The 135,251-nt window shown below is 42.8% G+C and overlaps 1 protein-coding gene and 1 long non-coding RNA gene across 3 annotated transcripts; one reads left to right on the plus strand and one right to left on the minus strand.

The window, feature by feature from the left end:
• Window positions 1-24,617: 24,617 nt before the first annotated feature.
• LOC132401885 (uncharacterized) lies at window positions 24,618-55,851 on the minus strand. 2 transcript variants are annotated; one of them, XR_009514738.1, is made up of 4 exons: window positions 55,164-55,851; window positions 36,784-36,829; window positions 36,415-36,510; window positions 24,618-26,006 (listed from the first exon to the last, which is right to left on the minus strand). It is a non-coding gene; the product is annotated as an uncharacterized LOC132401885 (long non-coding RNA). The 2 variants fall into 2 exon arrangements; XR_009514739.1 differs by lacking the exon at window positions 55,164-55,851 and adding an exon at window positions 54,026-54,717.
• Window positions 54,875-74,900, plus strand: LOC132401884 (tetraspanin-1). The gene is made up of 8 exons (XM_059984209.1): window positions 54,875-55,012; window positions 60,985-61,057; window positions 66,890-67,096; window positions 68,204-68,278; window positions 72,940-73,038; window positions 73,412-73,552; window positions 73,636-73,719; window positions 74,054-74,900. Exons 2-8 carry the CDS (start codon window positions 61,001-61,003, stop codon window positions 74,114-74,116), a joined length of 726 nt encoding a protein of 241 aa, XP_059840192.1. The 5' UTR covers window positions 54,875-55,012; window positions 60,985-61,000; the 3' UTR covers window positions 74,117-74,900.
• The last annotated feature ends 60,351 nt before the right edge of the window (window positions 74,901-135,251 follow it).

Below are 135,251 nucleotides of genomic sequence, written 5' to 3' on the forward strand. Positions count from 1 at the left end.
CAAAATATAACATCAAACATCAATCTGCTTTTAAATTAATTACCTAATATATGCTCATATTGCAGATTTATTAATGTCCTCATAATTTATTTCCATCTGGGTAGCTTCCAACCTGAGGGCATGAAAATTGATTCTTCCCCTCTTCCCCTATCTCACTTATTTCATTCCCCATTCTGGTTCCCCTATTACTACTTCTGATCTTCTTCCCTGCCTATCACCTCCCCCTGGTGTCCCTCCTCCTTCCCTTTCTCCCATGACTCACTTTTCTTCTTCTTCAGCCCTTATCTATTCCACCTATCACTTTCCAGCTTCTCACTTCATACCCTCTCCCCCACCCACGAGCTTTCACCCTCACCTGCTTTCACCTATCACCTTCTAGCTTGAATTTTTCCTCTCCCCCACTTTATTCTGGCTTTTCCTCCTTCCCTTTCCAGTTCAGATGAAAGGTCTCCGCCTGAAACTTTAAATCTTTATTCCTTTCAATAGATGCTGCCTAACCTGCTGAGCTCCTCCAGCATTTTGTTCATATTACTCATTTCTTCCCAATCTTGTTCAAAAGGACTATCAACCCTCTTCCTCAGAGCACCTCCCCTCTGCCAGCCTCACTGACTTGTTGTCATTAACAAATTTAGAAATAATGCTCTTAGCTTCTAATTCTGAATGATTACTATAAATTGAAAACAGCTATAATCCCAGCTCTAATGCTTGTTCAAGTTTAAGTTCAAATTCAAATTTGATTGCCATTGAACAATACATGAATACCCATGAACACAGCCAAAGGAAACAATGTTCCTCCAGGCCAAGGTGCAACACACAGTATCAACCGTCACACACAGCACAGAGCACATATACTTATAACAGTGAACATACAATCACTAAAGAAAATAGTAATAGAGCCCAAGTCCCTGAGTGTCATGTCCTATAGATTACTACTGCATGGGGTGTTGTCAGCAAGAACAAGCCCGTACTTATAGGGTAATGTAATTGGTGGAATTACATAATTCACAGCCACCAACATTGAGCTGGGCTTTATAAGGCACTGTTGAGAGCTCACCTTGAGTATTGTGAATGGTTCTGGGCTCCTCATCAAAGAAAAGGTGTGCTGGCATTGGAGAGGGTTCAGAGAAGGTTCACAATAGACAATAGGTGCAGAAGTAGACTATTCGGCCCTTCGAGCCTGCACCACCATTCTGAGATCATGGCTGATCACAAGGATGATTCCAGGAATGAAAGGGTTATCATATGAGGAATGTTTGATAGCTCTGGGTCTGTACTTACTGAAATTTAGACAGATGAGGGGGGATCTCATAGAAATCTTTTGAATGTTGGAAGGCCTCGACGGAGTTGATGTGGAGGATATTTCCATGGTGGGGGAATCTAGAACAGAGGGCACAGCCTCAGGATTAAGGAGCATCCATTGAAAACAGATGTGGAGAAATTTCTTTAGCCAGAAGGTGTTGAATTTGTGTAATTTGTTACCACAGGCAGCTGTGGAGTCCAGGTCGTTGAGTATATTTAAGGCAGAGCTTGTACAGTTTTGATTGGACATGGCATCAAAGGAGAAGGCCGGGGAGTGGGGTTGAGGAGGGGAATACAGGATCAGCCATGATTGAATGGCAGAGCAGACACGATGGCCCAAATGGCCTTATTCTGCTCCTATGTCATGGTCTTATGGTCTTAAGAGGCTAGTCTGACATGATGGCGTAATTATGCAAAGTACTTTTACCATGATTGTGTTCAGTTTTTTGAATACAATAAATGAGCTTTTATGGTTTTCTTGAACATAAAATGCCTCATGCAATTTTATTTGTGAAAACCTACATTTTTGACCCTGATGCTCTAGGACGACTCCAGAGTTATTGAACATTTGGGCCAACAAAGTCACTTTGATACTGCTGGAGTTTTGGAAGAAAATATTGTTGTTTGATTCATACAAACAGAGGCTCAATTCACACTGCAAGAAATTACCACCGACAACACCAAGTTCTACTACTGGGGGTGGGGGGGGGGTGATTGATAAGTTTGTGGCCTAAGGTAGAAGGAGATGAGTTATTAACTTCCTGCATAATCACTCAAAGAGTTGAACTGCATGTGCATGTAACGAGAGCTGTATAACTCATCTCCTTCTACCTTAGGCCACAAACTTATCAATCACCCCTGATTGTGAACACTTTCTGGAGGTCCAAGATCCATATGCTCCACAACCGCTGGACTAAGTGTGTAAATGTAGGAGGGAACTGTGTTAAAAAAAAATAAATGTGCTAGGTTTTCTAAAATTGACTGCTTCTACTTTAGGCCATGAATTTATCAATCATCCCTCATATGTGGTAGCAGTGATCAGCAATTCCACAGCTGTGGAAGTGGTGTATCTACTAGAAAACAGATCTGAACACGATAAATACAGATCACTGGAAACTCATTTTTTACATACTATCACAGTCTGAGCTAATTCCCGACCTCAGTGATACTAAGACATCAGAACTAATGGACCACATGCTGTCTTTCCTGGGAAATCATCATTCTTATTTTATTTTTAAAGAACTTTTCAAGCTGTAAATACCTGATCAAGTTCACATAGCCCTCACTAATGCACCCATGAAGGACTATAGGGAGCTTGCTAAAATAGCTGATGGTCTACACTCAACTGGGCAGTGGTGCATCATTCCCCCTCCTTTCTCTACCTTAATAAGCCCAGTCAGCAAGTCCCCCAACATAAGGATACCTGCGGCTGTGAAATAGACGATGTGGACCTGTCTTTTTATTGTGCTCACTTTGGCATGAATGCTAGGAAGTGCTGTCTACCTTGCAGCTTTGACAATGCCTGCACATCGGGACATCAGAGGTCTGTGAACTCTAAGTTCCAGCTGCCAGGGTCATCTGCTGTTCACTACAGACACCCTTTCAGGGCAACGTTTCCTGAGCGACACAGGTACTCAAGTGGATGGGCTGCCAGAGTCTCCTGTTGATGAGAAGGCAAAGAGCAATAAAAAACTCACTGGAGGCTGTTAATGGCAGCAGGATCCAGGCCTACAAGACGTTACGGGTGCTTCAGTGAGCGACGTTACACATGGGGCTTCATCCAGGATAAAGTGGCTAGACCTCTGCTCAGTTTAGATTTCCTGTGTGCCTGAGGACTATTAGTCAATCTTATGAACTGCCAACTTGTGATGTCAAGGATGTTGGGTTGTTACCCTGTTCCCCCAGTAAGTCCCCCATTAGAACTCTGTCGTGCCATGTGAGTTTACTCAACTGCTGAGTGATTTCCCAAACCTCATGAACCCAACATTCTCCACTACAGTCACAAAACATGGGGTCGAACACCACATTTCTACAACGAGCTTGCAGCCTATGCCCACACACATAGACTGGACCCAGAAAAGCTGGCAGCTCCAAAGGCTCCGTTTGCCAACATGGAAAGACTCGGAACTCTATGCCAGTCGAATAGCCCCTGGGTTTTGCCCCTCCATATGGTTCCTAGATCTGATGGTGGTTGCCACCCACGTGGCCATTACTGACACCTTAACGAGGCCGCCACCCCTATTCATTATCTGGTCACACACAACAAAAACTTCTTATCACCTTTAGCTGGAAAGTTAATTTTATCCAAAGTCAATCTAGTTAGGGGTTTCCATAAAATGTCTGTGGGCTCGGAGAGCATTCCCAAAACAGCTGTGATAACCTCCTTTGGCCTTTTTGAGTCTGCGCATTTGGCTGAAAAATGCAGCACAGACTTTCCAACAGCTGAAGGACTCTGTATTATAATACTTATATTTTCTTTTTGTTTACCTGGATTACATATTTGTCACCAGTGCATTCAAATCTGAAGACATATCTCATCTCTGCACACTTTTTGAGCTCTTAAGCCAACACAGGTTAATTATTTAGCCTACTAAATGCCAGTTTGGGTTGCCAACCTTTGACTTTTTCGGTCTTTGCATCTCCACATAAGGTGCAAAGCCCCTCCCATCAAAGGTAGCCACTATTATGGATTTCCCATCACCCCACACTACTAAAATACGATAGTAGATTTTAGGCATGGTGAATTTCTACCACTGCTTCATTCCATGAGCTGCTGAACATATGCTCCCTCTGTATGGTGTGCTTAAAGGCAAAACCCCTAATCAAGTGCTTGACTGGTCAGTAGACACGAGTTCTTTCTAACGTGACCCCACTGGTACACTCACTCCCCATTGCACCTATAGCCATTACTACTGATGCTTCAGACTGTGCCGTGGGTGCTGTGCACGAACAGCTGTTCGGAGGCACGTGGCAGCCGCTCGCCATCTTCAGCTGGCAGCTCTGTCTCCCCCGAAAGGAAGTGCAGTACATTTGGGTGAGAACTTCTCAGTCTCTACCTGGCTGTCTGGCATTTTTGTTTTCTTCTAGTTGGTCACCATTTCACAGTATTTGTTGACCACAAACCCCTCGTGCATGCGATGACCAAATTATCAGAGCTTCGGTCTGCACGGGAGCAACACCAATTGGCCTACATATCAGAGTTCAACACTGATACACAACATACCAAGGGGAAAAATAATGCCGCAGTTGATTGCTTCTCATGGCCAGCCATTGAGACCACACACATAGAGACTGACTATGCCGGTGTGGCAGCTGACCAAGCTCCTGACCCAGAGGTCCAGGTTTACCAAACAGCAGTCAAGGGCCTGCCATTTGCTGACATTAAGTTCAGGCAAGCTGATGTCTCAACTGGTCACCCACGCCCCATAGTGCCTGCAAACTGGAGGTGAACTGTTTTTTTTCTCCATACATGGCCTCTTGCATCTGGGCCAAAAGGCCTCACACAAAATGGTTGCACTAAAGTTTGTATGCAAGGCCATAGAAAGGACATGCGTGATTGGACTGCAGACTGTGTGGAATGCCAACGGGCAAAAATTACCTGTCATGTCCAGACACCATTGGCACCAATTGAGGTCCCTGAGCGATGGTCTGACCATGTCAATGTGGAACTTGTTGGTTCTCTTCCCTCCTCCAGCAGTTTCACTCACATCCTTACCATGGTGGACAGTACCACCAAGTGGCCAGAGGTTGTCCCTCTAGCATCAACAACAGCCACTGACATGACTCGGGTGTTCGTTGGCACATGGCTTGCTTGGTTTGGCACTCCTTCTGATATTTCCTCTGACCACGGTCCCCAGTTAATTTCAGACCTCTGGGCTGCGTTGGCACAGAACCTTGGCGTTAGGCTACATCACACCGTGGCGTATGATCTGAAGTCCAACGGCCTATGTGAGTAGTTTTACTGCTCCTTAAAGGCTGCTCTGAGGGCTTGCTGACTGATGCAGGTTGGCATGATTGTCTCCAGTGGGACCTTCTGGGGCTCAGAACAGCCGCAATAGAGGACCTGAAGTCATCTGTATCTGAGTTGATATAGGGGCAGCTGTGACGAGGGCCAGGTGATTTTATTCCTGACTCCTTTACCACCTGGTCAGCCTCTCAACCCTGTTCCACTCTCCTCAGAGAATTCAACTCCTTTGCACCTATTCCTACCCCCCATTATGGTGTACAGCACTTTTGGGTTCCTGTTGACCTATACTCTGCCTTGATTGTTTTGTTTACCATAATGCACACCAACTTCCCCTCAGGCCTATTGTGATGGCCCCTTCCATGTTTTGAGAAGAAGAGAAAATACTTTTATCATAGATAAGCGAGGTAAACCTGAACATGTTTTGGCAGTGATGCACCATCAATACCTCTCTCTGAGACGTGAAGGCGAGATATCGGCTTTTATTGACTGGAAGAAAGAACAAGCAGTGAAAGAACAAGCATACTACATCCTGGAGACTGAGGACCGGGTTCAGGCCTCAATCGCCTTTATACCAGGGTCTGTGGGAGGAGCCACGGTCAGTGGGAGGGGCCACAGGAGCAGTCAGCAGGGGGCGTGTCCAGACAGGTATATGTAGTTCACCACAGGTAGATCACCTTAAACTGGCCCACCAAGATTTGGAGTACCCGATTCTCTCAAATCTACTGGAGTACCCGATTCTCTCAAATCTACCGGAGTACCCGATTCTCTCAAATCTACTGGAGTACCCGATTCTCTCAAATCTACCGGAGTACCCGATTCACTTCAAAGAATTAATTGACAATGATGAAGCAAACTGCTGACCAGTGAAATCTGTGCATTGGTGTCATTAGTGTTGCCTGTGACTTATTGACTTCCACATTTGAGTGTAGTATTGGCACAGAAAAATCAGGTGAATAATATGAGAAAACTGCAAAAGAGGTTCGCTTTGGAAGGAATCTTCCAAGTTCACAGCAGGCCAATTAACAGAAAAATTGCTGGCACCATTAACAATGCAATAAAGACTGTGGTGTAGAAAAACACAGCTGCCAAAATAAGAGTAGTAATTGAAGTCAATCGAAGGGCAGCAGATGTTTTTAAAAAATAGACTTTAAAGCATATTATGCCTTCAGGAACATTTCTCAGCTGATGCCATCTGTAACATAAGGGTTTTAATATTTATCTTTGGGACTGTGATTTTCAGCCATTGTCTATAAAGCCCGTAGGAAGGAATCTGAATGGATTCAAACCTCTTACAAATGGTGAGAGGTGGAAAGAGCACTTCAGATCCCCCAGTAGTCTCAGTGGCCATTCAAATACAATATTGAGAGCAGCTGAACAAAGATCCACTTTGTGGGTCCAGTGAAAAAGTGCAGAAAACACAGAAATGAGTGGGAATTCTAAAATAAAACTGAACAACCATAGAACACAAAATTATTTAAATTTCTTATTAAAAGTCCACAAGACAAACTGTCTATAACTGAGGATACGTAAAATTAAAATTCAGGCTGACACGGAAGAATTCAAGAAATTGTCAGTAGATCTCACCATGTGGTTTTCATTTCAAGCTCTTTCATCATTGCTAATATGTTAACCTTGTTTTATGTCCACAGCTGCTTAGCAGTTCTAGGATCCTCCATTTTTATTTCAGATTTTCAGCATCCGCACATCATAGCCTCTTTATGATGACTACAGTTTTAAAAGTTTTGTTTTGAAGGACATGTTACACTTAGGTCAAAACAGCAGCATAGGCTACATTTTATATCTGGGAATCTTGTACTCCCCGAATATGGTCAATATACCTGATGCCAAAAATTGGGAAGAGTTTGTGCCCCAGCACTGACACTTTTGTTATCAGGCCCTTGAATGTCCATTGGGAATTCTGTCAGTAAACATCGATCCTTTCTGATTTCATAGGGTTACTTGAATCATTATCTGTTGCTTCTGTTAATGATAGTTGACACGAAACCACAAATCCTTTGCAATCCCAAAGGATTTAAGAGAACATCTTTTTGCATCAGATTTATAATGAATGAATTATTCAAATAACACAGAAAGCTTAATCAAACAAGATTTTACAATATGACTCAAATATTAGATCACCCTCCTTCATGCTTCCATAAACTCTAACTCAATATAGAATGCAACTTACCTCATATATATATATATATAATGTTTGTCTGTGTATATATGACATCATTCTGATGGCCCAATCAGCAGCAGGAGCAGGCCACAGCACTGAGATTTCTTGCAGGTCAGTGACGCTTGTTTAGAAGTACAGAAGGGACAAGCAGGCTGGCCATTGTTGGGAGTAGGTCATTGGTGAGTGAAGGAGTGTCAGGATTTGACTCAAGGAGACTTTGACTTGGAAGAGGTGTTGGCTGTGGGTAAGCTTCTGTTAAGGTTCCTTTTTCAGTCTTTTACTGTACCTTGTGTGTTAAATGGCTGTTAAAAAGCCAATTGTTAGAGTGCTGGGAGACCCTGAGTCTCCCAGGGAACTACATCTGCCTGAAGTGCATCCAGCTGTAACTGCTTGAAGACCATGTTACGGATCTGGAGCAGCAACTGGATGACCTCTGGCTTATACGGGAGAGTGAGGAGATAATCGATCAATTGCAGGGAAGTAGTGACCCTGAGGTTGAGAAAGCGAGTAGCTGGGGGACTGTCAGGAGAAACAGAAATGTGAATAGTTATCACAGAGCACCCCTGTGGCCACTCCCCTCAAAAAATAGTATACTGCTTTGGATACCGTTGTGGGGGGGATGACCCTCCAGGGGAATACCACAGAGACCGGGTTACTGGCGCTGAACATAGGTCCAAGGTGCAGAAGGTAAAGAGGAAGAAGAGGGGAGCGCTAATGATATGGGATTCAATAGTCAGGGGAATAGACGGGAGATTCTGTGGATGTGAACAGGACACCTAAATGGTATGTTGCCTCCCTGGTGCCAGGGTCAGGGACAGCTCAGGTTGCACCCACAACATTTTGGAGAGGGAGGGAGAGCAGCCAGATGACTTGGTACATATCAGTACCAATGGCACAGGAAAGGAAAGCTAAATGGTCCTGAAAAGAGAATTTAGAGAGCTGGGTAAAAGCTGAGAAGCAGGACCTCCCAGCTAGTAATTTCCGGATTGCTGCCTGTGCCACATACCAGTGAGGGTAGAAACAGAACGATTTGGCAAATTAATGTGTGGCTATAAACTGGTGCAGAGGGCAGGGATTCAGGTTCTTGGATCATTGGGATCTCTTCTCAGGAGATATTACCTGTACAAAAGGGATGGATTGCACCTGAACCCAAGGGGAGCCAATATTCTCATGAGCAGGTTTGTTAGAGCTGCTGGGGAGCATTTAAATTAATTCAGCAGGGGGTAGGAACAGCAGTGTAGAGACTCAGGATAGGGCAGATGGTAAAAAGCAAAGATAACATGCAGTCAAACTGTCAGGAAGGACAGGCAGATGATAGGACATAATTGTAACCAGCAGGATGAGTATCAGTACTTTAGGGGTGCAGAGTCAAAAAGGGTAGCAAATGCAGCACTCACAGTGTTGTATCTCAATGAATGAAATACAAGAAATAAGATGGATGATCTTGTTGCACTATCACAGATTATCAGGTATGATGTTGCAGCCATCACTGAATCATGGCTGAAGGATGCTTGTACTTGGGAGCAACATCTGACAACATCTCCTTCCAATTTACTTTGGCCAACTCCTCTCATAACACTAATTTGCTTTACTCCACTGAAATGCTGCTACATCAGACTTTACTTTCTCCCTAACAGATTTCAAGTTAAACTCAATCATATTGTGATCACTGTCTCCTAAGGGTTCTTTTACCTTAAGCTCACTAATCATCTCCGGTTCATTGCATAACACCCAATCCATAATAGCTAATCTCTTAGTAGACTTAACGACAAATTGCTCTAAAAAGCCATCTCATAGGCATACAACAGACCCACTCCTTCGAGATCTATTTCCAACCTGATTTTCCCAATTGACCTGTCACAGGGACATGGCTGGGGACGAACTCAGGTGCAGGACACAGGTGCTGAGGCAGAGTCGTTAGGTGTTAGCACCACCGTGAACAGAGAGCCAGTATCTCAGGGAGTCATTATACAGAGACAAGGTTCATGTGGAGAATCCAGGAGACGGTGCAGAACTTAGGACTGACAGTCCTAAACAACCATGAAACGAGGTTACCCATGCAAGAGTTGACCAATGAACTGGCAGTTCCTTGGTGTGTTTCCAGGGTTTTTGTCCTGCAGTTACTGATGGGAAGCAGGTGTGTGTAATTTGCTGAATTGGGAACGATTGGAAATCAGGCAAGGGGGTTAGGGTCCAATTAAAGAGGTAATGGAGAATTGCCAGACGGGTCATGACATGATCTGCATGTCGAAATCTCCCATGATTATCATAACATTGCCCTTCTGACATGCCTTTTCTATTTCCTGGTGTAATCTGTGCTCCACATCCCAGCTGCTGTTGGAAGGCCTGTATATAACTGCCATCACTGTTCTTTTACCCTTCCAGGTTCTCTACTCAACCCACGAGGATTCACCATCTTCTGATTCTATGTCACTTCTTTCTACTTGATTTGTTGCCATTCTTCACCAGCAGAGCCACGCCACCCCCTCTGCCTATTCCTTTGTAATAGCAATGGCACTCCCTGACATTCACAGACCTCTGGCACACTGCTAATGTTTTCCACAGTGAAGACATATGCAAAGTACCCATTACGTTTATCTGCCATTTCTTTGTCCCCCATTACTACCTCACCAGCATCATTTTCCAGTGGTCCAATATCAACCCTCACCTCTAATCCCTCTGCAGGCTTCAGTTCAGTATCTTTGAAATGCCATTCAAACTCACTTTGTCATATTACTGAATCAGCCAAGCCAGCGTCCAATTCCATTTTAATTAATTTGTCGATCACTGCTGGTGTAAGCCATATTGCTTGTCTCTTGTTAGCTTTCACATTGTAAATCTTAAGGCTACTCAGTCCCGTGTCAAACTCATTGTTATCAAACTTTTCATCAACAACATGCAGATTAGTACCCTTTTTGAAACTGCAACTTGAATTTTTAGTTTTTTTCTCTTCCCTGTTCAGTCCATTTGTTTTTGTCTGCCCAACTAGCTCTTTGTATGTGTCCTACTTTATTGCATTTTCTGCAAGTGTGGCCTTTAAATCTTCTTTGGTCTGTCATATGTGAGCTCCTGCCACAAAGGTAACAAAATTTGTTCAGCAAGGTTGGTTTCTGTTTGGACATTGCAATTTTGTTCATGTTCACTTTCATTCCTGACTGCAACCTAATTACATCTCTGCTGTTTCCATTGATACGGCAATTTCAACTGTTCTTTAAAATGTAAGTTCTGCTTCAGCTAGCAGCCATTTTTAAATACTTTCTTGTAAGATTTCACAGCTCAACAATCTCTCAGTGCACCATTAAGTTGAACTGACAATGCTCAGACAATCTCTTCAATTCAGCCACATATGCTGAAGTGGACTGCCCTTCCTTTTGATTATGCTTATTATACCTGAAGTGGCCAGCAATCAACATTGGTTTTGATTTTAAATGTTCCTGCATTAGTTTCATGATATCAGCAAAACTCATTTTGGCTAGTTTGGTTAGAGCAGACAAACTGTATGACTTTAAAGCCAATACACTCAAGCAAATTTGGCACTTCCTCCTCATCATTTATTCCATTTGCTTTAAAATACTGTTCAATTCATTCCATAAACAATATCCAGTTATCTGTTATGTAATCTAATGTGTCAATCTTTCTGATGTAACTAGCTATTTCTGCTTTTTTATGATTATTATCACTGGTACTCATTGTTTATGAACCCCTGAATTCTTCTGTCTACTGCTTTTTCTCAATGTGACGGTCTCTGCCCATTCCGGAAGAAGCATGGACTTTGCTCTTTTTTTACTCAATTGTAAAAGGCCCCCAAACAGTAGCATGGATATTGGGTGCAAGTTGAATAGGGAGTTAACATTGGCATGTGGCAAAGGTAATGTTGCAGTAATTATGGGGGATTTCAACATGCAGGTGAACTGGGAGAATCAGGTTGGTGCTGGACCCCAGGATAGGGAGTTTGTAGAGTGCCTACGGGATGCATTCTTGGAACAGCTTGTACAAGAGCCGACCAGGGACAAGGCTATTCTGGATTTAGTGTTGTGTAATGAACAGGATTTGATAAGTGATCTTGAGGTAAAGGAGCCATTAGGAGGTTGTGACCATAATATGATAAGTTTTTATCTGCAATTTGAGAAGGATAAGGGCAGATCGGAGGTGTCAGTGTTGCAATTGAACAAAGGAGACTATGGAGCCATGAGGGAGGAGCTGGCCAAAGTTAAATGGATGGATATCCTAGCAGAAAGGACAGTGGAACAGCAATGGCAGGAATTCTTGGGAATAATGCACAAGGTGCAAACTCAGTTCATCCCCTGGAGAAGGAAGGATTCAAAGGGGGGAAAGGGGCCACAGTGGTTGACAAAGGAAGTCAGAGATTGCATAGTATTAAAAAAAAGAAGTATGACAGAGCTAAAGTGAGTGGAAAGACAGATGATTGGGAATTTTTGAAGGAACAACAGAACTTAGCTAAAAAGGCAATACGGGGAGAAAAAAATTAGTTACGAACGCAAGCTGGCCAGGAATATAAAGGAGGATAGCAAAAGCTTTTTTAGGTATGTGAAGAGAAAGAAGATAGTTAAGAACGATGTTGGGCCCTTGAAGAATGAACTGGGTGAAATTGTTATGGGAAACAGAGAAATGGCAGAGAATTTAATAAGTACTTTAGATCTGTCTTCACTAGGGAAGACACAAGCAATCTCCCAGATGTATGGATGGGCCTAGGACATAGGGTAACAGAGGAAATGAAACAGATTGACATTAGGAAGGAAACAGTGATGAGTAGACTGATGGGACTGAAGGCTAACAAATCCCCAGGTCCAGATGGTCTGCATCCTAGGGTACTAAAGGAGGTGGCTCTAGAAATTGCAGATGCATTGGTAATCATTTTCCAGTTCCTTAGATTCAGGATCAGTTCCTGAGGATTGGAGAATGGCTAATGTTATCCCACTTTTTAAGAAAGGAGGGAGGGAGAAAACAGAGAACTATCATCCTGTCAGCCTGACATCAGTAGTGGGGAAGATGCTAGAGTCCATTATTAAAGATGAAATAGTGGCATATCTAGATAGCAGTGATAGGATTGGGCCGAGCCAGCATGGATTTACCAAGGCCAAATCATGCTTGACTAATCTATTGGAGTTTTTTGAGGATGTAACCAGGAAGTTAGACAAAGGAGATCCAGTGGATGTAGTGTACCTTGATTTTCAGAAGGCATTTGATAATGTCCCACATAGGAGATTGGTGGGTAAAATCAGAGCTCATGGCATTGGGGGGAAGATATTGACATGGATAGAGAACTGGTTGGCAGATAGAAAGCAAAGGGTAGCGGTGAATGGGTGTTTCTCGGAATGGCAGGTGGTGACTAGTGGGGTGCCACAGGGCTCAGTATTGGGACCACAGCTGTTTACGATTTACATCAACGATTTAGATGAAGGCATTGAGAATAACATCAGCAAGTTTGCTGATGATACTAAGCTGGGTGGCAGTGTGACATGTGATGAGGATGTTAGGAGAATTCAGGGTGACTTGGATAGGCTGGGTGAGTGGGCAGATACTTGGCAGATGACGTTTAATGTGAATAAGTGTGAGGTTATCCACTTTGGGAGTAAGAACAGGAATGCAGATTATTATCTGAATGGTGTAGAGTTAGGTAAGGGAGAAATACAAAGAGATCTAGGAGTCCTTGTTCATCAGTCACTGAAGGTGAATGAGCAAGTGCAGCAGGCAGTGAAGAAGGCTAATGGAATGTTGGCCTTTATTACAAAGGGAATTGAGTGCAAGAGCAAGGAAATCCTCTTGCATTCGTACAGAGCCCTGGTGAGACCACACCTGGAGTATTGTGTACAGTTTTGGTCTCCAGGGTTAAGGAAGGTCATCCTGGCTGTAGAGGAAGTGCAGCGTAGATTCATAAGGTTAATTCCTGGGATGTCCGGACTGTCTTACGCAGAGAGGTTAGAGGGACTGGGCTTGTACACGCTGGAACTAAGGAGATTGAGAGGGGATCTGATTGCAGCATTTAAGATTATTAAGGGATTGGACAAGATAGAGGCAGGAAATATGTTCCAGATGCTGGGAGAGTCCAGTACCAGAGGGCATGGTGTAAGAATAAGGGGTAGGTCATTTAGGACAGAGTTAAGGAAAAACTTCTTCTCCCGGAGAGTTGTGGGGGTCCGGAATGCACTGCCTCAGAAGGCAGTGGAGGCCAATTCTCTGGATGCTTTCAAGAAGGAGCTAGATAGGTATCTTATGGATAGGGGAATCAAGGGATATGGGGACAAGGCAAGAACCAGGTATTGATAGTAGATGATCAGCCATGATCTCAGAATGGTGGTGCAGGCTCGAAGGGCCGAATGGTCTACTTCTGCACCTATTGTCTATTATTTCTCGCTATGATTCAACAGGTAGGTAGTCATCTTTGGTTCATTTAAAACTTCGTCAGCACAACTGTTACGTTTTGCAACTCCAAACCATAAAAATTAATTGAAAGGAAAACAAGGGAGCCAGGAAGTAACTCACGTATGTTCATTTTTATTTTAAACAGGTGTGCACAAATGATGTGGTGGGATGACAACAAATGCCATTCATGTACTTCATACATAGAATGATAATGAATTAGTTAAACTAAAAAGAATGCTTCATCAAACTACATATTTTCCATAATAAATAATACTGATATGTTTGTAACACCCTGGTTCACATTTTAAAGCTATGCTGTAGGTATTTCATTTTACCATTCTGTTCTGCGTTCAGCCTGTTTGGGTTATTGTTGAAGATAAGGGATGCTGAGGAAAGTGTGCCATCCAATTAGGAAGGGTGGTCTTGGGGTTTTTTTTTTGATAAGCGTGAGATGAAGAGAGAAGCCGCTGGGGAGAACCGCTTATAGATGGAGCCAGATGCTGAGATTGACTGATGATCGATGAATATGAATTTTGGGAAGAGTTCATCTCCAACTTGTCCACATTTGACTGTTTAATTATAGTGGGCCCTTTCTGGTTTTTTTTTTCTTTCTTTGCTTTACTAATCCTTTAGTTAAGATTCATAAATATCATTCCTTTAATTGGTTGCAGTGTGCTGTCTGTTGTTTCTTGGGACTGAGTTGTAACTGGGTAGAAAATTACACGGCATCCACACACACCGGGGTTTGGGGTGGGAGAGCCGTCTCAATCTCACAGGTTTGGCAGGACTGGAGTGTGTATTCTCTAGACATATGCAGCCAAGGAAACCAGCGAGGTTTCATTTGTGGGGGCTCATCCAGGATCAGTTTCATTGGATGTTGTGTGATTGCCCTGCGCATTGATCCAGTGGGTTGTGTGTTTAAGCCTGTGTTAACCTATTGGCCAGTAAAATGATTAAGAAACGTGGCTGTGGACGCTGCTGGGGTTGAGCAGTGGTGTGAATCTATGGTGATTACTGGTAATGAATGCATGTGTATTGAGTGAGGTAGACATTCATATCCCCAACGAATTGTTAATTCCGACTTTAAGTACCATTAGGAACCATGGAGTGGAGATTTGACAAAATGGCAGGCAAAGACTTTGTTTTAGTACAGACTAGCACGTTGTAATGGCAGTGGATCTGCCTGGTACTATTGGCGCCCCCGGAGAGGGGGGCCCTGGGCCGACCAACCTTTCTGGGAGGAAATTAGAATTGGAAGCCAGATTTCCCGTAGCTGGGGGTGGAGATTTTAAAGACAAATTGCTCTCATTTCTGTGGAGTGAGGAGAAGGAGTGGTCTGATGTGGAAGGGGGGGGTGAGGGGTGAGCATTCTGAGTTGGTAGCAGCACTTACCCCCCTGGTGAGTAAATGGCAAAGTGCCCAGGTTCAAAGTCTGAGTTAACGTAGGCTCAGCATGTTCTCAGGAATAACGCCCACCCCTTATGGGGAAGAGGAGTATGAGACTTGGGCAGAGCAGACTTCTCAGATGCTAGGTGAATGGCAGTGCTCCCATGACATGTAAAGACAGCAATTGGTAGAGAGTCTGAGGGGGACGGCTGCTGACGTAGTGTGATCTTTAAAGACACAAAACCTCTTTGTTGCTTCTGCGGGCTACATGCAAGCACTAGAAAATGTTTTTGGCATGATGTGAAGCCTAATGGAACTTAGGACAGGGTTTTGGAGCATGGTTCAGGAGAAGGGGGAGAAAATTTCTGCCTGCATTTTTTGGCTAGAGGGGCAGCTGAGTTGCTTACAGCTTTGGGGGCCATTCAAACAGCTGAGTTGTATCAGTCAAGAACGGACCAAGTGGGGAAAAGCACACTCACAGGAAGTGATCACTTGGGATCTCCGAAGGTCTCATAAGACACATCCCCTCCCTCATTTCTCGAGCTGATCAGAGAAGTAAGAAAGGAGGAGAATGTGATGGAGACGCGGGAGGCCTCCATCAGTGGATACAGTCCTCGGTAGTGGCACCCTTGGCTGAAGTAACCACTGATAGCCCACCCCAGGGAGTAGGAAAGGAGCTCGTAGCAGAATTTAGGACTGAGATGTCCCAGTTGTTATCAGTGGGTGCAGCCAACTCGCATGACAAATTCCAATGTATTGCTAGCGATTGAGGGCATTTATGCTACAGCCAAGTCATTCAATTTTGGGGACTCACAGTTACCTGGAGGTTGATAGAGAAGATATCTTTTATACTGACCAGTTTGATGTTTGTTGTTCCAAGAGAATTTGCCACACTTTCGAGGTGACAGAGGACACTCCGATCTGAGAAGGTCGTGGCAACTGGTGCCTACAGAAATGTAACAGCTTTGGCAGTATCTGCGGAAGCTGAAGGAAGCTGGGATCATCACTGAGACCAGAAGTCCATTTGCATCTTCAGTAAGGATAGCCAGGAAGAAGAATGGGAAGGTACGGATATGTATGGACTATCCGACTCTGAAAGGATACAGTCCCCAACCAGCATATGGTCCCAAGAACTGATACGCTGGCCTGTCTGAGTGGTGCAAAGTGGTTCAGTGTGCTGGACTTGAGGAGTGGGTATTATCAGATCCCCATGAGTGAGGCCGACAAAGAGAAGGTGGGCTTCATACGTCCACTGGGATTCTTCAGGTTTGGAAGGATGCCCCAGGGCACGTTGAGAGCCCCAGCAACTTCCCAGCATCTCACGGAGAAAAGGTGGGGAACATAAACTTGCTTGAGAAGTTAGAAACATAGAAAACCTACAGCGCAATACAGGCCCTTCAGCCACACAGTTGTGCCAAACATGTCCCTACCTCAGAAATTACTAGGCTTACCTATAGCCCTCTATTTTACTAAGCTCCATGTATCTATCTAAAAGTCTCTTAAAAGACCCTATCATATCCACCTCCACCACCGTTGCCGGCAGCCCATTCCATGCACTCACCACTCTTTGAGTAAAAAACTTACCCCTGACTTCTCCTCTGTACCTACTCCCCAGCACCTTAAACCTGTGTCCTCTTGTGGCAACCATTTCAGCCCTGGGAAAAAGCCTCTGACTATCCACAAGATCAATGCCTCTCATCATCTTGTACACCTCTATCAGGTCACCTCTCATCCTCCGTCGCTCCAAGGAGAAAAGGCCGAGTTCACTCAACCTATTCTCATAAGGCATGCTCCCAAATCCAGGCAACATCCTTATAAATCTCCTCTGCACCCTTTCTATGGTTGCCACATCCTTCCTGTAGTGAGGCGACCAGAACTGAGCACAGTACTCCAAGTGGGGTCTGACCAGGGTCCTATTTAGCTGCAACAGTACCTCTCAGTTCCTAAGTTCAATTCCACGATTGATGAAGGCCAATACACCGTACCGTTGGTGAACCTGGATGATCTCATAGTGTTCGGGTCCACCTTGGAGGAACATGAAATGAGGCTACTGAAGGTACTGAGTCACCTGAAAACTGAAGGGTTAAAGCTTTCCCTGGACAAGTGCCCGTTCTGCAAGACACCTGTCAACTATGTTGGTCACATAGTCTCACGGGATGGAGTAGCTTTAGATCTGTCTAAGATAGAAGTGGTGACCTCATGGCCAAGGTCCCAGACTGTGAGCGCCCTGTGCTCGTTCCTTGGATTCTATGGGTAATATCGGAGGTTCATGAAGGACTTCTCTAAAATGAGTCACCCTTTGAATCAACTTGCATGTGGTTACACTCCCCTGGGGGATAAAGGGAGGAGGACAAAAGGAGAGGATGGTAAAGCTTATCTTAAACCTTCGGAACCTATTGGAGCTAGATGAGATGCGAAATGTGAAGATGCCTTTCAGTTGCTGGAGGAGCTTCTGATGAAAGCGCCTGTGCAGGCTTTTGCAGACCCCCAATTGCTGTACTACTGCATACAGATCCCCAGCAAAGAGGGCTTGGGGGGTGTTCTGTATCAGGATCAGCGTGCAGGGTTGAGTCCTGTCGTGTTTGTCAGCCAGAGACCGTCATCCTCTGAGCGAAACTACCCAACACACAAGTTGGAGTTCCTGGTCTTGAAGTGGGCTGTGGTGGATAAGCTATATGGTGCCAAGTTCAAGGTGAGGATGGACAACAACACATTAACTTATATCCTGATCCCGGTGAAATTGGATGCCACAGGCCATTGATGGTTGGCAGCATTGTCTGCTGATGATTTCAGCTTGAGGTACCGGCTGGGGAGTCGGAACACTGATGCATTGTCCCAACACACGCATGAGGGGTGGACAGGGAGGGCGAGTAGGGGAGCGTTCCTTTCCCAAGAGTCAAAGCCATGTGCCAGTTTTCCATCACAGGGAAGGCAAATGAATGGCAAGGGCAGAATCGAGCTGTTGATTTTTTGGAAGCTTCTGATGGTGCCATTCCACAAGCCTACCGCAACTTGCCTGCTCTGAAGACAAAGCAGTTACCAGAAATGAGTCCTGGGGAAGTGGCAGCCACTCAGCGAGATTGCTACTGCTGGGTCAACGGTTGCAGAAGGGGACAGACAAGATGAAACGCTCTGCAGTGTCTCTGCTACTGAGAGAATGGCCCAGATTGGAGATGACAAACCAGATTCCATACCAGGTCACGTCACCTCCCGACAGGCCTTGGCACTCCCAGCTGGTTCTGCCTGAGAGGTATCGGAGGATTATGTTGAAGTTACTGCATGATGATTCCAGTCGGCTGAGGGTTGACATGACTTACGGATTGCTCAGTGATCGGTTCTACTGGCCCTGAATGAAGCCCCAGATGGAAGAGTACTGCAAGTCATGAATTTGATGGACATGGAGGAAGGCGCTGCCCACAAGGGCCACTCCGTTATCCCACTTGCAGAGTGCGGGGCCCCTTGACCTGGTGTGTATGGATTTCCTGTCAATAGAGCCTGATACTAGCAACATGGCAAATGTCTTGGTCATTACGGATCACTACACCAGATATGCGCAAGCCTTCCTTACCAAGGGTCAGAGGGCATCCACCATGGCCAAAGTGTTATGGGAGAAGTACCTCATTTACTATGGCCTCCTCAGGTGGATATATAGTGATCAGGGATGGGATTTCAAGAGTAGGCTCATACATGAGTTACCTAGCATGCTTGGAATCGAGAAGTCGAAGACTATTCCTTATCATCCACAGGGTGATCCTCAGCCCGAGAGGTTCAATCGGACCTTGCTAGACTTGCTCAGAACCTTGAAGATCAGTAACAAGAACAAGTGGAGTCAACATATTGAACATTGCTACAACTGTACACGTAAGGAAGCTACCGGGTACTCGCCGTATTATCCGATGCTTTGACACAAAGAGAGGTTGCCCGTTGACCTCTGTTTTGGGACTGGAATGGAATATCAGCCACAGAAGTCTATCTGAAGTATGTGTCTGATATGAGAAGGGAGCTGAAAAAGGCTTCTGAATTAGCTGAGGTCTCGGCTACCAAGTAAAATCAAGGAAATAAGAGGAGGTATGATCAAGAGGTTAGGTTCTCCCAGCTAATGTCTGGAGACCGAGTCCTTATAAAGAATTGGGGGCTACCTGGAAAGCATGATTTGGCTGACCACTGGGCAGTTATGCCCCATGTAGTGAAGAGTCAGATACCAAACATACCCAGTTATCTGGGTGAAACCACAGGATGGTAATGGGCCTGTCAAGATTCTCCATCAGAACTAACTTCTACCTCTGGGACAAGAGGTGTGTGTTGCCCAGAGCCTGACTTGGATCCTACACCTAGTCAGAGGACTCTGCGATGACATGGGGGAAACCAAAGGACCAGCAATGGGAAGGATTAGACCGGACCCCACCCCTGAATGTGATATGGACTCAGAGGATGAACAAAAGAGGGTGTGTATAACTTTAAGGGGCAAAAACTTAGGGGGAACACAAGGGGGAACTTCTTTACTCAGAGAGTGGTAGCTGTGCGGAATGAGCTTCCAGTAGAAGTGGTAGAGGCAGGTTCGATTTTGGCATTTTAAAAATATTGGATAGGTATATGGACAGGAAAGGAATGGAGGGTTATGGGCTGAGTGCAGGTAGGTGGGACTAAGCGAGAGTAAGCATTCAGCTCAGACTAGAAGGGCCAAGATGGCCTGTTTCCGTGCTGTAATTGTTATATGGTTATATAGTTATATATGCTGCTCTTCACAAACTCCCCAATAATTGATGAAGAGATTCCCAACCCTTCTCACGCTGAGGCAGGTGAAATGGAGGAGACTATTTTGGTGGTCCTGGTTCACATTTTTACTGTTAGGCTGTAGGTATTTCATCTTAGCAGTGTGTTCTGCTTTCAACACATTTGGGTTATTGTTGAAGATAAGGGATGCTGAGGAAGGTGTGTCATTCAGTTAGGAAGGTTGATCTTGGTTTCTTTTTGTTCAGCAGGAGATGAAGACAGAAGTCACTGCAGAGAACCAGTGGTAGGACTCAACCCAGTGGGGAACCGGGATTCGATGGAGCAAAGTGCCGAGGTCGACTGAGGATCAGTCAACATGAATTTTGGGAAGAGTTCAGCTTCAGCTTGTGCACATTTGGCTGTTTAATTATAATGGGCTCTTTTTATTTTTTTTTTCTTTACTGACCCTTTAGTTAAGATTCATAAATATCATTCCTTTAATCGTATGCAGTGTGCTGTCTGTTGTTACGTAGGACTGAGTTGGGTTGCAAATTACACGGCATCCACACACACACCAGGATTTGGGGTGGGAGAGCCGTCTCAATCTCACAGGTTTGGTGGGACCAGAGTGTGTACTTCTTAGACGTATGCAGCCAAGGAAACCAGTGAGGTTTCATATTAACTACATAACAGAATGAAAATTTAATGTAAAGAACATTTGATATAAGGCATCCTTTATCAAGGTCAGAACAAAGGATTTACTACAATAACTTTACCAAATGCAGGCTCACTTGACACTTAAGAAAAACTTGGACAGGTACATGGATGAGATGGGTGTGGAGGGATATGGTCCAGGTGCAGGTCAGTGGGACTAGGCCGAAAAATGGTTCGGCACAGCCAAGAAGGGCCAAAAGGCCTGTTTCTGTGCTGTAATGTCCTATGTTCTATGTTCTATGGTTCTAAATGAGGAAGTATTCATGACAGCTCTTTACAAGTTATCTTTCAAGATAAAGAATCTGCAAAATTTGGCATACAATCTGAATCCTATTATGATGGCTCTTCTTTAAAGAAAATATGTTCACTTTAATAGGAATTGTGTTACTGCTACTGTTCATAAATTAAACTGACATGCTACAATTAACAAAATTTTGCAACACTTTCCATCTGCTTGTAAATATTTCAGCCTATTCTCAATCAAAATATTAAGGTACCTAATTTTTAATTTCTTTAAGATGCTGTAACTTTCTTAAAGTGACCAGCTGAAAAAAAAAACAGAAATACAAAGTATACATTTTGATTCTACTTGTTTCCCCATGTGATCAATATTTAACAGAGGAATGTAGAGTAACAAATAGAGTATTTGATGCTAGCGACCAAAAACAGTTTACAGGTTTACTCAAAGACATAAAATGCCAAAAAAACACTCAGTAATTCAGGTAGCATCTGCAGAGGGAAAAAAGTTGACCTTCCATCATAACTGAGTAAAGTTAGAAATAAAACAAGTCTTAAGTTGCATTGAAAGAATTGGAGTTTAGAAGTTGCCAATAGCCAGGAGGAGTGGGCACGGTGAGCTGATGTTGGTGGGGGAGAAACAGAAAGAACAGAAGAGAGGATGTGGAATTGGATGAAGACCAGAAGGGCTGAATGTCACAAACTAGAATTGGAATTGGTTTATCTTTGTCACACCTACTGAGATATAGTGAAAAGCTTGTCTGCAATTCTGTTCAAACAGATCTTTACACAATGTATTGAAGTAGAATAAGATAAAACAATAACAATGCAGAATAATCGTTCCAGAGAAAGCGTAGCACAGTAATAGGGGCAATGAGGTAGATTGTGGGGTCAAGAGTGCATCCTGTCCTACCAGGGAACCATCGATACTGTTATAATCCTGGGGTCGAAGCTGTTCTTGAGCCTGGTGAGATGCTGAACTCTACTATGTCTGGAAGATTGCAACATGCCTGGGCAGAAGATGAGGTGTTCTTCTTTAAGGATAAGTTGAGCTTCATTGAACAGCTTTGGAGGCCAGTGACAAAGTAGAAAAGGGATGGGCGTTTAAAGGGACAGAAACTAAACTCAGAGTCACCCTTAGTGATTGAATAGAAGTGTTCAGTAATATGGACACTCAGTCTGCCTTTGGTTTCCCAGTTGAGGCCAGATAGAGTACATTAAGCCAGCAGAACTGTTGCTTCACACGGAAAAAGTGCTTGAGTCCCTGGACGGCAGGAAGAGAGGAGGTGTAAAGGTAGGTGTTGCATCACCTGCCATGAGACATGAGAGCACCAGGAAAAGGGGACTGAGCGGGGCAAAAGATCTGGGATTACCCAGAAAGAATTAATCTTTTGGAATGCTGAAAGAGAGAAGGAGAGCAAGTTTCTAATGCTGACATCAGGTTGGATGTGACAGAGTCGGAGAGGACTACAACATGGAAACAAGCCCAGTGCATCCATGCCAACCAAAGGACCACCCTAGGCTAGTTTCAGTTTCCTACATTGGCTCCATATACCTTCCCTATCCATCAACCTGTCCAGATAGCTTTCTTATTGCTGTAAATGTACACTGTACACATCCTTTGGCAGCACGTTCCCTATATACAGTATCCTGTGTGTGAAAAACTTGCCCCCCTCCCCAAACTGGGTCTCATTTAAATCTTACCCCATTCTGGAGTTTATCAAACCTTGCAAAAAGCATTTTGGATTGGGCACTCAACTAAAGGGCTATTGAGGCAACAGAAAATGAAAAAAGGGCAAAAACGTTTAATTTAAAGAAAACAAATTCCTCCAGTGCTTTGGTGGTTTTCTTTTCAACATTAGTTCTTTTATCAAAAGTATTTTGTAATTCTGCAGTGAGATTTTTTTCTGTTGTGCACAGTCAGATTTTATTCTGCAAAATATATCATTAACTTCATACAAAGGTGAGTGCTGAAGTCATTATAGGAAATGATGACAGAAGTGCTGTAAGATTGACTAAGGTAATCTTTGAAGATGTTTCACTGATTTTGTCACTTCAGATGTGCATGTAAATATAGTTCTTCATATTAGCAGCTTATTTTAAGATAAATAAATAAACAAATAAAAAATATATATTAAAATAAATAATTTTAACTGATCATGTGAAAAAATTATTGTGATGATATGAATTAGACAAAGTATATGTTTCACTGTGCATGAGACTACTACTGAAGGTTATTGTTGGTTTTCCTTGCTTAAGCAGCTAAATGTATAAATAAATCCTTTTACAATTGCCCAAGATGCAATTGTCAAGCAAGCTTTGAAGTTTTCTACTGCAATTTTGATGTACAAGAAGATAATTTTTCAGTATCTTTATCTAAGTAATAAAAGGAAGATGCCAGATTATATAAGATTTTTACAGAATCTCCTTGCAAATTGTCCCCATTTGATCATGATATATCAAAGAGTCAAAATCATTTTCATTTTAATTAAGAGCTTTCATATAATGTTTGTTTTTAGTAAAATGGAAAAGAGGAACAACTCTAAGCAATTTATTATTTGCCAAACCGAACAACAGGGAAGATTCCTTTGCTGGTTGGGTTCAGCCTCTTATGAGTGTAAAAATAAGCTCCAGTCTAAGTGGTCCTAACATATACCAAAAGGGATTAGTTTGTGAACCTCTCTGAATGCAGATACTTCTCAGAACCAACTGCATCACACAGATAAAGTGACTGCCAGCAGCAGTGTCAGATCATTTAATGGCTCCTGTCAGCTAAGCAGGGCACCTTCACTGTGACCAATTATCCTTATGGGGCCCATGAAATTATGAGCCAAATTTGAACTGGAGGCTAGAGTTTGAAGGATTATTATATAATCTTGTGTAAATAGAAGCTAGATTTTTTATTCAATGACCTCTGAAAATAAGCAGAAAAATATCTTTAGTTGCCGACCTAGAAAAAGAAATTTGCATGAAATGCAATTTATGACTAAATCTATTGACTTTGAATATTATCTAAAAAATACCTATGAGTGATCTCAGGGACTGCCCTTCCAGGGAAATTGGGAAATAAAACACACATCTGCCATTGGCTTTGGCAGAGTGTATTGTGAGTGCCCACAACAATATATGACAGAAACCAGCAGACCACCACGCTTTACTCTCAGCTGTCGTGAAGGAAGTAGAGATAAGTGATTATTAGAGGGTAAAAGAAAGAGAGCAACTGCATCTAAAAGTCACCCAGTACTAATTGTTTCATACTCGACCAAAGACGGTGCAAATCGGTTGCCCTTTGCATTATGAATTTGATCGTGATTAACAAAAATTCTGACTGAGGCAGAGTGACTGAAATTTGATCTCTCATCATACCATTAGATTTAGTGGACCTTCTAATGAGCTCTTCTGCTATACGATCCATTAAAAGGTGAAGCACTTGAAGGTTAATTGGACTGCATTTGGCCAGTGCTGGCTGTAGCATGGAACAAAGTACACTGCAATGATAATTAAATGCTCTTCTATTCAATCTGCTGGGCAAAAGGCAACATTACTTGCCCTTCTTATGTCATAATATTAGCAATTCTGTTCATTCACTCCTAAAGTATAAAAGATTAAAGAACTGCTACAGTTGTTAAGTTTCCAGATAATAACTTGAGAAAATAGAAATGAAACAAGACTCTATAATATCATATCAAAGTTTAGAAATAAGAAAAATTAGCATCAGTATTTCTTTTCATGGTTGGATTTAATAGCAATAAGGATTTCAAAGGGACAGCAGAAAATATTTTGATAATCCTTACGATATTAGCAGTAAAACCAGGGAAGTTCATTTTAAAATGAGGATGCAAGGTTTAAATCAGTGGACGTCTCAGCCAGCTAGCCTGTGGGAATGCAGTTTTCTAATATCTATTGACCTCAAGAATTCATGTTTTTAACAGATAACTGGCCACATGAGCTCTGCCATGTCAAATTCCAAGACTTCTTGTCACAGCTGCATACCAGAAGTGTCTTTATATAGTCTGTACTTTGCTGGATTTTGTCAGCTATTCCATGTGGAATTGCTGGCATTTCTGAGCACAAGTTCCAAACTCACCACTGACCTCTGCCTTCATTTCTTGGTCAGACTTTTCAAATGAAGGTGGATTATCAGTCCATGTGCATTTAAGGAAAAAATTGGGGTTTAATGTTTTTCCCTTTTTTTCAAAAATACTTTTAAATGCCATTATTTACTTCAATTTTTAAAAAAACACAGATGTTTATGGATGCTACTTTGTCACTAAGATTGCTTACAACTTACTAAGTGACCTTAATCGCTTCTCCATCCGCCGAGCAGGGGCATGAGACTTTGGTGGCCATCATAGGTCATAGAGAAGTTTTCTTGTGGGCCTTATCCTGGTCTGCCCACGTAACTCTTATGTCCACACCTGGCTCCTAGTAGCCCTGGGCAAACAAGATCATCTTTTTGTATCTGGTAAGAGCATGTTCGGCGATGGAGGGCAAGGATGTCATGTCAGGAAATATCAGATCCACACATCACTACAGAAACTGAGAGTCAACAGGAAACTTCTGATGAAGGGTCACTGGTCTGAAACACTAATTCTGTTTCTCACTCCACAATTGCTGTCTGACCTGCTGGGCATTTTCATCTTTTTCTTTTTTTTTAATTTTTGCCTCTCTATTTCAAAGCAGTCTTAACGTTCGTCACTCTTGACCCTCAAAGGCACTGAACTGCCCTGTATCAACTGTTATTTTCCTTTTTTTTTATTTTGCTTTTGCTTAGATCATGGCAATCTACATCAGATACAGACCTCTCTCCTTACTGCTCTTTTCCTTCATATTGCTGCTAAGGATTTGCTCTTCTTACAGCTTTATCTAAATTTGACAGCCCAGCTCAATCTGATGGGTTGGAAAGAACTCCTTGATGATCAATGGATCCAAGATGTAACTGGACGGCACCCAAGACTTCTGGTTGACCAGGCACCCCTTCCACGGTGATGTGAATCCATCCACTGGCGAATCATGTACCCTGGACCACCTTCCACCGTACTTTGTTCTGGAGGCACAGGCTCAGCTGGGTTGAGTGCTCCATGGACAACAGGCTTGAAACAGGACACATGAGAGGTGGGTGTGACCCTGAGGGACAGTGGCAGATAGAGACAGTAAGTGACTGGATTGATGCGATGGGCGATCTTGAAAGGACCAATGAACTGGGACGAGAACCTGCAGGAGTCAGTGCGCAGGGGCAGATCTCGGGTGGACGGCCAACACGTTCCCCGGGCCAGAGTAATCTCCCTGGCTGCCGATGGCAGTTGGCCTAGCAACAGTAGGAGTGGTTGGCAGCCAGGATGGCCCTCTGTGCCCTGCGCCAAGCACACTAGCAGCGGTAAACCAGGGCCCGGGATAACTGAATCTCCACTGTGGCTCCTCCGCGGGAACAGTGGGGTTCTTAGCTGTGAAGCATTTCAAAGGGTGACATATAGGTGACAGTGGAGATATGCAGACTGTAGGACAGCTCAGCCCAGAGTTAGAGGCCGCAAAGCACTGCAGAAATGTCTCCAACTGCTGAGTGGCTCTTTCTCGCTGACTGTTGGTCTGCGGATGATAGCCAGAGGACAAACTCACTGAGATGTGTAGGGGGAGGGGCAGAAGGCTCGCCAGAAGCAGGAAGCAAATTGTGGATTCCAGCTCAACACAATGTCCCGAGGGAAACCATGGAGATGTACTACATGCGGGAGAACCAGGTCCGTCGTCTCAGTGGCTGACGGAAGTTTGGGAAGGGCAATGAAGTAGGCTGCTTTGGAGAACCAGCCCACCACTGTCACGATCACCGTGGCTCTATGGGAAGGTGGCAAATCCCTGATGAAATCTACAGCGATATGGGACAACAGGTGTTGAGGGACCGGTAGGGGCCACAGGAGCCCAGAAGCCCACTGATTAGAGAAATTGCACCAGGCAATGAACTAATGTCTACTTGCAATCGTGGTGTGCCACCAGAAGCAGCATTGCAGAAAATACAGAGTCCATTGTGCTCCTGGATGGCTGGAGAAGGGTGGGGAGTGAGGAGTGGGCCCACTGGAGTGTGTCACAGTGCATGAGGTTGTCAGGTGAGTTGGCAGGAGCAGGCTCATACTGGAGGGCCTGGCAGGTCTGGTTCTCAAGGTCCCAGATTACCGCAACGAGGATCTGAGAGGATGGAATGATAGGCTGAGGGTCGGTCTCTGTTTCAGCTGGGTTGAACTGTCGTGACAGGGCGTCCACCTTCATGTTCTTGGAACTGGGTTGGTAGGACATGGAGAAATTGAATTGCTTGAAGAAGAAGGTGCAGCGAGCCTGACGGGGGTTGAGTTGGCAGGACTGTTGTATGGATATGAGGTTCTGGTGGTCAGTCCAGATCAGGAAGGGTTCAGTGTTTCCCATCAACCAATGTCTCCATTTCTCCAAGGCCCATTTAATAACGAGTAGCTCCTTACCTCCTCCACCGTAACGGCACTGTTCAGGATTGAGCTTGCATGAGTGGAAGACACGAAGGCGTATCTTCCAGTCCACTCCTTGCTGGGAGAGGATGGCCCAGACACCCATGCCAGATTCAATCACCTCTACCACAAGGGATTTGGTTGGCAGAGGTTGGTAGCAGTGGTGAAACATCTCTTGAGCTTCTCAAAAGCAAACCAGGTTATCAGCAAGGTAAATGAATTGAAGAGGAAGGTATGAGGAGCAGTGATTTGGCTAGTTGGTTTTCAAGGAGATACTGAAGGACTGAATAGACATGAAAGATGTGATCTTGGAGGTTCTTGGATAAGATGAGTACGTCTTTGAGGCAGACAGACATATATTTGTATAGCATATCTCAGAGGATCTCATTATTGAAGGCTTGGAAAACAGCTGGAGTGTTGGAAAATCTGAACAAGTGTTCTTAGCGGTCAGTGGGTGTTATGAAAGCTGTCTTCCAATCAACGCCTAGCGGGTGTAGATCAGGTTGTTTGTGCTCCATAAATCCAGTTTGGTGAAGATCTGATCGCACAGGGTGCTTTAAAGAGCCGTCATTAAGGGGAGCGGCTGGCGGTTCTTAATGGTAATTCTATTGAGCCCACAGTTGGCAATGCAGGGACGGAGACCCCCATCTTTCTTTTTAACAAAGAAGAACCCTGCGCTGGCTGTAAACTGGGATGGTTGAATGGAGCTGTTCTGTAGCACTTCGGGGATATAGTCGTTGAGGTCTCAGGAGGGGACGGGGAGAACAGACAGCCTCAGGGATGAGTGTTGTTGAGAGGAGGTCATCTCTCCAGTCGTGTAGTCTATGAGGGCGGCAGAGTGCTGGCTCTCCTTTTACTGAAGGCAATGGCAAAGACGATGTTTTCCTGTGGGAGTTTGGTGAGGTCGAGGGTTTTTCTGTCTCCATGGAATTATGGGGTTATGAGACTGCAGGCAGGTGGGCCCCAGCTCAGCCAGTGCACCAGACGACCAGGCAAGGAGAGGGTAGTGAGTGGAGAGCTGGAGGTCACCCAGGTGAGAGGAGTGCTGGCCAGTCGATCGGGAGGAACAGTGATTTCCAATGATGTATACATGCTTGAACTCAAAGGACATCTGTCAATGGCTGTGATGCTGAAGGGGTGAGGCAGTTTCGGTAGGCAGTCCAATCTGGAGGCAGGAAGGGAGGGGGGGAAAGGGGGACAGTGGGGAGAGGGGGACCGACCTATGGTGCTGAAACAAGGGGCTGGGCAAAGCTTGTCAGATAGGAAGCCCCTCCACACTACCTGGAGGCACCATTTTCTGGGCACGACGGGCATTCGGTGAGTTGCTGGTCGGCTGCTCCACAGTAGACACACGTTGCTTCTCCACCGAAGTTTAAGCTCTTTGGGGGCAGGGGGGTATTTAGGAAGCATTCCCTGACTGAGTTCTGAAGGCATGGGTAATAAAGGGTCCTGCAGCCTGAAATGGTCCTGGGAACAGAAATGGAGGTCTGGCCGATGACCTGGTCAATGCTTTCCATAAGATTCTTCAGAATCAGGGCATGAAGGGATATGGGGAGAAGGCCAGAGAATGGGATTGAGAGCAAAATTGGATCAGCCATGATGAAATGATGCAGCAGACTTGATGGGCCAAATGGCCTAACTCTGCTCCTGTATCTTAAAGTCTAATACAAAGGGCCAGAGTGTTGAGGTTTACCAAGTCATTGGGCATCTCCCGGGTAGACAGTTCATCTTTCAAACAGCCCAGGAGGCTGTGATGGCAATGGGCCGGCAGCATTTCCATGTTCTTGTCACATTCCCCCAGAAGGGTTCTGAATTCCACCGTGTAATCCAGTACACCTCAGCTGTGAATTCCACATATTTATTGCAAATGGTGGTTTTATTGTCCCGGTTAGGTCAGAGCTCACCAAGTCAAGAGAGAAATTATCTTGATCGGTTGGTAAGACACAGAGATGGCTGGAGCTCGGAGTGTAAGACACACTGGGACAGGAAGCTGCGGCATCCAGTTGAAGATCCATCAAAGCGTTTGGGCGCGGGAATCCTGGATCTCAGAGCGAGGAGGTTGACTGGCATGAAGCTGCTGTACCGAGACAGAGAGTTCAATGAGAGTGTTGGACAGATAGTCAATGGTTTCCTGCTGCTTCTGAATCATGTGCTCATTGTTGACTTCCTTTAGGTGAATGTGCTCAATCGATGTTTCACTCAGCTTGTCAGGAAATGTAGAGGAAGTCTGACCCAGAAGCAGAGCAGCAGAGATGATTTAGCAGTAAACAACAACTTTAGTAATAGACTGTAAAATAACAAACCACAAAGGGCCAAAGACCAAGAGAGAACAGAAACGAAACACAACAGGCAACAAAGTAAACTAGACAACGAGAGTGAAAGCTGGAAGCAACTGGATGAGAACTGGGGTCAAATAGGCTGCAGGTGATGAGCCTAGAATGTGGCAGGTCAATCCTCTAAGCTAAGTGCAGTCTGGGAGATGCCTACGGGAACAGGCCTGACACACAGGGACTGGGATATCCACTTAACCTTACCCTGAGGTAGGTGAACATAGCACATCCTATTCTATATAACCTGCCTACTATTCTTACAATTCAATTGTAGGTGAATACAAGAAAGTTGGCTTTAGTGCCTTGAGTTCAACGATGTCACATGCTTGACCAAGGTCAATAATGCATCATCAAATGCTATATCCATCATTATACCTCAAACCTGAGACACATACATTATCAGACAGCCAGTACTGAAATCTAACATTCAAATGTTCTCTTACAACGGCACTTCGGAGTGTAAATCTGCTTCATCAGATCTCTGGGACATAAATTACATAACTGGAGGACTCTCTTCCCTTCCCCCTTGCAATTTTCTGATGATGCAATAACTATAACTGGGTCAGGCCCACTTTTTGAAGCTTGGATTACATTGAGCACCACCGCTCTAACAGCTCCAGGCCCAACGAGTGACTATGTTTCTTTTTGACATTAAATGTGGCTGCCTTGCATAACTATTCTCGAGATCCAGGATTCCCACAGCTTTCACAGCTCCTGCTCTATGAATTCATCTGCTGTGGTCTCAGAAGAAACTGGAGCAGGTCCCTGGTAGAGACGCATTACTGTAGCACATTACTGCACACATCAGACTGGCTCTCTGCAGTTCTGAGATGTGGACACAGCGCCACCTAGTGGTATTATTTTGTATCATCTCAGAATCAGAATCACCCCTCACACTTACACTAACCCACAAAATGCTCCGGATGAGAATGACAAGAACAAGAATAGTCATGCTGGCTCGGTTGTCGCCGAGATTAACAAAATCTGCACTAAAGGATGGGGAACTGAGTCCATCTGGCAAGAAATTGGCTACTGGAACAAACATAAATGGATGAGACTGGACCACATGGAATTAATGGAATGCTACTTTGATAGCAACCCACAAGAAGGAGGATAATCAAGCGCATGCGGGGACTCCAATAACAAGAAGACCGTCGTCCACGTTCATGGAAAAAACAACTGGCTACCCAGCGATCAACATTGTCAATACAGGATTGCTCCCACATCTTGAATTGGAAGGCATAAAGTCACAATGCACCACGGCAACATCACTGCAGGACCGAGCTGATCGGGAAATACAAGTTCAAAGCCCACCTCCACAAGGTGCAAAGGTAATAGCATTCCATTGTACATGGGAAATGCAAGTTCAAACCTCACCAGCGTATCGATGCTGGCTGCTGAAATCAAAGCTAAACTGGCGACAGTCAATCAATGAACTGGGCTCCCCAATCTTATTGATAAAACTCAACAGGCAGCATGCTTGAGGCAGCCAATGAAGCACTACTCACAATTGCAACCTCCAACATAATTGGGACCAATAACCTGATATATGCATCGGCAGCAGAGGCTTAGAATTGCTGGGCTCAAAATGAAATACAGAGGAGAGTACTGTTATAACCTGCCCCGCTCCCCGGGAGACGACGATTCAACGCCAAGATGAAAACCACAAGGGCAGAGGTCTGAGCTGCAGAAAAGTGGGAAGGCCTGAGACTCATCTCAGCTACTAAGGAAGTACAGAGGAGTGTCCATAGCCAAAGCCCTGGAAGTTACAGTTAACAGCTCCAGCCACCAGGCTACAGAGATACACCAATGATGCAAGACAATTAATGCACCCTTACCAGGAAGAGCATTCACACATTTCCAGTGCAACAGCATGCCAGTATCTGAAGCAACCAAAGCAGCAACTGAGAAGTACTGGAAGAGCATTGGAGAGAAAGAAGCATCACATGACACCAGTGTCCAATGGCTGAAAGACCTACCGGCAATACCTCAGAAGAAGAACCAATCCACCATCATAGCAGTGCATGTCTAGCAATGGGTAGCAAGCATGAAGAACTAGACCAAACCAGGGCCTGATAAAATCCACACCTACAGTATTGGCTGAAGAAACTAACAGCGTTGCATACACGGCTGGCAACTCAAATGAACCGGCTGCCACCCTGCCTGGCCACTCAAAGGAGGACAGTACTCATAATGAAGAAACAACACTATCAAACTACCAGCCTATAACCTGCCTGTCAACAACATGGAAGCTCCAGTCAGGCATCACAGCCACCAAGCTAAAGGAACATGTGTGGAAATTCCTCAGAGGGGGATTGGTATTGAAACCAGTGGCTCCAGGCACCAACTACTGATAGCCAAAGCAATCATACGAGACTCCAAGTCTAAACAAGGCCTGGATCAACTACAGAAAGCACACGACTCAATACCCCACACACGGATTCTGGAATCCCTGTCTCTGTAGAAGGTCCACAAGGTGCCAAAGACTTTCATCTCGAACTCAATGCGCAGTTGGAGGACAATGGTAGATGTTAACTCAAAGCCAATAGCACAAGTGACCATCAGATGTGGAATATGAGAGGTGAGAGGATGAGAGGTGACATGATAGAGGTGTATAAGATAATGAGAGGCATTGATCATGTGGATAGTCAGAGGCTTTTTCCCCAGGGCTGAAATGGCTAACGTGGGAGGACAGTTTTATGGTGCTTGTGAGCAGGTACAGAGGAGGAGTCAGGGGTAAGTGTTTTTTTTACGCAGAGAGTGGTGAGTGTGTGCAATGGGCTGCCGGTGATGGGGGCGAAGGCAGATATGATAGGTTCTTTTAAGAGAGTCCTGGATAGGTACACGGAGCTTAGAACAATAGAGGACCATGGGTAACCCTGGGTAATTTCTAAAGTAAGTACATGTTCAGCACAGCATTGTGGGACGAAGGGCCTGTATTGTGCTGTAGGTTTTCTATACCCAGGTGATGTACTCTCCCCACTGCTGTTCTGCATGGGCTTGACCCCACCCCACCCCCCACAGCCAGATCATCTCAGAGAGTGGACATGGGGACAGGTTCAAGAGAGGAGTGACCATCAGCCACCTCCTGCACGTGGATGACATCAAGCTGTATGCCAGAAATGAAAGAGACATTGACTCACGGATCCACCTGACAAGGGTGTACAGCAGAGACACTGGGATGCCATTTGGACTGGAAAAGTGCAGCCGGATGGTTGTGACAAGAGGCAAACTCGTCAAGACTGGAGGAGCTGAGTTGCCTGAGGGCTGCATACAAGGTGTACAGGACAGCTACAAATACCTGGGGATCCTGCAGGTGTGTGGAAGCCACGATAAGGACACAAGGAAGGCTGCAACATCTAAGTATCTCCAAAGAGTGAGACAGGTCCTAAAAGGTCAGCTGAATGGAAAGAACAAGACCAGAGTCATCAACATATTCGCTCTCCCAGTCATCAGATATGACAAGACCCAAGATGCAAACTGCAGGGAATCTGCTGAAGCCATCCTGCACATTGCAGCAGAATGTAAGATGCAGGCAGAGACAGTATACACTGAACGGCACAAACAAGTTGCAGGAATTGTGCACAGGAACATCTGCGCTGAGTATAGACTGGACACTCCCAAGTCCAAATGGGAAACACCCGAGCAGGTAGTGGAGAATGACTGAGCTAAGATCCCATGGGACTTCCAAATACAGACTGATAAGCAGGTACCGGCCAAACAACCTGACATAGTAATACTGGACAAGGAACAGAAGAAAGCTACAGTAATGGATGTGGCAATCCCGAATGACAGTAACATCAGGAAGGAAGAATATGAGAAGCTGGAGAAATACCAGGGCTTGAAAGAGCAGATAGAAAAGATATGGAAGGTTAAAGCCAGAGTAATCCTGATGGTGATAGGAGTACTTGGAGCTGTGACACCTGCACTGGGAGAGTGGCTCCAGCAGATCCCAGGAACAACATCTGAGATCTCGGTCCAGAAGAGCGCTCTACAAGAGTACTGCACTGAACCCTCAAGCCAAGCTCGCAGGCCTCTGGTAGAGGACCTGCCCAAGATTGTTGAGGGAAACATTCACATACATACAGCCCATAAGGTGATTTCTAGCATCTGTAGATTTTCTCTTGTTACCAAGGTAGTGCTCTTGCATTCAATCTCCATTCCAAAATCAGATGACAGAGGGGAAGAAGCTGTTACTGAGTTATTGAGTATGTGCCTTCAGGCTTCTATATCTCCGTCCTAATGGTAGCAATGAGAAGAGGGCATGTCCTGGTGATGGGGGTCCTCAATGATGGATGCCACCTTTCTGAGGCATCACTCCTTGAAGATGTCCTGGATTCTATGAAGGCTAATACCCGTGAACAAGCTGACCAGGTTTATAACTCTCCGCAGCTTATTTTAACCCTGTGCAATACCGCCCCCTCCATACCAAACAGTGATGCAACCAGTTAGAATGCTCTCCACGGTACATCTGTAGAAAGTTGTGAGTGCCTTTGGTGACATATCAAATCTCCTCAAGTTCCTAATGAAATATAGCCAACATCGGTCTCCTTTGTAGATGCATTAATACGTTGGGCCCAGGATAGATCCTCAGAGAAACTGACACACAGGAACTTGAAGTTGCTCACTCTTTCCATTTCTGATCCCTCTATGAGGACAGGTGTGTGGTCAATCGTCTTACACTTTCTGAAGTCCACAATCAGTTCATTGGTCTTATTTACGTTGAAAGCAAAGTTGTGACACCACTCAAACAACTCATAAGTCTTGTTCCTGCACTTCCTCTTATCACCATCTGAAACTCTGCCAAAATAATTGTGTCATCAGCTAATTATAGATGGCAGTTGTGCTAAGCCTAGCTACACAGTTATGAGTGTAGAGAGAGTAGAGCAGTGGGCTGAGCACATATCCTTGAGGTGCACCAGTGTTGATTGTCAGTGAAGTGGAGGCGTTATTCCCAATCCACACACTGTGGTCCTTCGGTTAGGAAGTTAAAGATCCAGTCGCAGAGGCCCAAGTTTTGGATCTCTTTGATCAGAACTGTAGGAATACTTTCGTTAAACGCTGAGCTGTACTCAATAAGATTGCATCTGCCATAGATCTATTGTAGTTGTAGGCAAATGGAGACAGGAGTTAATTCTAGCCATAACGAGCCTCTCTCTCTCTTTCAAAGCTCTTAATCACCATAGTGCTACTGGATGATAATCATTAAGCTCACCCTGCTCTTTTTTGGTACTGGCATAATTGTTGCCCTCTTAGAACAGGTGGGAACTTCTGACTGTAACAATAACAAATTGAAAACTTCTTTCAACACTAGCACAGGTTTTCAGAGCCCTACCAGGTACTCCATCAAGGCCTGTCACTTTGCAAGGGTTCACCCTCTTGAGAGAGAGCCTCACATCGGCCTCTGAGGCAGAGATCACAGGGTCACCAGATCCTCTCAGCTGTCGGTTTTATTCTCCCTTTCAAAGTGTGCCTAAAGGGTGTTGAGCTCATCTGGGAGTGAAGCATCACAGCCATCCAAGATGCTAGGTTTCATTCTGTAGGAAGTGATGGCCTGCAGACACTGCCATTGTTGATATGCATCCAATTCTGCCCCAACCTTGTTTGGAATTGTTCCTTGAGATAGACCTCCATAAGTTGTACCTGGTTTAGTGCTGAGTCACTAGACTTGAATGTCACAGATCAAGTCATCAGCAGACTACAAACCTTGTGATTCATCCACAGCTTTTGACTGGGTACGTACAGTATGTTCTCAAAGGCGTACACTCATCCACATAGTTTTTAATGAAATCAGTAACAGCTCACTCAGACTCGAAAATGAATCCCCAAATACAGTCCAGTCCACCGATTCAAAATAGTTCTGTAAGCGCTCCTGTGCCTCCCTTGTCCATACTTTCCTGATCGTCAGTACTGGTGCTGCAGTCTTCAGTCTCTGCCTATACAGGTGATCAGACTTTCCAAACTGTGGGCATGGGGGTGGCATAGTAAGCACTCTTGAATGTGGTGTAACAGTGAATCAGTGTGTTGGTTCATCTGGTACCACAAGTGATTTGCTGGGAATAATTATTTAGAGGCTTTCTCAAGCCGCCCTGGTTAAAATCCCTCAAAATGAAAGGGAAAACATGAGGATGCACTGTTTCATGCCTGATGATTATGTTGTTCAGTTCATCTACAGCCTGTGTGACCCTGGTCTGAGGTGGGATGTACGCCAAGATGATGGCTGAAATCTCCTGTGGTAGATAAACTTTTGGTCATAAACTCAGACATAATCCCTTCTTCTGCTATCAGTTTAAGAAACTAACCACCAAAATGTTCAATTTAATCTGTTACTTGTTAGATATCTGCTCTAATAACAAGGGGAAAAAAAGGCAAAATTAGCTACAAGATGGAACAAGAGTGTCTTGTCAATTAAAGCCGAGTTAACAGTAAATACCATCTGTCTGGTAGCTTCATCTTTCTACACTTGACCTGCTCAGTCTATTGTGAAGGTGCCAATCCACTCTTAGTGGTGGACACTGAATACTGATGCAAATCACATCCTGTGGCTTTGGAAAGTTCAACCAAATGGTGTCCAACATAGAAGAGCACTGACTCAGCAGCTGGTTGTAAGTGAGAGGTGGTAATCTGCAGGAGCCCCTCTCCACTGGTCTAAACTGCTGCTGGTCAAACTCCTGGGACTTGGAATTAATGTTGAGAACTCCCGGTGTCACTCCTACTTGCATCCCACTGCGCACTTACCTCTGTTGGAAAAGAAACACAGGAGATTCTGCAGATACTGGAAATCCAGAGGAACACACACAAAATGCTGGAGGAGCTCTGCAGGTCAGGCAGCATCTATGGAGAGGAATAATCAGCCAACATTTTAAGCTGAGACCCATCATCAGGACCCTCTTTTGGATCCTTACTCTCAGAGTGACAGGGGGATCCTTAAAGGTTATGTGGAAGGAATATTATCATAAAGCCACACAGCATGGAGATAGGTCCTTTGGCACACCAATTCTGTGCCAACCACCAAGCACCCATTTTCACCCATCCCATTTTGTTCCCCACCATTCCCATCACCTCCCCCAGATTCCACCACCCACCTGCACACTGGGAGATACTTACAGTGGTCAATTGCATGTCTTTGGAAGGTGGGATGAATCCAAAGAGCCTGTAGGAAACACACACAATCACATGATGAATTCCACCAAGCTAATGGGGGTTATGATCAAACTAACGTCACAAAGTTGTGAGGCACCACCTCATGCTGTGTCATGCTGCTGGCCACGTAGTACTCTACACTCAGTGGTAATTTTACCTCATTCAACAATAAAATAACCCTCATAGGGTGTGGTGACCTGAATGGAAAATTATAATCTTGAATAGGTGCACCAAAGTCACATTCAGCCAAAGGGGAAATTCCTTTTAGCTTTCCTCTTTCACTGTATTCAAACACAATTTACATTTATACAGTGCTTTTAATTAAGGAAACTCTCTAGAGCACTTCATGTGGGCAATATTTTACTGAAGGGCAGACAAAGAGATATAGGTTTTAGGGGGCACCTTAAAACAGGAGAGTGAGGTGCACGGACAGAATATTTTATATAAATAATCCCAGAGTTTAAACATGAAGTAGTTGAAGCTGTGAGAAGGGTAATAGCTGTTTTGATACAATCAAGCACTTTTCCAGTCACTTATTAGGAAAATGTTTCTGCATTTCCACTTGGATAGATTGATAAGTTAAAATGTTGTTTGGCTTCAGACCAGTTCAGGGAATGCATGAGGCATTGTTACAATCAAGAGGAATGAAACATAACCTGTTCCTTTCAGTATGACTGGTTTAGCATCTCAGCTTAAATTAATCACACATCAGTAATGAGGAGCTAAAGCATTACTGTTGTTGAGAAAACAGCCACAATTTAGCTTTCAAGGAAATGCTGAACTTCATTACAAGGAAACAAGGCCAATTGTTTAATTTCTCTTCAATTTTTCTAGAACTTATAAATTTCTGACCAGTTATTTTAACCTCATTTAAGCATAAATGCTTGGGCCTTGGTTTCAATCTAAAACCCATCTAAAATGTAAAATGATGCACTTCCCAGTCTGGTGCCAATTATGCACATTTCATTATGGGGACTCTGTAATGCTGAAGGAATCATAGAGAGGAGATTTCGTAAAACAGTCACACCAAAGATTCAAGCAGCGGGTAGTTGGGTGACTACCAGGTAAAGGGTGCGACATTATAGATATTACCTAAATGTGTTTCAAGGGTGCGCAGCTACACTACAGGAATGACAGAGGTGGAGTTAAGAGAGGAGGGGAGGTTTTTTTGTACTAGGGAAAACCTCATGGCAGTATGGAGAGAGGATATTTCTGGGAGAACATCCAGTGAGGCTATACAGGTAACACAGGAATTAGGAATAAAGAAGGGATGATCATTTTGTACTAAACTTACACTATGGACCCTCAGAAGACAGCAGGGATCAAGGAGAATGACAGCATAGTTTGGTGGGTTTTACTTCCCTAATACTGGCTGGTACAGAAACAGTGATAAGGGATTAGATGGCCCAGAAGTTGTTAAGTATATCCAGGAAAACATTCTCAAGCAAAACGTAGAAGGCCCTACCAGAGAGTGGGGCAACACTAGACCTTCTCTTGGATTATAATAGTGGGCAAGTGGCTTTGGTGTCAGTGGGGGGGGTCACTTTAAGAATGGCAACCATAGTTCTATTAGATTTATTATCATTATGGAAAGAGATAGAGCAGCCCCACAAGTTAAAGTCCTAACTTTGGGCAAGGGTAATTTTAATAGTATTTGACAGGAACTTGTAAAGTTTGATTGGGAGAGACTGCTTGTAGGTAAAGGGACCTTTAGCAAGTTAGGGCCTTTTCAAAGTGCCATAGGGAATATTCAGGGGAACATGTTCCTGTTAGAGTGAAGGGTAAGGCAGGCAGAATTCAAGAAACCTGGTTGATGTGGAATATTGAGGCACGTCTGGATTAAGAGGAGCATATATCGGGCCTGTGTATCTGGGATTAAGTGAGGAACATTATAGATGTGGAATACACCTAAGGAAATCAGGAAGACAATAAATGAACATGACATATCTTTGGTAGATAGGACAAAAGAGAATGTGAAGAGATTCTAAATGTATTTTAAAAGCAATGGAGTAAATATGGAGAGATGAGATGTGCTTAATGATCAGTGTCATTGTCTACATCTGGAGCATTTAGAGACAGGGAAGGTTTGAAATGAATACTCCTCATCTGCACAGAATTCAGACAAGAAAATAGTGACATTCTGAAACGCATTGATGTTATGAAAGGTGGTGTTGGCAGTCTTAACATGCATATTGGATAAATCCCCGGGACCTATCCGAATGTATCTTATGACACAGCAGAGAACAAGGATCCAGGCACACATTCTTGTAACCTCCTTAGATGCAGGTAAGATGACGAAAGACCAGAAATTGACTAATACTGGGCCTTTATTTAGAAAGGACTACAAGGACAAATCAGGAAACTACAGGCTGGTGTGCCTAATAGTCTGGTCTGGCAAATGAGATCACTTGGGATCCTGAGTGAGCTAGTCGGTTAGATGCAAAATTGAATCAAAATGGCACTGGTCATCTATGGCGACATTTTGCAGGCAACTGACAAAACTGCTGAATATGTACTACTGTGCAAAAGTCTCAGGCAGACATATATTGCCGGGGTGACTAAGACTTTTGTACAGTATTGTAGTAACTTTATGAATTGCACTGTATTGCTGCCACAAAAAAAAACAAATTTCATGATATTCGTATGTGAGGGATGATAAACGTGATTGTGATATGGGTCTTTACTGTGGACTATGAGTAGGATGGGGGCAGGGAGAGAAGAATCATGGTTGGGAAAAGGGGAAAGAAGAGGGAAGGGAGCAGTAAGCACCACAGAGGCATTCTGTAATGATCAGTAAACCAATTGTTCAAGATCAAATTATTTTTTCTGGTGTCTCCAGGCTGAGTGTGTCTGTACCCGCACCAACCCCATCCCTTGTACTCCTTCTCTGCCAGCAATCCCATACTCTTCCTGGAGCATTCCACCATCACCATTCCCAATATTCTTTGCTCCCACAACATTCACAGACTTACTCTCCACTCCGTGTTGACAAATACAGTACTGTGCCAAAATCTTAGGCACCCCAGCTGTATGTGCCACCATATTGTACTATCACAGCAATCTGCAGCCTGTAACCTCCCTTTAGGTCACGTACTTTTGAACTGTCTAAACAAACTCATGATGTCTCAATCCTTTGACAGCAGGCTGGAATGCTGGTACGGAACCTTTAAGCGAACGAACATCCATCACCATGGCTGGAAGAGAGGTCGGCAAGGAGGACTACAAGCCAGAGAAAAACATCAGATGTAGAACTTCCTCTACCTGGTATCTCGTTAGCAAATGTACAGTCACTGGAGAACCAGGCGGAGAACGTAAGGGCAAGATTGCTGCATTGGAGGGAAATGAGGGATTGCTATGTTTTATAGAGACTTGGCTCACCTGGAACAAGCCAATTAGAGCCAAGGGTCAGACCCAAGGGGTTCACAATCCACCAGATGAATGGAACTGCTAATTCAAAGAGGGCAAAGGGTAGGAGTCTGTGTTTCATGATAAACTATTCATAGTGCTCAGACTAGTGATATTGTGCAACATCTACTGATTAAGTGCCATCCATTCTACTTACTGAGAGAGTTCTCCTCTGGATTCTGGCTGCAGTTTACATACCACCAAAGGATGATTTAAGCAAGCACTCAATGTATTGAGTGCTGCGATTAGTAACCAAGTAACAGCCTACCCCAACACCTTTCAAATCATTGTGGGGACTTCAATCAAATTTGTTTGAAGAAATCTGCCCAATTATCATCAACATATCACCTGCAGTACCAGGGGTCCAAAACACACTTTACCACTACTATACCACCACAAGAAATGCCTACGGTTTCATCCTTAGACTGCATTTCGGGATGCTTGATCATCTGGCCATCTTCCTCATACCAGTATTAAGACAGGGGCAGAAGAGCAAGGATCCAGAGGTAAGGACAACAAAGAATTGGTTGCAGGAGGCAGAACAGAGGCTACAGATTGCTTTGAGTCCGTGGACTAGGCCATGTTCAAGGACTCATCAGAGGGTCTGAATGGATATGCCTCGGTTGTCAGGGTCTTTATAAAAATGGTCATTGATCAGTGTCCTCTCAAACTCATTCAGAGTCTTCCCCAACTAGAAGCCCTGGAAGAACAAACGGATCCACAATCTGCTGAGGGCCAGATCAGTGGCGTTCAGGCCTGGCAACCAAGTAAAGTATATGAGTACGTCCTCCAGAAGGCCACCTCACATGCCAAGTGGCAATTCTGAACCACATTTGAATTACACAAGTCTACTGGACAGCTATGTCAGGGCTGGAATGCTATCACCTCCTACAAAATAAAACCAAGTCACTTATGCAAATAAGATTTCACTCTTAGATGAGCTCATTGCCTTTTACACTTGCTTTTACTGACAAATATGGAAGCACCTTCATGAACGCCCTCAGCACCCATCCGTCCTGAGGTTTTTGTCTCTGTGGGCTATGTAAGAGCTTTTTTCAAGAGGATGAACCTACAGAAAGCATCTGGCCCTGAAGGGGTACCTGGCCAAGTACTAAACTGGCTAATAAACTGGCTGGAGTGTTCACTAGTATCTTTAAACTCTTGCTTCAAAATTCAAAGTATATTTATTATCAACGTATGGATACAGTATGCAACCTTGAGATTCATCTTCTTACAGACAGCCACAAAACAAGGAAACACAACAGAATCTGTTTGAAGAAAAAACACACAAAACAAGACCATCAAACATGCAATGTGTGAAAAAAACATGTCATGCAAACAATAAAATATCAACAAATAACATTAACCACAGAGTCTCCAAAAGTAAGTTCAAAACCATCGGGTCACAGAGGCGAGTAAAGCCACTCCTGGACTCCAGAATCAATTCAGTGCTGAAGTGCCTTGATCAAATCATGAAAATAGTTTTTAAAAAAAAGGAAATAAACAAGAACACGAGGAACATGAACTGCAAAGTCCACGGAAGTGAGTCCACAGCCACAGAGCCCGGTCAGCGCGGAAGCGAGTGAAGCCCACCCCAGAAGCCCAAAGGTTTTATGTTTCTTCAGATACATAAAGTGTAACAGGTGAGAGTGGATATCAGACCACTGGAAAATGATGCTAGAGAGGTAGTAACGGGGGACAATGAAATGGTGGATGAACTGAATGAGTATTTTGCATCAGTCTTCACTGTGGAAGACACTAGCAGTATGATGGAAGTTTCAGGTGTCAGGGGTCATGAAGTGTGTGATGTTACCATAACTAGAGAAAATGTTCTTGGGAAACTGAAAGATCCGGAGGTAGATAAGTCACCTGGACCAGATGGTGTACACCCCGGAGTTCTGAAAGAGGTGGCTGAAGAGATCAAGGAGGCATTATTAATGATCTTTCAAGAATCACTAGATTCTGGAATGTTTCCAGAAGACTGGAAAATTGTAAATGTCACTTCACCCTTCAAGAAGGGAGAGAGGTGGAAGAAACGTAACTATAGGCCAGTCAGTCTGACCTCAGAAGTTGGGTAGATATTGGAGTCAATTATTAAGGAGGAGATCTTAGGGTACTTGCAGGCACATGATAAAATAGGCCATAGTCAGCATGGTTTCCTCAAGGGAAAATCTTGCCTGAAAAACCTGTTGGAATTCTTTGTAGAAATAATAATCAGGAGAGAGAATGGGGAATCAGCTGATCTTGTGTACGTGGATTTTCAGAAGGCTTTTGACAAGGTGCCATACTTGAGGCTGTTTAACAAGTTATGTGTCTATGGTATTACAGTAAAGATTCTAATATGGAAAAGGAGTGACTGATTAGCAGGAGATGAAGAACAGGAATAAAGGGAGCTTTTTCTGACTGGCTGCCAGTGACCAGTGGTGTTCCACAAGGGGCGATTCTTTTCATGTCATATGTCAATGATTTGGATGATGGAATTGATGAATTTGTTGTAAAGTTTACAGATGATATGAAGATCAGTGGAGGACTGGGTAGTTTTGAGGAAGTAGAGACGCTACAGAAGTATTTAGATGGACTAGGAGAACAGGCAAAGAAATGGTCAATGGAATACAGTGTTGGGAAGTATGTGGTTATGCACTTCAGTAGAAGAAAGGAAAGGGTTAACTATTTTCTAAATGGAGAAAAAAATACAAAAAACTGAGGCACAAAGGAACTTGGGAATCCTTGTGCAGGATTCCTTAAAGGTTAATTTGCAGGTTGAGTCTGGGATGAGGAAGGCAAATGCAATGATAGCATTCATTTCAAGAGGATTATCATATAAAAGCAAGGATATAATGTTCAGGTTTTATAAAGCACTGATGAAGCCTCACTTAGAGTATTGTGAGCAGTTTTGGGCCCCTTATTTTAGAAAGGATGTGCTGAAACTGGAGAGGGTTCAAAGGAGATTCAGAAAAATGATTCCAGGATTGAATGGCTTGTCATATGAAGAATGTTTGATGGCTCTGAGCCTGTATTCACTGGAATTCAGAAGTTTGAGGGGTGACCTCATTAAAACCTATCAAATGGTGAAAGGACTTGATAGACAAGACGTGAAGTGAATGCTTCCTACGGTGGGAGAGTCAAAGACCAAAGGACACAGCCTCAGAATACAGGAGCACCCTTTTAGAACAGAGTTGAGGAAGTATTGCTTTAGCCAGAGAGTGGTAAATCTGTGGAATTCTTTGTCACAAGCAGCTATGGAGGCCGTCTTTATGAATATTTAATGCAGTGGTTGATGGATTCTTGATTGGTCAGGGCACGAAGGAATACGGTGAGAAGGCAGGAGACTGGGACTGGGAGGAAAATGGATCAGCCATGATGAATTGGCAGGGCAGACTCCATGGGCCAAATGGCCTAATTCTGTTCCTATATCTTATGGTCTTACAGTGTTAAGGCTGCAGGGCAATAGCTTCTCCTGGATCTGGCAGTGCGGGACTCAAAATTCCTCCACCTTCAGCAAGCTGGCAGCAGCAAGCAGAGATGTCAAATGCAGGCAGACAGCACTAAGCACCTTTCCAATTTCCACTTTCATCCTCAGCGAATTTAATCTTGCTCTTAATGGCCGTGGCTGCACTCTCCACTCTGACCTTTGCCAAATCTTCTAGGAGATCGCAGAAGCACCAGATCATTAAGTCCACTCAAAAATTCATCTTTAAAAGGGACATTACAGGTTGTAATCAATCACAGTTCAGAAGAAGTATATTTTGAAGAAGAAGAAGAGTATCTAGTCGTTTTATGAGCTATCTGCAGGATGTCACCATTGGACGCTGGCACCACCTTGCTCTCTGAGGTACCCACCTGCTTCAAGAAAGCTTTATTTACACTGGTGCCCAAGAAGAAAGTGGCAACCTACATCGATGACTATCACTCAGTAACACTTACATCCATGGTGACAAAGTGCTTTGAGAGATTGGTGAAGAAATGTATCAACTCTGGTCTGGATCCACTCCGTTTTGCTTCCCATTACAAGAGGTCTACAGCAAATATCATTTCATTGGCCCTTCACTCAACCCTAGAACATCTCGACGGTGAAGATGCATACATAAGGATGCACTTCATTGACTACAGCTCTACATTCAACATTATCATCCCCTCAAAACTAATCAATAAGCTCCAACCCCTTGGCCTCAATATCTCTTGTGCAACTGGATCCTCAATCTGCTCACTTGCAGACCTCAATCAGTTTGGATTAGCAGCAGCATCTCCTCCACAATTACCATCAGCACAGGTGCACCACAGGGCTGTGTGCTTAGCCCTCTGCTCAGCACACTTTATACCGATGACTGTGAGGCTAAGTACAGCTCCAATGCCATATTTAAGTTTGCTGACAACACCACTGTTATTGGCTGAGTCAAATGTAGCAATGTATTAGTATATAGCAGGAAGATTGAAAATCTGGCTGAATGGTGCCACAACAATATCTCACTCAAAGTCAGCAAAACTACAGATATGATTATTGATTATAGGAAGAAGTAGTGGAGGTCCATGACACTGTTTTTTCTGGGGATTAGAGTTCGAGAAGGTCAGCTACTTTCAGTTCCTCACATTATCATTTCAGAAGATCATCCTTGGTTCAGCCTGTGAGCACCATTCTGAAAAAGGCACTGCAGAGACTTTACTTTCTTAGAAGATAGCAAAGATTCATCATATCATCTAAATCTTGCATCTCCACCTGGTATGGAAACACCAATGCCCCTGAATGGAAAAGCCTACAAAAAGAAATGAACACAACCCAGTTCATCACAGGTAAAACATTTCCCACCGCTGAACACGGCTACAAGGAGTGCTGTTGCAGGACACCAGCATCCAATATCAAAGACCCCCACCATCCAGGTCATGCTCGCTTCTCGTCGTTGCCATCAGAAAGGTGTTACAGGAGCCTCAGGTCCCACACCACCAGGTTCAGGAACAGTTAATACCCCTCAACAATCAGAAAGGTGTTACAGGAGCCTCAGGTCCCACACCACCAGGTTCAGGAACAGTTAATACCCCTCAACAATCAGAAAGGAGGTACAGGAGCCTCAGGTCCCACACCACCAGGTTCAGGAACAGTTAATACCCCTCAACAATCAGAAAGGAGGTACAGGAGCCTCAGGTCCCACACCACCAGGTTCAGGAACAGTTAATACCCCTCAACAATCAGGCTCTTCAGTCAGAGGGGCTAACTTCACTCTATTTCATTCATCCCAATACGGAACAGATTCCACAACATATTGACTTATTTTCAGGGACAACTTATGTTCTTGATACTTATTGCTTATTTATTTATTATAATTATTTTGGGTTTTTTTTTCTTTTTTTGTATTTATAGTTCGTTGTCTTTTCACAGTTCTTTCTCTGCCTCTGTTGTGTGAATTTTTTTCATTGATTCAAAGATTCAAGTATATTTATTATCAAAGAATGTAAAAATTATACAACCTGGAGATTTATTTGCTCATAGGTAGCCACAAAAAAGGAAACCCGTAAGAACCTAATTAAAGAAAAAAAAAGAATAGAATTAAAAATAAAAGACTAAGACCCAATGTGCAGGAGAAAAGAAAACAAATCAAGCACTCAATTGAAACAAACAACTTTTTTCTTTTGTGTTTCTTTGTATTTGATGTAAATGCCCACAAGAAAATGAATCTCATGGTAGTTTATGGTGACAAGGAGATGTTGGATTGGACACAGTTTGGCATTGGCAACGGCCATTGCAGGAGTGAGCTGGTGTGAGTGGCCATTGCGGGAGTGAGCTAGTGTGAGCGGAGATCTCAAGCTTTGGCTCATAGTGTCTTCAGCAGACAGTGCAAAACCTGTAGGTAGATTTTTTTTCATTTTGTTTTTTGTTTTTGGCAGATGAATGTGTGGCTGAGGAATTGGTGCAAGGAGCAGGGTTTCATATTTCTGGATCATTGGGATCTCTTCTGGGGAACACACGATCTGTACGAAAAGGATAGGTTATACCTGAACTCAAGGGGGTCCAATATCCTTGTGGACAGGTTTGCTTGATCTGTTGGAGAGGCTTTCAATGATATTGGCAGGGGGGTCGGAAGTGCAGGGTTAGGGCTGCTGATTTTCAAGAAAACTCAGTATATAGTGAGGAGATGGTAGGTGACTACAAAACTAAAGTCAGTGGGATGAGTTGAAGTGTAATGGGAGCGAAGTAGAAAAGGGCGATGAATACAGGACTGCAAGTGTTATATTTGAATGCATGCAGTATATGGAAAAATGTAGATGTAGCGCATTTAGTGATTGGCAGGTGTGACATTGTGGGCATCACTGAGTCCTTTCATGAAAGAAGATCATAGTTGGGAGCTTAACATCCAAGAATACACATAGTATCAAAGGGAAGCAAAGGGGCTTGTTGGTAAAAAATAAAACCAAATCTGGGTGATCATAGGATGTAGAATTCTTGTGGGTAGAGTTAAGAAACTGCAAGGATATAAAGACCCTGTGTTATACACAGTAGCCACGATATGGGATACAAATTACAATGGGAGGTAGAAAAGGCATGTAAAAAGGGCAACGTTACAATTAGTCAGAGAAATTTCAATCTTCAAATAGATTGGGAAAATTAGGTTGGTACCTGATACCAAGAGATGGAATTTGTAGAATGCTGACAAGATGGCATTTTAGAGCAACTTGTGATTGAGCCCACTAGAGGAGAGGCTGTTCTGGGTTGGGTGTTGCGTAATGAACCAGATTTGATTAAGGAGCTGAAAGTAGAGGAACCCTTAGGAGGAAGTGATCATAATATAATAGCATTCATCCTGAAGTTTGAGAAGGAGAAACCAACGTCAGATGTATTAATGGAGTAAAGGGATTGACAGAGGCATGAGAGAGGGGCTGCCCAAAGTTGATTGGAAGAGTCACTACCAGGGACACCAGTAGAAAAGTGATGGCTGGTGCAATTCTGAAGGTGTAGGATAGACACAGTTCACAGATGAAAAAGTATTCTGAACAGTATGGCTGACAGGGAAAGTCATAGACAGCATAAAATCAAAAGAGAGGGCATATAGTATAGCAAAAATTAATAAGAAGGTAGACAAATGGGAAGCTTGTAAGAATCAACAGAAGGCAACTAAAAAGCTACAAAGAGAGAAGACTATATATGAAGGCAAGCTAGCTAATAATATAAAAAACACAGATTTATTCAGATATATAGAGTAAAAGAGAGGTAAGAGTGGATATCAGAGTGCTGAAAATGATGCTGGAGAAGTCATAATGTGGAACAAAAGAATGGCAGATGTATTTTGTGCCAAAAGTTCGAGAGTGGCAGAACTGTAGTTGCTATTACTAAGGAGAAAATGCTTTGGAAGCTGCAAGGTCTGAAGGTGGCTGAGTCACCTGGACTGGATGGACTACACCCCAGGGTTCTGAAAGAGGTAACTGAAGAGATTGCAGAGGCATTTGTAATGGTCTTTCAAAAATCACTAGATTCTGTCTTGGTTTTGGAGGACTGTAAAATTGCAAATATAACTCCACTCTTTAAGAATGGGGGGAGGCAGAAGAAAGGAAATTATAGGGTTAGTTATCCTGACATCAGTGGATGGGAAGATAATGAGGTCCATTATTAAGGTTGTGAATTTAGGGTTCATGGAGGTACATGATAAAATAAGCCACAGTCAGCATGGTTTCCCTGAGGGGAAATCTTGCCTAATAAATCAATTGGAAATCTTTCAAGAGAAAACAAGCAGGATAGACAAAGGAAAGCCAGTGGATGTTGTTTACTTGGAAATTCAGAAGACCTTTAGCAAGGTGCCACGCATGAGACTGCTTAACAAGATAGGTTCAAAGGTAGAATTTAATGTCAGAGAAATGTATACAATATACATCCTGAAATGTTTTTTTTTCACAACCATCCACAAAAACAGAGGAGTGCACCAAAGAATAAATGACAGTTAAATGTTAGAACCTCAAACTAACCCCCCTCCCTCCCATGATAAGAGCCCATGGTATTACAAGAAAGATGCTAGCATGGATAGAAGATTAGCTGACTGGCAGGAGATAAACTGTGGGAATAAAGGGGGCCTTTTCAAGTTGGTTGCCCGTGACTAGTGTTCCATAGAGGTCCTTGTTGGGATTGCTTCTTTTCATGTTATATGTCAGTGATTTGGATGATAAAATTAATAGCTTTGTGGACAATAGCTAGGTGGAGAGCTGGTAGTGTTGAGGAAGCAGGGAGTCAGCAGAAGGACTTAAACAGATTGGGAGAATGGGCAAAGAGGTGGCAGATTGAAAATAGAGTAGGGAGTTGTATGGTCATGCATTTTGGTAGAAGGAATAAAGATATAGACTATTTTCTAAATGCAGAGAAAATTCAAAAATCAGAGGTGCAAAGAGGTGTGGATTCCCAAAAGGTTAACTTGCTGGTTGAGTCAGTCATGAGGAAGGCAAATGCAATTTTAGCATTCATTTCAAGAGGACTGGAAAATAAGAAAAAGGATGTAATGCTTGAGGCTTTATAAGGCATTGGTCAGATCACACAGTGAACAGTTTTGGGCCCCGTATCTAAGAAAAGATGTGCTGGCTTTGGAGACGATCCAGAGGTAGTTCATGAGAATGATTCCAGGAATGAAAGGGTAACACATGAAGAGCGGTTGATGGCTCTGGATCTGAAGTCACTGGAATTGAGAAGGGTGCCACGGTATCATAGTGTGACATTATTACAGCCCAGGACATTCCAGAGTTCCAAGTTCAATTCCAGAACAACAGTAAGGAGTTTATAAGTCCTCCCCATGAACTGCATGGGCTTCCTCTGGGTCCTCTGGTTTCCTCCCATCGTCCAGTTATTATTGTGAATTGTCCTGTGATTAGGCTAGGGTTAAATAGCTTGGTTGCTGGGCAGCGTGGTTCATTGGGCTGGAGGGGGCTGTCCCACACTCTAACTGATAAATAGACATATGTAAGTATTTCAGTAAGAGGGGGATTTATTGAAACCTGTTGAATTCTGAAAGGCATAATGTTAAATATGTGGGATATGACCAAAGAAAGATTCTTGGAAGCGCTTAGCGCTTTAGAGTAGAGATGCCAGGCAGGATAGTTGAATGCTCCTCTTGTGGGACGTGGGAAGGCAGAAAGATTTCCAGTGTCCTTGACGACTACAATTGCAAGAAATGCATCCAGCTGCAGCTTCTAAAAATCCATGTTAAGGAGTTGGAACTGGATGAACACTGGATCAGAAGGAGTGATGGGTAGGATACATAGAGAGGAAATTACACACAAGCTGTAGGACATAGGAAACCGGGTGGCAGTCAAGAAGGGGAAAGGGGTTAAGGAGCCAGTGCAGAGTAACCCTGTGGCCATCCCCCTCACCCTCAACAAGGGGATATCACTCTGGATACAAGGGGAGGTGGGGGAGCTAGCAGACCTAAGTCACAGTGGTCAGGTCTCTCCATTAAATCTGTCTCTGTGACTCAGAAGGGAAGGGAGGAGAAGAGGCATGTTGTGATGATAGGGGATTCGTTACATAGGGGAACAGAATGGAGGTTCTGTGGGTGAGAACAAGATTCCCTGATGCTATGTTGCCTCCTGGGTGCCAGGGTCTAGGACATCTCGGATCGAACCCTCGACATTCTCAAGTGGGAGGGTAAACAGCCAGAGATCATGCTCCCTGTAGGTACCGATGACATGGGTAGGATGAATGATGAGGTTCTGCACAGGGTATTCAGGGAGTTAGTTGCTAAAGTAAAGGGCAAGACCTACTGGTTTGTGATCTCAGGATTGCTACTTCTGTCACGTGCTAGTGACACCAGATAGGAGGATTATACAGTTTAACATGTGGCTAAGGAGTTGGTGTAGAAGGGAGGGCATAAAATTTTTGGATCATTGGGCTCTCTTACAGAGAAGGTGGTGTCCTTACAGAGGGGACAGTTTGCACCTAAACTGTCAGGGGACTAATATACTAGCAGGAGGGTTTGTTAATGCTGCATGGTGGGGTTTAAACTAGAGTTACAGGGGTATGGAAACCAGAGTGCCTGAACAGTTAGTGGAGAGGTTGTAGAGGCTAATGTTAGTAAGGGCTCAGAGAAAGTCAGGAATCAAAAGGTTGAACATGGTGCAACTAGTGTCCTGAGCTGCATATATTTCATTGCATGAAGTATAAAGGCAGATGATTTCAGGGCATGGATCAACACCTAGACCCATGCCCTGAGCCACTGTAGCCATTAGTGAGACTTGGCTGCAGGAGGGGCAGGAATTCCAGGGTTCTGTTGTTTTAGGTGTGACAGAGCAGCAGGGATTAAAGGAAGAGGGGTGGCATTGCTAGCCAGGGAAAATGTCATGGCAGTTCTCTGGCAGGACAGACTAGAGCTCTCATCTAGTGAGGCATTATGGGTGGAACTGAGAACTAAGAAAGGTCTGACCATGTTAATGAGGTTATATTACAGACCACCCAACAATCCTAGGGATTTGGAGGAATAAATTTGTAAAGAGATCACAGACTGCTGCAACAAACATAAGGTTGTTATAGTAGGTGATTTTATCTTTCCACGTATTGACTGGGTATCTCAGACTCTAAGAGAACTAGATGGGATAGAGTTTGTCAAATGTATTCAGGAAAGTTTCCTTCATCAGTATGTAGAAGACCCAATGAGAGAGCGTGCGATGCTGGATCTGCTGTTAGGGAATGAGACAGGGCAGGTGACTGAAAGTTGTGTCGGGGAACACTTTGCATTTAGTGATCACATGCCATTAGCATCAAAGTGAATATGCAAAAGTATAGGTTTGGTCTGCAGGTTGAGATTCTAAATTGAAGATAGGGCAATATTAACTGGATCAAACATGTTCTAGCAAGTGTGGATTGGGACAGACTGTTCCCTGGCAAAGGTGTGCTTGGTAAACAGGAAGACTTCAAATGCAAAATCTTGAGAGTACAAAGCTTGTATGTGCCTGTCAGAATTAAAGGTAAAGATAACAAGTGTAGATGTATTAAGAGATAGCATAAGATCAAGAGTTATTGAGGTCCTAGTTAACAGAAAAAAAGGAGATGCATAGCAGGTACAGGCAGGTAGGAACAAATGAGGTGCTTATGGAGTAATAGAAAATGCAAGAGAACACAAGAAAGAAATCAGGAAAGCTAAAAGAAGGCAGGAAGTTGCTCCAGCAGACAATGTAAAGGAAAATCCTAAATGTTTAAATCCACCACATCCACTTGCAACTCATTCCACACTCTCACCAGTTTCTCAGTGAAGAAGTTCCCCCTCAAGTTCCCCTTAAATATTTAACCTTTCACCCTTAAACCATGTCATAGTTTCACCCTACCTCAGTGGAAAAAGCTTACTTGCATTTACCCTATCCATAATTCTCTTGGTTTTGTATAACTCTATCAAATGTCCTCTCAGTTTTCCACATTTGAAGGAATGAACTCCTAGCTATTCAACCTTTCCCTGTAACAGCGGTCCTCAAGACCCAGCCATATCCTTATAAATTTTCTCTGCACTCTTTCAATCTCATTTACATCTTTACTGTTAACAGGTGACCAAAGCTGCACATAATAATCTAAATTAGGCTTCACCAACATCTTATACAATTTCAACATAACATTCCAACTCCTGTACTCAGTGCATTGATTTATGAAGAGCAATCTACCTCTGGTGCCATATTCAAGGAATTATGGAACAGTATTCCCACATCCCTCTGTTCTACTGCACTGCTCAGTGCCCTAACGCTGATTGTGTAAGACCCACCCTGATTAGCCGTCCCAAAGTGCAACACCTCATACTTTCTGCATTAAATTCCATCTGCCATGTTTCAGCCTTTTTTTCCAGCTGGTCCAGATTCCACTGCAAGTTTTGATAGCTAGTCTTCCTTACTATTCACTGCACCAACAATCTTGGTGTGATCCACAAATTTGCTGATCCATTTTACTGTATTATCATTCAGATCATTGATATACATGACAAACAACAGATCCTTGGCTCAGTAAGCTGAATGGCCTAAGTTTATTCCTGTGTCTTATGGTCTCATAAGTACTTAAATAATAATAATTTAACTTTGAATTTTGAAATTGACTTAATGGAAGGAAGTACATTCCTTCCATGAAACAATCTTGGAGAACGTTACATTCATTTACTGCTTTCCTTTCTTTTCAGGTCAAGTCAAATTAAGTCAACTTTTATTGTCATTTCGACCATAACTGCTGGTGTAGTGCATAGTAAAAATGAGACAACGTTTTTCAGGACCATGGTGTTACATGACACAGTACAAAAAACTAGACTGAACTACATAATAAAAAAAAACAGAGAAAGCTGCTCTAGACTACAGACCTACACTGGACTGCATAAAGTGCACAAAAACAGTGCAGGCATTACAATAAATAATAAACAGGGCAGTAGGGCAAGGTGTCAGTCCAGGCTTCAGGTATTGAGCAGTCTGATAGCTTGGGGGAAGAAACTGTTACATAGTCTGTTCGTGAGAGCTCGAATGCTTCCGAGCCTTTCCCCAGATGGCAGGAGGGAGAAGAGATTGTATGACAGGTGCATGGGGTCCTTCATAATGCTGTTTCCTTTGCAGATGCAGTGTGTAGTGTAAATGTCCGTGATGGCAGGAACAGAGATTATCTTCTCAGCTGACCTCACTATCCACTGCAGGGTATTGCGATCTGAGATGGTGCAATTTCTGAACAAGGCAGTGATGCAGCTGCTCAGGATGCTCTCAATACAACCCCTGTAGAATGTAATGAGGATGGGGGGGGGGGGGGGTGGGAGATGACTTTTCTCAGCCTTCACAAAAAGTCAAGATGCTGCTGAGCTTTCTTTGCTATGGAGCTGGTGTTGAGGGACCAGGTGAAATTCTCCATCAGGTGGACATTTAGAAATTTGGTGCTGTTTATAATCTCTACCAAGGAGCCGTCGATGTTCAGCGGGGAGTGGTCACTCCGTGCCCTCCTGAAGTTTACAACCATCTCTTTTGTTTTGTACACATTAAGAGACAGGTTGTTGGCTCTGCACCAGTCCATTAGCCGCTGCACCTCCTCTCTGTAAGCTGACTTTAAAGAGAATCTCTGCTTCCACTCCAAGATCTGACTGGAAAGTTCCACAGCCAAATGCAGTTTTCCCAAACATCTTCAGGTTATTACGCTAAAAACATCAGTATTCTCCACATTTTTGAAGCTCATTCCGTTCTGGAAACAATTCCTTACTGAAAGTCTCAGGGGATTGGGTCCTGAATGCAAGAAGTGACTCATATCTACTCCCAGAGAGTCTTCAAAAGCACCAGGATGAACAACGATGGATATTATGATAAACAATGGACTTATATCTTCAGCTGTTCTAAAGCAGACATGGGTGATGGTGTAAAGGAACTGTCCCAGTGTAACTAGGAACTCCTTTAGCAAAGGAGTCAAATACTAGTGCCCATAAAGTGTAAGATGCATTATATAAAAGGAGGGAGTGCAGAGTGTCACCCAGAAGGAAAGGAGAGCTGGCTGAAAAACTAGTAAAGGCCGAAATAGCCATCACAATTGAAATGTTTTTTTTAAGAAAGGGTGACCTATGTGGTGAGGATGGGATTGGATCGGTGGATCCTTGGCCACAGACACAACTGGACAAATGACCTATTTCACTGCAGTAAGTTTTCTCTGATCCTATGATCCTGTGTGAGACCACAAGACCCCTTTGGTAGTATAAACTTGCTGGCAGAATATCAGATGGTGATGAGAGGGCGGTTGGGAGTAGGATAGATTGGCTGGTTGAGAGGTGGGCAACAACAGCCTCGCACTCAACGTCAGTAAAACCTAGGGACAGCGGACTTCAGGAAGGGGTGTCGGGAGAACACATACCAGCCTTTATCCAGCAGTGGAAAGGGTAAGCAGCTTCAACTCCCTGGGTGTTGACATCTCTGAGGATCTATCCTGGGCCGAACATATTGATGCAATCACAAAGAATGCACACCAGCAGCTATACTTCATTAGGGATTTGAGGAGATTTGGTAAGTTGGCAAAGACTCCGATGTACGCAGAAAGCATCCTGAGTAGTTGAATCGCAGCCTGGTACGGAAGCGCTAATACACAGGATTGAAAGTGTCTGCAGAGGGTTGTAGACTAAGCCAGCTCCTTCACTGGCTGAAGTCTTCCCACTATCGAGGACTCTTCTTCCTCAAGTAGGAGCATTTGCTATCAAGGGCCCTCGCCATCCAGGACATGCCTTCTTCTCATTACTATGATCAAGGAGAAGGTACACTCAAAGTTTTCAGAAGAACTCCGCCATTAATTTTGTAAATGGGCTGCATGACAACTACTTGAGAGGGCTGCACATTTGATTAGGAGCTTCCTCTCCTGTAATTTCTGACACTCAGTCCAGCTGGATTACGAAAGTATTTTCACCTGACACCTGTACTTCAATGAGTAAAGCGATTAAAATGTTGCCTGAGCCTAAGGAATTCTGCAGTACTTGGAAGGTTCATTATGACGAATAAATGGATTCTATATTTAAATACTTTTCCGTGATTTGTACAAAGGATGCGACGTCAATTCTTTTTGTGGGTGGTGTTGATAAAATGTCTCTGGCTACACATTCACATGAGGGCGCAACTGTCTCAGGCTGTAACTAAGCCAAGAAATCAACTCTACCGACTTCCTTACATAATTGGTTAAACACGACGTCAGTTAAAAACCACAACCCGAAAAACCCTCCTTAAAATCTTCTGTCGAGCAACAGGTGAAGCATTCGTCTGGTGCGACCAATGATTTATTTCCTCGTTTAAAAAAAGTGGAATAACAGCAGCGTCCGTGTTAAGGTGCCAGATAACTTTCTTTTACGATTAAAAGGTATGTTTCATACACCTGAAATTAATCTTCAAATGAGCGAAAATATTTTTTATAATTTTACGTGAAATATAACTATTTCTGACTTTTCAACTTGCGTGGTACTTGATACAATCGCTCGTGATCTTTTTATTCAAATTCAAATTGAAAGTACCTGAAGTTTAGATGTAACTGGTTCGGTGATCCGTTAAAACACCTTCAATTCAGGTGTAAATTGATGGACTACTTCGTCCGTCCGTTAAAATCTTGTATTTAATCTTGCCTGACGTTTTCCCTTCAACTATCCTTCATGGGTCGCGGTTTGATTTGTTTTTTTGTTTATGAGAGAACATTTACTACATCATAGGTGAAATCGGGGTGAGTTGTCAACATAAAAGTGTTCCTTTGGAAACGACTTCCTTGTTCCGAACCATAACCTACCACGAAGCGGATCTGTACACGTTAGAAATAAGTATTTTAAAATTAGCTAAGTAATTATAATTATTTAAATTAACTGTTGCTTCCAATTTTGGGGAAGCTTTGGTTCCGACTTTTCTTTCAAATAGTTTTCTTCGCCCGAATTTTCTGTCCAGGATTCAATTAAGTGGCGTATTTGGGTGGGCAAGCAAGTTCTCACTTGGCATGTTCAAGAGTTTTAACTAATCGTTCTTCCTCGAAGCTCTGAGGAAGGGTCCTTCAGCTGTTCGTTCTACATACTACCAAACCTGCTGGGTTCTGTTTTCAGATTTCCAACAGTTTTTTTTTCCAGTTTTGGTGTTTAAAATATGGTCAATTCTACCAGATGAAATTAAATCCTTTATTCTTTCCAATTCTGTGTTGTTGTGGTGGCTTGCTAGAGCACAGCAGGTTGCTAACCAACAGAGCAAGGCTTTCAGCTAGAACTTCCCTCCCCCTCTAGTTAGTACCTGGTTATTGTCCGGTTAACCCTTGTGACTATCAGGATGTTTGGCAAAAATACTCATTACTGAGTCCCAATGAGAGAACAACAACACCTGCCCAGTATCCAACTGGCCATGCAATATCCATCTCTACACTTAAACTTTTATTTCAGCACCAGACCTATAGCTTTCAATGTTATTGCATTTATTTTCTCTTTATCAACCCCCTGGGCTTTGTTCCAGATTTCAACCATTCTTTGGATGAAATTTCTTCTTCAATTCCCTTCTAAAGCACCAACTCTTGCCTTTGGTTAAATACCCATCTTGCTATCTACCTTCTTTGCCCTTATAACTTTATAAGCTTCTATCAGTATCCCTTGCCATATTCTTCCTGCAAGGAAAGCAAGCTAAGTCTAGCCAGTCTTAAAGTATCTGAAATGCTCTAACATCATAGCAATCTCTCCTGCACGTTTGCCATCAGAGATCCTGGGACATGTACACCAAAGTTCCTCAGTACTTCCTAAGGATCTACCATTCATTATGTACATCCTACCCCATGTTGTTAAGTACCATTGAGTCTCGTCGACTTGTGGATAGTATAGTTGTCCATAGGGTTTTCGTGGCAAGATATGAAAATAGATTGGCAGGCCTCCTTCCATGCAACAACTGCTGCTACTTGGGTTGGAACTGGCTGGATTCGAACTCGGGACCAACCAGCTCGAAGTCCAGTGCTGACACTTCTACACCACTGGCTGGCCCAAGCAGCACTCCTGAAATGCATTGCTTTACACCTTCTTCAAGATGTGTTCCATCTGCTCCCATGGAATCCAGGGAGAGCTAGTTGGGTAGATCTGAAATTTCCTCAGAGTGATGGTTGAAGGTTGTTTCTGGAATTGGAGGCCCCTCCCGAGTCATGTGCTGCAGGGGTCAGTGTTGGGACTTTTTTTAATAATATAAATGATTTGGGTGCAAGTGTGTAAGGCAGTAAGTTTGCAGGTGATACAAAATCAGCAGATGATTGAGAGTGAAAGTTATTGTAGATTAGAGGGGGATTGAGATCAGCTGGGGATGTGGGCAGTGTGGAGTCAAACTGGATTTGAAGGCAGATAAGTGTGAGGTGTTGCATTTTGGAGAGTCAAACCAGCATAGGGATGCAACGGAACAACAAACTTGGAATAAAAGTACCTAATTTGCTGAAAGTAGTGTCACAGACAGGGAGGTTGAAAAAATTCTTATTTTTTGGCATGCTAGCCGTCATCGGTCAGGGCTCTGAGTATAGGAGTTACAGCATTATGTTGCAGTTGTGGAGTCATTGGTGAAGCTGCACTTAAGGGAACTGTGTAGAGTCTTGGTCACCTTGTTAATGGAAAGAAAGGGGTTAAACTAGAAAGAATGAAGAAAAGATTTGAGGACGTTACCTGGAACAGAGGGCCTGAGTTACCGGGAGAGGTTGGCTAGGCTAGGCTAGGCCTTTTCTTCTTTGAATAAGAGAATTTTATAAAACTGATAGAAATACTTAATATTATTAAGGGGTATAGATAAGATGGGTGTTAAGTCTCCTCTATGAGGCTGAGAACACCAGACCCAGGAGGTACAAGTTTAGGGAGGGGAGTGGAGAATGATTTAAATGGGTCCTGGTTGGGGGGGGGGGGTATAACTTCATCCTGCAGAAGATAATGAGTAAATGGAACGAGCTCCCAGCGGAAGTGGCTGAGACAGGTACAATAGTATCATTGAAGAGGCACTGATAGTTAAATGGAGTAGAGTTTGGAGGGATATGGGCTGACAGAGGAAATTAACACTAGCTGGGTGGGCACTGTGGTCAGCACGGAGAGATGGGCTGAAGCAGCTGTATCTGTACTGTGTTGTTTTGACTCTTTCTGCCCACCTTGGCATCTAATCGATACTGTGCCAGATTACCTGTGATTTCATAAACAATGCTTACATGGTATCTGTAAACTTGAAGCTCCTACGTACGCAATCCACATATTTAGTGTGTGAATTGCAGTGGCCTGGCACCAATTCCCATGCTTACATTAATAGTCATAGGTTTCCAGTCACAAAAACAACCTTCACTCATCACTCTCTGCCTCCCGTCACAAGCCAATTTGCCATATTGCACCATATCCCACAGGCTCTCCCTTTTGAGCCAGTATCCCAAGTGGATGTTGCTAAGGCTTTGCTGACATCAGTGTAAATATCCACAGCCGTATTCCCCATTAATGCATAGTTGCCTTAAAAAAATTCTATGAAATTAGACAAGATCTCCCCTGACGTCTTGCTGACTACCCCTAATTAATCTGTATAGAAAGACTTTTTTCTAACCCAACAATTTCACTGTCACTAATGTTGGACTTAAAATATTCCACCTTGAAAGACAAATATGGTATGTTTTATTCCTTCAGTTGTTTGGTGGCCTTGCCTGTGGTCAGCGCAACTTGACTGCCTACCTTTAGTCCTCCAACAGGTCAAATGTTGTTATTTCCTTTTTAATACTGTGATCGGTCACACATAACCAAAAAAGCTAAACGCGGAAACAAGATGCAGTGGATTCCAGTTAATTGGATCCTTGGTTAATCAAGGCAGCTGTTTATTAGGACAACTCTTAAAGAACAAAAGCTGATCAAGAAAATAGCTGGAATACCATTCATTAATTTGGGAAACTATACCATTTAATTGGAGCAGGAGACTTGCAACCAGTTTCTAACTAGCATTGGTCACATGCATTTGGGTGGCTGTTAGCCAGTAAACCAAGCTTAGAACAAATAGTTTATAAATAGCCTCAGTTGCATGCATATGTCCAAAAAGCAGTGATTTTGTCTGAAAGACAATTCAGACCTGTTCTGCTCACTGTGATTTCAAGCAATCAGGCTTGCTATGCCAGTAACAGCTGAGTGTGAAAATAATACCTCAAGTTAAGAATCATTAAGGATTTGAAGGTATCAACAATCATCTTGATTGTAACAATGAAAATGAAGATTTGCAGGACGCAGTCTTTGATAGCATTGTATAAAGGCATTCCATTATCTGCACTAGCTGTCTGTGCTGATTCTATCCATTTACAATCAATCAAAAGAGCACGAACACTAGATAAATTCCTCCAACAACAATAAGGAAGTAAAAACACAAAATGCTGGCCTGCTGAGTTCTGCCAGCATTTTGTGTTTTTATTTATTTCCAGCATCTGCAGATTCACTCTTGTTGCCTTTTATAAGGAAGTAAACAGTATTATAGTACTGTAGCAGGATTGATGGTGTTCTAATTTGTTCTGTATTTTTCATTTACATACGTAATGTTACTTAGTTAAATAGTTTGTCTTTTTAGCCCTTTTTAACTATTTCCATGAAACTTCAAATAATTCAGGCAGCCTCTTGTTTTGGCCAAAACATACTGGTAATGATATGTCCCAATTAACCAGAATCCAATGGGCTGTTTCGCGTCCACTCAACATTTATTGCACTGATTTTCTGTTTCAAGGTTATTGTTCTGTCTAACAAATCACTTAGCAGAAATAGTTTTACTTGCTTGTTAAGAAACTCAATCTACTTTCTTGCAATTTAGTGAAAGAGTTAAAACTGGACAAAACCTTGGTAATAAGGAAACTGCAGAAATCTACTTTAATACCATTTACAGAATAATGGTATTGAGCAGAGTGGATCTGTGACATAATACAAATTTCAATCACTTGGGGTGGAAAATCTCCAACCCCTTTAGAGCTATGCCCTGCAACTATACACCTAAAGGAGAAAAGCTTTATTAAGGACATCCACATTATAAAAGCAGAATACATGGAACTGGATTGAGAATTTGGTATCGGACAGTGCATTATAAAAAGAGAAGAATTTGTGGCAGGGTGTGACTAATTAGATGTTGAAAGGAAAGAGGAAGTGACTTTGCATAATTTATCTCAATTTGAGGAAGAAGTGAGAATGAATGATATGTTACGATATGTTTGAACAAAAAATATAAGTGAATGGCTATCATACAAGTGCTGCAAATGATTAAATGATATATTGTCCTTCTGAGAAAATTTAAGTGCTCCAATTATATGGGGCTTGGAGAACACCCAGAGCTTCATGTATACTTGTGTTGTCCTTATCCAAAGGGCTACAGAGGGACTCACTAGAGATGGCAGATTTTTCTGGAGACAATGATTGAATAAGACCGTCGTCTTGAGTTCACAAGAATGAAAGATTACCTCAAGATCTAAAGTACCTTTTGGAGCTTAGCAAAGATGCTGGAAAAAAATTCCTCCTGTATGAATAATGAACAAGAATAGATTAAGAATAAGATGCAAGCTGTTTAAGACTGAAATTTTCTTCACTCAAAAGGTGGTGAATCTGTGGAATTATCTCCTCATGAGAATTGTGGAGGCTTGTTCATCAAATTAATTCAATGCCTTCAATAATTGAGTGAACTGAGAGTTATGGAGATGATGTTCTATGACGCTAAGACAAACGATCGACCTTGACGATCTTGATGAATGATGGAGCAGATTCAAAGGGGCAAATGTCTGCCTATTCATTTATTTTATATTATTTAAAAGTTGGACTTGTCAGGGAGCAAATGTATCAAAAGATAAACTGAAAGAATACACTAAACATGTACTTGGTGAGCAGGAAGCATCTTGGCTTGAGTCTAGAAATTTGTTTGCAGATGTTAAGCTTCACGAAGCTTCCAAATCGTAACTATGTCTATAACACTGAAATTAGAGGCAATTTGGGAGTTGAGTTGGGCTGATGAAAATGCTATGCCTTTTCACTTAGAATGAATGGCTTTTATCATTCCATAGAATGAAGCTTGAAATAGTTGAGTAAATCCAGAGTGTATGTTTTTAATTGAACGTTCTTATCACCAAAATGAACACTGAAAGCAATGCAGAACTGTGGCATTCTGTTTTATGGAGACTGCTGGGATAAGAGTAGATAAACCTTGAATCTTCAATAAATCAAAAAGTACCTTTTGAGATATTAAATTTCTTTCATCAAGAGCTATAATGTAGCTTGCAAAGTAATAGCTAATCAGAACTTTCATTATAGACTTCATTAGCTATTTCACAAATGCCAATCTTAAAATTGATTATTTGCTGTTTTATAGGTCTCTTCAAGTAAAAATGGGGTGCTTTACATTTGTGAAGGTTATGATGATCCTTTTCAACTGCCTCATCTTTGTGAGTATGCTTGTTCCACAGCTGGCTTACAGTGATTATATACACGGACAGTTGGTAAATGTGTCAGCTTGGATATTTTGAAACCCTGTTTGGAGGTTTTTTCTTTAGTAATGATGTAACTGAGAGGCTATTTTGTATACAAATTTTTAGCAACTTTAAGCAGCAATCTAATATAGCAGAATGTCTCCGGATGTATCAACTCATTACCAATTTTTGATGATCATGTTAAAAAGCAAGTCATGCTAGGTATCTTTACAGTAGATTTGTTTTTAAAGGGAGAACTGAGTCACCCTAAAGCCAGGCATCAAAGATGACATGAGCTCAGAACATAGAAAAAAATTGTGGGAAGAATTTCAGAGTAAAAGCATGGCCCCTGTTTTTTTTATATAATAACTTGAGGGAAGAGAAATGGCAGATCGTAAATATGGTACAATGAACTAAAAAGTAAGTGCAAATTAAGATGCAAATACTGCTTGCTCGGGAACTAATATCAATCAAACATAATAGTCATCAGGGTTTTAAAATTAGAACATGAACAGCAGAGCTGAATGAATAAATTAAAGAGTAGAAGTGTTTGCTTAAGAATAGCTAAATTAACAGTGAGGGTTTTGGATCCAAGGTCAGGGTGAAACAGGGTGAGGTTCAAATTGGATATCTATGGCCTTTATCATGCAAATTAAGCAATAAAAGCAAGGGGACCTGTCAGGACTTTCTACTGAGTTTGGCATTGGTTCGGTTTTTAGGTCTTGGCTAGCGACAGGAGTGTACGACTGCAAGTGAGGCAGGTAGTGGAATCTAATGCTACAAGATCCTCTGCCCTTGAGCTTGCCCAGCAGGTCTGAGAATGTTGCTCCCTATGAGGCTGAGTGTGATGTGCTCTCAGAAGGATGAACAACCGGACTGTAGTTCAGGGAGCCATTCAGTGGGGAGGGGTGAGGGGGGAAGAGCTAAGAGAAGAGAAATGTAATTTGCATCGGGGATATAAATTGATGCATCTGTCACAGGGGTCCCATGACTGTTTTGCCGTCTGGCTCCAGGATAAGGAGCATCACACCTCACTTGCAGAGGAATTTGGAGTGGAGGGGAAAGATCAAGTTTTTGTGATCCATGTGGGTGCCAACAGTATAGGAAGAACAAGGAAAGATATTCTGCTGAGGTAATTTAAGTAGCTAAGAACTAAATTAAAACACAGGACCAAATATGTAATGGTCCCTAGATTGTTGCCTGAACAACATGCAAATTGGCTTAATAAGAATAGAGTTAAATATATGGGGCATTGGCACCTGTATTGGGGAAGGAGAGAGCTATACAGATGAGACGGGCTACACCTGAACTATGCTGGTACCAGGATCCTGGTTTTCTAGGGCTATGGATAGAGCTTTGCATTAAATAGCAAGGGGTGGGTTCAACAGCTTGGAAAATTATGTTTAAAGTAAAGGGGAAGGAGATTGCAGAAGAGGTTATGGAAATCTCCAGAATAAAGACAAAAGACAGAAAAGGATAAGAATTTAACCAGGCAACATGAAGACATAATTAAAAAGGATGATAAATGCAGGACTGAAGGTGTAATTTTGGAATGCATGCAGTACAGGAAATAAGGTAGATGATCTTGTAATGCAGTTAAAAATTGGCAGGTATGATGACATCACAGGCATTGGAGTTATGGTTGAAAGAAGATCACAGCTGGGACTTTAACACCCAAGGACGTCCAATTGTATCAAAAGGACAGGCACACAGGCTAAAGGGGTGAGGTGGGTTCATTGGTTTAATAAATAAAATAAATTGTTTTCAAAAGAAGTGACATTGGATCAGATCAGAAAATGTAGAAGCCTTGTGGGTAGAGTTAAAATACTGCAAGGGTTAAAACTTCCTAATAGGAGTTAAAATCAAAGAGAAGCTAAAATCAATGTACTACAGTGAGCAAAGATAATTACAGCTGTGAAGAACTGGTGAATGGAAGGTGGCACTAGCAGGGATGATGGTAGAGCAGCAGTGAATGGAATCTATGGGGACAATTTGGAAGATGCAGAATTGATTAATCCCAAAGAAGAAGCATTCTAAAAGAAGGATAAGGTAACCAAGGATGACAAGGGAAATCAAAGCCAACAAAAAACATAGTACAGCAAAAAACAGTGGGATATTAAAGGATTTGGAAACTTTTTTTGGGGTGGGTGGAACAATAGAGGGCATTTAAAGCAATAAGGAAAGGAAAGGTGAGATATGAGAACTGAGAGTGGATATTGGACCTCTGGATAATGATGCTGGAGAGATGATAAGGAAAAATTAAATATAGGATGGGCTGAATGAGTACTGTGCCAGTAATTCAAGAGAATTGGGGCAGAAATGAATGTAGTTGCTATCACTAAGGAGAGGGTGCTTGGGAAGCTGAAAGATCTAAAGGTGGGTAAGTCACCAGGACCAGATGAAGTACATCCCAGGACTCTGAAGGAGGTAACTGGGGAGATTGCAGAGGCATGAGTAGTGATCTTCCAAGAATCATTAGATTCTATATAGTTCTGGAGGACTATATTTCAAATTAACTTGGCAACGGTTAGGTACCAGTGGATTGGAGAACAGCTAATGTTGTTCCATTGTTCAAGAAAGGCTCTTAAAAATAAACTGGGAGATTATAAAACAGGGTGACATCTGGAGTAGCTAATTTATTTTAAGGGACTAAATATAACAATATTTGGATAGGCAAGAACTAATTAGGGATAGTCAACATGTCTATGTGAGTGGTAAGTCATGTCTAACTAATCGTGTGGTCTTTTGACTAGGAAAGTTGAAGGCAAAACAGTGTAGACCTTAGCCAGGCCTTTGACAAGGTCCCACATGGGAAGTTGGTCAAGAAGTTCAGTTGCTTGGCATTCTGGATAAGGTAGTAAATTGGATTAGACATTGGCATTACAAGATGCCAGAGAGTGGTGGTAGATGGTTGCTCCTCTGGAGGCCTATGACTAGTGGTGCCATTGTGATCAGTGCTGAGTTAGTTCTTTGTCATTTGTATCAACAATCTAGATGATAATCTCATCACTGCCTGCAAAGAGTTTGTACGTTCTCCCCATGACCATGTGGGTTTCGTCCCACAGTCTGAAGTCATACTGATTAACAGATTAATTGATCATTGTGAATTGTCCCTGATTAGGCCCGGATTAAATTAGGGGATTGCTGGTTGATGCGGCTTGAAGGGCCTGTTCTGCACTGTATCACAACACATAAATAACTTTAATGTAATAAACTAGATCAGCAAATTTATAGATGACACCAAGATTGTGGGGTGAGGTGGACAGTGAGGAAAGCTTGCAGCAGGATCTAGACCAGCTGGAAAAATGGCAGGGGGAATTTAATGAAGACAAATGTGACGTGTTGGACACTTTGGTGGGAGAAACCAGGTAGGACTTAGATGGTGAGTTGTAAGTCACTGCAGAGTGCAGTAAAACAGAGGGATCTGGAAATGCAGACCCTTAATTTCTTGAAAGTGGTGTCACAGATGAAGGGTTTCGGCCTGAAACGCCGTCACTACATCCTCCCATAGATGCTGTCTGGCCTGCTGAGATCTGCCAGCATTTTGTGTTTTTATTTATTTCCAGCATCTGCAGAATCACTCGTGTTGCCTTTGAATTCACAGGTAGATAGGGTCATTTTTTTAAAAAAGCATATTGACCTTCATAAATCAAAGAATTGAGTATTGGAATGTTTTGTTGAAGTTGTATAAAATGTTAGTGAGGCCTAATTTGGAATATTGTGTACAGTTCTGGTCTCCTACCTACAGGAAAGAATTAATAAGCGTGCAGAGAAAATTTACAAGTACGTTGCCAGGAATTGAAGACCTGAGTTATAGGGAATGTTTAATAGGTTAGGACTTCATTTTGCTGTGCTCTAGGGAATAAAAAGGGGTATGCATAGTGTAAATGTAAGCAGGCTCTAGAGGGCTGTGGGCTGGTTACATGCAGGGCAAAGGGACTAGGTCAATTAATCCTTAGGACAGACTAAGTTAGCTGCAAGGCCTATTTCTGTACTGTGGTGTTCTGTGACTCCATGATGGGAAAATCGCAAACGTCATTCCACTCTTTAAGAAGGGAGGTGGGCCAAAGCCAGGAAATTGTAGACTAGTTAACCTGACATCTGTGGTTGTGAAGGTGTTGGAGTCTATTTCTATGGATCTGATTTCACTGAATTTACAAGCAAACAATAAAAATGGGTCGAAGTCAGCATGGTTTCCTTAAGGGAAATCTTGCCTGAGAAGTCTGTTGGAATTTTTGAGAAATAACAGGCAGGATAGACAGGAGAGTCAGTGGATATTGTTTAGTTGGATTTTCAGAAGGGCTTTAACAAGGTGTCACACGTGAGGCTGCTAAATAAGATAATGTTTTTATAAAGAAGATACTAGCATGGACAGAAGATTGCCATTTGCTTGTCAGCCAAAGAGTGGAATAAGTGGGGCCTTACCTGGTTGGCTACCAGTGATTAGTAGTGTTCTGCACAGATCAGTGTTGGTTCCATTACTTTTCATGTTTATATTAATTATCTGAATGATAGAATTCATGGTAGAAGAGTGTAGATGATGCAAAGATAGGTGGAGGGGCAAGTAGTGTTGAAGAAATGGAGTCTGCAGAATTAGTTGGATGGATCAGGAGAACAGACAAAGAAAGAGCTAATGGAATACAGTTTAGGGAAGTTGTATGGCCATATCCTTTAATAGACTGAATAAAATCAGAGATGTTATAAATGGGGAGTGAATTCAGAAATTGGAGATGTAAAGGGACTTGGAAGACCTATTGCAGTATTCCTTAAATGTTAACTTGTAGGTTAAGTTGTTGGTAATGAAGGCAAAAACAATGTTAACATTATTTCAACAGAATTAGAATCTTGATGTAATGCTAGGCTTTATAAGGTGACAGTCAGGACACATTTGGAGTACTGAACAGTTTTTGGGCCCCATATCAAAGAAAGAATCTGCTGGCAATGAAGGGTCCAGAAGAGGTTTATGAGAATGATCCTGGGTGTAAAAGGGTTAATGTATGAGGAGAGTTTGATGACTCTAGGGATGTACTCACTAAAAATGAGGGGGGAGCCATCGAATGTCAAAAAACCTCAGTAGAATGGATGTGGAGAAGATATTTCCTATATTAGAGGAATCTAGGACCAGTGGGCATTAGAGTACAAGGATGTCTCTAAAACAAAGATGAAAGGGAATTTCTTTAACCAGAGAGTGGTGAATCTGTGGAATTCATTGCCCTGGATAATTATGGAGTTAGTCATTAGGTACATTTAACATGGAGGTAAATAGATGCTTGATTATAAATGACCAATACCTTTCCTTACCACCACTTTTTTAAAGCACAATGATCTATTGTGTGTTAAATTGTGTGTGCCCTAATGTTCTTGTGACTCATTCAACACCATGTATGCACTTGTTTTTGTTATACGGTTTGGATTACAGCTGTTTGAACACTTATTTGCATTTCCATTGTTTAAGATTGTCTTGTTTCAAGTGTTGTTGTAGTGTTACAAGTGTCCTGTAGTGTTGCTCAAGAGTAGGGACTTCTCCAGATCACAAAATCAAAATTGATGCATTCATTCTATAGGGACTGCATTAGAGGCACTGAGGATTAATGTATATTTGACCAATAATACAAAGGATGTTACTGTCTGAATTTAAGATCAATCCTATTATATTAAAATGGTTCTATTTATATTTTGCTCTATTAAAATGATTAACAATTCGTAAAGTGTCTTTCATCTTTGCAAATTTGACTTGTTAGATTAAATTGCATGCATTTTAATTGAGTGTGGGGGAAAACTATCTGAAATTTTCTTGTTCCTTTTCAGCTTGCAGGAGGAGTCCTGTTGGGTGTCGGAATATGGGTTAGCGTGGATGGAACATCTTTTGTAAAAGTAATTGGTCCTATATCTTCTCAAGCAATGCAGTTTGTCAACATTGGCTACTTCTGCATTGTGATTGGTGCCATCTTGGTTATCCTTGGATTTCTGGGATGTTGCGGTGCACAGAAAGAAAGTAAATGCCTGCTAATGATGGTAGGTATAATTTGTGGGGAGTAAATACTGCCCATGAATAAATGATTTTTATTTTACCATTTGCTGAGCTGGAGAAGTGTGGGTGGTGGAAAATGAGGAATTATTGAACAACTTAATTCTGCATCGTATAAAATGCTGGAGGAGCTCACAAGTCACGTGTCCAAAACATTTCAGGCCAAAACCCTTCAAGACCTGTAGAGTTCCTCCAGCATTTTGTGTGATGTTCTGGATTTCTAGAGAATCCCATATTAACTCAACATCAGCCTGGTCTCCAAATATTTGGAATCCTAAAGCTGTTTCAGCATCCTGTTGGCCACATCTATGATACTGGTCTTCAATAAGGTTTATGTGTGTGTTGACAGACTGATTCTGGGAGTTTAATTGGGTTTCATAACCTCGGAATGCACTCCCTTGGGTTTGGACTAAATGCAACCTGAAAGAGTTGTACAATAGTGACTGCATGCTATATGTCAACATTCTATCCAATTGAATGTCAACAAAAGCTCCAAACGCTGGTGGAATATTTCATTCTTGTAAAGATTGACATTATTGCATGACCTTGCTTTTTGAGTAAAGGGGGTTTTGCATTGTTTTCAGTCACAGTGTGCAATAGGAGTAGTCTTGTGCTGCAAGCTATCTCCTAAGCCTTTTGTGATGGTTGTGTTCTCTCAGATCTCTTTAAATATTGCTGGTAGTTGCATGCACTCAACCAAGCCCTCTAGCTGCTAGAGGACCCCTCGGTTAATGGTCATGGCTCTATGGCATAAAAAAGGTTGGGAACCCATGCTCCAACACATGACAGACTGACCTTCTCACTAAACAACACAACATTAATTTGAGCAATGTGGTGGCTGCTTTAAATGAGCTACTGGACATAAAAATCTGATCTTTTGGTTTGAATTAGCATGGTGCCTTGAGACCTCCATTTATCACTCCACTAATGAAGAGTAATATCTAATTGTTAAATTAGTTAGCAAACTTGCACATGAGGGTTTTTGTATTCTGACAGTACCTGCCACCATTTAAATGTAAATAATCCAGCAACTAGTTTGTCAATAACATTCTCCTCAGAGCCAGGTAACAATTCTTTTGTTTTCATCTTCCCAGTTCTTCATTATTGTTCTTATAATCTTCATTGCTGAAATTGCTGCTGCTGTCGTGGCTCTGGTGTATTCTTCTTTCGTAAGTACAAGCTTTTGTCTCCCATTTATAAAGTGCTATTTGTCGTGAGTTTATTGTATTTAATGGCCTTCAGTTATTCCAGCTAGTATCATGGCAAAGTTTTGCTAGCTTTCACTTTGAGAGTGATGGAAGTGGGAGAGATGTTTGTTACATTTAATCTCTTCCTCCCACAATCACACCATATGGAGATGTGGTGACAATGAGGACTGCAAGATTGTTATTTGTATTCCCACAAGGCTATTGAAGGGTCAGTTTCAGAGCAGCAATAATTGATGCAGTCAGTCGGTAGGTTAGTAACATCCGCTCTGGAATTCAAGGCAAGTGGTCCCTGGTTCAAATCGAGCCGGCTCTTTGCATGCTTTCCATCCATGCTGGGTTGAGTGTTGATCTAATAACTTTGCCTTGTTTTTAAAAAAAAAAGACAAAAATTCTAAAGAAACCACAAGGTGCAGTAAGGAACAACAACAATATTCGATACACAAGCTCAACTTCGCTTTTCAGCTGGAAGCAGTAATAGAACAATAGCCTTTTAAGTGGTTCCAGTTCACTGATCATTCGGTACAAACTTCATTACGTGTATTGACTAGGTATCAGATACAGTCACCAGGTAAATGCTTTGTGAATGATATAAAGCTTTCAGAGTTTAACAGATATTTAGAACCATAGAACATTACAGCACAGAAACAGGCCTTTTGGCCCTTCTTGGTTGTACTGAACCATTTTTCTGCCTAGTCCCACTGACCTGCACCTGGGCCATATCTCTCCAAAACCCTCTCATCCATATACCTGTCCAAGTTTTTCTTAAATGTCAAAAGTGAGACCACATTCATCACTTCATCTGGTAGCTCATTCCACACTCCTACCACTCTCTGCGTGAAGAAGCCCCCCCCCCCCAATGTTCCCTTTAAACCTTCCCTCTTCACCCTTAAACCATGACCTCTTTTTTTCTGCCCTAACCTCAGTGGAAAAAGTCTGCTTGCATTCACTCTATCTATACCCATCATAATTTTATACACCTCTATCAAGTCACCCCTCATTCTCCTACGCTCCAGGGAATAAAGTCCTAACCTATTCATCCTTTCTCTGTAACTCAGTTTCTCAAGTCCCGGCAATATCCTTGTAAATCTTGCCTGCACTCTTTCAACCTTGTAAATATCCTTCCTGTAATTAGGTGACCAAAACTGCACACTATACTCCAAATTTGGTCTCACCAATGTCTTATACAACCTCACCATTACATTCCAACTCTTATACTCAATACTTTGATTTATAAAGGCAAACGTACCAAAAGTTCTCTTTATAACCCTATCTACCTGTGACGCCACTTTTAGGGAATTATGTATCTGTACTCCCAGATCCCTCTGTTCTACTGCACTCCTCAGTGTCCTACCATTTACCTTGTATGTTCTACCTTGGTTTGACATTCTGAAGTGCAAAACCTCACACTTGTCCGCGTTAAACTCCATCTGCCATTTTTCAGCCCATTCTTCCAACTGATCCAAATCCCTCTGCAAGCTTTGAAAACCTTCCTCACTGTCCACTACACCTCCAATCTTTGTATCATCAGCAAATTTGCTGATCCAATTTACCAATGATCATTCAGATCATTGATATAGAGGACAAATAAAAACGGACCCAGCACTGATCCCTGTGGCAGACCACTGGTCACAGGCCTCCACTCAGAGTAGCAATCCCCCACTACCACTCTCTGGCTTCTGCCGTTGAGCCAATGTCTAATCCAATTTACTACCTCACCGTGTATACCTAGCGACTGAATCTTCCTAACTAACCTCCCATGCAGCATCTTGTGAAAGACCATGTAGACAACATCCACTGCCTTCCCTTCATCCACTTTCCTGGTAACTTCCTCGAAAAACTCTAACAGATTGGTTAAACATGACCTACCATGCACAAAGCCATGCTGACTGTTTCTAATAAGTCCCTGTCTATCCAAATACTTGTAGGTCCTATCTCTTAGTATTCCTTCCAATAATTTACCTACTACCAATGTCAAACTTACCAGCCTATAATTTCCTGGCTTACTTTTTGAGCCTTTTTTAAACAATGAAACTACATGAGCTATCCTCCAATCCTCCAGCACCTGACCTGTGAGTATCGACATTTTAAATATTTCTGCCAGGGCCCCTGCAACTTCAACACTAGTCTCCCTCAAGGTCTGAGGGAATACCCTGTCAGGTCCTGGGGATTTATTTACTCTGATTTTCGTCAAGACAGCAAGCACCTCCTCTATAATCTATACAAGTTCCATGACCTCCCTACTTGTTTGCCTTGTTTCCATAGACCATTCCAGTTTCCTTAGTGAATACAGATGCAAAAAACCCATTTAATACCTCCCCCATTTCTTTTGGTTCCATACATAGCCGACCACTCTGATCTTCATGAGGATCAATTTTATCCCTTACTATCGTTTTGCTCTTAACGTACCTGTAGAAGCTCTTAGGATTATCCTTCACCCTGACTGCCAAAGCAACCTCATGTCTTCTTTTAGCCCTGCTGATTACTTTCTTAAGTATTTTCTTACTCTTTTTATACTCCTCAAGCATCTTATTTCCTCCCTGTTGCCTATACATGTTATACATCTCTCTTCTTTATCAGAGTTCCAATATCCCTCGAAAATGAAGGTTCCTTATTCATTTTGCCTTTAACCCTGACAGGAACATACAAACTCTGCACTCTCAAAATTTCTCCTTTGAAGGCTTCCCACTTACTAATCACATCCTTGCCAGAGAACAACCTGTCCCAATCTACACCTTTTAGATCCTTTCTCATTTCTTCAAATTTGGCCTTTTTCCAGTTTAGAACTTCAACCCGAGGATCAGATCTATCTTTATCCATGATCACATTGAAACTAATGACGTTGTGATCACTGGAACCAAAATGTTCCCCTGCACACACTTCCATCACCTGCCCTAAATCATTTCCTAATAGGAGATCTAATATTGCATCCTCCCTAGTTGGTACATCCATATATTGATTTAGAAAACTTTCCTGGACATTTACAAACTCTAACCCATCTAGACCTTTAACAGTATGGGAGTCCCAAACAATGTGTGGAAAATTTAAAATCCCCTACAATCACAACTTTGTCTCCTGCAGTTGTCTGTTATCTCTCTGCAGAATTGCTCCTCCAATTCTCGCTGACTATTGGGTGGTCTATAATACAACCCTATTAATGTGGTCATACCTTTCCTGTTTCTCAGCTCCACCTATATGGCCTCAGTAGACAAGCCCTCTAATCTGTCCTGCCGAAGCACTGCTGTAATATTTTCCCTGACTAGCAAAGTCACCCCCCCCCCCCCAACCCTTCATCCCTCTGCCTCTATCACGTCTGAAACATCGGAATCCTGGAACATTGAGCTGCCAGTCCTGCCCCTCCTGTAGCCAAGTTTCAGTAATGGCTATGATGTCATAATTCCATGTGTCAATCCAGGCCCTCAGCTCGTCTGCCTTTCCCACAATACTCCTTGCATTGAACTATACACACCTCAGAAGATTATTACCACCACACACAACCTTACTATTTGTGACTTTGCATGAACTAGTAACATTTATTTTTACCCCCCGTTCCACGATCTACTCTAGCACTCTGGTTCCCATCCCCTTACAAATCTAGTTTAAACTCTCCCCAATAACACTAGCAAACCTCCCTGCAAGTATATTGGTCCTCTTGTAGTTCAGGTGTAACCTGTCTCTCTTGTACAGGTCCCATATGCCCCAGAAGAGGTCCCAATGATCTAGAAATCTGAAACCCTGCCCCCTACACCAGTTTCTCAGCCAAGTGTTTATCTGCCAGAGCATCCTACTCTTACCCTCACTGGCACGTGGCACAGGCAGCAATCTGGAGATTACTACCCTCGAGATCCTGTCTTTCAACTTCCTACCAAGCTCTCTGCACTCACTATTCAGGACCTCCTGACTCTTTCTACGTATGTCATTGGTACCGATGTGTACCACGACATCTGGCTGATCACCCTCCCACCTGAGAATGCTGTGCATGCGATCAGAGATATCCCTGACCCTGGTACCCGGGAGGCAACAAACCAACTGGGAGTCTCTGTCACGACCACAGAACCCCCTGTCTGTACCTCTAACTATCGAATCCCCTATCACTACTGCTCTCCTCTTCTTCCTCCCTCCCTTCTGCACTGCAGAACCAGACTCAGTGCCAGAGATCCGGCTGCCACAGCTTGTCCCAGGTTAAGCCACCCCCTCCCCAACAGTATCCAAATTGGTATTCCTGTTCTGGAGGGGGAATGGCCACAGGGGAACCTTGCACTACCTGCCCTTTCCCATTCCCTCACCTGCCGGTAACCCAATTACCCAATTTGTTTGCCACAAAGCCATCTTCTGCTTCAGTCAATTTGTGGAGGCTTCCTGAAGTACTTGATGACAACATTCTTGAATGTAGTTGTAAGAGTGGACTCTCCTATTAGAAATAGGCTTGGTTTGGTTTTGTGAAGCAAAATGATTGTCAACCTAAGCCCAAATGTTGAAGTCTGGTTGTCAGATTTGTTTTTCATCATCGTGCACACCAAGTCTTGCTCCTGGCTGCACTTTGATGCTTATCTGGTACAAATATTGTCTCATTCACTTTTGAATGAAAGGTAAATTTAATCCTACAATTGTTTGTATTTTTGTAGGCAGAGAGTCTTCTTCGTGCCTGGGTAACTCCACTACTAAAGAATGACTATGGAAAGAAGAAAGATGTGACTGGAATCTGGAATACTACAATGACCGAAGTAATTGTTTAACTTCTGTTAAATGACTAAATCGAGACAGGGAAATCTTGCTATGGAGATATGTGTTATGAGGAACAAGTGCGCACCGGAGATGACACTGAAAGATTTGAAGTAACTCAGTATTAAGCAGGGATGTCCAAGGCCTGATGATTCTTTGTGGATATTGTTTGTTCAATTGCCATGGCTTTGAATTGACTTGCAACTGTCATGTAGCCAAAATCAGACAGTTTAGGAAAACATCAAAAATGGCTCCCAAACCACCTTTTGAATTTCAAAACTCGTAACCCTAAAATTTCCTGCAACAGTACAGAGATTTGATATGAATAAAATACCTCTAGTATTTGGTTTAATACTTCTCTCTCAATATTTGCAGCTGAAGTGTTGTGGCTTTACCAACTACACAGATTTTACCGATTCCTATTACTTTCAAAAGAACAGTAATACATACCCACCGTTCTGCTGCAATACAACAATTGTTTGTAATGAAACGGAGGCATCTAGCAGCAATGTACAGGTATGATGGCTTTTTATTCCTGACATTTTCTGACTTGCATCGCTTCACTGCAGCTATAAATCCCAATCTTTTCATTATTGTAGGGATGTTTTAAACAACTCTTTGACATTCTGAAAGAAAACGCACACATTGTCGGTGGGATTGCTGCAGGAATTTGTGTATTAGAGGTGAGCTCATTTTGTTCAAACTAATTCAATACTCATCTTGCCAAAGCAGGCTACCTAGATAGAATTGACCCTGTGGAATAATATTTAAGATGTTAACATCTCCATTTTGTTATTAAACTAGCTGGGGACTGAGATAAGAGGGAACCAAAATGTCCAATTTATAATCCCCATGATCAGAACAACAGAGTGTGGCAGAATGGAGAATAGAGTAACTAAGCTAGCAGCAATCATTATGAACTTCATTGGCATCTTGGTTTTGAGCCTACTTAGTTTTAGAGAGTGGTTGTTAAGTCTGCTGTTTTAATTAATATCTCTGGGCTGTTGTTCATTTCAGATTGCTGCAATGGCGGTGTCAATGTATCTGTACTGCAAGATTGATGGAAAGACTTATGGATGAGAGCCAGCTTATTGCAAGTTGTCTAGGGAGTGTAATGAAACTTCAGATCAATGTTCGATTGTACTGGGAGTTGAACGTCTTCAGACACTTGGAGTTTAATATGAAATGACTGGATGCCAATACAAAATTCTAAGAATCCATTTATAATGGATGTGCAGAAATCTTTCAGAGGAAAATCCTTGCTGACACCATTGCATTTGTCCTATTGCACTAGGACAAGGTACCTTTGTTTTCCTATAATTTAGTTTTCCATCAGTCTCAACTGGAAATGAGGTACAAGTGCAAATGTTTTAACTTTTGAGTACTTCTGGAATTTGTCAGTTTGATTCAAACAGTGGCTGCCTTGTTTAGATTTAGTGGGACAAATGTTGTATCCGTTGGCTATACTTTTAAGTTTTTGACCCCTTGACCAAGAGCTAAAATCTTAATTTTGCCCACACTTTGATATTTTTATTCCCATCACCACTTTACAAAGTCTTCATGTCTTGGAAGCCTTTTATACACAGCACTTTTCTGAAAAATAATTTCTACTGAGCAGTGTAAATTTTCTTTTATTAGCATAAATACAAATAAGGTAGGGCAAGACTACAAATTGAATGTATGCATAGTCCTGACATTGGCTAACAATGTCCACTAATCTTGTATTGCACTGGATAAGTGATCCTCTTAAATGATAAAGCCTCTTGCTTTGTATATATCATCGAATAATTAGTCTTTGTATTTTGATTATGACTTTCAATGAAGTTGATTTGTATAATTGTGTCTTAATAAATTATGAACTTAATGAAGTCTAATTTATTTCAAACGATAACCTGGGATATAGGGAATATTTGAGATCCTTAGAGTTGTTGCATCCTTGCTAGGAGACTGGTGTTAAGAAATCCCGTAACTGGATCACTTACCAGCAAAGACAGAGAGGTCCATTGAAGTCTGATGGTACTCTTTTTAAAAGTATTTATTGATAAAGGGCACAAAAATAAGATTAATGCAAACATACAGATAACATACATCGTCAATACTAAATCTAAATCGCGGGTATAATAATAACCAATAGGAAAAAGGCTCTATCGTTGTCTAGGGGATAATGTATTGTCCGATGGAAAGATAACAGTCACTATCAGTTCGTTCAAGCTGCAGCGTTGTTGGGTTTAAGAACGATATGGTTTAAACTTGCCCAAGTCTTTTATGATGCCAATCCATTGAGTCAGGGGAGCAGATTCCCCCGTTGTTAGCTACAAGCTGTTTTCCGTGGTTCCAGCCACCAATTCCAGCCACGGAATTGAATGCACGTGGCCTCCTTCAGATGACTTCCTGCTGTTACGTGGTCACTTAACGTTTCTTCTGGTGCGTCTGAGGGACCGTTCCTACAGACCCTCTTTTATCCTGACTCGCAGGATCGTAGATGTCAATCAGGTTGGGGATGTGCACTCTCTCCCTCAACCAGCCCACTTTGCCTGAGGGCGTTCACATAGTATAGTAGCTCAATCCACAAATTGGTCTCCAAGAGACAATGGCCATGTCCCGTAGCTTTACATCGTCGGGGAAACGAGCCAGTCTGCACGTCTCTTCTCCCATTTCCTGGGCCCCTTGACCCAACCCAACAGTGATCTTGTGATTCTCACAAAGGAGGGGGCTACGGACGTAACACTGGAAACCAATACTAATGATGCCATTGAGAGGTCTGGTGTTGATGTATGTGGGTAAGGAGTGATTTCTGTACTATTTGCTTTATTTATTTATAAGTATGTAGAACTAGTTTGAGGACATGAGCATTTTCTTTAAGTCCAGCTGAAAGGATAAAATTACAGGAAAAGTCGTATCTTTAATAATTCAGACTATATTAACTGGAGAAATAGACTTTTTAACCAAGGTCAACCTTGTAGGCACTTAAGTTAATCCCATTTTCCTGCATTTGGTCCAAGACCTTAAAGCTTTTCCTATTCGTATACTTGTCAAAATATCTTGCAATGGTGACTGTTCCTGCCTCAACTTTTTACGCTGGCAGCTCAGTCCATTCACACTTGCCCTTTGTCAAGAAGTTATCACTTGGATCCTTTTTTCCACCCCCCCCCCCTTCCCCCAGCCATACACCCTGGAAATTTTGATTCCTTTCTCAGTTGGTAGTGGTGGAGAGGGAAGAGAGAAAGGTAGGATGAAGTCAGTCTATGTCCATTTATAATCCTGTATGCTCCTCAAGTCACCTGTCTCCTACCCTCCAAGAAATAAACTTTGTCTGCCTCTCCCTATAAACTCAGGCCCTTGAGTCCTGGCAACATTCTCACAGAACTTATTTGAAATCTTTCCAGCTTAATGATACCAATAACAGGGTAATCACATTGTTCAATTTGTGACCTCAAAAGTATCCTGTACAACCAATATAATGTCTCAGCATTGTCAGTGCCCTGACTGAAGGCCAGCATCAAAACCTTCATCTTGCCTACCTGTGGCGCTACTTCCGGGGGTCTATGTACTTGAATTCCCAGGTCTCTGTTCTTTACTCCCCCTTCCACCCCCCCCCCCACTATCTACCATTGCTCAGATCTTACCCTGCTCAGACTTCCCAAAATGCAACACCTTGCACTTACCTGAATTGAATGCTATTCCTCAGCCAAGAGCCTAGCTGATCAAAATCACCCTGCCATTTTTTTGATAACTTTCTTCACTGTCCACAGTAATCACCTATTTTAATCTGTGCAACTCAAAGCACTTAAATGTTATGTCTTGCAGATACAGCAGCTAGTTTGAATGCTTTAGGTGATCAGTTCATTTTTTTTAAAGCTGGTTGGCGGGGGGAATGATGCTGAGTTTTTAAACCTGTGCTACAACACAACTGTTAGACACTTCAGAACTTCAACTCCTTTAGCACAGACCCCAGAGCATTGCTTTACCTTGTAATTTGGGTGAAAACAATACAGCTGGGATTGTCATGACCGTAGCTCCTAATGGCAGTGTCAATATTTGCATCAAATAAAATTCTGAAACCTCCTACTTGAAGGGCAAGTTCCAACCATTAAAAAATCTTTCACAATACAATAAACCTTTATCTATAGACTTTTGTATTATTGGTCTCTTATATTAATGACTCATGGAAAAACTAACAAGCCAGCAATAATTTAGCTGTGAATTATTAAAAACTGAAAATGGCTTTCATTAAAATTGACTGCTATAGTCAGTTATGTTACTGGGAAAAAAACCTTTGAATTTTGGGGAAATGAAACCTTTCTAATTGAATTCTGCTATAAGAATATTAGTCAAGCTGATGCCAAATTAGAAATGCTAGATAGACAGTATACAGTTCACACAAAGTACACTGCTGATGCTGTGGTCAAATCAACACCCACAGTTTGACTGGAAGTGCATCGCAAACTGAAAAAGGCCTGTAAGTATATGAAATTAAACCTTATTGTAATAAATCTTCAAAAGGATCTTGTTACAAGGTTACATTTGAGAGTTAACTGGTTATCACATTTTCTGCAAACATTGCTTCAGAAAAGGGTCCTCTATTCTTAAAGCACATCTTTAACAGAAAGTACTATATCAACTTCATTTAAAATGTTGCCAACATTTACTTGGTAGATGATAGGACCACAAGACATTAAAGCAGAATTGGGCTATTCAACCCAGGATATCTGCTCTGCCATTCCATCGTGGTTGATTTTATTACCTCTTTCAACCCCATTCTCCTGCCTTCTCCCCGTAATCTTTGATGCCCTGACTAATCAGGAACTTATCAACCTCCACTTTAAGTAAACCCAATGACTTGGCCTCCACAGTCATCTGCAGCAATGAATTCTAAAGATTCACTGCCCTTTGACTCAAGAAATTCCTCTTCATCTCTGTTTTAAATGGATATCCCTTTATCCTGAAGCTGTGCCCTCTGATCCTAGACTCTTCCTACTATAGGAAAAACCTTTTCCACATCCACTCTATCTAGGCTTTTCAATATTTAATAGGTTTCAATGAGTTCCCCCTCATTCTTCTAAACACCAGCAAGTACATGCCCAGAAATACCAAATGCTCCTCATACATTAACCCTTTCATTCCTGGAATCATTCTGGGGAATCTCCTCTGGACTCTCTCCAAAGGTAGCACATGATTTCTTAGTAAAGGTGCCTAAACATGCTCACAATACAAAAAGTTTGGCCTGTCCAATGCCTTATAAATCCTCAGCATTACATTCTTGTTTTTATATTCTAAACCTCTTGAAATGAATGCTAACATTGCATTTGCTTTCATTTCTACTGACTCAATCTGCAAGTCAACCTTAAGGAACTTTGCACGAAGACGGTAGATCATCTGCTTGCAAAGCAACCACTGTCTTCCAAGGTCATAGCTCTTCCGCCTTCCCCACCAGTCGTTGGCCATCGCTCGTAACCCCAAGCAAGGGATCCTTACCAGGTGCTACCAGCCAGGTGAGCTGGACTTGGGGTGAATCACATGAGTAAATACAGATGCAAAAACAATACTTAAGATCTCTTCCATCTCTTTCGGCTCCACACATGGATTAACATTCTGATCTTCCAGAGGACCAATTTTGTCCCTTGCAATCCTTTTGCTCTTCACATATCTGTAGAACTGATGCACCATCAATAACTCACACTGAGACGTAAGGCGAGGTATCGGCTTTTATTGACTGGAAGAAGGAACCAGGAGTGAGTGTCTATCATACAATGTCTTGGAGACTGAGGCCGAGCATCAGGCTGCAGATCTCCTTTATACAGGGGCCTGTGGAGGAGCCACAGGAGCAGTCAGCAGGGGCGTGTCCCGACAGGCACATAGTTCACCACAAGAACCTCTTGGGATCCTCCTTCACCTTGTCCGCTAGGGCAACGCCATGCCTTTTAGCTCTCGGATTTTTTCTTAAATGTTCTCTTCTATTTTTTATACTCCTTATGCACCTCATTTGTTCCTACCTGCCTATATTTGCTGTGCATCTCCTTTTTGTTCTTAATCAGGACCTCAATCTCTTGAAACCCAGGTTCCCTATGTTTGTTTTCTTTACCTTTTATTCTGACAGGCACATACAAGATTTGTGCTCTCAAAATTTTGCTTTTGACAGCCTCCCACTTACCAAGCACATCTTTGCCAGAAAGCAAGCAAGCCCAATCCACGCTTGCCAGATCATTTTTGATACCATTAAACGTGTCCTTTCTCTAATTTAGAATCTCAGCCCATGAACCAGACCTATCCTTTTGCAGATTTACTTTGAAATTAGTGGCATTGTGATCACTAGATGCAAAGTGTTTCCCTGCACAAACTTCTGCCATTCCCTAATAGCAGATCAAGTATCCCACACTCTCGTTGGGACTTCTACATACTCATGAAGAAAACTTTCCTGAACACACTTGACAAACTTTGTTCCATCTAGTCTTTTACCAAATAGGAGTCCCAGTCAATATGTGGAAAGTTAAAATGACCTACTTTAACAATTTTGTGCTTCTTGCAACAGTCTGCGATCTGTCTACAAATTTGTTCCTCTAAATTCCTTGGATGGTCTGTAAAATAGCCCCATTAACATAGCTATACCATTCTTTTTTCATTTCCGCCCATAACACCTCACTAGATGAGTTCTCCAGTCTGTCCTGACAGAACACTGCTGTGACATTTTCCGATTTGTCATGCCACCCCTCTCCCTTCAATCACTCCCCCTCTATCACATCTAAAACAGAACCTTGGAATACTGAGCTGCCAGTCCTGCCCCTCCTGCAACCAAGTCACATTAATGGCTACAGTATCATAATTCTAGGTGTTGATCCATGCCCTGAGCTCATCTGCCTTTCCTACGATACTTCTTGCATTGAAGTATACACAGCTCAGGACACTAGTACCATGCTCAACTTTTCGATTCTGGACTTTGTCCGAGGTCTTGCCAACGTCTGCCTCACAACCTCTCCACTAATTGTTCTGGCACTCTGTCCTGTATCATGGGTATAACTACCTCTCTGTATGTCCTATCTGTCATACCCTATCCAACTCATTAACGCAGATTGTTAGAAACTACAGCTGGATGCAACTTCTCACAGGTGAAGTCATCGGGGGCACTGGAGGTCTCCCTGTATTCCCACATCCTGCGAAAGCTAGCCTGTCCAAGTGCACCCTTGCCTGGCATCTCTATTGTTCTAACTGAGCAAATGTAAAGGGAAAAATAGTACTCTACCTATACCATAGTTTGTTTTTGTCTTTTCTTACTGAAGCCCCAAACAGTTAAAGCCTCAAATCTCCACTCTAACTCAGCTACTCTGTTTGCCCCTGCCTTACTTTAATTTGTACTTGTTAATCAATCCTGAAAGCTGCTTGGTCACTGTTCAAAGCTCCAAAACTGTCAGGAGTCATTGCCTTTTCTACACGATCAGCAAACCTGAGTGAATTACATCTTCAAGCTTCTGATCCTTCCAATTGGAATACAGATACATCTGACTTCAGCTTTTCACTGCCTCCTATGGGCTAATTTACCTTAAGCTCCCTGGTCAAATCACCTAATCCAGAAATCCCTTTCCTCTGGTGGCCTCAACCACAAGCTGCTCAAAAAAGCCATCACGTAGGCATCTTACTAATCCCCTCTCTTGGGATCCAGCACCAAAATGATTTTCCCAATCTTGCTGTATATTGAAATACTTCATAGAACCATAGAACACTGCAGCACAGTACAGGCCCTTCAGCCCTCCACATTATGCCGACCCACATAATCCTTAAAAAAAGTACTAAACCATAACTCTCCCCATAACCCTCCATTTTTCTTTCATCCATGTGCCTGTCCAAGAGGTTCTTAAATACCCCTAATGTTTTAGCCTCCACCACCATCCCAGGCAAGTCATTCCAGGACCTCACAACCCTCTGTGTAAAAAAAAATAAAAAATACCCCTGATGACTCCCCTAAACTTCCCTCCCTTAATTTTGTACCTATGCCCTCTGGTGTTTGCTATTGGTGCCCTGGGAAGCAGGTACTGGCCATCCACCCTATCTATGCCTCTCATAATCTTGTAGACCTCTATCAAGTCCCCTCTCATTCTTCTACACTCCAAAGAGAAAAGTCCCAGCTCTGCTAACCTTGCTTCATATGACTTGTTCTCCAAACCAGGCAACATCCTGGTAAATCTCCTCTGCACCCTCTCCATAGCTTCCACATCCTTCCTATAATGAGGTGACCATGTCTATCAAAACATTATCCTTTTTATGTGCCTTTTCTTTCTGCTGTTGCAATTTTTACCCCACATCCTGGCTACAGTTGGGAGGCCTATACCTCTATATAAATCCCATCAGGATCTTTTTACCCTTACAGTTCCTCAATGCCACATACAAGAATTCTACATTTTCTGATCCTATGTCACCTCTTTCCAAGGATTTGCTTTTCTTTTTTTTTTTACTAACAAAGCCTCCCACCCCCTCCGCCTACCTGGCTGTCCTGTCCGTACAATGTATCCTTGCATCTTAAACTGCCAACTACGATCAACCATAATGTGGTAATGCCTACAACGTCATACCGTCAACCTCCAAAAGTGCTACGTGCCATCAACAGCTAGATTAGTCTTTGCTAATGGAACTCAAGGATAAACAAAATGTTTTAACTCAAAAACTGACCATTTAAATTGCACTGGCATTTTAAGTCCCAACTTTATCGCTCATCACTTCAGTATTAGATCATTGGTATCCAAGGAGTGGCTCTTTTGATGGCAAGTGACACTACTGATGGGAAAAACGGTAAGTATATTTTTCACAATTTTGACCCCTGGACTCAAAGTCTGATTGCACTAATGAAATTAATGGATTTATGTTAAAGAATACTTACTGAAACATTGTCCAAGCATTCAAAGTCCTAACTATCCTCATTGTGAAACATTTTTGATTGAATTTTTTGTGGATGTGACTAAGCACATGGATGAAGGAAGAACAGTAGATGTAGCGTATATGTTTTTCAGCAAGGCATTTGATAAGGTACCCCCAAGCAAGGCTTATTGAGAAAGTAAGGACGCATGGGATTCAAGGGGACATTGCTTTGTGGATCCAGAATTGCCTTGCCCCCAGAAGACAGAGCAGTTGTACATGGGTCATATTCTGCATGGAGGTCAGTCACCAGTGTTATGCCTCAGGGATCTGTTCTGGGGCCCCTTCTCTTTGTGATTTTTATAAATGACCTGGATGAGGAAGTGGAGGGATGGGTTAGTAAATTTGCTGATGACAGACAGGTCGGAGGTGTTGTGGATAGTGTGGAGGGCTGTCAGAAGTTACAGTAGGACATTGATAAGATGCAAAACTGGGCTGAGAAATGGCAGATGGAGTTGAACCCAGATAAGTGTGAGGTGGTTCATTTTGGTAGGTCAAATATGATGGCAGAATATAGTATTAATGGTAAGACTCTTGGCAGTGTGGAGGATCAGAGGGACCTTGGGTTTCATGTCCATAGGACACTCAAAGCTGCTGTGCAGGTTGACTCTGTTTAAGAAGGCATATTGTGCATTGGCCTTCATCAATCGTGGGATTGAGTTTAAGAGTCAAGAGGTAATTTTACAGTTATATAGGACCCTGGTCAGACCCCACTTAGAGTACTGTGCTCAGTTCTGGTCACCTCACTAAAGGAAAGAAGCGGAAACTATAGAAAGGATGCAGAGGAGATTTACAAGGATGTTGCCTGGATTGGGGAGCATGCCTTATGAGAATAGGTTGAATGAACTTGGCCTTTTCTCCTTGGAGCAGAGGATGAGAGGTGATCTGATAGAGGTGTATAAGACAAGAGATATTGATCATGTGGATAGTCAGAGGCTTTTTCCCCAGGGATGAAGTGACTAATGTGTGACTAATTAGTGACTAATGAAGTGACATAGTTTTAAGGTGCTTGGAGGTAGGTACAGAGGAGATATCAGGAATATTTTTTTAGAAAACTGAGAGCGGTGAGTGTGTGGAAAGGGCAGCCGGTGCCAGTGGTGGAGGCAGATACGACAGGGTCTTTTAAGAGACTCCTGGATAGGTACATGGAGCTTAGAAAAATAGAGGCCATAGCTGAAGGGCCTGTATTGAGCTGTTCTATGTTAATAACGACTGCATGTGCTGGAAACTGGAACCAAAAAAAATCTGCTGGAAATTAACAGCATCTACTTTTCAATTTTCCCTATCATCCACACTCCAATCAGATGATCACCAATGCTCTATCCATGTTGATATACCTCAATGTCATTTTGTGGCTTAACCTTTGGTGAGACAACTTGTCCTTTGTCTTCTAGCAGCATGAACCATGACACCTTTCTACTCACCTGCTTATGGAACAACGTTGACAGAAGGTTCCTAATTGTTATTCATCAACCTGAGTACAGTACATTCTACTGGATAAAATTAAATAAAAAATAACACTTAATTTTTGTTCCTTCTTCATCTACCTTTTTCTAAAATAGTTGTTTGAAAAAGTTTATTGTGAACTATTGGGTCCTGATGAGGTATTTTAAAATATGCTCAGAATAATTTCTTGCTCTGACATTACCTCTCAACTTTACCTCGTCCTTGGTCTTGAAGGAAGTAGTGCCACTGATAATTCTCACATCACCCGTTTCATATGCCTGGCATGTCGCAATGCAAGTGGGTGGGGAGGGAGGAAATGCTTATCATAAAACACAGCTACTTTATTAGCCGTGGAGGAAGGAGTCACTTTAAAAAAGGTGGTGGGAGAAGGACTGCAGGCAAGGGGGTATTTTTTTGAACATAATTAATGCTGGTAGTCTTGAAAGAGAACACAAAGCAATTTGCTACTCAGTAATGCATGATTGAGCAAGAAAACATGTATTGTCAGGCATTTCATGGAACTAAGGAAACAAGAGAAGGCTTGGAGTAGACAATGAACTTGTAGTTCTTACACTGATGAAATTCATGAGGTGAACGAGGGACAGGATGTAGGGTTGGTTTAGTAGGAACTAGAGTATCAGAAGGTATCTGAGATATACAAATTGCATAGTTTTTAATTATCTCAAAAAAAATTTTGGAAATATGGAGGCAACACAAACAAAATGCTGGAAGAAATCAGCAGTACAGGCAGCATCTATGAAAAGAAGTACAACTGACATTTCAAGCTAAGACTCTTAGGTAGGACTGGAGGAAAAAAAAACAAAACAGTGGAGTAGTTAAAAATAATAGAATTGATTTTCATGAGAAAAACTATAAAGCTGGAAAGAATCCTTAATATTTTACTCAAACAACATGCAAAAGTACTTTAACGGAAAAAGGAAATAACACAAATGTTATTAACGTATTAATATACATGACCTTTTTTAATACTGAAGATGTTACCCCTTACTTGCCTGAATGAATACAACTATAACTCTTCTCAGGAAGCTTGACTGCCATCACAACAATCATGCTAAATGTTCATCGTCACCTCTAGCAGTGCACTGTGGTCACTGTGTCTACCATGTACACAAGGAACTTCAGTTACTCACACAGGGTCTTCTGACGTCACGTCCCAATTCCTCATCCTCTAGCACGAAGAGGTTCAAGAACAGCAGAACCAAAGGAATACAACTATCTGCATTCAACTCTCCAGGATGTGCACAACATCCTAATTTAAGTATATATCTCATTCTTCATCAATACTGGACCTAAAACCTGAAACCCTCAATTCAACAGCACTGTGAGGAATGCATCCCAGAAAGTAATTCATGACAATGTCTTTAAGGCAATTAGGGATGGACAATAAATATTGGTTTTGCGGGTGACCTTCATAGAAACATGAAAACCTACAGCACAATACAGGCCCTTCGGCCCACAAATTTGTGCCAAACACATCCCTACCTTAGGAATTACTAGGCTTACATATAAGCCCTCTATTTTACTGTACTAAGCTCCATGTACCTATCTAAAATGCTCTTAGAAGACCCCATCATATCTGCCTCCACCACTGTCGCTGGCAGCCTATTCCACGCACTCACTACTGAGTAAAAAGCTTATTCCTCACATCTCCTCTGTACCTGCTCCTCAGCACCTTAAACCTGTGTCCTCTTGTGGCAACCATTTCAGCCCTGGGAAAAAGCCTCTGACTATCCACATGATCAATGCCTCTCATCTTGTACATCTCTCATCCTCCTTTGCTCAAGGAGAAAAGGCTGAGTTCACTCAACCTATTCTCATGAGGCATGCTCCCCAATCCAGGCAACATCCTTGTAAATCTCCTCTGCACCCTTTCTATGGTTTCCACGTCCTTTCTGTAGTGAGGCCACCAGAACTGAGCACAGTACTCCAAGTGGGGTCTGACCAGGGTCCTATATAGCTGCAACATTACCTCTCAGCTCTTAAATTAAATTCCATGATTGATGAAGGCCAATACACCGTATGCCTTCTTAACCACAGAGTCAACCTGCGCAGCTGCTTTGAGCATCCTGTGGACTCGGACCCTAAGATCCCTCTGATCCTCCACACTGCCAAGAGTCTTACCATTAATGTTATATTCTGCCATCATATTTGACCTACCAAAATGAACCATTTATCCTGGAAAATGAATAAATGATAAAAATACAACACTTGGGCAATTATGGGAATCCCTGACATTAGGTCTAAGACGACAGTTGAAATTGCCAAAGCATACAATATACAATGATGTGCAAGTCATCACCAGCCCTAATCTACCTGCCATCAAAGACCTATACACAGAATGGTGCCAGAAGACCAGAGATATTACAAAGGTTCCCACCTACTCTGCGTTTGGACAGTTTGCCCCATTCCCATCAGGGAAGAGTCTATGCAGCATTCACACCAGACCCACTAGTCTCAAAAGCAGTTACGTCACACAATCTAATACACACAAAATGCTGCTGGTGCTCAGGCGGCCAGGCAGCAAAAATAGAAAAGAGTTAACAGTCGACGCTTTGGGTCAAGACCTTTCATCAGGTCCTGATGAAGAGCCTCGGCCCGAGATGTCAACCGTTCACTCTCTTCCTCAGATGCTGCCCGGCCTGTCGTTCCTCCAGCATTTTGTGTGTATTATTTTGATTTCCAGCTCCAGCAGGTTTTCTCCTGTTTGTGACTTCCCACAAGTCAGCATCTCTCACCCATTAACCAGTGACATCAACACGTTTTGGAAGGGAGGACACATCACTTTGTGTCAATTTACATACATACAAATCAATCTATATGTAACAGTTACTTGTACATTGTGCTTCATAGGATTGCTTTCATATTTATATTGTGTTTTTTGTTTTTTAATTGCGTTCTTTATGCTTATTGTGCTTTTTAACCTGCACCAGATCTGGAATTACAATCATTTCTGTCTCCTTTTCAATCATGTGCTAAAGCGTAATAGTAAACATCCTTGAATTTTGAACCTTGGATAATATACAAGGAGTTATTTATAAAGTCAGCTTTATTTCTTTCATGTACATTGTACTGTTTTGATGCTTCACTCCCAGATTAGCTCAACACCTCTTTGCATGCTTTGGAAAGGAGAATAAAACTGTGCGAATCCCTGTAGCATCTGGTGACCTTGCGATTCCCTTTTCACAACCAGAATACGGCTCTTTGTTAAGCAAATTAATGAGTCAGTAGGGATTGAATTGTGCAGTAAAAATGTGTGTATTATAAATGTCACCAGTTTTCACAACTGCTTACTGTTATCAATGATTCATGAAACTTGATTAAATATGACCTTGAAGATTCTTGTCCTTCAAAATTAATCAGTAGCACCATCAGGAAGTGCACGTCATATAATTTCACTGCAAAGATCTATAGCTATGAAAATAACCTAGTAACTTCTTTACTTTAGCTAATGCATTCAAGTTTGTGTAAATATTGAATTTCCATAAGAAAACCGTTTCAATAGAACCTCTCTTTATTTTCATTTTGCCAAGAAAATATTTTATGCTTTTGTGAAGTGAATAGGTTTCACTGTTTAACCTGGGCTGGTTATCTCAGGTGACTACTGAAACTATAGTTGACATACAGTTGAAATCAGAAGTTTACATACACCTTAACCAAATACATTTAAACTCAGTTTTTCCACAATTCCTGACATTTAATCCGAGGAAACATTCACTGTCTTAGGTCAGTTAGGATCACTACTTTATTTTAAGAATGTGAAATGTCAGAATAATAGTGGAATGATTTTTTTCAGCTTTTATTTCTTTCATCCCATTCCCAGTTGGTTAGAAGTTTACATACACTTTTAGTATTTGGTAGCATTGCCTTTAAATTGTTTAACTTGGGTCAAACATTTTGGATAGCCTTCCACAAGCTTCTCACAACAAGTTGCTGGAATTTTGTTCCATTCCTCCAGACAGAACTGGTGTAAGGTCTGCCCACAAATTTTCTATCAGATTGAGGTCAGGGCTTTGTGATGGCCACCCCAATACCTTGACTTTGTTGTCCTTAAGCAATTTTGCCACAACTTTGGAGGTATGCTTGGGGTCATTGTCCATTTGGAAGACCCATTTGTGACTGAGCTTTAACTTCCTGGCTGATGTCTTGAGATGTTGCTTCAATATATCCACATAATTTTCCTTCCTCATGATGCCATCTATTTTGTGAAGTGCACCAGTCCCTCTTGCAGCAAAGCATCCCCACAACATGATGCTGCCACCCCCATGCTTCATGGTTGGGATGGTGTTCTTCAGCTTGCAAGCCTCACCCATTTTTCTCCAAACAAAACGATGGCCAAACAGCTCAATTTTTGTTTCATCAGACCAGAGGACATTTCTCCAAAAAGTAAGATCTTTGCCCCATGTGCACTTGCAAACTGTTGTCTGGCTTTTTTTTTAAATGGTGGTTTTGGAGCAGTGACTTCTTCCTACCTGAGCAGCCTTTCAGGTTATGTCGATATAGGACTCGATTTACTGTGGATATAGATAATTGTCTACCAGTTTCCTCCAGCATCTTCACAAGGTCCTTTGCTGTTGTTCTTGGATTGATTTGCACTTTTCGCACCAAAGTACATTCATCTCTAGGAAACAGAATGTATTTCCTTCCTGAGCGGTATGATGGCTGTGTGGTCCCAGGGTGTTTATACTTGTGTACTATTGTTTGCACAGATGAAAGTGGTACCTTCAGGCGTCTGGAAATTGCTCCTGATGATGATGAATTGGAGGTCCACAATTTTTTTTCCCCTGAGGTCTTGGCTGATTTCTTTTGATTTTGTTTGTAAACTTCTGACCCACTGGGATTATGATATAATGAATTAAAAGTGAAATAATCTGTCTGTAAACAATTGTTGAAAAAAAATACTTGTGTCATGCACAGAGTAGATATTCTCAACATCTTGCCAAAAATATAATTTGCTAATATGAAATCTGTGGAGTGGTTAAACAATGAGTTTTAATGACTTCAACCCAAGTGTATGTAAACTTCTGACTTCAACTGCAAGTTCTATCCATACAATGGGCTCTAACTTCTGAGATTTTCACAGTTCTATTGCCAAGTCACAAAAAATTCACCACTAATATTTCAAATTTATGTTTTGTTTCTGACTCTCTTTCACTTTCTCCTCTATTTTCTTCCCATCCCTCTCTCCTTCTGTATTAATGACATTTATGACTCAGTCAGTAATTGAGATAAAGGGAGAACAAAGTAAAGCAGGACCAGGACAAATGAAATGTCCAGTAGTCACAGCAGCATACATCATGGAAACAAGCCTTCCAGCCCAACTGCTCCATGCCTGTGTTTGGCCCATATCACTCTAAACCTCTCTTATTTACCAGTGCAAGTAATTTTTAAATATTGATAATACACCTGTCTCAAATACTCCTTCTGGCAGATCATTCCACAGATTGACCACTCATTGGGTGAAAAAGTTGCCCCTCAGGTTCCTGTAAAATTTCTCCTCACTTAAACCTAGGCTCAACAGTTCTTGGTTCCTCAACCCTGGCAAAAAGGCAGTGAGCATTCACCCTATCTGTGTTCCTCATAAATTTATACACTTCTATAAAATGACTTTTCATTCTCCCATACTCCAGCGAAAAACATCCCAACCTGCTCACTGTCTCCCCTAACTCAGTCACCCAAATTACAGCAATGCTCTCATGTGTCCTCTCCACTCTTTCTAACTTAATGGCCTCACCAGTGTCATGCACAACAACAGTACATTTCAACTTCTTTACTCAGTGTCCCAATCAATGATGATCAGCATACCAAGTACCTCCTTCAGCACCTTGTCCTATGATGCCCTTGGACTCCCAGGTCCCCCTGTTTCAAAACAATTCTTAGAACCCTAATGTTCACTGTAAAAATCCTAACTTCATTTGTTTTCCCCAAAATGCAATACCTCACACTTATCTAAATTAAACTCCATTTCCCATTACTTGGACCACTCCTCAAGAGCCCTCTGTAAACCCTAATAACTGTCAGACTGTCAATGGCACTGCCTATTCTAGTGATATCTGCAATCTAACCAACAACGCCTAGTACATTTTCATCCAAATCATAAATATAGATAAATAGCAACAGGTCTCACACCGAGCCCTGGTGAACACCACTAGTCCCAGGCTTCTGTTCCATAAAACTAACCACCATCACCCCTTTCTTCTACCAATATGCTGATTTAATATTGGATTAGCTAGCTGTCTCTAGGCTCCATTTGAGCTAGCTCTTCATAGTAGCCTACCATGCAAAACCTTATCAAAGAAAGGTCTAACTGAAGCCCATATAAGCCCCACCCTCATTGACCTTCTGAATTACTTCCTCACAAAACTCAGGCAAATTCATAAGATAACCTCCCATACACAAAGATGTGCTGACTATCTTTAATCATCAATACAAGCTTGTGTATTTTCTCCCTCAGAAACACCTCTGATGACCTACCTAATCCAGCCTATCAACTGCTTTTTCAGTAGGCACTGTTGTGAGAATAAAACATCACTTGATAACCAGAACACCAAAGATGGAGAAACTGTTGAGTTTTAATCTTAGAAAGTTCCATTACATATATCAACTATACAAAAAGCATAACTACAATCAAGAGTTGGCACAACAAAAACTTGAACAGAAAGTAAACAAATGCAAGAAAAATATATAAGTATTGCCAACAGAATACAACAAATAAATAGTTTGTTGGCAACCCAACCAGTAACTGATCTGGAGATATGAGATCTACTGTTCTTACTCTGGCACTGAGGAATTTTAATTCTGCTCATCTGGACATGTTTTGAAGCAAAATTTGATCACCTTAAAAACCCAACTGATTCACCAACATCTTTTATGGAGGGTACTTTCCTTTTGTTACCCTGTCTGGTCTGTATTCAGCTCTAGATCCACAGTTATTTGACTGCCTCGCAAATGTCCTCTATAATGGGCAGGCAAGATTCAAGCTATTCAACAACAACAAATGTATTAGATACAAATGTAAACAGCTGGACAACCCAGCATCAAATTAATCTCTGGAATCAGGAAAAAAGTCTTGCTCTTAGCCCTCCTAATTGATATCTGGAGACTGCAGTCTAAATTGGGAGCATGATCTCAAACTCTGTTCAAGAAATATCCAACAGACCTCGCAGTCAACAAGCCAGACTTCGCCAACAGAATTCTCCTCCCAAATTCCTGGGTGCGTGTCATTCGAAACCCACTACAGGCAGTTTATGGAGGCGGAAAAGTCTTCAACATTGACTCTTGAATTTAGGTGGCAATGAATCAAACTTACTTTCCCATCTCAGCTGCTGGTTCAGTATGTTATAACTAACAGGGGTATGGAGTGTTTCATGGGTTAAGGATGAAGGGGTGTCTTTGTAGTAAAGAGACAGGATGAATGACAAGTGGTGAGGGTCCAGGAGAGAGGATTCCAAGCCATCCTGATCTACTGCGGGTGGCGCGGCATAGATGTGGTTGACTGAAGATTTCAGTTGGACCGAGGGGTCCAGGCTATATACAAAACCCATTTCCAGAGAAGTTGGGATATTTTCCAAAATGCAATAAAAACAAAAATCTGTGATATGTTAATTCATGTGAATCCTTATTTAACTGACAAAAGTATAAAGAAAAGATTTTCAATAGTTTTACTAACCAACTTAATTATATTTTGTAAATATACACAAATTTAGAATTTGATGGCAGCAACACACTCAAAAGTTGGGACAGAGTTAAAATAAGATTGAAAAGTGCACAGAATATTCAAGTAACACTGGTTTGGAAGACTCCACATTCAGCAGGCTAATTGGTAGCAAGTGAGGTATCATAACTGGGTATAAAAGAGGCGTCCATCAAAGGCTCAGTCTTTGCAAGCAAGGATGGGTCGTGGCTCACCCCTTTGTGCCAAAATTCGTGAAAGAATTGTTAGTCAGTTCAAGAGGAACATTTCCCAATGCAAGATTGCAGAGAATTTAGGTCTTTCAACATCTACAGTACATAATATTGTGAAACAATTCAGAGAATTCAGAGACATCTCAGTGCATAAAGGGCAAGGTCAGAAACCACTGTTGAATGCGTGTGATCTTTGAGCCCTCAGGCGGAACTGCCTAAGAAACCATCATGAAACCGTCATTATAGCCACCTGGGCTCGGGAGTACTTCGGAAAACCATTGTCACTTAACACAGTCCATCACTGCATCCAGAAATGCAACTTGAAACTGTATTACGCAAGGAGGAAGCCATACATCAACTCTATGCAGAAACGCCGGCAAGTTCTCTGGGCCCGAGCTCATCTCAGATGGACCGAAAGACTGTGGAACTGTGTGCTGTGGTCAGATGAGTCCACATTTCAGCTAGTTTTCTGAAAAAACAGGCGTTGAGATCTCCATGCTAAAGCTGAAAATGACCATCCTGATTGTTATCAGTGAAAGGTGCAAAAGCCAGCATCTGTGATGATATGGGGGTGCCCTCAGCATGGGTGAGTTGCATGTATGTGAAGGTACTATTGGCTCTGAGGTGTATATTAGGATTTTAGAGAGACATATGTTGCCATCAAGGCGACGTCTCTTCCTGGGATGTCCATACTTATTTCAGCAGGACAATGCCAGACCACATTCTGTACAGGCTACAACAGCGTGGCTTTGTAGACACAAAGTGCGTGTGTTTGACTGGCCTGCTGCCAGTCCAGATCTATCTCCTATTGAAAATGTATGACGCATCATGAAGAGGAGAATCAAACAATGGAGACCACGGACTGTTGAGCAGCTGAAGTCTTATATCAAGCAAGAATGGACAAAATTTCCAATTGCAAATCTACTACAATTAGTATCCTCAGTTCCAAAATGATCAAAAGGTGTTATTAAAAGGAAAGGTGATGTAACTCAATGGTAAACAGGCCTCTGTCCCAACTTTTGTTGAGTGTGTTGCAGCCATCAAATTCTAAATTTTTGTATATTTACAAAATACAATTAAGTTGATCAGTAAAACTATTGAAAATCTTTTCTTTATACTTTTGTCAGTTAAATAAAGGTTCACGTGAATTAACATTTTTTTTAGATTCTTTTTATTTCATTTTGGAAAATATCCAAACTTTTCTGGAAATGGGGTTTGTACATATATTTGTCTGGTTGTGTTTTTACTAATAGTCTATATCCTATATGTGCACTGGGCCTTCAAGTTGCGGTATCACGTAGGGGTCGAGGCTGACCGTGAGATGATCTGAGGCTGGACTATATTTTTATGCATATTCTGCATTTTTGTGGTTTTACTAATATTCTACTTGTGCTTGTGTGTGCAAGCACTGGGCCTCTAGGCCATGATGTTGTCTAGTGGGCATCGAGACAAGTCAGATGATATTGATGAGCTGGGGAGCTTTTCTGGAATATATACACACACATAATCTGTTGTATTTTATTGATATTCCATATATATGTGTGAGGGCTGGGCTTCAAGGCACAGTGTCACCGGGTTGCGGGGGGGGGGGGGGTGGGTGCGGTGCACAGGGACTCTTATTCCATGGTTGTGATCGTGTGTGTGACTGTTGGTAATGTGTTCTAGCACCTTCACCCCCATATTAATGCTGTATTGAAAAAATATTTCAATAAGTCTTCATCAAGAAGTTATAGAAACATCTACCAAGGCAGTATAGGTTTGAATAACCATAATAGTGCTTGCAGAGACCAAGTTTCATCTTCAGGTCATTATGCTATGTGGCTATCATTACATGTAGCAAACTAAATTGACATCAGACAGTCCAAAAACTAGGTATCTGTGAGGTATTATGGACTAGCAGCAGCAATCTCATCATGACCCAACATTTCCCTGAGTCCCAGCACACTGTACGGTGTTTCAAAGGAATGCGGAAAGGCATGCTGGGGGGGAATGATAGTTGTATACAAAATGTGTTAACCAGACCAAATTAAAATGTTAGCTAGTAGACCACAAGACCATAAGGCACAGGAGCAGAATTAGGCCATCTGGCCCACCAAGTCTGCTTTGCCATTCAATCATGGTTATTCCTTCAGCGGTTTGATCGAGGCACAGCCGCGCAAGCACATGGACGTCAGCCAGTTAGAACAGCAACAAGAGTTTAAAAGCGAGACAGCTTTACAGAGTGGACGCTGAAGGAGTGGACGACAGGGTAGAGGGAGACAGAGTAGGAGGGCTTTAGCTCAACAGGACTTTGGTGACAATGGGTCAAGGCAAGGTAGGTTGCCTGTGTAGAATACAGGCAGGAAGTCTGTGTGAGGCCAGAGTGCCAGATGTGGGAAGTCCTGGAGACTCCCAGCCTTCCACATTTGTGCTCCTGAGGGACTGAGTTAGGGAACTGGTGATGCAGTTCGAGGACCTTCCTCTGGTCAGAGAGAGTGAGGAGGTAATAGAGAGGAGCTACAGGCAGGTGGTCTCTCCAGGGCCTCAGGAGACATAAGTAGGTAACAGTCAGGAGGGAAGGGCAGATGCTAGCAAGTACCCCTGTGGCTGTCCACATTAACAATAAGTACTTCTGTTTGAGTACTGTTGGGGGAGACGGCCTACCTGGGGGAAGCAACAGTGGCCATGCCTCTGGCACAGAGTCTGGCCCTTTGGTTCAAAAGGGTAGGGAAGAGAGAGGATGGCAGTATTAACAGGGTCTCTATAGTTAGGGGGTCAGACAGGCAATTCTGTGGACGCAGGAAAGAAGCGCAGATGGTAGTTTGCCTCCCAGGTGCCAGGGTCCAAGATGTTTCTGATCATGTCCACGAAATCCTGAAGTGGGAAGGAGAACAGCCAGCGGTCGTGGTACATATTGGTACCAACAACATAAGCAGGAAAAGGGAGGAGGTCCTGAAAGCAGACTACAGGGAGTTAGGTAGGAAGTTGAGACGCAGGACCTTAAAGGTAGTCATCTCAGGATAACTGCCTGTGCCACCTGACAGTGAGTATAGGAATAGAGTGAGGTGGAGGATAAATGAGGGATCAGAGCAGGGGACTGGGATTCAGATTTCCAGATCATTGGGACCTCTTTTGGGATAGGTGTGACTTGTACAAAAAGGACGGGTTGCACTTGAATCCCAGTGGGACCAATGTCCTGGTGGGGAGGTTTGCCAAGGCTGTTGGGGAGAGTTTAAACTAGAATTGCTGTGGGGTGGGAACCAAACTGAAGAGACAGAGGAAGAGGCATTTGGATTACTAATAGAAAAAACTTGGAGACAATGCAAGAGGGAAAATAGGCAGGTGATAGAGAAGGGATGCAGTCAGACCGATGGTTTGAGATGTGTCTGTTTTAATGCAAGGCGTATTATGAACAAAGCGGATGAGCTTAGAGCATGGATCAGTACTTGGAGCTAAAATGTTGTGGCCATTACAAAGATTTGGATGGCTTGGGGCAACAATGGTTACTTCGAGTGCCAGGATTTAGATGTTTCAGAAAAGATAGGGAGGGAGGCAAAAGAGGTAGGGGCAAGGCACCGTTGATCAGAGATAGTGTCACAGCTGCAGAAAAAGATGAAGTCATGGAGGGATTGTCTACAGAGTCTGTGAGTGGAAGTTAGGAACAGGAATGGGTCAATAACTCTACTGGGTGATTTTTTTTATAGACCACCCAATAGTAACAGGCATATCAAGCCGTACTTAGGGAGACAGATTCAGGAAAAGTGTAATTACAGGGTTGCCATGGCGGGAGATTTTAATTTCCCAAATGTCGATTGGCATGTCTCTAGAGCGAAGGGTTTAGATGAGGTGGAGTTTGTTAGGTGTGTTCAGGAAAGTTTCTTAACACAATATGAAGATAAGCCTACAATAGGAGAGACTGTACTTGATCTGGTATTGGGAAGTGAACCTGGTCAGGTGTCAGATCTCTCAGTGGGACAGCATTTTGGAGATAGTGATCACAATTCTATCTCCTTTACCGTAACATTGGAGAAGGATAGGGACAGACAAGTTAGAAAAACATTCAATTGGAGTAAGTGGAAATATGAGGAAGGAACTTGGAAACAAATTGGGAACACATGTTTTCAGCGAAAAGTACGGAAGAAATGTGACAAATGTTCAGAGGATTTTTGATTGGAGTTCTGCATAAGTACGTTCTGATGAGACAGGGAAAAGATGGTAGGTACAGGAACCATGGTGTACAAAAGGCTGTTGAAAATCTAGTCAAGAAAAGCTTACGAAAGGTTCAAAAAAACTAGGTAATGATAGAGATCTAGAAGATTATAAAGCTAGCAGGAAGGAGCTCAAGAAAGAAATTAGGAGAGCCATTAGGGGTCATGAGTACCCTCGGAAGACATGATTAAGGAAATCCCCAAGGCATTCCACAAGTACATGAAGAACAAGTGAGAGAACAGGACCAATCAAGTGTGACAGTGAGAAGGGAGTATGGAAATGGAGGAGATAGCAGAGGTACTTAATGAATACTGTATTCACCACTGAAAAGGACCTTGGCAATTGTAGGGATGACTTAAAGCAGACCAAAAAGCTTGAGCATGTAGATATTAAGAGAATGTGCTTGAGCTTTTCGAAAGCATCATTGGATAAGTCACTGGGACCAGACAAGATGTACCCCAGGCTACTGTGGGAGGCGAGGGAGGATATTGCCGAGCCTCTGGTGATGATCTTTGCATCATCAATGGGGACAGGAGTGTCATAAGGTGGGTGTTGAGAACAGACCCAAATGCAAGATACAGACAGTGAAGTACTAGGAACTGGACTAGGTGTGTCAAGCAAGGGAAGTGGGGAAGAAATGATGCTGGACAATACACAGGCCCTGGACGAGACTAAGATACAGGGCCTGGGCTAGGAAAGCAGGACCTGGACAAGGACTCCGAGCCAGAGACTGGACAGGGACCCAGAACCTGGGTCTCGACTCTGGCTCAGACTCCAGATCTAGGCGAGGGAAATACATGGCAAGGCAACCGGACTGGTCCCGCGAGACAGGGACGCGGCGCCCAGGCTTGGTCCCGCGAGACAGGGACGCGGCGCCCAGGCTTGGACCCGCGAGACAGGGACGCGGCGCCCAGGCTTGGACCCGCGAGACAGGGACGCGGCGCCCAGGCTTGGACCCGCGAGACAGGGACGCGGCGCCCAGGCTTGGACCCGCGAGACAGGGACGCGGCGCCCAGGCTTGGTCCCGCGAGACAGGGACGCGGCGCCCAGGCTTGGTCCCGCGAGACAGGGACGCGGCGCCCAGGCTTGGTCCCGCGAGACAGGGACGCGGCGCCCAGGCTTGGTCCCGCGAGACAGGGACGCGGCGCCCAGGCTTGGTCCCGCGAGACAGGGACGCGGCGCCCAGGCTTGGTCCCGCGAGACAGGGACGCGGCGCCCAGGCTTGGTCCCGCGAGACAGGGACGCGGCGCCCAGGCTTGGTCCCGCGAGACAGGGACGCGGCGCCCAGGCTTGGTCCCGCGAGACAGGGACGCGGCGCCCAGCACCAGAACCCATCCTTGGGAACAGGATGGAGGGCCAGGACACATACACAGAAAGCTGAGCATGACAAAACAGTTCCTTACACAAGGTAGCAGCAAACAACCAGACCTACCTTACAAAGGCAAGGACACAGAGACAGTTCCAAACAACAAAAGACGGTTCCTTATCTAGACACAGCAAGGCTCCAGTCTTGCTCCAGTAGTAGAACTTGACAGCAAAAATAGGTAAGGCTCCAAGCAAGGGCTGCAGAAAGAAGGGGAAAGGAACAGTCCAGCCTCAGGGCAACAGCAAAGCCAGCCTGGCCTACCCAACAGAGGCAAGGACAGGAAGGGACAGATCCAAACACAGGGTAACAGTATGGACCATGGAGGGTGTCAGGAACAGAGGCCGGATGGACCCAAACGCAGGACACAGACACTGAAGTACTAGGGGGAGGACAGGATGGGGATGCTATGGCATGTAAGGGTTAATGCAGGCGGGGCTGGATCCAAGAGTTCAGACAAGGCAGGCAGGCCGGAGGATCCCACAGTTCGGGGCAGGCAGGCAGATTCCTCATGGTGGGCCGCAGGGATCCCAGGCAGGGCCGCCTCCCAGGCGGGAACACAGAGGCCTGAACCAGTCGTGGACACCTGAGCAGGTGCAGGGCACAATCAATGGGAAACGAGGGGAGGAAAGGGTAGGAGTCCCTAGGGTGGGTCACATGGATCCCGGGCAGGGCCGCCTCTCAGGCAGAAAACCCCAAGGCCTGGGCCAGTTGCGGACACCTGGGCAGGTGCAGGGCACAACCCTAGGAGTAATAGGTGGAAAAGGTAGAACCCCCGCCAGGCAGTGGCTATCCGGCCAGACCCACGCAACAGAGGCAACGGGCAGGAACATTACAGGGGACATTGATAGGATGCAAAACTGGGCTGAGAAGTGGCAGATTGAATTCAACCCAGATAAGTGTGAGGTAGTTCATTTTGGTAGGTCAAATATGATGGCAGAATATAGTATTAATGGTAAGACTCTTGGCAGTATGGAGGATCAGAGGGATCTTGGGGTCCAAGACCATAGGACTTTCAAAGCTGCTACACAAGTTGACTCCGTGGTTAAGAAGGCATGTAGTGTATTCATCAATCGTGAATTTAGGAGCAGAGAGGTAATGTTGTAGCTATCTAGGGCCCTGGTCAGACCCCACATGGATTACTGTGCTCAGTTCTGGTCACCTCACTACAGGAAGGATCTAGACACAGCAAGGCTCCAGTCTTGCTCCAGTAGTAGAACTTGACAGCAAAAATAGGCAAGGCTCCAAGCAAGGGCTGCAGAAAGAAGGGGAAAGGAACAGTCCAGCCTCAGGGCAACAGCAAAGCCAGCCTGGCCTACCCAACAGAGGCAAGGCCAGGAAGGGACAGATCCAAACACAGGGTAACAGTAAAGCCAGCTTGACTTACCCCAGAGGCAAGGACAGGACACTGACAGGGCAAACCAGCACCTACACTTCTTCCTTGAGTTTTTACAGCAGTTGGCATCTACACTGTTGCATTACTACCAACCAGCACCTACACTCAAACCCAGGGCCACTTATATTCCCAGTTGCAAGACGAGCATCAGGTGCCTATGATTAAACCCAACTGAATGAAGCGACAGCCAGAAGACCCGGAGTCTGGAGTCCACAGACCGGACCGTGAATCAGAACACAGACTTCACAGACCAGACCATGAGAGGGAGAGGTTCCAGATTGGAGGGTTGTGGATGTTGTTCCCTTATTCAAGAAAGAGAGTAGAGACAGTCCAGGAAATTACAGACTAGTGAGTCCTACTTCAGTGGTTGGTAAATTGATGGGGAAGATCCTGAGAGTCAGGATTTATGAACATTTAGAGAGGTATAATATGATTAGGAATAGTCAGCGTGGCTTTGTCAAAGGCAGGTCGTGCCTAACGAGCCTGATTGAATTTTTTGAAAATGTGACTAAACACATTGATGAAGGTAGAGCAGTAGATGTTCTGTATATGGATTTCAGCAAGACATTTGATAATGTACCCCATGCAAGGCTTATTGAGAAAGTAAGGAGGCATGGGATCCAAGGGGACATTGCTTTGTGGATCCAGAACTGGCTTGCCCACAGAAGGCAAAGAGTGGTTGTAGACAGGTCATAGTCTGCATGGAGGTCGGTCACCAGTGTTGGCCTCAGGGATCTGTTCTGGGACCCTTACTCTTCATGATTTTAATAAATGACCTGGATGAGGAAGTGGAGGGTGTCAGGAACGGAGGCCGGATGGACCCAAACGCAGGACACAGACACTGAAGTACTAGGGGGAGGACAGGATGGGGATGCCATGGCATGTAAGGGTTAATGCAGGCGGGGCTGGATCCAAGAGTTCAGACGAGGCAGGCAGGCCGGAGGATCCCACAGTTCGGGGCAGGCAGGCAGATTCCTCATGGTGGGCCGCAGGGATCCCAGGCAGGGCCGCCTCCCAGGCGGGAACACAGAGGCCTGAACCAGTCGTGGACACCTGAGCAGGTGCAGGGCACAATCAATGGGAAACGAGGGGAGGAAAGGGTAGGAGTCCCTAGTGTGGGTCACATGGATCCCGGGCAGGGCCGCCTCTCAGGCAGAAAACCCCAAGACCTGGGCCAGTTGCGGACACCTGGGCAGGTGCGGGGCACAACCCTAGGAGTAATAGGTGGAAAAGGTAGAACCCCCGCCAGGCAGTGGCTATCTGGCCAGACCCACGCAAAGGAGGCAATGGGCAGGAACATTACAGGGGACATTGATAGGATGCAAAACTGGGCTGAGAAGTGGCAGATTGAATTCAACCCAGATAAGTGTGAGGTAGTTCATTTTGGTAGGTCAAATATGATGGCAGAATGATAAGACTCTTGGCAGTATGGAGGATCAGAGGGATCTTGGGGTCCAAGACCATAGGACTTTCAAAGCTGCTACGCAAGTTGACTCCGTGGTTAAGAAGGCATGTGGTATATTCATCAGTCGTGAATTTAGGAGCAGAGAGGTAATGTTGTAGCTATCTAGGGCCCTGGTCAGACCCCACATGGAGTACTGTGCTGAGTTCTGATCACCTCACTACGGGAAGGATGTGGAAACCATAGAAAGGGTGCAGAGGAGATTTACAAGGATGTTGCCTGGATTGGGGAGCATGCCTTATGAGAATAGGTTGAGTGAACTCGGCCCTTTCTCCTTGGAGCGACGGAGGATGAGAGGTGACCTGATAGAGGTATATAAGATGATGAGAGGCATTGATAGTGTGGATAGTCAGAGGCTTTTTCCCAGGGCTGAAATGGCTAGCACAAAAGGGTTTTAAGGTGCTTGGAAGTAGGTACAGAGGAAAGGCCAGGGGTAAGTTTTTTTACGCAGAGAGAGGTGAGTGTATAGAATGGGCTGCCGGCGACAGTGGTAGAGGTGGATACGACAGGGTCTTTTCAGAGACTCCTGGATAGGTACATGAAGCTTAGAAAAATAGAGGACTATGGGTAACCCTAGATAATTTCTAAAGTAAGTATGTGTTCAACACAGCATTATGGACCGAAGGGCCTGTATTGTGCTGTAGGTTTTCTATGTTTCTACTTGTTGTAAAATTCTTCCAGTGGAAGATGAGTATCAACAGCCTCCAGCAATCTGTGTGGAGGAAGCTACATGATGATGAATGGTTGACATGACAACTTGACTGATGTAGGAATGTCATGGTTCTTTTGCTTCATGACTGGTGTCACTTTATTGAGCTGTGTTCACTTATTTGGGATTAAGGTAATCAGAAACCATGCTGTGTTATTCATGGTTTACTAATAATATAATGAAAATAAATAAAAGTGAGAGGGGAAGTCCCAGCAGATATTTCCATTCTAAAGATAATTAAGAGGCTCAAATGAAATTACGGACCAGCTCACTGAAAATAGCCTCTCAACATCCTGAATGGCAGTGAAGGACCATCAATAAAATACAGTATATTGTAATATTCTAATCTTACAGACATAATTTAAACGAGTGTGCATCTTATGGCATCTCCATATATCCCATCCCCACTCCCTAACATACAGTATATCCCAAGCCCATTTCCTAACATTTTTCTCCATTAAAGCAAGAATCTGGTATCTAGCATGGACATCTGTGGACATTGATATTAACTCTGCCTGACACTTTGGGATAGGTTTGGAATTCATCTGTTGCAACTGGATGTAACCGCTGACTTGCTTCCTAGCCACTCTAAATAACAAGCTGGTACCAATAGAACATCACGTCGTGGTCAACACCTAGTTAAGTGTGAACAGAAAGAATCCAGCTCTCATAGAAGGAAGGACACCCTGGGGGTTGGATGAGTAAGTCAAACATCACCCCACCTTACAAAAAAAAGGAAACTAAATCAATACAAACAAAAGTGGCAAAACAGTGAACTGTTTGCACCAGCTCTGAATTCCAAAATGGATTGCCTCTGAAGCTCCTACTGAATCCAATCTAACATAATGTAACAAGGGCCAGCCCACCACAGTTACAAGCTTCCTGCTTCTAATCTTGAAAAGCGCTTGAGAGATGATAAGGCAAGTGCAAACTAGAAGGACAGTGCCTCATTTTACACCTGGGTAGCAAGAACCTAATTGTATGAACATTGATTTTTCCAGTTCTAAGTAACTCACACTCCTTTTGTTCTCCTCTTCCACTTTCTTTCTCCCACTTAAACCCCGCCCCCCCCCAATTCCATAGATTTTTTACCCACTCCCACCTGATTCTATCTGCTCTCACACAGATGATCCTTGGTCTCCTCCCTCTTGATCATCCTTTCCTGTCCTCTCCCCCACCTGACTTCATTTGCCCAAATTATTTTCTTCATCTGTTTCCAGCCTTTTCCCACCTGCTCTATCTGCCGATCACCTTGATGCACCATCAATAACTCTCTCTGAGACGTGAAGGTGAGATATCGGCTTTTATTGACTGGCAGAAAGAACAAGCAGTAGTTGACCACTACATCCTGGAGACTGAGGGCCGGGCTCAGGCCTCAATCGCCTTTATACCGGGGTCTGTGGGAGGAGCCACGGTCAGTGGGAGGGGCCACAGGAACAGTCAGCAGGGGGCGTGTTCAGACAGGTATATGTAGTTCACCACACACCTACTGCCTTACCTGGTACCACCAATCACCTAGTGCCAGTCTCACATCTTCCTTTCACCATTTTGCACCGATCATCTTCTCTCTGCATTCTCAGCCTGAAACACCAACACCCTTGCATCCAGAGATGCAACTTGACCTGCTGAGCTCCCCCAGCAGTTTGTATTTAGCTCCGGAATTTTTTAAATCTCCACCTATTCCTATGTGATCCCCATTAAACTTGGTTGCAGAGGAATATCTTTAGCTTATGCATGTTTCCAAGGGAATACTGTTTAGCTTCAAGTTTAAAACTGTCATGAATCCAAGCGATTGCAATCATTTTGAGTTCTAAGTGCAAATTTTATTCGTTGCATGTTACAATCAGTAGCTGATGCACGATTCTAGTGTCCTCTTGGTTGGAAAAATTGCTTGTAACTCAACTGCCGGAAACACGCTCCTTCCCTATATCAATTCCATCATTTAGATATCACAACAAATGTTCAGTTGAAAATCATTGACTAATGTGTATAAATGTGTCCTTTCTATAAGCAATCATCAACCTACAAGGTGGATGTAAAAGATCATTTGGTATTATTTTAAAGTGTGGGGGAATTACCACTCCTGAATCTATTTTTCTACTTGGCATGATTATTATTATTTAATTATTTATGGTTTTATACTGCTATATTTCTTCACCACTCTTGGTTGGTGCGGCTGTAACAAAACCCAATTTCCCTCGGGATCAATAAAGTATGCCTGTCTGTCTGTAAATCTTATTAACTGTGCAAAACTAGACTATTACCTGTGGGACTTGCTATGTACATATTGGCCACCTTGTCCCCTTACTTACCTCATTGGCAATGTATCAAAAATGTTTGTTAGTGCTGCAGTCATTAATTAATGTTTTATTACCATTCAAAAGTATTAATAAATGCAGCCCATATGATTTGTAAAGTAACTATACCAGTAACAAAAGTGTCCCAGTGGTCTTGGTGAAGCTATGATGAATTCTAGTCTTGGCTCTCTAAACTCAGTCTATTGTTGGAGTAGGCGTTCCTTTGAACCAGGTTTTGGATTCATGTTCTCTCCAGATATTCAATCATAAAAATCTAGTTTGATAGCCTGGTTCAGTAGCTCCAGTACTATGCAGTTGCTACACTGTCAAAGATGTCATCTTTTGGAGGCTATTAAATCAAGATCTCCCTGATTCCTCTGGTTAACGTAAGAGATTCTGTGATAAAATTCCAGAGTGGGTGATCTGTCCAATATTCATCTCTCAGGTAACATCATAAAACAGTGATATTGTGATGATATTTACTTCAAAATAGATAAATATATTTGAAATAATTAAGTTGAGATTCCAGTGAAACATTATCATACAAACCTATCACTGACAATTCAACTTCATGACACAGACCATTCTAGCTTGGAAGTAATCAAAGGGACAGGGCTGCTTGTATAGCTCAGGGAGGAGGTAAAAGAGGTTTGTGTTTGGGTGGGAGGCTATAAGCTGGAGACTGTGAAAGGAAGAGATAAAAACGTAGGTAATTTTGAGTCCATTGCCGCCCAATAGAGTTTGTTTCCACATACATTGTCTCTATTCTCTGTCCACTTGCTCAGCCCTGTCCCACTGACAATTCTAACACCTCTGATGCCCTCAACCACTTTGATATTTTCCATTCACCTCGTTTCATCTGGTTTCATCTGATTCATCTTCACCACTGATACTCAGAGGCACCCAACTTAATTATATTTCTGTTACTTCTATGATTCTAATGGTACCATTCTCTGCACTTATACAGATCTCAAAAATTCTCCTTCCTATCAATTTCCACCCTACCCTCACTTTCAGATAGTCCATCTCTAACTCTTTCCCTCCTTTTCTTAACACAAAGGAAATGTTAGGTACCAGTATCCACTACAAACCCACAGACTAATTGTCCTGCACATCTGATCTCACACTCTTTTCTCCCAGCCAGAAAGAGAGTTCGCTTTGTCCTTACCTTCTATCGTACCAGCCTTAACAACCAACGGATCGTTCTCTGTAACTTCTGCAACCTTTAATGGTTTCAGCCGTCAGGCACATCTTCCTTTTCCCTTTCAGCATTCTGAAGGGACTATACCCTCCCCAATACACATTTTCTTTATGGCAGGGGTATCATAACATGAGGGCATTACTTTAAGAATGGACTTTTGAAGGGAATCTTGGGACATTTGATCTTGCACTGAGTTGTTAATACAAACCCCATTTCCAGAAAAGTTGGGATATTTTCCAAAATGCAATAAAAACAAAAATCTGTGATATGTTAATTCGCGTGAACCTTTATCTAACTGACAAAAGTACAAAGAAAAGAGTTTCAATAGTTTTACTGACCAACTTAATTGTATTTTGTAAATATACACAAACTTAGAATTTGATGGCTGCAACACACTCAACAAAAGTTGGGACAGAGTTAAAATAAGATTGAAAAGTGCACAGAATATTCAAGTAACACCGGTTTGGAAGACTCCACATTAAGCAGGCTAATTGGTAGCAGGTGAGGTATCATGACTGGGTATAAAAGTAGCGTCCATCAAAGGCTCAGTCTTTGCAAGCAAGGATGGGTCGTGGCTCACCCCTTTGTGCCAAAATTCGTGAGAGAATTGTTAGTCAGTTCAAGAGGAACATTTCCCAACGCAAGATTGCAGAGAATTTAGGTCATTCAACATCTACAGTACATAATATTGTGAAACAATTCAGAAAATTCAGAGACATCTCAGTGCATAAAGGGCAAGGTCAGAAACAACTGTTGAATGCGTGTGATCTTTGAGCCCTCAGGCGCCACTGCCTAAGAAACTGTCATGCTACTGTGACAATTACAGCCACCCGGGCTCGGGAGTACTTCGGAAAACCATTGTCACTTAACACAGTCCGTCACTGCACCCAGAAATGCAACTTGAAACTGTATTACGCAAGGAGGAAGCCATACATCAACTCTATGCAGAAACTCCGGTGAGTTCTCTGGGCCCCAGCTCATCTCAGATGGACCGAAAGACTGTGGAACCGTGTGCTGTGGTCAGATGAGTCCACATTTCAGCTAGTTTTCTGAAAAAACAGGCGTCGAGTTCTCCATGCCAAAGATGAAAACGACCATCCTGATTGTTATCAGCGAAAGGTGCAAAAGCCAGCATCTGTGATGATATGGGCGTGCATCAGTGCCCACGGCATGGGTGAGTTGCATGTATGTGAAGGTACCATTGCTTCTGAGGCGTATATTAGGATTTTAGAGAGACATATGTTGCCATCAAGGTGACGTCTCTTCCCGGGACGTCCATGCTTATTTCAGCAGGACAATGCCTGACCACATTCTGCACGGGCTACAACAGCGTGGCTTTGGAGACACAGAGTGCGTGTGTTTGACTGGCCTGCTGCCAGTCCAGATCTATCTACTATTGAAAATGTATGGCGCATCATGAAGAGGAGAATCAGACAACGGAGACCCCGGACTGTTGAGCAGCTGAAGTTTTATATGAAGCAAGAATGGACAAAATTTCCAATTGCAAATCTACTACAATTAGTATCCTTAGTTCCAAAATGATTAAAAAGTGTTATTAAAAGGAAAGGTGATGTAACACAATGGTAAACATGCCTCTGTCCCAACTTTTGTTGAGTGTGTTGCAGCCATCAAATTCTAAATTTGTGTATATTTACAAAATACAATTAAGTTGGTCAGTAAAACTATTGAAAATCTTTTCTTTGTACTTTTGTCAGTTAAATAAAGGTTCACATGAATTAACATATCACAGATCTTTATTTTTATTGCATTTAGGAAAATATCCCAACTTTTCTGGAAATGGGGTTTGTGTTTCAAATGCATTACCAGAGTTGGTAGAATCAGATACAATTACCACGTTTAAAAGACACATTGTACAGGCACTTAAATTATGGAAGACACACAGACAAAATTTTGATGCCAGTTAATAGGATCAATGTACATAGGCAAAAAGATCAACATGAAAGGCCTTTTTCTATGGTGTATAATTGTACAACCTGGTTTCTCTTGTATCTCCACAATCCCTCCCTCGCCCTCTCCCTTTCTCTCCTTGTATATAAACTGGTCTCTACCTAATCAGAGCATTCTCTTGTTCTCCTCTCCTACAGCCTGCAACTTATGACACGGCTGCTATCTCTTTTTCAGATCTGAAGGAAGGTCTGTGCCCCGAAATATTAACTTTGTTTCTCCCTGCATGGATGCCATGTGATCTCTGAGTGCTTCTAGGATTTTCTGTTTTTGATGAAGAAATCTGCATTTCTTTATCTGATCTGGCTTGCAGTGACAGCAGATATAGTAATAATGTTTGTCACTTATCTACAGGTTGAAAGGGCCTCATAAATGCTCTGTTCAAGGAGTGATTTGGGATGGATAAGGAATGGGTGAATTAAACCTGGAGAATAAAGAGCCAAAAGAGGATTGATATGCACAGGTAACAGCGCAGTTACAAAGGTACAGGGAAATAAGTAGAGGATGCTGGGACATGGAATTGTCTGCTGAAAGCTTGCATGACTCAGTACACAAAATGGTCTCCTTCTATCCCACAGTGAGTGAATAAAGTACTCATTATGGCTCCATGAGCTTCTACTGCTAAAATTTGGTGTCGCATCTCATATATAACAGCAGGTCCTTCTAAAGAACTTCATCACCAATTCTGGGACAGCCTGCATTCATGAAGTGCCAGAATTAATAACAAATCTTCGCTATACCTGTCCTGTTAAAGCAACTGAAAAATCTGCATTCCAGGAAGCTGTTGAGATACTAAAATAGAAATAGTGTATGCTCCCTGAACTGAGTTTGGATTAACTATGTAAAAGAGGAAATAGTATCCATCACTGCTTCATAATCAGGATCTTCACCAAGCCCTGCGTTTTTATATTTTAGGTATAGATCTACCTAACCTTTCAAAGTAGCCACCCAGCCCTGTGTCAAGGTTGGTTACTTTGGGTACTCATTCAAATTCCCACACACAATCACTGGACACCTGTTGTTTCCCATGAGGTTTGGGAGCCCATGTAGATGAGAATCTGGACTTAAGATGCTTATATAGTGCAGAAACAGACAATTTGTTATTCACTTCAGCGATTATTTGACTCAACTAAGGTTAAAATCAGCCATACATAATGACCTGCATATCCTTATTTATTGTGAAGTTATCTACAGAATCAGGTTTGGGCTAAAGGAAACCTGTTTCCAGATTACGCGCTGACAATAAACTTTTTATGCAGCGGGTGATTTCTTGTTTACACTTACACTTCACAGCTAAGATGTCTTTTAACTTTGACAATATGCAACAATGTGTAATGATTGAATGGAAGGCTTTTATCAATGTACATCAGATTTTAAGTGCAGGTCATATACTGCCAAACAATTACTTCATGCAGAAAACTAGATGTTTCATCTGAGTAGACATGCTGTATTAATCATTTGATAAATGTTTCAACATTGAATATAGTAGCAAGTGCATTGTGTAGGTACAAGGTCTTGGTGTTCTCACAGGTATCAAAAACTACAACAGTATTTCTCTGTGTAAACTGTCAACAGTAAACTGCTTTTGTAGCTAGACTGAACTAGAACTGAATATTAAATATTTCCCTCAGAAACAGAATAGGGTTTAATATCACTGGCGTATGTTGTGAGATGTGTTGTTTTGCAGCAGCAATGCATAACAAAAACTATAAGTTACAATAAGAATTATAGATATGTAACCCCCTGGGTCACCTCAGGTTCGCTCAGCTCGTTCTCGTCTAGGGGGAGCAGCCTTCGGCCCTGCCAAACTGGGTAATCAGCTGGGGTGGATGCTGTGTGATGTCCCCGCCTCGCCCAAAAACAGACAGTACACCATATGCGATTAAATGAGTACAATTTATAAAGGTTACTATAACTAAGTGATTAATAACGATACAGTATATATGAAGAGAAAATTAAAGAAAAGGCGCCAAACTTATCAAAGTCCAAACCACTTCGTACACAACCATTGGAGCTCAATTTCTGAAGTCTTCTGGCCACCATTCGATCCCCTCCGAACTCCTCGACTCACAGCTCAGGACCCTCCGAGTGGTCAACCAAGCACATCTAGCTTCATCCCCCCCCTCCTCGGAGAATCTCCCGACCTCGGACCCCCCTTTTGGGGTCCGATCCTCGCCCAGCTTAGAGCATTGCGTCCTCTCTCTCGACCCCCTCGCGCCGATCTGCCCAAAAGCCCATCAACAAAAGCTTACAGACTCAGAAGAAAGAACATTAATCCCCATTTGGTTTACAAAGGAATACCATTCTCGTTATCAGTAAATTTGCATTCCTGCTAGTTAACAAAAGGAAACCCTTTCCCAACAGTAACAAAGAAAAAAAAGAAACCCCCTTTACACACTTCCTCCACCAAATAAAAGTCATGTCCTCATGACTACTAAATAACTCGCCACCTTTCCTGCCAACACACCGTAACCCAAGCACAAACAGTGACATCTCCTCCCCACACAGTAACCCTCACGCCCTGTTCCTCAGGCACTACTTAGGCCAACTATCTGGGAGTTCCCTAACCCTTCTGAGGCCTCCGTACCCCCTCACCTAAACCCTTCAGGCTCGGACACAACTGGGGATACCTTGGGCCCACTACCAACTCCTCTCTCAACCTCTCACTCATGCCCCACACTACACACAGCTAACCCTCCCCGCTACACCTGACTCAATGGGAGAAGGGCCAAAGGTCTCTTCCTCAATCGAGGGAAAGTCAGCAAAAGGCAGCATGTACCACACATCCAGCACATCATCCATCGAATCTGTATTCTTCCTCATTCCTGTGATCGGTAGCTGCTGTTTGATCTTCTCCAAACGGAAACACGTGGCCTGCACTGCTCCCGCAGTCTCTTCAGCCTCCTGTTCACTATTCACTGCACTTCTCTCCAGCTTTTTCTTCCTCATGACTTCTTCCAGATCAACTTTCAGGTTTTGCACTTCATTTGAACTGTCGATGGTCATCTTCAGGTTCCCTTCAAGCTTCCGCTTCTCTCTTCTGAGATTCGTCTGTAATTTCTTCACCTCCCCAAACTCCCCTCTCCGGGTTCTATTACCCTCAGTCAGACAACTTTCTTCATTCTCTCCAACTTGTAAGTCTTCCGAATGGTTCCAGATCACTTTCTCCAGTCTCTCCGTCTTCATTTCAAACTTGATTCCATAGAGACAGTCACTCACGAGCTACGACCTTCGCCAGCCCTGGCACGTGTCCCGAAAACACGTTCTCAGCTGCTCCTGCAACGACTTCACTTCATATTCTCCTGAGGCAAATCCAAACACCAAGAGATCATCCACATACACCAAAACTCCAAACGCCTCCACATCCCCTGTGGTCTTCCACCTGCCCAGCAGGAAGGTTGCAAGGGCTCCAGATATGCCCTGTGGCATCTTTTCGGACCCGAAGACTCCTAGGGAATTTATAACGGCTGTCTTGTCCTTGTCGGCCCCACTCATCGGGATCTGGCAACATCCACTCCTCCGATCCAGCACCTTTCTGCCTCAACTTGGGTGGGTTGTACTTCAAATGGATTCAAAATCCAATCTGGGATACCAAGGTTTAACAGGTCATTAAATCTTTTTTGCATATCCTTGTGATCTGCTTGAGATGTTAAACATAAACTGTAAGGTCATTGTCCTTCAGTGCCTCTGTGATCATCTTCAGGGCCCGCATAAACATTTGGGGCTCCCCTTCTCACAGCTTTCAGTTGGTGGCCCCTTTCAAATGTGCCAGCGGCCCTAGGGGGCCCCCGGTGAGAATGGCTGCAATAGATGACCCCAGCAGATTCACAGGTGAACACTAAACACAAAGTACACTGCAAATGCTGTGGTCAAATTGATTGGTTTTTCACCTGGCACCTACCAGCCTTCTCCTTCCCACCCTCCCCCCACCTTCTTTATGGGGCCCCTGCCCCCTCCTTCTTCAATCCTGACGAAGGGTCTCAGCCCGAAACGTTGACTCCTCGTTTCCACAGATGCTGCCCGACCTGCTGAGTTCCTCCAGCTTGTGTACGTGTAGATTTGCAGGCGAAGTGTTTCCTCACCTTGAAGGGTTTCCTTTTGGGGCTCTGAATGGTGGTGTTGGAGGAGGTGAATGGGCAGATATGGCACATTGGCTGCTTGCAGGGAGAAGTGCTGGAAGGGAGATTAGTGGGAAGGGATGAATTGACTAGGGAATCATGGAAGGAGCAATCTTCGTGAAAAGCAGAAATGGTAGAGGTAAAGTGATTGGTGGCAGGATTCCTTTGGAGATGGTGGAAGTTGCAGATGATGATGTGTTGGATGCGGGGACATGGGGTGGTAGGTAAGAGCAAGGGGAATGCTATCACTGTAAAAGCAGTGGGAAGATGGGGTGAGTGCAGATGTTGGGGAAGTGGAGGAGATGTGGCTGAGCACACCATCAATGGTAGTAACGAAGTTTTCTATTGAGTAAGCTTATTGAGAACTCTAAGATTGTTCCTCAGCAGAAATTAACAATCTTGTATTTGTGCCCTTTCCTCTAAGGAGCAGTTTAATAACATTACATTTGTGGATAAGCTTTGGCTGCCAAGTTTACTAGAAGACATGGAGCTATAACAGGTGTTTAGAGTTAAGCTCGCATTAAAGCACCTATTCCTATATCCATCAGAGAAGTGGCATCCAAAGTTCTCCTTGGCCTTAAACTGATTTACTGTGATATAACAATGACAATGACTGAAGCACAATCTCCTGTTACCATGTAACCAGAAATGATTCCTTTGTAACTGAGGACTGAACAGAGCAGAAAACTCAACAAGTCAGTCTGCCTCTGTGGGGAGAGAAGGGTGATCATTTTAGATCAGTGATCCTCTTTGTCAGAGCTATTGATAGAAAGTCATTGTCTGCAAATGTTAATTCTGTTATTCTCTCTACAAATGGTGCCCCAAACTAATATAGAACAAGCAAGCACAGGAACAGGTTCTTTGACCCATCAAGTCTGTACCAACCATGATGACAAACTGATTAATGCAATCTCCCTGCACCTGCTCCATATCCCTCTATTTGCTGCTTGTTTACTTTTGTCTAGTTTCCTGTAATATCAGCCTCTACCACCTCCTTTGGCTGTGCATTCCAGGCAGATAATTCTCTGGATAAAGCTAAAACTTGCCTTACAATGTCTCCTTTAAACTTTCTTCTTTGTTGCTCTAGAGAAAGCAATGCTTGTTTGTCCAACCACTCTATGTAGCTACTGCACTTCCATTCACTCTTATGACCCCTCCTGCACTCTTTCCAAAGCCACCACATCCTTCCTACAGTGTGGTAACCTGAACTGCACACACTACTCTAAATGGTGCCCAACCAAGGCTTTCTACTACTTCAACGTGACTTGCCAAGTGCTTCTGATCCACCTGTATTGCTTATTTTAACGAGATATGGACTTGCTACTGGGTACTTCCAGTTTTTCCCATTTTGTTTTAGACCCTGGGGTAAGGAGAATGAGGGGAGATTTACAAGGATTTAGGACTATATATAGAGTAAATGCAAACAGGCTTTTTCTGCTGACGTTGGTGAGACTAGAACTAGAATTCATAGGTTAAGGGTGAAAAGTGCAAAAATTAAGTGGAACCGGAGGGGGAACTTCTTCACTTAGATGGTGGTGCAGCTGTGGAACAGGCTGCCAGCAGAAGTGCTGGATGTGGGTTTGATTTTAACATGTAAGAGAAATTGGATAAGTACATAGATGGGTGAGGTATGGAGGACTGTGGTCCAGGTGCAAGTCTATGGATCAGGCAGAATAACAGTTCACCCCCCTGGAGGTTCTATCCTTTAACTGAGCACCTCATTCCCTGAAGTCACTTTGCAGGACCTTGTCACCCTTCCTGGTACAGACGTAGACCATGACCTCTGGCTACTCGCTCTCCCTGTTAAGAATCCTACGATCTCAGTTTGAGATGTGCCTGACCCTAGCACTTGGGAGGCAACATACCATCTGCGAATCTAGTTCTCATCCGCAGAACTCCTCTCTGTTTTCCTAACCAGTGAATCCTCTTCTCTTCTCCTTGCCTTCTGAGGAACAGAGGCAGCTCAAGGCCAGAGACCTGGATGCTGTGGCTTTCCCTGGTAGGCTGTTCTCCCAACAGCATCCAAAGCAGTATACCTGTTATTGGAGGGAACAGCCACAGGGGTACCTGCACTGGCTCTCTAACCCATTTCCCTCTCCTGACAGTCACCCTGCTATCTGTGTCCTGCACCTGGGATGTAACAACCTCCTGTACTTGCTGTCAGTTCTTCCCTTCAGCCTCCCAAATGATCCCAAGTTCATCCAAATCCAGCTGCGGTTCTGTAATGCGGACTGTAAGAAGCTGCAGCTGGATTTACTTCTTGCTGCTGTAGCCATCAGGGACTCTGAAGTTCTCCCTGTCATACCACATCCTGCAAGCGGAGTTCTCCACTGTCCCGACTGTCATCCCCGTGTCTCCACCTATGCAATAAGACCGTAAGGCTATATGACATAGGAACAGAATTAGGCCATTCGGTCCATCGAGTGCTCTGTCATACCACCATGGCTGACCCCAGACCTGCCCTCTCACCATATCCTTTAATGGTCTGACCAATCAGGAAACTACCAACTTCCGCTTTAAGTATACCCACAGACGGTCTTCACCACAGTCTGTGGCAAAGCATTGCACAGATTCACTAGAAATGAGAACAAAACTTCCCAGAAGCTTACCTTTGCTTCCGTGTCTTTCCATTGAAGCCTCTCGAGCCAAAGCCTCAATTCTTCCACTCTTACATGAGCCTGCTCTAAGAATGTCCTCTCTGCTTTAAACTAACTTCTTTTTATTGGCACTTGCCAAGTGCCGAATAACCCCACCATGGATGGTCCAAAGTCTTGACTGAGAAAGGAGCTGTGGGCATGGGGCTAAAACCCCATCTTGTAGAAACCCAGAGCTCCAAAGATCTCATTCCTGGCAGAGAAGAATCTTGGCCTAGAAGCCGTAGAAGTCATGTGATGAAAGTGGAAGCCACAGGGCCAATCACCTTCGACCAAGGCCAGAGGGCTCTGGTATGCTGCTGTTGGCAGCCTTTGCCCCTTTCGTGTTGACTTAGGACTTATGAAGAAGAAGAATTGCCTCATAACCCAAATCATCTCAAGCTCTGGCAAAATATTTCCTGGCAAGATGGCGGCATGTTTGGTCACAACAGCTTCTACAGGGTCAAAATAAGGTGTTACTGTCCTATTTAAACATATTTTTAATGGTCGCAAGATCTTGCTTTACATTAAGAACTTAAAGCACTGCAGGTCTATGCCATCAGCAAGCTGCTTGCTGGTGGAGAAAAATGAAGGAGCTGTGCATGCTGCTGCTGCCTGAGTTGATGGAGGCTTACAGTGAGTGGCTGTCGTGGTCGCTTTGCTTGTGATTCTAAGACCATTTTGGACATTGTTAATCTGGTATTCAGCAAGTTCAATTCGCTGATTTATTGGCTGAGAACAGGGGCTTGAGGATGGCGGGGGAGGGCTTGGCCTCAGTCCTAGCAAGGAGTAGGCCTCAAGCAAGGAATATCACCTGTTTCCAGCCACTTGGAGAGAGGCGTTGAAGCCGGTGCACTTCACCAAGGGAGGCATGGCGCAGCATCCTGGCTGGAATTGGTGCTGTCCCTCTCCAGAGTTTGCTCAGCTAGGGCAAGCTCTATTGTGGTTGACTGAAGATTTGTTAGGCTGGGGACGGGGGTGGAGCTTGGATTAAATAAACGTATATTTGTATTTTATGGATTATCTATGTGGGCTTGTTGTCGTGTATGTGTGAGGACTGGGCCCCAAGCTGTGGTGTAGTCTGTGGTCAGGGCCGGTTCACTCCACTGGATGTGATGTTCGGTAACATTCAGGCTGGAGTCGTTGCTGGGTGGCTGGGCATGGGGGATAGTAAGTAAAAGGTGAAGGGCTGAAGAAGAAAGAATCTGATAGGGGAGGATTGTGGACCATGGAAGAAAGGGAAGCGGGGTGGGGGTGGGGTTGGTGTGGTACCACAGGGAGGTGATGGGCAAGTGAGGAGAAGAGAAATAGTGAGGACGGAATGGAAGCAAATAATATCCAGGAAGAGCAAAGAGCCAAAATTCGAGTAATGCTGTTAACGTGGAGGAGCTAGAGATGGTCTTAGTTATAGGGAGGTACAAGTCTGTGAAGGAATTCAGAGGAATTAGGATTCTGGGGGACTAGTATAACTGTCACCCTTTTGAAGCACGTGGAAATCTCTGACTGCAGCAGTGAGGTATTGAAGATGTCTTTGAGTGGTCCTGCCGGTTGGTTGGCACAGGTTTTCAGAGCCCTGTCAGGTACACCATCAGGGCCTGATGCCTTGCGAGGGCCCACCCTCTTGAAAGATGTTCTGGTGTCAGCTTCTGAGACAGAGATCATGAAGTCACCAGATGCTGTAGAGATTTGCACAGGTGTAGTTTTATTTTTCCTTTCAAAGTGTGCATAAAGGGTGTTACGCTCATCTGGGAGTGAAGCATTACTGCCATTCATGGTGTTACGTTTCACTTTGTAGGAAGTAATGGCCTATTATAGCACCTCCATCATGAGCACTATTCTCCCCAGCATTCAGGACACCTTCAGAAGGCAATACCTCAAAGATGGTGGCATCTATCATTGACAACCCTGATCACTTAGGACATGCACTCTTCTCACTGCTACTGTTAAGGACTTGGTAAAGGAGCCAGAAGACACACGCTCACCATTTCAGGAATAGCTTCTTCCTCTCCGCCATCAGATTTCTGAATGGACAATGAACCCATGAACACTACCTCAGTGTACCTTTCTCTCTCTTATTCCACTAATTATTTAATTTTCTTTTTATCTGTAAAGGGGGTTTCTTTTTTCTCTTTGTTATTGTTGGGAAAGGGTTTCCTTTTGTTAACTAGAAGGAATGCTAATTTACTGATAACGAGAATGGTATTCCTTTGTAAACCAAATGGGGATTAATGTTCTTTCTTCTGAGTCTGTAAGCTTTTGTTGATGGGCTTTTGGGCAGATCGGCGCGAGGGGGTCGAGAGAGAGGACGCAATGCTCTAAGCTGGGCGAGGATCGGACCCCAAAGGGGGGTCCGAGGCCTGGAGATTCTCCGAGGGGGGGGGGGAATGAAGCTAGATGTGCTTGGTTGACCACTCGGAGGGTCCTGAGCTGCCAGTCGAGGAGTTCGGAGGGGATCGAATGGTGGCCAGAAGACTTCAGAAATTGAGCTCCAACGGTTGTGCACTAAGTGGTTTGGACTTTGATAAGTTTGGCGCCTTTTCTTTATTTTTTTTCTCTTCATATATACTGTATCGTTATTAATCACTTAGTTATAGTAACCTTTATAAATTGTACTCATTTAATCGCTTATGGTGTACTGTCTGGTTTTGGGTGAGGCGGGGACATCACACAGCATCCACACCAGCTGATTACCCAGTTTGGCGGGGCTGAAGGCTGCTCCCCCTAGACGAAATGAGCTGAGCGAGCCTGAGGCGACCCGGGGGTTACGCTCATAAGACCTAGTTTTGCTTTTTCATGCTTGGCTGAAATTAGTGAATTAAACCTGAGTGGAGGAATGACAAAACCTCTATCCAATGCTGGAAATTAAAAGCAGGTGGGAAGGCATAAATAAAAGAAAAAGCAGCTTAACATTATGGTTCAAGGACCTAGCTCTGCTTCACTCTCTACAGATGGTGCCAAACTGCTGAATATTTCTAGCGGTCTTTTCTTCATTGGTGATCCACCTCCCAAGCAATGATAGGCTCGTTTAGCTGTAGTTTTCTAAATGAAATCAATTATGTTGTATTGATTATCTCAGTGTTTCATTTGGAGCTTCAAGGCTGGATGATTTCCACTTCAAAGTTTTAAAGATGCTGGCTGAGGAAGCAAAGGAAAGTGTACCCATAAACTTCCCAAGATATTTATTTTTGGAATTATTGCCATAGATTGTTAAATTGCAGATTGAACGCCATTATTTTGATAAAGAGAACAAGAAACCAGGAAGTTACAGTGTAACACTAGTTCTGGGAATGTGATCCCATAGCAATCTATAATTAAAATTACTAAGTACCATGCAAATTAAACCTAAGAAGGAACTTGTCAGGTAGATGTAACGATTAGGTCATACTCAAGAGGCTTATTGAATTTCTGAGCAAGTACAAAAGTAGTCATTAATAAACATGAGAAGTTCTGTTGGTGCTGGAAATCCAAAGCAACATACATAAAAACTTGAAGGAACTCAGCAGATCAGACAGCATTCATAGAAATGAATAGTCAACATTTCAGGTTGATACCCTTCTTCAGGACTGAAATGGATGGGGGATGATGCCAGAATAAAAAGATGGGGGGTGGGAGGATTTAGAGAAAGGAGGATAATTAGAAGGTGATAGGTGAAGCCATGTGGGTAGGAAAAGTAAAGGGCTGGAGTGGAAGGAATCTGGTAGGAGAGGAGAGTGAACCATAGGAAAAAGGGAAGCAGGAAGAGCCCAGAAGGAGGTGATAGGCAGGTGAAAAGAGGTAAGAGGCCAGAGTGGAGGCTATCCAGGCGGAATATTGGTGATACTCTTCCACCCCGAGTCTGGCCTCATCATGGCATGAAGAAGCCTTGGTCTGATATGTCGAAAGGGGAATAGGAATTGGAATTAAGATATTTCACCACTGGGAAATTCTGCTTTCGGTGAATGAAACAGAGTTGCTCTACGAAGCAGTGCCCTGATTTACAATGGGTCTCAGCAATGTAGAAGAGGCCACTGTGGGAGCACCTGATGTAATAGACAAATAATTCTCAACCATTTTTGGCCACGGCCCCCTTAGGAGCTCTTCTCAGGTTCCAGGGACCCCCTTTCAAACAGGGATACAACACGAACAAAATATACAGAAAATCATTTATTTTTGAACACCAAAAAAACTTGAACATTCTGACATATTGGACAATACTTTAAAAAAGACTGTATGAAATTAAACATCTATCAGGCCTAATGTGATCCTTGAGCTTGGTGTATTTCTGCAAGTTTCATGATATTGGTCTCCAAGTTAGACAATGTCAGTCAGAGGTCACCTCTTGTTGCGATTATTAATTCTGTTCCTGGTTTTTGTCAAGGAAACTACCTTGCAGAATCCACTCTCAACCAAGTATGTTGAAGGAAAGGCATTAAAAAGTCTTTGGGGTTTTTCCCACAGTGTTAAAAATTTATCGGCAAATCATTCTTGATCCAAAAGTCTTTTTGAAACCGACGTGCAGTTATATCACTCTGAAGATCAATCAAACTCACTTTGATTCGTTGGAACTCGTTGGAGCTCAATTTCTGAAGTCTTCTGGCCACCATTCGATCCCCTCTGAACTCCTCGACTGGCAGCTCAGGACCCTCCGAGTGGTCAACCAAGCACATCTAGCTTCATCCCCCCCCCCTCGGAGAATCTCCCGGCCTCGGACCCCCTTTGGGGTCCGATCCTCGCCCAGCTTAGAGCATTGCGTCCTCTCTCTCGACCCCCTCGCGCCGATCTGCCCAAAAGCCCGTCAGCAAAAGCTTACAGACTCAGAAGAAAGAACTTTAATCCCCATTTGGTTTACAAAGGAATACCATTCTCGTTATCAGTAAATTAGCATTCCTGCTAGTTAACAAAAGGAAGAAACCCTCTTTACATGAGGATTACACAACCAGTTCTTCTGCCCCTCCAATTTTCATTCCTGGCTTTGTCTACTGAGGTGCAACAATACTTCACAAGTATTTCAACAGTCATAAAGCACTTGGCAATACTATGAAAGTGTTGATAAAAGCAGTATATGAATTAAAACCTTCACTGCTTTGAAATACTGGGAACTCCATAATAGTAATGTCTAAATACACCCAGAAAAATGACTGTAGGTGATGAGATGATTTTTTTGTAAAGCTAAAGCTTTTTTTTATAAAGGTTTGAGATACAAAGAGGTTTGGCAAATGAGTCTCGTTAGCTCATCTAGAAGGAAAACTCTGATCTCAAACTTTCACTAGCATCCAACTACACACCCTCATAGGGAAGTCTGAGGAAAGATCCAGAGCTGGAATCCCTAAGGCAGTTGTATGTTGAGCTCAATGCTGAACGGCAACTTTAGTGATGCCGCTGGTCTCTGTATTGGTCTCTGCCGTTCCTTTGGATTCATCAGCTGCATGTAGAGGCAAACCTGCTGCATGGGCGACTACTTTGTCTCCTTTCATACTGCCTTGGAAGTGAATGGGATTGACTGGGTTGCTTTCCAAAAGGAAGCTCTTACATGCCAATTGTCTACTCTATGATTCAATGCAACAGCAGAGATCAGAAGCACAATTTGAAACAGCAGGATACCATCGCTAGGAGCCAAACAAACACTTGGGGTGGCTAAGAGCTAAGAGCCTGAGGCAAGAAACAATTGAACTTTCCTTTCTTGGCCAGAAGAAGTGACCCTATTCCTGCTACTTCCAACAAGTAAATGTATGTGTTTACAAGCAGATGATGAATGTAACATTAATGTAAGGAAGAACAAGCCAATGATTGGGTACAAATGCAAAATGAAAAGAAGAGTTGAACTATACCACTGAGGAAAAATTCAAAAGCACAAAGAATGCAGGACTAAAGGTGTTGTATTTAAATGTGCATAGCACTTGGAATAAGGTGGATGAAACTGAGGCACAATTAGAGATTGGTCGGTATGACGTTGTGGGCATCACTGAGTAATGGCTGAAAGAAGACCATAGTTGGGAGCTTAACATTAAAGAATATACTTTGTATTGAAAGGACAGGCAAAAAGGCATAAGTGGTGGTGTGGCTCTGTTGTTAAGAGATGGAATTACATCTTTAGAAAAAGATGACATAAGGTCAGAGAATGTTGGATCTTTGTGGGTGGAGTTAAGAAACTGAAAGGTAAAAATAAATATGAAAATCGTATATATGCCTCCAAATTCTAGCCAAGATGTGGGGCTGAGATTGCAAAGGAAGGTGGAAAAGGCATGTCATAAGGGTAATGACACCACTGTAATGGAGGAAGTCAATATGCAAGGGGATTGGGAAAATCAGGTTGGTGTTGTATCGCAAGAGAGGGAATTTGTTGAATACCTATGGGATGGGTTTTTAGATCAGCTTGTGCTTGAGCCTACTTGGGGAGGCTATCTTAGATTGGATGTTGTGTCATAATCCAGATCTTACTAGGGAGCTTAATGTAAAGAAATGGAATTTGATAAGGGGAAGCACAAGTCACATGTATCAGTATCACAATGGAATAAAGGGAATTACAGAGGCATGAGAAAGGAGGATTGTCCAGGTGGATTGGTGAAGGATATTGGTGGGCATGAAGGCAGAGCAGAGAGGGCTGAAGTTTCTGGGAATAGTTCGCAAGGCACAAGATAGATATGTCCCACAGAAGAAGTTCTCAAATGGCAAGGGTTGACAACTGTGACTGACAATGGAAATTAAGGGCTGCATAAAAGGCAAGAAAAGGGCATATAATGTAGCAAAAGTGAGTGGGAATTTGGATGACTGGGAAATTTTTAAAATCCAACATAAGGCAACTTAAAAGGTGAAATATGAGGGCAAACTAGCCAATAATATAAGTCAGGGTACCAAAAGTTTTTTCAGTTATATAAGGAGTAAAAGGGAGGTGAGAGTTGACATTAGACCACTGGAAAATGATGCTGGTGAGGTAGTGATGGAGGACAAAGAAATGGAAAATGAATGTAATGGATACATAATATACCTGTCTTCACTGTGGAAGACACCAGTAGTGTGCCAGAAGTCCGTGAGTGTCAGGGAGCAGGAGTTAGCTGTTACAAAGGAAAAGGTGCTAGGCAAACTCAAAGGTCTTAAGATGGATAAGTCACCTGGACCAGATGGACTACATCCCAGAGTCCTGAGAGAGGTGGCTGAAGAGATAACGGATGCATTGGTCATGATTTGTCAAGAATCACTTGATTATGGCAGGACTGGAAAATTGCAAATGTCACTCCACTCCTTAAGAAGGAGGAAGGCAAAAGAAAGGAAATTATAAGCCAGTTATCCTAACCTCAGAGGTTGGGAAAGTGTTGGAGTCTATTATTAAAGAGAGGTTTTGGGGAACTTGAAGACTAATGATAAAATAAGTTGAAGTCAGCACGATTTCTGAAAAGGGAAGTCATGCCTTTTAGAGTTCTTAGAGGAAGTAACAAGGAGGGTGGACAAAGGAGAGGCAATGGATATCACTTACTTTGTTTTTAGAGGGCATTTGATAAAGTGCCACACGAGGTTGCTTAATAAGATAAAATCCTATAGTGTTACTGACATGGATAGAGGAATGGCTGACAGGCAGGAGGCAGCAAGTGGAAATAAAAGGGGCCTTTTCTGGTTGGCTGCCAGTGACTAGTGGTGTTCCTCAGGGATCAGTATTGAGATCATTACTTTTCACAATGTTTGTCAATGATTTGGATAACAGAATTGATGGCTTTGTGGCAGAGTTTGCGGATGATACAAAGATAGGTAGGGGGTAGGATGTGCTGAGGAAGCAATGCGATTGCAGCAGGACTTAGACAAATTGGAAGAATGGGCAAAAAATGGCAGATGGAATAATGTTTGATAATGCATTTTGCTAAAAGGAACAATAGTGCCAACTATTATCTAAATAGGGAGAAGGTTCAAACATCAGCAGTGCAGAGGGATTTGGGAGTCCTCGTGCAAGGCTCCCAGAAGGTTAATTTACATGTTGAGTCTGTGGTGAAGAAGGCAAATGCAATGTTGGCATTGATTTCAAGAGGAATAGAATATAAAAGCAAGAAAATAATTCTGAGGCTTTATAAGACACTAGTCAGGCCGCACTTGGAGTATTAGGATTTGGGATTTTTGGGATCCATATCTTAGAAAAGGTACTGTCTTTGAAGAGAGTCCAGAGGAGGTTCATGAGGATGATCCAGGGAATAAAAGGGTTAACATATGAGGAGCATTTGGCAGCTTTGAGCCTGCACTCACTTGAAATTAGAAGAATGCATGGAGATTTCATTGAAACCTACCGAATGTTGAAAGGACTAGATAGGGTAGATGTGGAGAGAATGTTTCCTTTGGTGGAGATATACAGAACTAAAGGATACTACTTCAAAATTGAGAGGCGACCTTTTAGAACAGAGGTAAGGTGGAAGGCCAGAGGGTAGAGAATCTGTGGAATGCTGTGCGACAGACTGCAGTAGAGACCAAGTCAGTGGGTATATTAAAGGAGGTCAGGGCATCAAAGGATATAGTGAGAAAGTAGGTGCATGGGGTGAGTGGGATCCAGGATCAGCCATGATGGAAAGGCAGATCAGACTCGATGGGCTGAATGGCCCAATTCTGCTCCTATGTCATATGGTCTTACAGAATTGTTTGCAAGTTGCAATCTGCCGTTGGCCCTGGGTTGGACTGACAGGAAATGAGGAATGTTTTTCTTGCTCAGGTTAATATCAGACATGATGAGGTCATCAGAGAACAATTATCACACTTAAGCACCAATGCCATTTCTTAGGATCACCTTCTCACCAACATAGAAATCATAGCCTGTGGGAGTGGGCAAGACACATGGTAAATTTAAATTATTCCTATACACAACCCCTCCTCCAAACCAATCTCAGAAATAAAATCATGTTTCTTTATCTCAAAGTTTTAAAAATATTCTTAACAGAGACTGTATGATCATTCACAAATAAATAAAGGATTAGTTTTGGGTGTAGTTGACCCAAGCAATTTTCTCGTAACCTCTTCCTTAATCTAAAGAGCACTTGCAATTCTATTTAATAGTACTGGCTTTACCAGCTCTTTTGTTGCCAGTGACGGCATAGGTTACCGGGGTGATAAGGATGACTCACTGGGAAGCTTATTTTTGCTTTGTCATATGCTATATTAATTTATTTACATAGTTAGCACGTTGAATTAGGAAATGAATTTTCAATCATGTGAAAGGAAAGCGTGGAACCAGTATTGTCCTATCACACTGCAACAATGGACTACATCGATGCAGCCAGCAGCCCACCGGGTCTCCCAGATGGCCACAGGGAGCAAGCCTATCAGGAAGGATGAGTCGGCACAAGACACCCTCACTAACTGACAACCAATATAAAGCTAAAGATTCTGCGATAGTGTCACATGACAGATTCCTTCCGGTGGACAATGATATTCGGATAGAATCACATGGTTACAAAATACCTTAGGAGTCTTGGCATTGGAGGAGCTGAACACTGTGATTAGCAGTCATGAGATAGCACAGCCTCATGCCTTTCCAATCATCACGGGGCACTTCAACCAAGCCAGCTTGAAGAAGTCTCTGAACAACACGTCACCTGTGGAACCAAAGGATCCAGCTCACCCTACGGCTGATACACGACCGTGCCGCCTCACACCTGCACTTCGGCAAGTCTAATCACTTGACTGGATTTCTACTCCCAGCATACAGACAGCTCAAATTCAAGTTCACAGTTATCTGACTATACAACCAAAGGAAATAATGTTCCTCCGGACCATGGTGCACCCACAGAACAATATCACACACACAGCACATAAACCAAAATATTATACGATGAATAAGTTAATAAAATATAATAGTAAAGGCCAGCAGAGGTAAACAGGAAACAGTACAGTAAACAGCTCACAGTCCTAGTGGTGGGACCTCGTATTCAGTAGTCTGTCTGACAGTCCTAGTCTGATGCTTCTGTACCTCTTTCCTCACAGAAGTGGATCAAAGGGATTGATGGATGGGTGGTAGGGTTCCTCAAAGATGCTTTAGGCCCTTCATCTACAATGTTCCCAGTAAATGGGAGAGGGAGTGACCCTCATGATCCTCGCAGCAGATTCACTGTCCCCTGTAGGGTCTTGTGGTCTGACACCTTTCAGCCTCTGACCCGCACAATGATGTAGCCAGACAGGATCATCTCAATGATGCTCCTGAGGAAGGCTGTTAGAATGGGGACACAGCACAAACTCATCAGAGAGTGTAATCACTGCAGTGCCTTCTTGACTAGTGAGGAGATATTGTGGGTCCAGATTACATATCATCTGTTATATGCACACCAAAAACCTTCGTGCCCTTCACTCTCTCTACAGCAGAGCCATTGATGTGTAATGGAGAGTGGTCAACCTATACCTTCATGAAGTCCACAATCATTTCATTTGTCTAGGCAAAATTGAGACTCAGGGTTTGTTCTTACCTATGAGAAGGCTTTTTAGAGCAGTTTGTCAATGAGCCTGCTAGGGTATCAGCTATATTGGATTGGGTGTTATGTAATGAACCAGAGGTGATTAGGGAGCTTAAGGTAAAAGAACCCAGTGATCACAATATGACTGGAATTCAACTTGATATTTGATAGGGAGAAAGTAAAGTCTGACGTAGCAGTATTTCAGTGAAGTAGGGGAAATTTAGTGGTAGGAGAGAGGAGTTGGCCAAAGTAAATCGGAAGGAGCTGCTGACAGGGATGTCAGCAGCGCAGCAATGGCGTGTGTTTCTGGGAAAAATGATGAAAGTGCATGACATATATATTCCAAAAATGAAGAAATACTCAGATGCTAAAATAGTACAACCATAGCTGACAAAAGAAGCCAAAGCTATTGTAAAAGCAAAGGAAAGGGCATATAACAAAGCAAAAATTAGTGGTAAGGTAGATTGGGAAAATTTAAAGACCTACAGAGAGCAACTAAAAAAATCATTAGAAGGGAAAAGATGAAATATGAAAACAAGTTACAAATAATATCAAACTGGATAGTAAAAGTTCTTTCAAGTATGTTAAAATAAAAGATCAATTTGAGTAGATATAAGACCACGAGAAATGTGGGAGGAGAAATAATAATGTGGGGCAAGGAGATGGCTGATTAACTAGATTAGTATTTTGCCTCAGTCTTCACTGTGGAAGACACGAGCAGTATGCCTGATGTTGTAGTGTGTGAGGGAAGAGAAGTGGGTGCAGTTACAAGAGAGAAGGTGCTCAAAAAGCTGAAAGACCTAAATGTACATGTCACCCGGACCAGATGAACTGCACCCTAGGGTTCTGAAAGAGGCAGCGTTAGAAATTGTGGTGGCATTAGAAATGATCTTTCAAAAATCATTGGACACCACATGGTGCCAGAGGACTGGGAAATTGCAAATATTACTCCACTCTTTAAGAAAGGAGGAAGGCAGCAGAAAAGAAAGTTAGTCTGACCTCAATGGTTGGGAAGATGTTAGAGTCAATTTTTAAGGATGAGGTGATGGAGTACTTGGTGACACAGGACAAGATAGTACAAAGTCAGCATGGTTTCATTCAGGGAAAATCCTGCCTGATGAACCTGTTGGAAATCTTTGAGGCATTTACAAGTAGGATAGATAAAGGGAATGCAGTGGATACTGTATATTTGGACTTTCAGAAGTCCTTTGACAAGGTGCCACACATGAGGCTGCTTACTGTTAAGAGCCCATGGTATTACAGGAAAGTTACTAATATGTTTAGAGCATTGGCTGAATGAAATACAATGTTGGAAAATGCATGGTCATCCTCTTTAGTAGTAGAAAGAGATGTGCTGACTATTTTCTAAACAGGGAGAAAATCCAGGAATCTGAGATGCAAAGGGATTTGGGAGTCCTTGTGCAGAACACCCTGAAGGTTAACTTGCAGGTTGAGTCGGTGGTGAGGAAGGCAAATGCCATGTTAGCATTCATTTCAAGAGGACTAGAATACAAGAGCAAAGATGTAATGCTGAGACTTTATAAAGCACTGGTGAGGCCTCACCTTGAGTATTGTGAACAGTTTTGGGTCCCTCATCTTAGAAAAGCAAATGTTAATCTCCTATTAAGGGATGAGATAGGGCAGGTGGCAGAAGTTTGTGTAGGGGAACACTTTGCATCTAGTGATCATAATGCTATTATTTTCAAGATAATTAGAGAGAAAGATAGGTCTAGTCCTCAGGTTGAGATTCTATGGCCAGTTTTGATGGTATCAGAAAGGATTGGGACAGGTTGTTTTCTGGCAAAGGTGTGCTTGGTAAGTGGGACCTTCAAAAGTGAAATTTTGAGAGTACAAGATATGGATGTGCCTGTCAGAATAAAAGGCAAGGATAACAGTTTTAAGAAATCTGGGTTTTGGGGAGATATTGAGGCCCTGGTTAAGAAAAAAATATGAGCTGTATAGCAGGCATAGGCAGGTAGGAAAAAATGAGGTGATTATGGATTACAAGAAATGTAAAAAAGAAATCTGGAGGGTATAAAGAAGGCATAAAGTTGCCCCAGCAGACAAGGTGAAGGAGTATCCTAATAGATTCAACAGATATGTTAAGAGCAAAAGGATTTCAAGGGAAAACATTGGTTCTCTGGAAGATCAGAATGATAATCTATATGTACAGCCAAAGCAGGTGGGGGAGATCTTAAATAAATTTTATGCTCTTGGAAAACAGACACTGAGCCTGCAGAAGTGAATCAATTCAGCAGCGAGGTCATGGACTGTCTACAGATTGCAGAGGAGGAGATGTTTGCTGTCTGGAGGCAAATCAGGATGGACAAATCCACAGGGCATAACAAGGTATTTCTAAGGACCCTGTGAGAGGCAAACGCAGAACATGCGGAGGCCCCAGCAGAGATACTTAAATCACCTTAGCAACAGGTAGGGTACGGGAGGAATGGAGGAAAGCCAATATTGTTCCACTGTTTAAGAAAGCTCTAAGAATAACCAGGAAATTACAGACCAGCAAGCCTGACATTAATAGTGGGAAAGTTATTGTAAGATATTCTAAGAGACTGTATGTATGAGTTTTTGGATAGACAGGATTGTTTAGGCATTGGCAGCATGGCTTTGAGCATGGTAAGTCATGTCTAATCAATCTTACAGAGCTTTTTGAGGAAATTACCAGGAAAGTTGATGAAGGCAAGGCAGTGGATGTTGTCTACATGGTCTTTAGCAAAGCTTTTGACAGGGTCCCACATGGGAGGTTGGTCAAGAGGTCCAGTCGCTTGGCATTCCAGAATTCCAGATGATGTAAATTGTATTAGATGTTGGCTTTGCGGGGAAAGCCAGAGAACGGTTGTAGATGGTTGCCTCTCTGACCAGAGGCCTGTGAGTAGTTGAATGCCAAGGGATCAGGATTAGTGCTGGTCCATTGCTGTTTGTTGTCTCTATCAACGATAGAGACATAAAACACTACAGCTCAGAAACAGGCATTTACGCCCACCTATCTGTGCTGAACTATTATACAGCTTAAGCCCATTGACCTGCCCCATACCACAGCCCTCCATACCCCTCCCATCCTTTTACCTATCCAAACTTCTCTTAAATGTTGCAATCAAACCTGCACCTACCACTTACTCTGGCAGCTCGTTCCACACTCTCACCACCCTCTGAGTGAAGAAGCTCCCCTTCATGTTCCCCTTTAACATTTCACCTTTCACCCTTAACCCTGACCTCTAGTTCTAGTGCCACCACAGTGGGAAAAGCCTGCTTGGATTTACCCTAGCTATACCTCACATAATTTTGTATCAAGTCAAGTCAAGTGAAATTTATGTTCATTCAACCATGCACATGTATATAACGTATATAATGAATATAGAATTATTTCTCCAAACCAGGGTGTAAAGCACAGTAGTACACATAACACACGATAATGTATGAAAGCAAGGATAAAATCTACAGATGAATCGCACATAAATAGCAAACTAAAGTGTATTAATATTAAATATTGTGCACAGAACAGATTAATCAGTGACACTTTGAATACAATGGGACAGGGAGTTCAGAATCCTAATGGCCTGGGGGAAGAAACTGTTTTTCTTCCTGATTGTTCTTGCTTTTATGCATCACAATCTCCTGCCTGATGGTAGAAAGTCAAGGAGGATGCTGGATGGATGAGTGGGATCTTTAATAATACTAAGTGCCCTGCATACACAGTGCTCCTGATAAATGTGCCTAATGGATGGTAGGGAGATCCCTATGATCCTCTCAGCTGTTCCCACAGTCCTTTCTGGTCCGATGCTCGATTGTTCCCACACCAGATGGAGATGCAACTAGTCAGGACACTCTCAATGGTGCTCCTGTTAAACACAGTTAAGATGGGGAAGGAGCATTTCTTGCCTCAATCTTCTTAGGAAGTGGAGGCACTGTTGTGCCTTCTTGTTCAGGGAGGGGATATTAAGGGACCAGATGAAGCCATCCATGATATGAACTTCCAGGAACTTGGTGCACTTAATTCTTTCTAAGGAGGAGCCATGCATTCGCTGAAGGGGGTGGTTCATCTACATCTCCCTGAAGTCCATGATTTCCTTTGCCTTCTCCACGTTCAGGCTGAGGTTGTTCTTCTCACACCAATCCACCTCTATCTAATCTCCCCTTATGCATACATTCTAGGAAATAAATTTCTAACCTGTTCAACTTTTCCCTATAATTCAGATGTTCAAGTCCTGGTAACACCCTTGTAAATTTTCTCTGCACTCTTTTTATCTTATTTACATCTTTTCTGTAGTTAGGTGACCAAAACTGCACACAGTACTCCAAAGTAAGCCTCACCAATGACTTATATTCCAAAGAATAACGTCTTGGGACACCCAGACATTCCCTTTGGCTCAGGGCTTCTGCATCATCCTGTCCACCTGTCACGTTCAACCCACTTGTTTTGTTTGGACATTTGCCTGATGTGCAGAGGCCACTGCACAGCATCTGCAGAAAGTTTTAAACTCAGCAAGCTCCATCGTGAGCACTAGCCTCCCCAACATCAAGACACCTTTAAAAGGCAATGGCAAAAAATTCAGCCATCATTAAGGCTCCCCCCCCCCCACCCCATCACGCAGGACAGGCCCTCTCCTCACTGTTACCATCAAGGAAGAGGTACAGGAGCCTGAAGACACACACTCAACATTCCAGAACAACTTCTTCCCCTCCACCATCAGATTCTGAATGGACAACGAATCCATAAACACTACCCATTATCTCCCTCTCTTTTTGCACTATGTCAATTTATTTTTATATATTCTTCCTTATGACAATTTATCATGTTTATTATTATGTATTGCAAAGTACTGCTGCTGCAAAAAATAAATTTCATGACATATACCACTGATATTTAAAAAAAGATTCTGATTCTGTCCTTGTGTCCTTGGTACCTCAGCTGTGGCCCACAAAGGTGTAAAAATCTGCTCCCTTTCATTCCTGAATATCCGGAGATGGATTCCATCATGCCCTGCAGATCTGTCGATCTAAATCTGCTCCACTGATTTCTGGCCCCTCCTCCTTCTATGTACAGATGTGTTCAGGATTGTCAAACCGCTGATGTGGTGAACTGGATCAGCAAGTTTGCAACTGATACCTAGACTGGGATTGTAGTGGACAGCAAGGAAGACTATTAAAGCTGACAACAGGATCTGGACCAGCTGAAAAAATGGGCTGAAAAATGGTAGATGGAATTCACTGCAGATGAGTGTGAGGTTTTGCACTTTGGGAGGACCAACCAGGGTAGGTCTTACACGGTGAGACTGTTAAAACTAAAGATATGTGAATAAGAAAACCCAGATCTCTTTCCTCTTGCATCATCTTTAATACCAAAACAGTCAAAATACTTAAATTATATGTTGAATGCTAATAAGCACTGAAATATCACTAAAAAAAAATTCTTTACTCTGTTGTAAAGTATTTTTCATCTAAGACCTCAAAATGACAGGCATCTATTTATTTAGAAATTCCGTTGATATGAGCAGAACTTTGTTACTTCCAATTGTAAATCAAGCACCTACAGTAATCAAAGTGTAGTCTCTCCAGAAATTGATGAAATGTTAGTGTAACTTGCTCTGATGTACAACCTCATGTTCTCACATTTTCAATTGGCCTTATTTACTTGTATAGCACACAATCACATTCCTAAATCCTTTTTCACTCTTTGTGCCAATGGCAAGTCTTCCACACAGCATAAGCATTTATTGTTAATGTTTTAATGTAAATACTGCTTAACATTTGCTTATCTTAAAACCAGCTGCAGTGGAGAAGACTCAGCCAAATTTCTTGGAAGATGAACCAGCTCATTTTAATGCAAGACACACAAAATGGTGGAGGAACTAGGCAGGTCAGGCAGCACCTATGGAAATGAATAACCAGTTGATGTTTTGGGCTGAGATCCTTCTTCAAGACTGGGAAGGAAGGGGGAAGATGCCACAATAAAAAGGTAGTCAGAGGGGAAGAGGATTAACTGGAAGATTATAGGTGAAGCCAAGTAGACAGCAAAGATAAAAGGCAAAAGGCTGGAAAATGAGGAATCTGACAGGACAGTAAACCATAGGAGAAAGGGAAGAACGAGGGGCACCCTGGGGAGGTGATGTACCAGTGAAAAGAAGAGATAAAAGGCCAGAGTGAGAAATAGAAGAGGAAAAGAGAAGTGGGTAAAAGATCACAGGAAGGAGAAATTGATGTTCATGCCATCAGGTTGAAGGCTACCTAGACAGCATGTGAGGTTTTGCTCCTCCAAGAAATTCCGCTTTTAGCAGATAGAGCAGAGGTACTTGACAAAATGAACCCCAATGCAGGGAAGGCCACATCAGTGCATCAGGTATAATAGAGAACTCCAAAAGGTTTACGTGAGGTGGTGCCTCACCTGGAAGAACCCCTTCAGCTCTCTGTTGCTGGGAAATTTGGAAGGAGGTGAATCAGATACCAAAGTGTGGGTGGAATAATAGCCTTGGTAAATAATTTTCATTCAAAAAAATAAAATGAATTGTGCAGGTGTGTCCAGTTCTCCAACCTGAACTTTAAGCAAATCCCAAGGGCATGGAAGTAGGTGGGAAAATAGTCTTGATGATCTAATTGGACAGTAGATCTGGCTCAAAGAGCTGTATGACTACATGTCTTTGTCATGCGCTCAATTTAATAAAATACTTTTTGGAAGCTGTTGAACACAACTACCAGTTATGACTAATCTGTCCACTTTCCAAGGCAGAATACATCTCAAGGTGGAAAATTTGGAACAAAAGTGTCAAGATTTCATCTTCAAGAGTTACCTAAAGTTGGATCTTACACCTTCAGTCAATTATCCTTTGTATTACTATGCAGATCCAGCAAAGCTGTTCTTTTGGCCCCCGTGTTTTCAGGTTCTGGAGGAGGAGAAGATGAATTGCAGGAGCCAAAGGCGATGGGGAGAATTTCTAATAAGCCATTCCCAAAACAGCTCTGTAAAGCCATCATCCTGAGGGGAATCCAATCCCACACAGCAGTTTTATTGCTAGTTAGCAAAATATGCAAAACCTCGAAGTGCAACAATCCTAAAATGATGGCAGAATGTTAATTACAATATAACCCATGTAGCAAATCTTAGAAAACTCCCTTCTGCTTCAAAGGTTATGCCAAGAGATAAAGGAACTCCATGGAAACTCATCTTGCAATAGACTTGTCCAAATACTCCTCCACATTGACTGCAATCAACCACAATGCGATCAGACTAATTAACATTTTCTATCCTGGAGTCAACCTGAGATTATGCAGCAGAATGAACCAAATTTGAAAAGGATTATGGAAAAAAAGAATATGTTCTCTCCCTGTGAAATCGTTTATACAGAAAGTGAATTTCTATAAAATGCTTGCAGAATAATGAGGACAGATTTAGATTTTAGATTTTAAAGAAAAGGCACAGTAACATGCCCTTCTGGTGCCACCCACTTACATCCATGCACTCATGTCACCAACTAACCCACTAATCTGTACATCTCTGGGAAGTGGGCGGAGACCCGCGCAGGCACGGAGAGCTTGTGTAAACTCCTTACGGATAGCAGCAGATTTGAACTTGGGTTCCTGGCACTGTAACAGCCTTATGCTAAACACCATGCTGGGGAGAAATTACGTGCTATCACTTTGCTGTTTCAAAGGAGACAGATATTATTTCATACACAAGAGTGTGCAGATGCTGATATCAGGAGCAAAAAAAGACAAACTGCTAGATGAACTCAGCAGCTGAAGCAGCATCAGTGGATGAAAAGGGACGGTCGATATTTCAGGCAGGGTCTCAATCAGGAACTTGAACCAAGGCGTTGCCAACACAGATGCTGCTCGACTTGCTAAGTTCCTCCAGCAGTTTGTTTTATTTGCTACAGATATTATATTGAATGTCACCATTTCAACACCTGGTCCTCATGCACTAAACAATAGCTTCCTCATCAACAACTTACCAATCAGTGAACAGGAGATACAATGGACCTGCAGCCACAACAATTGTTAGAATGATTAAATTTATGCTAGTTGCTAATCTGAGATTAATCTCACAGCATTATCATCTTCAGTGACCTTGACTATATGTATGAACAGGGAGCCAGAATACAGTTTACCAGACAAGAGTTCCATAGATACATGCACACTGCTAACTTAAAAGTACCGAGTACTGGAGGCTGGTCCCGGATTAATCATTGCCATTGTTCAGTTACATATGCAAATCAGGGAAAGAAAATCATGCCACAGGGTGAAAAGACACCATGGAGGGTTAGTCTACGGAGTCTCTGTGGTTGGAGGTTAGGAACAGGAAGGTGTCAGTAACTTTACTGGGTGTTTTTTATAGGCCGCCCAATAGTAACAGGGATATCAAGGAGCAGAAAGGGAAAAGGTTCCTAATTGAAATTTTTGAGGATGTGACTAAACACATTGATGAAGGAAGATCTGTAGATGTAGTATATATGGATTTCAGCAAGGCATTTGATAAGGGACCGCATGCAAGGCTTATTGAGAAAGTAAGGAGGCATGGGATCCAAGGGGGCATTGCTTTGTGGATCCAGAACTGGCTTGCCCACAGAAGGCAAAGAGTGGTTGTAGACGGGTCATATTCTGCATGGAGGTCGGTCACCAGTGGAGTGCCTCAGGGATCTGTTCTGGGACCCTTACTCTTTGTGATTTTTATAAATGACCTGGATGAGGAAGTGGAGGGATGGGTTAGTAAGTTTGCTGATGACACAAAGGTTGGAGGTGTTGTGGATAGTGTGGAGAGCTGTCAGAGGTTACAACGGGACATTGATAGGGTGCAAAACTGGGCTGAGAACTAGCAGATGGAGTTCAACCCAGGTAAGTGTGAGGTGGTTCATTTTGGTAGGTCAAATATGATGGCAGAATATCGTATTAATGGTAAGACTTTTGACAGTGTGAAGGATCAGAGGGATCTTGGGGTCTGAGTCCAAAGGATGCTCAAAGCAGCGCTGCAGGTTGACTCAGTGGTTAAGAAGGCATATGGTGTATGGGCCTTCAATCATGGAATTGAATTTAGGAGCCGAGAGATAATGTTGCAGCTATATAGGACCCTAGTCAGACCCCACTTGGAGTACTGTGCTCAGTTCTGGTCGCCTCACTACAGGAAGGATGTGGAAACCATAGAAAGGGTGCAGAGGAGATTTACAAGGATGTTGCTTGGATTGGGGAGCATGCCTTATGAAGACAGATTGAGTGAACTTGGCCTTTTCTCCTTGGAACAAAGCAGGATGAGAGGTGACCTGATAGAGGTGTACAAGATGATGAGAGGCATTGATCGTGTGGATAGTCAGAGGCTTTTTCCCAGGGCTGAAATGTTTGCCACAAGAGGACCTAGCTTTAAGGTGCTGGGGAGAAGGTATAGAAGAGATGTTGGGCTAAGTTTTTTACTCAGAGAGTGGTGAGTGTGTGGAATGGGCTGCCGGCAATGGTGGTGGAGGCGGATACAACAGGGTCTTATAAGAGACTTTTAGATAGGTACATGGAGCTTAGTAAAATAGAGGGGAATAGGTAAGTCTAGTAATTTCTAAGGTAGGGACATGTTCTGCACAGCTTTGTGGGCCAAAGGGCCTGTATTGTGCTTTAGGTTTTCTATGTTTCTATGTTTCTAATTAGCCACGATGCACCTTGAAGAAGGTGATCCCATGTTTCAGTGCTTAATCCCAGATCACAGCCAAAGACCATGAACTAACATTTAGGCATGGGAAGTTCTGAACGTTTGTAGCATAGATCTGCAATGCATCATTGGGATGTAGAGCAAGATAAACCCAACAACCAGCAGTGGGAAGCACAGGTTCATGAGCTCTGTTATCATAAACACATCCAGTTATATCTTAATCTGAGTCTGTGTTCCAGTAAATTGCCTAACAACTATGAGAAAGGGAAGCAGTTTATTTGAGAATTCCTTATGCCAGTTTTAACTCCTTGCAGCCTCTCAGGCTGAAATAAAAAAAAGATAACATTTACAGACTTAATCTTGGATTTTCCTTTCAGTGTGGCTGAACATGCTCATTCTATTAACTAGTTGAGATATCGGGTGATCAATATAACATCTTTTTGTTGTGTTTGTGTTACATATCCACAACTTAAAACTAGTGTGGAAGCACAATAATCTTTCAGAATCTGCTAGTTCCTACAGTTTATAACTAGCTTTATTTTAAATAATAACTATTTTGTGTACTTTAATTAGTTCAGGTCATGAGGGTTTATTCAGTGATAAATTATTGCATCACTGTGAGTAAAGAGAGTTAATATCACATGATTAGACATTTAATAAGGTTTTGTAATCATAGAGACTTGGCGTGCCATTTAACCAGGACACCATTTGTTTAGGTTGTGTATAATATGTCAAATTCAAACTAAGTTTATTGACTGAATCCTTTGTAGCATGTTTATCAAATAATTTCCTAAGGTAGTAATCAAGGTGGGACTACAAGTAATCACAGACGTGTTTCTGGAAACAAAAAGGAAAAAGGATATTTTTTTAATGTATATATTTTGCAAAAAGAGAGAAAAAATAGTGAAATAGTGTCCATGGGTTCATCATCCCTTCAGAATATGATGGCAGAGGAAAGAAGCTGTTCCTATTATGTTCAGTGTGTGTCTTCAGACTCCTGTGCCATTTCCTCAATGGTAGCAATGAGAAGAGGGCACGTCCTGGGTGCTGGGGGTCCTCTGTGATGGATGCTGCCTTTTTGAAGTATTACCTTTTGAAGATGTCCTTAATAGTGGGGAGGCTAGTGCTTAGGATCAAGTTGGCTGAGTCTACAATCCTCTGCAGCTTTTTCTGATCTTGTGATGCAGTCAGCTAGAATGCTTTCCAAGGTACATCTGTAGAAATTTTCACAGTACAGCTTAGGAAACCAGTATTAAAGACACTAGCAAAGTGCTGTCTAGCAATACAGTGACATCAAATCAGAGCTGGGGAGAAAAACAACCACCCTACATGTCTTGGGTCAAAAACTGTGGCACTGAATGAAATCTTAACTACAATCAATGCATCTGAAATTCAGCTGAATTGTGTTTCCACATAATAGCACAACAGAATTTTACAGACAATAACGATATCACCTTGCTTGTTCAAACAACGCCCGTAAAACAGTTTCACTGCCTAATTGTATTTGGTTACAACATGAGACAAGTGAGTCTCCATGCAACTTGTAACCAAGGCCAGCCTGTAATAAAATAGAGTTTAGACTTTGACTGTAAATATATTCACAAATTATTAACTCAAATTGAGATTTCTTAAATATTTTTATATATACTTCTTTATCCTTTGCCTTAGAATTGAGGATGACTACAGGTTTTGTGGGTTACAAAGTGGCTGACATAGTCAACATTGAAAATCTATTGGCTTCATTCGTCATCTTACATCGGGTAGGAAAACACCAGCAAAGCAGGAAGGTGGGTACTTTCCAAACTGAAGTTCTCCTCCCACGGTTCAGACTTAAGGTTCTAAATACATCCCAGAATGCATTTTCTTTTTTGTAATTTTTTTATTGAAGTTCATCATCAAACAAACATTTCCATAAGATGTATTTCAGACATTGTACTTATATAATCATATATGTTACAAATCTCCACATAGTATTTTTCTGAGGTATACACTTATAGAAAAGAGTGGAAAGAAAAAAAACAAGCAAAAGGAAAAAACTATGTACAAGTAGGAAGTGATCTTTTTTTACAACATATTCAATGATTTGTGAGAATAAAATCAGGCTTATGAGCCGTTAAACTATTTTTCCCAGAATGAATCAAATTGTTCCAGCTTATGATTAACAGATGCTGTTATCTTCCCCATTTTGTAAATGTCCATTGTAATTTCCATCCATGTATTTAAAGTTGGGCTCTCCTGTGATATCCATTTCCTTGTTAGAGTCTTTTTACCAGCCACGAACAGTATATTCATTAAATATTTATCTCTTTTCAACCATTCTTGAGGTATATATTCAAAATATATGGTCTTACTCTCTAAGGGTATTTCACATTTAAAGATGTCTTGTAGGGCATTGAGTAACCTCCTCCAATAGTCTTTGATAACAGGGCAGTCCCAAAAAATATGATAATGATTTGCATTTTGATTTCCACAATTTCTCCAGCAAACAGGGAGGTTACTATCATAATGGGATTTCTGAGAGGGTGTAATAAAATACCTTATCAAGTTTTTCCATCCAAACTCCCTCCATTTCTGTGAACTGGTAC

Source organism: Hypanus sabinus, chromosome 11 (genome assembly GCF_030144855.1).
Source record: "Hypanus sabinus isolate sHypSab1 chromosome 11, sHypSab1.hap1, whole genome shotgun sequence".
Lineage (NCBI taxonomy): Eukaryota > Metazoa > Chordata > Chondrichthyes > Myliobatiformes > Dasyatidae > Hypanus > Hypanus sabinus.

Excerpts from the sequence above, each read along its gene's own strand:
- LOC132401884 (XM_059984209.1), top strand. The coding sequence starts at position 61,001 with ATGGGGTGCTTTACATTTGTGAAGGTTATGATGATCCTTTTCAACTGC. Across the intron at positions 67,097-68,203 it reads GTAAATGCCTGCTAATGATG|TTCTTCATTATTGTTCTTAT; the intron begins GTAGGTATAATT and ends TCATCTTCCCAG. Across the intron at positions 73,720-74,053 it reads CAGGAATTTGTGTATTAGAG|ATTGCTGCAATGGCGGTGTC; the intron begins GTGAGCTCATTT and ends TGTTCATTTCAG.